General features: G+C 41.7%; 5 protein-coding genes and 3 long non-coding RNA genes across 10 annotated transcripts; 4 read left to right on the plus strand and 4 right to left on the minus strand.

Annotated features, from left to right (window-relative positions):
• Positions 1-1,718: 1,718 nt before the first annotated feature.
• LOC124139108 (gamma-aminobutyric acid receptor-associated protein) lies at positions 1,719-7,676 on the plus strand. The gene is made up of 3 exons (XM_046506128.2): positions 1,719-2,090; positions 5,758-5,955; positions 6,730-7,676. The coding sequence occupies exons 1-3, from the start codon at positions 2,001-2,003 to the stop codon at positions 6,793-6,795; spliced, it is 354 nt and encodes a 117-aa protein (XP_046362084.1). The 5' UTR covers positions 1,719-2,000; the 3' UTR covers positions 6,796-7,676.
• Positions 7,677-16,552: 8,876 nt separating this feature from the next.
• On the plus strand, positions 16,553-62,762 carry LOC124139109 (nonsense-mediated mRNA decay factor SMG8-like). 2 transcript variants are annotated; one of them, XM_046506129.2, is made up of 23 exons: positions 16,553-16,615; positions 18,984-19,104; positions 20,665-20,700; positions 24,241-24,360; positions 25,368-25,451; positions 25,810-25,877; positions 29,017-29,182; positions 29,811-29,899; positions 31,873-32,006; positions 38,369-38,565; positions 39,606-39,745; positions 40,423-40,510; positions 43,098-43,253; positions 50,097-50,237; positions 51,540-51,762; positions 53,539-53,670; positions 54,136-54,177; positions 55,667-55,831; positions 57,856-57,996; positions 59,353-59,474; positions 59,697-59,755; positions 60,583-60,762; positions 62,113-62,762. In XM_046506129.2, exons 1-23 carry the CDS (start codon positions 16,566-16,568, stop codon positions 62,228-62,230), a joined length of 2,772 nt encoding a protein of 923 aa, XP_046362085.2. In that variant the 5' UTR covers positions 16,553-16,565; the 3' UTR covers positions 62,231-62,762. The 2 variants fall into 2 exon arrangements, with proteins under 2 accessions (XP_046362085.2, XP_046362086.2); XM_046506130.2 differs by lacking the exon at positions 54,136-54,177.
• Positions 62,763-64,050: 1,288 nt separating this feature from the next.
• LOC124139164 lies at positions 64,051-66,550 on the plus strand. Its single transcript, XR_006861749.2, has 3 exons — positions 64,051-64,575; positions 66,016-66,111; positions 66,393-66,550. It is a non-coding gene; the product is annotated as an uncharacterized LOC124139164 (long non-coding RNA).
• A 999-nt stretch (positions 66,551-67,549) lies between these two features.
• On the minus strand, positions 67,550-71,864 carry LOC124139165. The gene is made up of 4 exons (XR_007220501.1): positions 71,735-71,864; positions 71,393-71,450; positions 69,286-69,505; positions 67,550-67,777 (listed from the first exon to the last, which is right to left on the minus strand). It is a non-coding gene; the product is annotated as an uncharacterized LOC124139165 (long non-coding RNA).
• Positions 71,865-81,535: 9,671 nt separating this feature from the next.
• On the plus strand, positions 81,536-84,209 carry LOC124139166. 2 transcript variants are annotated; one of them, XR_006861752.2, is made up of 3 exons: positions 81,536-81,689; positions 82,668-82,901; positions 84,019-84,209. It is a non-coding gene; the product is annotated as an uncharacterized LOC124139166 (long non-coding RNA). The 2 variants fall into 2 exon arrangements; XR_006861751.2 differs by having other exon boundaries at positions 84,022-84,209.
• Positions 84,210-87,145: 2,936 nt separating this feature from the next.
• Positions 87,146-89,498, minus strand: LOC124139167 (calcineurin-binding protein cabin-1-like). Its single transcript, XM_046506194.2, has 2 exons — positions 89,454-89,498; positions 87,146-88,687 (listed from the first exon to the last, which is right to left on the minus strand). Exons 1-2 carry the CDS (start codon positions 89,488-89,490, stop codon positions 87,426-87,428), a joined length of 1,299 nt encoding a protein of 432 aa, XP_046362150.2. The 5' UTR covers positions 89,491-89,498; the 3' UTR covers positions 87,146-87,425.
• A 16,972-nt stretch (positions 89,499-106,470) lies between these two features.
• Positions 106,471-108,762, minus strand: LOC124139168 (acanthoscurrin-1-like). Its single transcript, XM_046506195.2, has 2 exons — positions 108,682-108,762; positions 106,471-107,898 (listed from the first exon to the last, which is right to left on the minus strand). Exons 1-2 carry the CDS (start codon positions 108,719-108,721, stop codon positions 107,384-107,386), a joined length of 555 nt encoding a protein of 184 aa, XP_046362151.2. The 5' UTR covers positions 108,722-108,762; the 3' UTR covers positions 106,471-107,383.
• Positions 108,763-114,831: 6,069 nt separating this feature from the next.
• LOC124139169 (34 kDa spicule matrix protein-like) lies at positions 114,832-118,685 on the minus strand. The gene is made up of 2 exons (XM_046506196.2): positions 118,606-118,685; positions 114,832-116,743 (listed from the first exon to the last, which is right to left on the minus strand). The coding sequence occupies exons 1-2, from the start codon at positions 118,643-118,645 to the stop codon at positions 116,355-116,357; spliced, it is 429 nt and encodes a 142-aa protein (XP_046362152.1). The 5' UTR covers positions 118,646-118,685; the 3' UTR covers positions 114,832-116,354.
• Between the last annotated feature and the right edge of the window lie 12,312 nt (positions 118,686-130,997).

The following is a 130,997-nucleotide window of genomic DNA, read 5'->3' on the forward strand; positions in this document are numbered from 1 at the left end:
AGCACTCAGCAATATTCCATCTATATGACGGCGGTCTGTAAATAATCGAGTCTGGACCAGACAAACCAGTCATTGACATCATGAGCATCGATCCACGCAATTGGGATACGATGACATGCATCAACCAAGTCAGCGAACCTGACCTCCCGATCCCGTTAGTCGCCTCTTACGACAAGCATAGTTATATTGAATTCTTAAAGCATCATAAAGTTTGATACAACCGGGCCCAGAAAATAGCTGGAAGGGTTATATAAATCTTGAAATACAAAAAGACTTCGGCTCTTAAATACGCACAATTTTCAGATTTCAGAAATGTGACTGTTTAGTCGGGATACAGGATGACGACGTGAGAAGCAATCACCATACAACGTCAGGCGATGTTTGAGAACTTCCATGACCTTCTCGCCTATCCCTAAATTATTGAAGGCGTGTATGTTTATTCGGTTAGGTATGTGTGGCTGTCATCATCACGGGACTAAATACGTTTAATATTACGATATTTCAAAACAACTTATCATCATCTCATCATGAAATTATCAGTGCTTGTCTGGCGAGCACCTTAAAACTCCCAGCAAATAAACGAGTAACTTAAATGGGGAATTAACGTGCGCTTTCCGACATATAAGTATTTCGCGCACGAGCCCGCCAGGCCATTTTGTGTTTGGTGGAAAAGGGTATGTCCCAGAAGGTTAGGCACCCTAGGGGGACTTTTATGGTTGCTTACTTAATCTGGAGAAGAAATTTGGAATTTTGAATAAAATGGAGTTTTTGTGAGTTTGTGTGTTTTATAGGTTTTTAGGGTTTATGGACAGCTTGTTTGTTGTACTTTTTTTTAGATGCGGCCGAGTAGGTCTGTTTTGATTAGATAGATGTCTTGTTTGTAAGGGTTTGTAACTCATTTTGAGGGTTTAGTAGCCTTGCTAGTGTCATTTGATCGTTGCAGTATAGTATGGATTGGAGTGTTGTTCCGTGTTGTTGTGTGAAATACAGTATTACGTGTTCAGGAATTTCTTTTAGGTTGCAGTGGGGTCATTTACCGGTTTGGTATTTTATTTTTAATTTGGTGTAGGTGGGAGTTTAACTTTGTGTGGCATGTTTGAGGTTTAGTTATTACTCTGTCATATCTTTTGGTTTTATGGTGGATTTTTGTTTTTCTTTGAGTGGCTTTTGTAGCAGGCGTTTTAGTTTGCAGTCAGATTTCTGAACGTTATTTTGCCACTTTTGGAAGATTTTCCCCTTTATGATACTTTTAATTTCGTTTTTTGATATTGGTAGGTTCATGCTTACATCTTCTAATTTTAGTGCTGATTTGTCTGCTTTGTCTGCGTGTTCGTAGCCAAACACTCCAACGTGTGTAGGGATCCAAACTATTTTTATGTTTTTGCCTAGTTTACGTGGATTGTTGGCGCTTTAAATTATCAGTTGTATTAGTTTTGGGCGTTTGTGTGTTTTTGTGTTTTATGGCCTGGGGCCCAGTAATTGAGTGTGAAAGGATTAGGTTGTTTTTTTGTCTATGTATTTGAGCGCTGTGCAGGGCTGTTACTATCCCCTTTAATTCGGCTGTGAAAATAAACTACACGTAGGCTTACGTGTATATACGATCTTCTATGAAATAATTGCATGCGATTGGTGAAATATCCACGTGGTTATATGTTTTGATACTATAAATAACACCAAACGTCATTGGTTTTTCCTTTACGCCAGGTCACGTGATTGTGTAACAATCCTCGTGATAGTGCATAAATACAACATTGAAAACTCACAGGAAAGCTGGGATATATTCGTATCGGATCTGGGCGACTTTATAAATACGAAGTATAGACAAGCACGTAAATGTGAGAGGAATATATCATCGAATTATACAGAAAAACGTAATTTATATCTGACCTATTTGCCGCTGCGCAGTAGTCTTTGTGTTTACATCAGCAAAGTCGCCATCTTGTCAGGTCGGAAACAAGCATAATCGCAGCAGTCATATTTCAACATTTACGACGATCACGATGAAGTGGCAATACAAAGAAGAGCATCCATTTGAGAAGAGGAGGGCCGAGGGGGAGAAAATCAGGAAGAAGTATCCTGACCGTGTCCCAGTAAGTAGCAGAGACGAAAATATGGGGGTTAGATCCACTTCCCTTTTGAAATAATGAAAACAAACAGCTGACCAGGAATAATGGAGTCACTGTTGTGTGGTAACCAATCTGTCATTGTTATTTTTCGTTTAAACCGTTTCATCTTTTGTGGTGTGGATTCTCTGATGAATATATTTCACTTTGATGGGTGTGTGCTAAATCAGTATAATATCGAAAGTCGATTCGGCCATTTTTGTTTTCTTTTTCTTCTCTGAATGAAAGCGAAAATTAGCCATGTCAACCGTCTTTGATTGCCCTTTTCCTCAACAAAGAATAAAGCTATGCCCAGATTTCCATTCGACTGCTTAAGTCGATGTGAAGTTAACAAATTCTTGTGTTCAAACACTGATTACGTCATAAATGTCAGTACACTGTCTTATGAATTCTGTGACCCATTGACATTGCATTTCATTGACACTCATGAATGGTACGAAAAGTAACCGTAGCATTCTTTGTTCCCATATTTCTTTGCTTTGTGTTTGTCATTTCTTAGGTGACCAGCATGCTTGCATTTTTGGTCCCAATGATGATAAATTAGTCAAAGCAATATGACTGCAATTACAATGGGATGATTGCAATACTGTAGTGTTATATTCACATTGTTACTGTGTGGTGTGTGGATTCAAATCTTATTCCTGTACAATGATAAAAGGAATGTTTCAAGCTGGGCATTGTTTGTGACACGTTGGAAAATTACCCTTTACCCCCTACCTCTTTAAAGGGCTCTTTTGTTTTTACAGTGAGATTATTACATGCCAATACTTTCTGAAGTGTGACATTTGCGACCTGTTTAGTTCTGAACTTCTTGAACTCCTAAACAATGCAAAGTCTGCAACGTGTACAACTCCCTTAAAAGAAAACGAGATGTGAACATGGAGACAGGAACTAATCAGTAAATCAGAAAGTAAGGATATGTAATAAGTGAGAAAAGTGAAGTCTGTCAACATCACAAGATAATATGTTATCTACCATCTAATTTTGTTGAGGACTGTGTTTGTAACACTTAAGGTTATATGATGCGACCAGTGAAAATAATTCTTTAAGCTATTTAACTATTAATTTAACTGTTAGTTAATACACTTTATTGAAACAATCATGATCGTGTATGTGAAACAATAATCTTAACATGCTTTTTGTCTATGAATAGTTTGCTTGGTGAAAAAGTAAAATGTACACATGAGGCAATCACAACCACAACTAATGATTGATATCAAATCAAACAGTCAAATATGATATAAATTTTCTATTTATACTTGCTAAAAGTTGATTTGCATGACATTCCACAATCAAATTGTTACAACCATACACCAAGCAAACGCATATCAATCAATCAATCAATCAATCATCAGAAATACTCTTATCAATGACTCATTACTGATGAGATAAATATGATGAATTAAATGACGACAAGGTTTTATTACCTGTTCCTGATTCTAGCACCAGCAAAGTCCTGTGCTTCTCTGGATGAATTGTCGATGAATGCAGAGCTCCAGATAGCTTTTGGTGTTGTGGGTATTTTACCCATGCATTTTAAAATCGTTGGGTATCAGTTATTCTATCTGGGTATTCAAATTTCTGTTACCCACTAGTTTTTACACATGTGGGAATTTTAGTTAAATATTTAATAACACTATTCATCTAGTCCCAGCAAACTGGTGTCGTGTGGGTTCGAGAGCTTTTTAGGACTAAAAAAATACCACGATAATCCCACAAGAAAGTGTGATGGCAAATGATCATGATGTAACTGTCATCGTGGAGTTTACCAAGGTTGACGGAATGTCCGTTTATAATTTCAAAATAAGTTGCTGATTTGCTAATCAAATACGCAGGGTTACTTCACAATAATTTGATGATACGCACACGTTTTATTTTTGTAGCGTATCCGTTATGTTCGTTGCGTATTTGATACGCTTGGATTTTATTTTACTGCATATTTCTGCATTTCTGATGCATATTTTACGCAGATAAGCAGCTTATCTGGAGCTCTATGAATGGTTTGTTGATGTAATCATTGTAATTTATTGTATGATTGACACTAAGACCAATCTTAACTTGAGACGATATTGAAGTAAAACTGTCCAGTGGCATATTGTATTTTTTCAGCAGGTCTACCAGAATGAAATAAATTAGAAGAGTGATGTTGATTAACATGAAATTTAGTTAACAGGTTCAGTACACTATATTTCCAGGTTTGTGTCATGGGAAGATTAAAAGTGATTTGTCATTTTATGTAAGTGATAACATGAACATGTCAGCATCATTTTCTATAGTAGATAGTTGTCTCAAAGGATGATGGTACTCTGGGCATGGATAGGATTGCATGTAATTGCCTGAACATGCAGAACAACACAATGGATGTCATATGTAACATGATTTTGGTGTTACTTTTGTTGTCATGACTACGGAAAAACAGTTTGGCGTATTACTATGCCATGCATATCATCATGTGTGTTGTCTGAATCAGTGAATCATCATGTCATCATCAAGTAATGTGTTGATACAAATAAAATAAGACTTGGACATTGCAAACTCGAAAGGAGGACAAGGATCAGTTCATCTGTGGTTTGATTCTTTCAAAACTAAAGAATTTGTCTGCCATCTAAGATTCAAATGAGAATTGAAAAAATGTTTTCACTCTGTTTCATTCATGTTTTTCACATTTCATTCAACAGTGATGACATTAATTTAATTTTGTCTAAATCTTGTGTGAGCTGGTTTGTTGATCGCATCAATTCACCATTGTTTACAACAATCACAGTTTGGATTAGTGTTATTTTGAGGTTTGAAACAAATAAACCTTAGTTGTCATAGAAAATATATATAAGTCATGGATGTTTTCATGTCATGACAGTATCAGTAAGATCAGATCTTGGTTCTCGCTGCTGCTAAACAAAGATCTGAGCACATCCCAGTACGGGTCATGTAAGAATTACCTTTCATCCGACCAATGAGAACATCGCATACCAGATGAGGAAAGCGACAGCCGGAATGTGTTTCCTAACCTTGCAACCTCAAAAAGGTCAGAGCTACAGATAAGCTGGGTATTTGCGTAAAATACCCCCCAAAACTAATGAAAACCCAATTACTTTCAATTAACTTGCGTGAAGAAATACTTGCATTAAATTAAAAACTAAATTGTTTGAAATCAGCACATGTAAATACCCAATAAAGCTTTTAAACATGCATACAACGGAGCTAATTTCCGAAACACAATTACAAGCTAATTTACTTTCTGAGTCAAGCCAATATTTAAGATCATTATATACATCTAAAACATCATTTCATTATTATTTTTTAAATCTCAAAATTTTAACTAATTTGCGGAAAACCCAATAGAGTGATGAATAGATGAGTGAAAAAATATTGGTTACCCAATGAAAAATGTAAAAACCCAGTTTAAATATAAACCTTCGAGTAAAAACTCAATTGCTCAAAAAGTTATCTGGAGCCCTGACAGGTTAATATATACATTACATATCAAATGTTATGACTGTAATTATGATGTTGTCAGACAACAGGTTTACTACTACAGGGTTTCTTTTGTTTACGTATTTATGTCATGAGATACAAGTTTGCTGCCAATGTAGTTGGTAACCAAATATCCAAACAGATTTGTTTTCTTGCGCAGGTCATTGTTGAGAAAGCCCCTAAAGCCAGAGTAGGTGACTTGGACAAGAAGAAGTATCTGGTGCCATCTGATTTAACAGTCGGACAGTTCTACTTTCTCATCCGCAAACGTATCCATCTCCGCCCTGAAGATGCACTCTTCTTCTTTGTCAACAATGTGATTCCCCCAACCAGTGCAACCATGGGAGCTCTTTACCAGGTAATGTCAGGATAACTACCATGTTGCAGGAGAAGACTAGGAGAAAACAAATATATGCAAACATTTTCAGCTCAGATGGTCAGGAAGTCCCCGACTTATTTTGTGAAGAGTTAATAGTTGTTGACACTTTCCACATTTGTCCACTTCTTATGAGAAACAGTTGCAGGTAAACGCGGTAAACTGCTGAAATTGTAAAGATTTTAAGACCATCAGACTTTTCTGATTGGAGTTTTTTGCAATTGGCCACAAACAAAAGCCATATTGGATTCATATTAAAGTCTTTTTAACCTAAACCGCTTGACCAATTATTATTATTATTAGGCTTAAATCTCTCCTGATTTTTATTTTGGTGATTGTCTCGCCCAACATCAAACATGGCTACCAGAATCCTAAAGAAATTTTAACTTATAGATATTCATTTGTTCAATGTTCTTGTTCAAGATGTTTTAGTTACATATGCTGTATAGATTCGTTTCATAGGAGCTTAGTGGTAACAGCAGTCTTTGACTTTAGCAACAAGTCTAAAGCGAGAGTCTAGTATAATTCATTCCAGTAAACTTAACTAATAATAGATCTTATGAAAACACTAAAGTATAAAAAAAACTTTTGCTGGGGGCCAAAGTTGGGCGAGTAGACTGAAAAGCATTTGGTACGGATTGTGAAAGTATGGCGATACCAAGACAAATCAGAAAACATTTGTCCTTTTTTTTCACATGGTCATGATTACCCCGGTACTTGTTTATTTCTGTTTATGGTGTTATTTTCTGTTTGCAGGAACACCATGAGGAGGACTTTTTCTTGTACATTGCCTACAGTGATGAAAGCGTCTATGGAGCATAGGGATACTGATTCTCTACTTTTGTAAATATTTCTCAGCTCTCTAATATCACAGCAAATGTCAGTGTGCAAGTTGTAACATTGGAACATTTCAAGCCGCTAGTGTTCTGTTTCCACTCACAGCACTCTGCCATTCGTCTTTAATTTGTTCACTTTCAAGAAAAGTGTGACCGGTATGATACTGGTGAATGGGATTTTTGTTTATTTTGGACATATTTAAACCTTGTATTAATGGGTCATATATATGATACATTAGTTTTTGGATATTCCAAATTATACGTTTATTTCAAATAAATCCCCCAAAACATGTTGCAGGCAGTAGTGTTGTCTTTTCTTTGAGTATTTGTAACAGCAATCCATGTTGATAGCTTGTCTGAAATGGATGAAAGTAGGACTTTCCCAATAATGATGGATACCATTGTTCCAGTAAAAAAATTCTCAAGCTCATCAATCATGAAGATAAACGTTTGTCAGAACACTTCAAGCAGTGGTATTGCGTGAGACCTATACCGATATTAGCTGTTTGTACAAAAAATGAAAACAGAACAGTTAAAATGAAGAATCCCCCCCCCCCCCCCCCTTCCTTTGTGTTGATGTTATACATTTTATCATCACTGTGTAGCTTTTATTGTATTTTATTGTTCATGTGAGATTTTATTGTCTTAATTGTGTACATAGTTCTATGTATGTTCTAGGGTTTTGGGCTAAGTTATTTGGACAGTTTAGTTAAGTTTATTAAAGGTGTCTGTTGTAGAAAAAAAACCACTTTTAGTTTGAGTGATGTTTGTGTTATGAATCAAGACATTTGTATAATGGGGTTATGAAAACTTGCTTGTAAACTATTCTAATCGTTTTAGCTTGAAATAAACTATGTTCAAATGCAATTATTTGTTGCTGTGTCTAGAGCATTTTGTGATGATGAATTGATATGACATGACAAATTATGCCCACAGCCATACTGACTTACATGAATGCTATGATCAGATGATGAAACTGCTGTCTGTCTACATCACTTCTCGGGTTTTGTGTCAGTGTACGTTTGGCCATGTTGTCAGGATGCCCTTGTGTGGATATTGATGCAGACAGAATAGAGTAGATACATTGAGTATTCAAAATATATTGCTGATGACAGCTTTATATGGTATATACTACAATGAGATTGAATATTTTAGGTTGTAGTGTTCATGTTTTATCATACTTATAGGGAATTTGCATGACCCACACTTGATTGTTTCCAGGTTGGTGGGATATGGCTGATCAGCCTTAATCACCTTTCATGTACAGTGGGCTAAAATTTATTTTCGCAATGGGAAACCAGTGGTTGATAGAATGAGCAACTATCCACACTGTTGGGCAACAATGACACACTATAAGCCAGGGCCTTCCATGAAATGATCTCAGCACTAAGACTACTCCCACACTTCAACATAAACTTATAATGGTCTTAGTGCTGAGATCAAGGGCCCAGGTCACACATTGTAACCATCCAATCCAATGACATGATAGGACGACATGAGTTGACAGGACCAGTTCCTTCTGAAACCCCTTATAACATCCCATTATCCAGTGTATTATTCTTCTATTGTATCATGATAAATACCCTGGACCCATTTGCTGCCATAGCTTCAATTAGAGCCTGATTCGATTGGCAGTGGCCTGTAATTGATTTTTGCCAGGGAAACCAGGGGTTGATAGAATGAGCACCTAATCACACTGCCTACAATGACACACTATCAACCAGGGCTTTCTTGCACAAAACAATTTTAGTCCTAAAACATCTCCCACTCTTCAACTCATGGCCCAGGTCACACCCAATCCTCCCAACAATATGTCATTATTAACACAAAACAAACTGCCAACAAACTATTCATTTGGGGCATATTCCTGAACAAACTAATCCTTTTATAAAATAACCAACCCACCCACATTTCTTTAAATCTAGTGCCCTTTTTTCATAACACAATGTAGTTTTAAACATTTATTGACATGGATCATTAACCATAGGTACATTGAGGGAAGTAAAATAGCTCCTCCATAAAAATCTGAAATCTGCCACGAAGTGCTGGCTCAATTTACTTCAGACTAATGGGTGTGTTTTACACACAGAAAGGTCCATTGTTCTAATACCATCGGTTATTGTTCGTATTGCGTCACCCATATATACAGAAGGAAGTGTTAATAAAGCGGAACTGTGCATTAACATATGCACCATCATGTTTGAGACTGCACTGTCACGACTCACCTAAATACCAAGCGCCGTTACTGCACGTATTGTTCATAGTATTGGCCGGATTTTACTATCCCTAATTTCACGCTAAATTATTTTTCAAATTTTTCACAAAACAAACTTTCTCTTTAACCCAGTTAAAATTAACTCTAAAGCGATACAAATTAACCGGTCATCTTCGGGTGCGAAAATAGTTGAATGAAACAGACGCAGTTTCCTTGATTGACAACAGCAACATAGTTTATACATCATGTGCTTGCTTGGTGACTTATCTTTCGCAAACACGAGTGGGAGTTATTTAGTACAACTGCAGAGAGGTGTGCTGATTGTGGGCGTTATCAGAGACGGCAGATAAGTAAAACAGGTTCGGCTATGCGAAGATAGTGTACATTCATGTACTTTCAAGCATACACGTACACCGACGGAGTGATTTGAAATGAGTGAATATTGCCGGATGCCGCAGTCCGCAATATTTCAGCAACATCGCGGCGGCCAGGTAATCGATCAAATAGCCAAGTCCGGACCATGCTGACACGCAGTCATCCTAGGGACTGGCCATTCATTATATGTTGGGTGGTGGCATGTAACAACTTTTCTTACCCCTATATACATGTAACAACATTTCGTGCACACATTGAGAATAGCAAGTAGGGAGTACAAGTGGTATACATTGCTTAATAAGTCTATCTGTATTCGCTGGTTTATCAAGATAAGGGGGCAGTAGTATGGCTAGGTGGTTAACGCATTCACTCGGCACTCCGACAACCCGGGGTCGATTGCCATTTTCTTGTGTCCCCGCCTGACACTGCAGTGATCTAGACTTGCCCAGCATTATACACTTGCATGGGCTGTATTGGATATATTTGTTTCAGGGTCTACATCGGCAAGAACCAGGGCTTTTAGAGGAACATCTGTTCTCTGCTCCACAGTTGCCAATTAGCACATGGCGATAAGTGCGGACTTGGTTGGCGAGTGCGTGTGTGTACATACAGATCTGCAACACATCATTAGGATTTCGTTTGGAACACAGGCCGAAATAATTCTGGTGTTAGCAATTGTTATGGCAACTGGAATGAATGGAAAGGCAACTTGTCAGAGTATAGACCGGTCAGTTGGCTTGATTAACTGACATTAAGTGAGATACCGCATTACCTTGGTTACAGCTGAGGAACTCATTACCGTTATGTTTATATATAGATCCCTCACACCACATGACCATGTAAGTAATTATAATAACACACAATGCTTGTTGAATTGGGTGATCGGACTTGTGACTTACAATATCCATCACCGGTGTGTTTGGTCCAGACTCGACTGACAACAAACCGCTAGGAAACGGCTGAAATATTGCTGAGTGCGGCGTTAAACAAGAGCAGGCTCTTATGAGACGCAATGATCGTATTCCTTTGTTAACGGTGGTATCTGACAAGATAGTTCTAGTGGTATAGCAAAGTTTATGGGACTTAAGTGTGTGTGTGTGTGTGTGTGTGTGTGTGTGTGTGTGTGTGTGTGTGTTTTCACAGAACGATCTTGGTAAACATGTCAGTGGTACATGTAATAGGACAGACAACAAGAAGGAGAAACGTGAGGCGAGGTATGTCATTTGCGCCGCGTGCCACACATGAGGAACGACCTGCCGTGTATTTCGGGCTCATACGCATGGAAATAGTGCATGGTCATTTGTGCTGATTTGGCAAAACTCGGTGAACATTTGTATCAGATCACGGAGCAGCTTAAACGTAACAGAGCATCCTCGCTACACACACGGCAAAGAATGGGTTATTATTAACTCTGTACTGATTCAACCTTCATCCATCTCTTTAAAATCCGTAAAACTAGAAATAAGACATAACCCCATTTCTTGTTTGTTGTTTACCGCCGCACTCAGCAATAAACTCAGTCTGTAAATAATCGAGTCTGGACCAGACAATCTAGTGATTAATATCATGAGCATCGATCCACGCAATTGGGATACGATGACATGCATCAACCAAGTCAGCGAGCCTAAAAGCGGCTGTCAGTGTCGTTTCCCAGACGATTGTCGCAGCGTAAAGATCGCATTGTGTAATTTACCCCATATTTTTACGGTTACACTCGAATGAATTCACCGCCTTACCTTCGATTGTTGTAATTTCACGGCGGCCGTGATAAATGCATCAATCCTGGGACATGGGGCTGTAATGGTAATTGTATAGGGAATTCAGGCATTATAATTTTGTCAATCCTATATGTTTTACTGTTATGTTGGTAGTTGCTCAGTTTCATTTTAACAAAACCTCAAAACTTTTAAATGTTGTAGAAAATTTGTCACAATGTCTTAATGCAGCATCGTACCCGGAACAGGTCATGGCTGTCTTAGTGCAGCATCGTACCCGGAGCAGGTCATGGCTGTCTTAGTGCAGCATCGTACCCGGAGCATGTCATGGTTGTCTTAGTGCAGCATCGTACCCGGAGCAGGTCATGGCTGTCTTAGTGCAGCATCGTACCCGGAGCAGGTCATGGTTGTCTTAGTGCAGCATCGTACCCGGAGCATGTCATGGCTGTCTTAGTGCAGCATCGTACCCGGAGCATGTCATGGCTGTCTTAGTGCAGCATCGTACCCGGAACAGGTCATGGCCGTCTTAGTGCAGCATCGTACCCGGAGCATGTCATGGTTGTCTTAGTGCAGCATCGTACCCGGAGCATGTCATGGTTGTCTTAGTGCAGCATCGTACCCGGAACAGGTCATGGCTGTCTTAGTGCAGCATCGTACCCGGAGCATGTCATGGTTGTCTTAGTGCAGCATCGTACCCGGAGCATGTCATGGTTGTCTTAGTGCAGCATCGTACCCGGAACAGGTCATGGCTGTCTTAGTGCAGCATCGTACCCGGAGCAGGTCATGGTTGTCTTAGTGCAGCATCGTACCCGGAGCATGTCATGGCTGTCTTAGTGCAGCATCGTACCCGGAGCATGTCATGGCTTTCTTAGTGCAGCATCGTACCCGGAACAGGTCATGGCTGTCTTAGTGCAGCATCGTACCCGGAGCATGTCATGGCTGTCTTAGTGCAGCATCGTACCCGGAGCAGGTCATGGCTGTCTTAGTGCAGCATCGTACCCGGAGCATGTCATGGCTGTCTTAGTGCAGCATCGTACCCGGAGCAGGTCATGGCTGTCTTAGTGCAGCATCGTACCCGGAGCAGGTCATGGCTGTCTTAGTGCAGCATCGTACCCGGAGCATGTCATGGCTGTCTCAGTGCAGCATCGTACCCAGACTATGACATTCAGTTGACCAGGTCACTGGCGGTAAAGACCCGTCAGTACACGAGAACTGCAGGTATTGCCTGTAAACAGTGAGTGATTATTACTCAGCGATAAATCACCCGTTGTCAATGACGTCGATAGCGTGTCAACGAACAATGGCGGCGTGAATCTTTCCTGATAATATTAAGAACTCGATTATTTACACATACACACACAGACACGCACACAGACACACGCGCGCGCGCGCACACACACACACACACACACACACACACACACACACACACACACACACACACACACACACACACACACACACACACACAGAGTTAACATGTATGGTGTCTGAAAAGGGGTCCGCCAGCTAGGGCTAGGACGAGTCCAAAGGTACTTCCCGGGTACCCACCCCCTATTACTCGACCCTACCCGGGTACCCGCTGTTTGTCTCAAGAGGTAGGTACAGACTGTCCGGAGGGAAAAGTTTGCCCTCGCAAAATGTATCATGCAGTATAAAGCGATCAGGTCATGCATGCACTGAAGTTTATTGCATTAAGTTTTATCTGTATTGAAACATATACAAGTCAGGGGTAATGGTTGCATGGTCAGAAAGAAATGGGAACATTGGTGGCTTGTAGTGTAACCATGGAGTTTTAGATAATTTTTGTCATTAAACAATAATCACGTGACTAACCACGGATCCGGGTAGTCCTGTGGGTACCCGGGTCCTACTCAGTACCCACCCGACCCGAGTACCCGAGTTATCCGTCCCAGCCCTACCGCCAGCGCACGCACGCACACTCACACACACACACACCGAACACACACACACACACGCACACACACTAAACACGCACTCACACACACACACACGCACACATTCTCACACACATTCACACACACAAACACACACACACCGCCGCAACAGGTGTTGAGATTATCGCAAAGGGTCGTGTGTTTTTTTCATGTTCTTCAGATATAATTTCTATATGGGTTGCAATCAGCACAAACCCGTTGCCATAGTCGAACATTTAAATATATCTTACAGCATGCCTGACAGAATTAAATCTTTAAATACATAACGCAACCCTAATTCGTATTGCCAAAACAGTTTTTGTGAACTTACGAACATAGAAAGTAGTCCAGTATAGTTAAAAAAAAGGTCGGTGTTCACAGCAAGTGATTTTCCAAGTGTGGCACATAAGTTAATAATTATGGAAATCCACATATACATTTGAAAAACGCAACCGCAAACGATTGCCAGGTTTTAAACGCGCAGAACCGGCACATAGAACCTTCACACGCAGATGGAACATATCACTGGTCCCTCAAAGTGGACAGGCACCAGCTAGCAAACATGTTGAATACTGCCATGATGTTGGTTGGTTTGTTGTTTAACGCCGAACTCAGCAATAGTACAGCTATATGACGGCGGTCTGTAAATAATCGAGTCTGGACCAGACAATCCAGTGATTGATATCATGATTTGGGATCGATGACATGCATCAACCAAGTCAGCGAGCCTGACCACCCGATCCTGTTAGGCGCCTTTTACGACAAGCATAGTCACCTATGTCATAACTTATTAAGTATTAACGTTCAACCCTCGATCAAACTGCGGCCACCGTGTCCCCTCATATCCGTTTAGGGTTTAACACAAGCTTTGTAATCCCCGCATCAGTTCATCGCTTCCTATCAGTTTATTAATATGTCACTAATGGGAGGCTATGGATCGACCCATCAGCCTGTGTTTACATATCGTCCCGCTCCGTGACAAGCCGAATGTTGGTTGGTTTGGTTGGTTGGTTTGTTGTTTTACGCCGCACTCAGCAATATTCCAGCTATATGACGGCGGTCTGTAAATAATCGAGTCTGGACCAGACAATCCAGTGATTAGTATCATGCGCATCGATCCACGCAATTGGGATCGATGACATGCATCAACCAAGTCAGCGAGCCTGGCCACCCGATCCCGTTAGTCTCCTTTTACGACAAGCATGGGTTGCTGAAGACCTATTCTGACAAGCCGAATATAGACACGCGAGTGGTGACGAAAAGGCTACACAGCTACCTTCGACTTAGTCTTAAGTTCAGCGATTTCCGTCATCCTCTTTTGAAGATTTCCCTCCAGTGAGCATAACGTAATCACGGGAGACGTTTGACGTTACGTCAACATCGAAACATATAGGTTTCAGACTGCTTTCACCAGCCGTCTTAAAAAAATTAGCTTTGTATGTCAATGCTTCGACGTCACTGGGCATTCATCAGGGCGGAAGGAAGACACGGGTTTTTTGGGTGAAGTTAACCTTGACTGCGTCAGTGACACACAGTTCCTTAAAGGGCAAGTTCACACGGAAATGAACCTATTTTTCTTGTACTTTTTCCACATTAAAAGTGTTAACCTAGAAGTGTCATAGACAAAAATATAAAAATATCATAATTAATCAACATATTTTTCGCATTAAAGCTATTTATATTTTTCACATTTACCAAGTGTTCTATTTCCATAACAAAAACACCATGGCTTATGCCCCTTGCAATATGACGTCATTGGTGCCAATTGATAAACATTATGACGTCAGCATGCTTTGTTAGAGCCGCTTCACGTGGTGTAGGTACATGTGTGTGATTCTTGCGTCTCAGATGCCAGCCAGCATAGTGTTATGCTGAGTCACCATTGCGCCGGAGTGTGTCGTAGGCCATGTTGTTTTACCGCAAACTGGTACTTGATTTCTTTTGCGTTGAGAATAGACAGGGACCCAGTTGAATTGGCACCAATTACGTCATAATCTAAGGGGGATAACTCAGGCCTGTTTAGCTCGAAAAACGAAGGCCTCATAACGGCATATCATTTTCACACTATTGTGAGCTTCCTACTTTCATTGTGAAACAATGAGTGCATATTTTCAAACACAGATACTAACTAATTCTAAAATTGCGTTTTGTTTAGAAAAAGAAAGAAACTAACTTTTGCGTGTACACTTCCCCTTTAACCGCAGCACATATGTTCCAAATGTATTTTCTGGACCGAACGTTATGTACAGTCATGTAATGTCAAGTATACATCAATACAAGGTAGTCTGTATGTTAGAGCTGGGACGAGTCCAAATTGACTACACGGGTACCCACATCGCTATTACCCGACCCTACCCGGGTACCCGTTACAGGGCTCAAGAGTTTGGTACAAAATGTCCGTTTGGAAATAGTTTGAGTGTAGCCCTGGTAAAATGTATTTAAATATATGTATAAAACGATCTGGTCATGCATACACTGAAGTTGACTGAAGTGTTATTTTTATTTAAACCTATAAAGGTCAGAAGCAATGGTGCTTAGGCTGAAAGAAAGGCGAACATTAGTGACTTGTAGTGTAACCATAGAGTTCTAGATATTTGTTTTTATGATTAAACAAGATATCACGTAACTAACCACGAGTCCGGGTAGTCCTGTGGGTACCCGGGTCCTACTCAGTACCCATCCGACCCGAGTACCCGAGTTACCCGTCCCAGCCCTACTGTATGTCAATACTTAACCATGAGTGAGTGAGTTTGGTTTTACGCCGCTGTTAGCAATATTCCAGCAATATCACGGCGGGGGACACCAGAAATGGGCTTCACACATTGTGCCCATGTCGGGATTCGAATCCGGTTCTTCGGCGTACGAGCGAATGCTTTAACCACTAGGCTACCCGACCACCCCAGTGAGGATAAAACTGGGGGCAGTGGAGGCAGCCAATAATGTGGTGGAGGCAGACAGAAGTGTGGCCCCAAAGCTGGAGATAGAGGTACTGCTCAAGACGTAGGATGTGGTCAACCGCCACACCAGAAATGGGCGTAACTCGACTGGAAGACAGATGGGACTCGGCCGCCCACTAACCATTAACACTGCAGCATGGCGTGGATAGTAAGACAAGGTTTTTCCTTCTCCGCGCGATCTGAAGGCACTTATTGATATACAAATTAGGGAATAAATAATAAATCGGCGCCTCCTACCATGCACCCAATTTATTCACGCATGGACTTTTAATAAAGTTAAGATACCAGCAAGAGAGAAACAGCTATAGATAGAAGATTAGTAAACGAAATCGTATAGGAAGATTAATAAATGAATAAAATATCAACAATTTCCTGGTACACGTATACAATGTATTAATGTTTCAAAGAAACTGGTTGCCATTAATTCCCTTACAACAGAAAACCAACAAGCTTCTTGTGTAATTAATCTTATGTTATTTTGTCGTCTTCTCTATTGTTAGTGGGTGGGTATAAGGCAAACTGCATTAGAGTTATTTCCCTTTGATAGTAAACTGAAAATGGCTGCTTTCTTGGATATCTTTTCTTTTCCACCAAATTTTGACATTCAGTAAGTTGTAATTATTTTCAATTAAGTTCACTTGCTTGATGTGTAGACGTGTAGGCTTGTTGCAAGTTACGTCTCTGAACCATTATTCCAAGACTTCCAGTGTGACATGTGAACGACCAGCATTACACGAGATATGTTTGGTTGTCAAAGTACTAGACCTACGTCAAAAACGAAACGGAAAGCTTTGAAAGAAAAGGATTCAGTAGTTACTAGCTAGTGGGTAGTTTTATAGGGTGTCAACATATTTCCACTGACAATGACAAAACAAGTTGCCAGTAGTTTCTCATATGTGCTTTTATTATTTTTCGATTATTACTCACAACTTTGAAATTATAAAAATATGGATGGCTTTTTACATTGATTCAAAATGTGCCCATTATGGACTATAATCGCTACTGGTCCGATGACTAGGTGTCATATCGTTGACTCTAATTAGCATCTGGTGACAATACGCCGTAATTAAATAAGCGCTGAGGAGACGACTGAGAGTTGGAGTAAATCTTGCCATAAACTTCTCGTTTTCTTGTATTCTATTGATTGCACAATGACTGCAGAAGGCAATGAAAGTGCAACTTGTAATGTAAAAAGTACTGGATATGATGTTGTTTGTTTTCTTTATTGCATTTTGCAAAATGAATCTTTTAAAGTTTGACAGCTGTTACCATCGATAAACAGAGGTTGTTATTTGATATCCATGGTACAATTCATGCCTTTTTAAATGAGCCTGTAGGGATTCTGTTTAGAATAACAATGTATACTTGTCATAAGAGGTGACTAAATGAAACAAGTTTAAGTGACTTGGTTGATTGCTAATTCTCACACAGTAACAGCTGGATGTTGCCTGAGATATCAATCACTGGTTGATGTGGTCCAAATTTGATCATTTTCAGAACGCTGTAACATACCTGAAATATTGCTCATTGCAGTGTCACAAAAAACAAACAATAACACTCTTTATGCCGGATGGGGTCAGAGAAATTGAAACGGAAATTGTTGAATTATAGTTCACAAGTCTGTAACTCTGGCTGTTATTTCATATTTGGGATACCTGGCTGGCTCAGTCATCAATGGGTGCTGTTATGTGCAATGAATCCTCTGATCGTGGGTTTGAACCACAAATTCACCCTAATTTTTATTCTTGATAACGTAACATTGTGATGTGTTTTCTTACAAGTGGTTAACTTGACCTGTTTCAATTTGATTAGGTCTTCCTCCAACATCAAGTGAACATGTCGTGATATAACTGAAATACTGTTAAAGAGTTGAACCCCAAGTCATCTTAATGTTTTCTCAGGGGACACTTTTAAATATTTTACAGAATATTGACTGACTGGAGCCAAAAGCCACAATCAGCAAATGAAATGAATCAATTGTTTAACCTTAACTTTATTTTCATTTGCTTGACTGCATTTTTTTTGATGGATTAGAAAAATAAAATGATAAAAGCAGCAACTTGTAGCTATTAACATTTTTATGATTTTCAGTCAAATAATTTTGTATGTATACAACATGATATAGTCTCTGGACACTACAAACACGTTATTTAGAAACATAAAATGTTTTCTGACTGAATGAAATAGCTGAACGTGTCACTTTAAAAGAGAGTAGGGCAACACAGGGATCCGGAAATATTTTTTTGCCAATTGGACATTTGCATTTTGGTCACGCCCACCTCATATCTGAGGTGCTAGATGTATGTGAACAAAAAGAATAAACTCAAGTGTCACTTTCATAACATATATAGTGTTCCCTCACTATTGCACGTTCAAACCTCGGTTATAGCACATGGCAGCATTAGAAATTGGCACTAGTCCTGTAGTCCTTACCAAACTGCCCAATAGTAAAGGTATTCTAAGGACTAGTCGAAATTGGCCCATTTTAAGGGGTTTTGCTATATGTTATCATTATAAGGACTAGTGGACAAAAAATGTTAGTTTCTAACCCTGACATGGTAACAATTGGCTCCCAAAATTTACCTACACTTTTAATAATGTCAAGGTTTACACTGACAATATGTTTTCCCCCCTCTCAAAAAACATTATCAGCTGATACACCGTGAGCACGTAACACCGGAAATACAGACAACAAATCCAAACTGAAATACACAATCCCATTATTATACTATCACTGGGGCGACATATTATTTTGGTATCATGAACTTCAAACAAATTTAACATTTCATTTTTCCATACCATCCAACCAACCCAAACATTTTAATGCCGGATTAAAGAATCTAATTGAGCTAGACACATTTATTTTTCTTACCACCTATACTTTTCAAACTGTTTGTAAACATTACACAAAAAAAAGTGTTGTTTAAGTTTCTCCTAGAAACCTGTGTGAAACATATTTGTTTTTGCCATTTCAGCACTCTTCCAAACAGAGACAGAAAAGTATGTGTTGTCTCCATCATTGGAAAAAGTCGTCTGAACGGATTTGCAACCAAAGCCTCAATATTAAACCCAATCCTAGAGAGAGATGTATTCATGGTTTGTGTTTTGAAATAATATTCTTACATTGATGAACGCTTTGTGTGGAATTTGGGGTAGAATTAGGGCCCAGCATATTAATGTTATGAGAGTGAATTTGGTGGTCAGGCCCTTGGATCCGGTGGTTAAATGAATGTCGTCACACACATATTGCAGGAATTGTTGCTCATAATATCAGTCACAGATTCGCCAGGTCCAAACTAGATTATCTGCAGGACATGGTGAGTGAGTGAGTGAGTATGGGTTTACGCCGCTTTTAGCAATATTCCAGCAATATCACGGTGGGGGACACCAGAAATGGGCTTCACACATTGTACCCATGTGGGGAATCGAACCCGGGTCTTCGGCGTGACGAGCGAACGCTTTAACCACTAGGCTACCCGACCGCCCCTCAGCCCGCAGGACACTGTGATCTGGCTGAAATATTGCTAACTGCATTGATGGACAACATTGACCCTCACACTGATTTTCGAAAAAAATATCACATTTGTACACATTTCTGTGCTGATATTACCTGTTTGAATTCTGAAGCAGAATAGGTACTCCTGTCACCATTATTGACAAGAGAACTGACCAATGAGAATTGAGTGGTTATAATGTGTGACCTGGTTGACGTGGTATGGATCCCCATGGTGATTCGAGATAAGAAAAGGTCAGTAATACATAAGTCACTCCTTATGCCGCAATAGTTGTACAAAAGGTGAGAAATTAATAATAATAATACCGTATTCCACGTAATAAGCGCCCAGGGCGCTCTCAAAATTAGAAATAAGGGGCTCTGATTAGAATATTGTTTTGGTGGAAAAAACAGAGTTGAAAGATAAATGTCGTGGTTTGTGCTGACGGCCTGACTGTTTATATACGACAGATATATTTTTCGAGACTTTAATTGCCAATAATTAAGGGTGCATATAACACACGAGTGCGTATTATACACGAATAAATAAGTCGTGCGTACATTGATCAATCGGAAGGGGTGCTAATTGGGATTGTTCACTTGCCAATTTATTAGCAAATATCGCTGTGGGCGCTTATTAGAGCGTTGTGCTTATTACGTCGAATACGGTAAGTGCATTTACAATGTGCCAGATTACATTCACCAAGTGGATGCTCAAAGCACTACACTATTATTGCCCCGATCAATGGATCAGTGAGCACTCAATTTTCATTCTCAGCTCCCTGGGGAGTATACAACCCAAGCTGCCTGTGAGGCGCTAGAAGGTTAACAACCACATTACCATCTCATCCTACCGGGTACCCACTCACTGCTGGGTGAACAGAGGCACATTTCGAACAAAGTCACTTGCCAAAGGAGACACCACATGTGCTACATGTGCTTCAGTGTGGGGCAGGACCGAAGCCCTAGAAACTCTCAGGAGTCAAGCTGCTGAACGTGGTCACCCATCCAACTACTCTCCGAGACCAACGTTGCTTAACTTCCCCTGATTTGTGATCTGTGCGCTGTGCACAGGACCACGTGCCACAAATTGAGGAACATTCAGCATTTATTTGGATTTAATTAAGATATATATGTACTTAATTTTGTTGTTTGTTTCACAGGGAGGAGACAGCTACATAGGTGGCCAAATTGACAAGGTAAATATTAACATCATATACTACATTGATATAGACCAGACATTACGATTTGTTACTGATTCCTTTGTCAGTGTGCAGAAAATATGCCAAAATATGCCAAAAATTAAAGATAAACATAGGTATCGATCATTTATTACAGGGGTGGGTAGGTCAGATATTTGACCCTTCCCATATCCTTGTACATTTTCTGATGGCCTTCCTTGAAAAGACAAAATGAAAAAGTACTTAATATTTTATTATAATCCATTTTTCATGACCCTCCACTAGAGACTGTCATTTTGTTTGGTGACCCTCCCCTGTTTCCTTCTGACCCAACCCTTTAATATATGACCTGTCCCTTAGATTTTAATGATGGTTAAAGAGAGGAAAAAGCCTGTTGCTGGCTGTTATTGTTATTACCGTATTCGACATTATAAGCGCCCAGGGCGCTCTCAAAATAAGAAATATGGGGCTCTTATTAAATATTATTTTGGTGAAAAGCAACAGAGTTGAAAGATCGTAAATTTCGTGGTTTTTGTTGACAGCCTGAAATGTTAATATACGAAAGATATATTTTTTTCCAGAATTTAATGACCCATAATTAAGGGTGCACATAACACACGTATTACATTGATCAATGTGATACATTGATCAATCGAAAGGGGTGATAATTGGGATTGTTCACTAGCCAATTGTTTAGCAAATATTGCCGTGGGCGCTTATTAGAGCGGGGCGCTTATTACGTCGAATACGGTATATCGACTCTTGTCAGGTGAGTTTAGTAGACCTTATCAAATGTTACTAGACTCAGGCTTTGACCTGTGGCTAAAGTCACAGACTGCTGTTGATGTGGATGTTTCTTGTTGATTTTTTTAAAAACTAAAAAAAGAGAGTGTCGGCAAGTAGATATTTGAAATCAAGTAGGAATTTTATGATAAGATTGTTAAAGTGCAAGTATCATGAAAAATAGTTACAGATTTTTCTTACATCATTACAAAGCCATTATCATGTACAATACAATCGTCAACAATGAATGTGTGAAAACTTGAAGTTAGCGCTGTTGCGCTTAATTAAAAGAACATATTTGGAGGTCTGTATTTGTCTGCAAGCTGATTGAATATCACCACCCGCCAGGTACATAGTATACACAATCGTTTCATTAGTTGTTGGGAGACCTGTGTTGTATACAGTGATCCCTCACTACAATGCGACCTTCGGGGTCCAAATAATCATCGATCCCAATTGCATGATGTCATTCACTGGATGTCTGGTCCAGACTCGATTATTTGCAGACCGCTGTCATATAGCTGGAATATTGCTGAGTGCGGCGTAAAACAACAAACCAACCAAGCAACCAAATCATTAATGAGCATTATAGACGATGAGCAGTTTAACCGAGGTGGAGTTGTAGGGGGTAGATGACCAACAAACCAAAACATAAGTTCAGATAAACAATGAACACCTTTTTATAACCAAATATCATAATAGGATTAAATTGCGTACTTCAGTTCGGATTTGTTGACTGGTATTTCTGGTGTTCGTGATCGCAGTGATCAGTTTTTTGAGAAGGGGAAGACATTGTGTCATTGGAAAACTTGAGTTTATTAAAAATGTAAGTAAATTTTGGGAGCTATGCCTTACCCTGCTATAACTGAGTTAGCGCTATATTGAAGAGCGCAATAACGAGGGAACACTGTATATGATACTGGTACACTCTGCTTATCTCGGGGGGCACGGGGGGCCCAGTCGTCTAAGGTGCCGCGATTTGCTGTGCAGAGTTGCGTCCCTTGGTCACGCCGGAAACCTATGATTGTGGGTTCGAATCCCGGTTCGCCATGATTATGTTTCTAGGTTTGTCAGCACCATACCCGTGCTGGTGGGTTTCACCGAAGTGGTTAACGTCTGAGACCTGCATCACTTCGGGTTTTCCTCCCACATTAAGCTGACACGCCGCGATATAACTGGAATACTGTTAAAAGCGGCGTTAAAACCAACTCACTCACTCACTCACTCATCTTTGAAGTGCTTTTTCAAGACTACAACGGGATATTGTGATTTGGAGAAAATATGCTAAATAAACGAACCAATTTGTGTTTTGCAATCACTTGTAATCCATGCGTCCAAAATGGGGATCATCCTGATTATATCCGTCACTGTTGTCGGTCACAGGCGGGCTTCACTTGCACTTCTTCCGAAATCACCAATTCATTTTCCATGAAACCTTCACATTCCATGATAACTTGACAAATATTGTCACTGTCAGTGTCGGACATATTGGCAAATTGTGATCAGGATAGAGCGAAAAGGAACCAAATAGGTTCGTTCGATGCTTCATCATTTTATACACAAATGCTGAATACTTTAAACACAGATAAGTCTTTCAACAAAATAAATGAACGTACCAAAACGTAATCAATAAACCAGAGACCATATACCGTATTCGACGTAATAAGCGCCCAGGGCGCTCTCAAAATTAGAAATAGGGGCCTCTTATTAGAATATAATTTTGGTGAGATTAAAAACGAGGTTGAAAGATTGTAAATTTTGTGGTTTACGCTGACAGCCTGAAATGATATAAAAGAAGAATCTGTGTGTATTATACACAATAGATATATTTTCGAGAATTAAATTGCCCATAATTAAGGGACCGGTGCATATAACAAACGATTGCGTATTATACACGAATGAATAAGTCTTGTGTACATTGATCAATCGGAAAGGGTGCTAACTGGGATTGTTCACTAGCCATTACATTAGCAAATAAAGCCGTGGGCGCTTATTAGAGCGGGGCGCTTGTTACTTCGAATACAGTAATAGATATTATTTGGTCTCTGAATAAACGCAGCTGAAGAAATGGTATGTTTCGCACATTGTATTTTTTTGTGAACTCAATTTGTTTTGTATATGCCTTTGTCACATTTCCTTTGTTGAAAGAAAGATGGGTATATTTCAATCCTTTATTCCACTGAAGGAAAGTACAGTGTACAAATGATCCCTGTTTAATTGTGGATAGGAGAATGTTAAAAATGGTGAAGAAAAAGTTCGCTTTGCTGAGAACATGTGCAGCTGACCATGACCGTGAATGATGATTGCCTGCTTGAGTGTGAACGGAGGGGCGGGCTTGTTGTGCGGTCAAGCATGTAATTTTGAAGGTAGCTTGTGCAATAAAGCGTGCAATTTTGGAGATAAATTCCTCCAACAAAACCACATATGGAGCCTCTGTTATATTAAGGCTCCAGCTTTGCTGTATTTTTGTTTCAGCCTTTGAAATTGATAGACAGGACTAAAGTGCAAATAACCGTTATCTGCACCACTTTTGATGTTTTGAATACAATATTTGAATATTTGAATTTTCGATGTTATGATCTATCCAAATCTGCAATGTTGTATTTATGTATACCCATGAGACTTGCACTTTAGACAGAATCCTTGTACATTAAGTGCTTATTTGTATTCTAGTCTAAGGCTTGTGTCTAGGAATCACACTGAATGCTATTTTCTGTTGTGTACCCTCTGTGTCTGTCTATCTGTGTTCAAGACCTGACAACTGTTGGATTTCAGGGTGACATTGAGTGTTTCTACGACAGCGACACCCAAGTAGTGTACCTCCACCACAAGTCCCTCGGGGACACACACACCCTCGTGGAGAGATGTCAGAAGATCCTCAACAACAAAACAGGGGTAACATAAATTAAAGGAAAATATTCTGTAATGGATCATCCCTATGGAAATTCTGAGGCAGATGCTGAATTTCCATGCTCGTCATGAGATTGTTGTTTTGTGTGATTGTTTGTTGTTTAACGCTGCACTCAGCAATATTCCAGCTATATGACTGTGGTCTGTAAATAATCGAGTCTGGACTAGACAGTCCAATGATTGACAACATGAGCATCGATCCACGCAATTGGGATACGATGACATGCATCAACCAAGTCAGCGAGCCTGACCACCTGATCCTGTTTGTCGCCTCTTACAACAAGCATCGTTCCCTGTTACGGCAAGCATGGGTTGCTGAAGACCTATTATACCCTGGATCTTTACGGGGTGCGCATCATTCGAGCTGACTAACATGAGTATTGGGTGTGGGACCAGGCTGTGTCACTATACAAGGACTGTGTGGGCAGATGCTCATGATTTTGACCACTGGTTTGCTTGGCCCCAAATCTATGTCATTTACAGGATGCTGTCAGCAACAGCGACATTAGGGGCGGTTGGGTAGCCTAGTGGTTAAAGCGTTTGCTCCTCACGCCCAAGAACCGGGTTTGATTCCCGACATGGGTACAATGTGTGAAGCCCATTTCTGGTGTCTCCTGCCGTGATATTGCTGGAATATTGCTAAAAGCGGCGTAAAACCATACTCACTCAACAGCGACATTCACCGATGTTCGCTTGTCACGCCATAGAACCGAGTTCGTGTACCCACACGTGTTCAGTGTGTGAAGTCCATTTTTCATGTCCCCCTCCATGATATTGCATAAAACCAGACTCACTCACTCACGGATCATAAGGTCACCTGCTCCCACATGACCTCAGAAACGGTCCCATCACTTGACTATTGTTGAATAACAATATGCTCTATGGTGTCCTTACATGGCGAGTTTTCTGGAATTTGTTATGGAACCATTTGTATTCTGAGTTAAGGTAAAGTTGGTATTTTTGTTGTTATCGTTATTTCTTTTGGTTTTCAGGATATTGTGGCCTTGTGGGAAGATGAGGACTTTAAATATGCTAAGACCATTCTACTCCTCTTAAATATTTCCCACATTGTGTTGGTGAGTATTCCAGAAGTATGAAGGTCACAGTTCCCACAAATGTGTCTTCAGCACCTCATCGTTTGTTTATTAAGGCGAAAGCTTGAGATTAACACCATTCATTCACTTGATACAGATAATCTGTAATTCCTCGGAGAGCTTGTTAGTTATTGTCTAATTCTGTACCTAGAAGGAAGATTGTTACCATGGTAACAAACAGTGGAGAATACTTAAGAACTATCATTTTTATAATGTCAAAACTAGTTACTGACAACATTTTATGGTTTAAAAGGTGTAGTTATTTTGTCCATCACGTCTCCTTTTTCCTTCAATTGAAGCTTGAAGGGTGCAGTGCAAGAGATTGGAATGTCTTTTTCAGCTGTGTCACCCAGGCAACACGTTTGACATCAGCTATGTGAAGCTGTTCAGGAGTCTGGATGCTGTCAGGTGCGTGTTGCTGTGTTGCTGTGTGTTGCTGCATGTTGCTGTGTGTTTGCTGCGTGTTGCTGCGTGTTGCTGTGTGTTGCTGTGTGTTGCTGTGTGTTTGCTGAGTGTTGCTGTGTGTTGCTGTGTGTTGCTGTGTGTTTGCTGTGTGTTGCTGTGTGTTTGATGAGTGTTTGATGAGTGTTGCTGTGTGTTTGCTGCGTGTTGCTGTGTTTGCTGAGTGTTGCTGTGTGTTTGATGAGTGTTGCTGTGTGTTTGCTGTGTGTTTGCTGTGTGTTTGATGAGTGTTGCTGTGTGTTGCTGTGTGTTTGTTGCATGTTGCTGTGTGTTGCTGTGTTTGATGAGTGTTGCTGTGTGTTGCTGTGTTTGCTGAGTGTTTGCTGAGTGTTGCTGTGTGTTGCTGCGTGTTGCTGCGTGTTGCTGTGTGTTGCTGCGTGTTTGCTGCGTGTTGCTGTGTTTGATGAGTGTTGCTGTGTGTTGCTGTGTGTGTGCTGTGTGTTTGCTGAGTGTTTGCTGTGTGTTTGCTGTGTGTTGCTGTGTGTTGCTGCGTGTTGCTGTGTGTTGCTGCGTGTTGCTGTGTGTTGCTGTGTGTTGCTGTGTGTTGCTGCGTGTTGCTGCGTGTTGCTGCGTGTTGCTGTGTTTGCTGCGTGTTGCTGTGTTTGATGAGTGTTGCTGTGTGTTGCTGTGTGTGTGCTGTGTGTTTGCTGAGTGTTTGCTGAGTGTTGCTGTGTGTTGCTGCGTGTTGCTGTGTGTTTGCTGAGTGTTTGCTGAGTGTTTGCTGAGTGTTGCTGTGTGTTGCTGCGTGTTGCTGTGTGTTGCTGTGTGTTGCTGTGTGTTGCTGCGTGTTGCTGTGTGTTGCTGCGTGTTGCTGTGTTTGCTGCGTGTTGCTGTGTTTGATGAGTGTTGCTGTGTGTTGCTGTGTGTGTGCTGTGTGTTTGCTGAGTGTTTGCTGAGTGTTGCTGTGTGTTGCTGCGTGTTGCTGTGTGTTTGCTGAGTGTTTGCTGAGTGTTGCTGAGTGTTGCTGTGTGTTGCTGCGTGTTGCTGTGTGTTGCTGTGTGTTTGCTGAGTGTTGCTGTGTGTTTGCTGAGTGTTGCTGTGTGTTGCTGCGTGTTACTGTGTGTTGCTGTGTGTTGCTGTGTTTGATGAGTGTTGCTGTGTGTTGCTGTGTGTTTGCTGTGTGTTTGCTGAGTGTTTGCTGAGTGTTGCTGTGTGTTGCTGCGTGTTGCTGTGTGTTGCTGTGTGTTTGCTGCGTGTTGCTGTGTTTGCTGCGTGTTGCTGTGTTTGCTGAGTGTTGCTGTGTGTTGCTGCGTGTTTCTGAGTGTTGCTGTGTGTTTGCTGTGGGTTGCTGTGTGTTTGCTGTGTGTTTGCTGTGTTTTGCTGCATGTTGCTGTGTGTTTGCTGCGTGTTGCTGTGTTTGCTGAGTGTTGCTGTGTGTTGCTGCGTGTTGCTGAGTGTTGCTGTGTGTTGCTGTGTTTTGCTGTGTGTTTGCTGAGTGTTGCTGCGTCTTGTTGTTTGTCGCTGTGTGTCAAAGGATTGTATAGGACCCGTGGAGGTGCGGGTAGAGAATAGGTCTTCAAACCTATGCGTGCTGTAAGAGCCAACTAACGGGTTCAGTTGGTCAGACTTTCTGATTTGATTGATGCATGTCATCATATACCAGTTGCGTAGATCGATGCTCATGATGTTGGTCACTGGATTGTCTGGTCCAGATTTACACATAGCTGTCATATAGCTGGAATTTTGCTGAGTGCGTCGTTAAACAAGAAAGAAAAAAAAAAAAAAAGATTGTATAGAGAAATGGGGGAATACACGGCTCTAGTGAGTTTTACCAGACAAAAATAATTGCATCCTAAATACAATACAAATTTAGAATGGGGGACTCAGTTAAATCCCAGCAGTCTGTATTCAGTGTGTGTCTCATCTCCAGCAGGTTCAAAGTCAATCTCATTAAAATCAGATCTTAGTTCTCGCTACCACTAAACAAAGACCTGAGGACATAATTGGTCATGTCAGAACGACATTTCATCCAACCAATCAGATCGTCACTTACCAGATTAGGAAAGTGACAGTTGGAATGTGTTTTCCAATCATGAAACCTCAAATTTTTGGGGTAATCCAAACGACAGTTGCTGTTTGTACGACTGACATCATCGTCTATCTCTCAGTGGGATGAACATTTGAACGGAAGTGACTTTACAGAGCCAGTGGGAAGTACTGCCATGCAATCTAGGCCATCTACTGACATTCCTGAATGTTCTTTTCTTCTGTTTTCAGTTTTAGTTAGTTGATATTTATCAAAGCGTAGTCTGGAATGGAAGTCGCCAGATTGAAAGTAGTGCTGTAAAGCTCGAGAAAGCAGCTTTCTGATTGGCAAATGTCAGTCATTTCATTGGTCGGTCAAAGTTCGCGAAAGGTCGTTCTGATTTGGCCTGTAATGGGATCTTTGTTTAGCGATAGCGAGAACTAAGATCTGAGTTTAATGAGATTTGCAGAAAGTTACCTTCCTACTAAATATTATAATAATATTATTGCATCAATTTCGACCAATTTTCCCGCCTGAATGAATTTCTTGTTTTAAGAAATCTTTCCTGAATATTATCATAAGAAAATTCAATGATTTGAATTAACTCCATGTCTTTTCTTTTCTTTGTAAGTGTTTCACATCCTTAAAGCACTTAACATCGATCCAGAAACTATTGAGCTACGACCATAACAGCTGTGAGTTTCGGAGCCAAATGCACTCATAATCAGGATTATGGCTTGTGTCTTTGACAAATAATTCATATAATTCGTGATCATGGGGGTCGTTGGCCACACTGACTGACTGACTCAGTCACAAGCGAGTATGTATTGAGTTTTCTATCAGTAAGGCGCCACGATTCGCTGTGCAGAGTTGCGTCCCTTGGGCATGCAGGAAACCTATGATTGTGGGTTCTAATCCCGGTTCGCCCCATTTATGTTTCTTGGTTTGTCAGCACCATACTGTGCTCGTAAGTTTCACCGAAGTGGTAAACGTCTGAGACCTGCATCACTTCGAGCTTTTCTCCTACATTAAGCTGACATGCTGTGATATAACTGGAATACTGTTAAAAGCGGCTTAAAACCCAACTCACTCACTCTATCAGTTATGTTTTGTGTTCAGAATGAAGCTGCAGACCTTCATGACAGAAACACTTCAAGGACTGTCCATATCTAAGGACTGGTTGCTAGGAGCTCGACCTTGTTCGCCCCGCCTGCTGTTTTATTTTGACACACCGACTTTTGAGATGGCCCCTGATGACATCGACACAGGAAAACCCAGGGCTTTGGTACAGTGACATTATTAACATTTATTCCTTTTAGGTAGTTGACAAAAAGCAAATGAATATACATTTATTAATATCAGTGGTGAGGTGAGGTGAAATGGGGTTTAATGCAGCGTCTAAGATTATTGCACTTATATAGCGACGTGCATGCACGTGTGTGTGTGACTGCTTGTACTAGTCCGGACTGATGCCGATTTATAGTGCTAGCCCACTGAGATACCATGCTGCAGTGTAACATGAATACCCCACTCAGACACAGTATACCGACTCCGAGCCGACCAGTCCTTGTTTTAGCCCCTTAATGCCGAGCACCAGACAGGGTAACAGGGTAACAACAAGTATCTTTTAACGTCGATTGGTATGACGCGGCCGGGGATCGAACCCCCGACCTTCCGCTCTCCGGGTGGACGCTCTACCACTAGACCACGGAGGCGGTCAAATATCGGTGGTCTCAGGTCACTCAGTGATAGAAGTTTGTTATTGGACAAAATTAGTCTTTACTTGCTGTACGTCTTCATCTTTGTCATGCAGGACAACCTCATTACATGAACCCATGACACTACATAGCATGATTAAGGCAGATGTATTGTTTAAATGATAATGGAATATTTGTTTGTTTTTCATTTCACAGAAAAATCCACCACTTAAGAGACTTGTGCACAATATTGAAGACCAGATCTACAGAATATTGAGAAAGTCGAGAATCATCACAAATATCAGGTAAATACTTGGGGATGCTTCAGTTTTGAAAGGTTACGAGTTTGAATAGTGGCTTGTATTGTCTTAAGAACTGAGTGCTGTATATTCTTATTTTGTCTGATATTCCTATGCCCCATCCAAATTCTTTTTATCAATATTTTGGAAGACTTTGGAACAGTGAATATTATGTCCTTTGAAATACAACAAATTGATTAATCTGAGAATATGTTACCGCAGGCAAAGGCACCAAATATTTCTGCGTTTGAATTTCTTGTGCTCTTATGTGTGGTGCTTTATTATGTCTGCCTACATCGTGTCTGCTGGTGCCATGTCTGCAGGTGCCACATCTGCTGGTACCATGTCTGCCGATGCCACATCTGTTAGCATCATGTCTGCTGGTGCCATGTCTGCCGGTGCCACATCTGCAGGTGCCATGTCTGCCGATGCCACATCTGTTGGCATCATGTCTGCTGGTGCCATGTCTGCTGGTACCATGTCTGCCAGTGCCATGTCTGCTGGTGCCATGTCTGCTGGTGCCATGTCTGCTGGTGCCATGTCTGCTGGTACCATGTCTGCCAGTGCCATATCTTCAGGCATGTCTGCTGGTGCCATGTCTGCTGGTACCATATCTGCTGGTACCATGTCTGCTGGTGTCATGTCTGCTGGTGCTATGTCTGCTGGTGCCATGTCTGCTGGTACCATGTCTGCCAGTGCCATATCTTCAGGCATGTCTGCTGGTACTATGTCTGCCTGTACTATGTCTGCTGGTATCATGTCTACCAGTACCAAATCTTCAGGCATGTCTGCTGGTGCCATGTCTGCTGGTGTCATGTCTGCTGGTGCCACATCTGCAGGTGCCATGTCTGCCAGTTCCATATCTTCAGGCATGTCTGCTGGTGCCATGTCTGCTGGTACCATATCTGCTGGTACCATGTCTGCTGGTGTCATGTCTGCTGGTGCTATGTCTGCTGGTACCATGTCTGCCAGTGCCATATCTTCAGGCATGTCTGCTGGTACTATGTCTGCCTTTACTATGTCTGCTGGTACCATGTCTACCAGTACCAAATCTTCAGGCATGTCTGCTGGTGCCATGTCTGCTGGTGTCATGTCTGCTGGTACCATATCTGCTGGTACCATGTCTGCTGGTGCCATGTCTGCTGGTGCCATGTCTGCTGGTACCATGTCTGCTGGTACCATGTCTGCTGGTACCATGTCTGCCAGTGCCATATCTTCAGGCATGTCTGCTGGTACTATGTCTGCCTTTACTATGTCTGCTGGTACCATGTCTACCAGTACCAAATCTTCAGGCATGTCTGCTGGTGCCATGTCTGCTGGTGTCATGTCTGCTGGTACCATATCTGCTGGTACCATGTCTGCTGGTGCCATGTCTGCTGGTGCCATGTCTGCTGGTACCATGTCTGCTGGTACCATGTCTGCTGGTGCCATGTCTGCTGGTGCTATGTCTGCTGGTGCCATGTCTGCTGGTGCCATGTCTGCTGGTGCCAAGTCTGCTGGTGCCATGTCTGCTGGTACCATATCTGCTGGTACCATGTCTGCTGGTGCCATGTCTGCTGGTACCATGTCTGCTGGTGCCATGTCTGCTGGTGCCATGTCTGCTGGTGCCATGTCTGCCGGTGCTATGTCTGCTGGTACCATGTCTTCCAGTACTATGTCTGCCAGTACTATGTCTGCTGGTACCATGTCTGCTGGTGCCATTTCTGCTGGTGTCATGTCTGCCGGGGCCAAATATGCCCGTGCGATGTCTGCCGGTGCCATGTCTGCTGGTGTCATGTCTGCCGGGGCCAAATATGCCCGTGCGATGTCTGCCGGTGCCAAGTCTGCCAGTGTCATGTTTGCTTGTGCCACTTCTGCCGGTGCCAATTCTGATGGTGCCATGTCTGTCGTTGCTGTGTCTTATGAACTTAAATTGGTACACAATCACATAATGTATCACCTGATATTGCTGTTGTATTGCTGTTGTATTGTCTGTGCAGCAACAACTCACTGTTTGCTGTGCCCGCCAACCAGGAGTTTGTGTACGTCAACAGTCGACCAAATGAAGCCACCGACCCCATCACCGTGTTCCTACAGAACCTTCGCATCAACTCAGCTGTTGCCAAAGATTCAGGTAAAGATGGAGATCAGGAATGTTAATTTTATTCTCAGGTTTACCAGTTTCATAGCGTAAACATGTCTCAGATATTGTGATCTCCATTTGACTCCCACTACTTGTATTACCAATAGACTGAGACATGATGATAAGTTGTAGTAGCTTGTACACACGTGTTTGGACGTTACATGACGGGGTTTTATCTAGATCTGCTCAGAGGCTGATTATCAGACTAAAGCCTGCATGAAATGACAATGCTTGCCCAATTTCTCAGAATTTACTAAAAAATAACATTTAAATTTTGTTACCTTACCTGATGCTTCACAGTGCTTTAGCTTCCCTACCTTTACAAGCAGTAAGTACTGGAACAGAGAAACAGTTAAAACAGAGTACAGCCCATGCCCCCATACCCCGGAGATACCCACCTCTCCTGTACTACCTCATATTCTTCTCTGTCATGGGCCCAGTCGTCTAAGGCGCCGTGATTCACTGTGCAGAGTTGTGTCCCTTGGGCACGCCAGAAACCTATGATTGTGGGTTCTAATCCCGGTTCGCCCCGATTATGTTTCTAGGTTTGTCAGCACCATACCCGTGCTCGTGAGTTTCACCGAAGTGGTAAACGTCAGAGACCTGCATCACTTCGGGCTTTCCTCCCACATTAAGCTTACACGCCGTGATATGACTGGAATAATGTTAAAAGCAGCGTTTAAACCCAACTCACTCACTGTCTGTCTGCCTACACGACGGCAGTGCTAGTGAACAGAATCTTACCTTTTATATTTTTTTAGTTATCTTGACGCTTTATGCAGGTAAACTTTTACATTGTTTACATTTTTTTAAGAATGTATTCTATGTGATGTGTATTGTGTATACGACCCAAGTCAGGGAAAGCCCCCATCAACTTTGTCCTAACTGAAGCCCACGATGTACTTTTGACAATCAATGTCCTGTATGCTCTGCTTTATCTATAGAAGATTTTACATATTACAGAAAGGCTTTTCTTAAGCGCACAAAACAACTCAAAAGGAAGAAGATGTCAGCCCTCTTCACCTCCTCCATTCCCGACCTCTCCTCCTCCTCCGTCAATCATTTCCTCACCTCCCCCTGCTACCTCAATGAACTCCTCCACGTTGATGCCAGCACCAGTGCCTCTGAGGCTTGGTCCTCAGACAACACCCTCCGGCTGACTTCTTTGACCCTTTGTCCATCTGGGCACTACTCCTCAAACACCGTCTCTGCCACATTTCAGCGAGAGTCTCGCCAGTGCCAAACAATTGCCTTATTGCCACTCCCGCCACTCATCTGAGATTCTTTCTCGCTGGTCTGCTCATTCCCATTGCTGCAAGAGATCGCCTGCCGATCACCCTGATTCATCATTACTTCACCTCACCTCCAGTGCCAAGGTCCTCCACCTCCAGTGCCGAGGTCCTCCATCTCCCGTGCCAAGGTCCTCCACCTCCAGAGCCAAGGTCCTCCACCTCCCGTGCCAAGGTCCTCCACCTCCAGTGCGAGGGTCCTCCACCTCCAGAGCCAAGGTCCTCCACCTCCCGTGCCAAGGTCCTCCACCTCCAGTGCCGAGGTCCTCCACCTCCCGTGCCAAGGTCCTCCACCTCCAGAGCCAAGGTCCTCCACCTCCCGTGCCAAGGTCCTCCACCTCCAGTGCCAAGGTCCTCCACCTCCAGTGCCAAGGTCCTCCACCTCCTCCACCTCCAGTGCCAAGGTCCTCCACCTCCCGTGCCAAGGTCCTCCACCTCCCGTGCCAAGGTCCTCCACCTCCAGAGCCAAGGTCCTCCACCTCCAGAGCCAAGGTCCTCCACCTCCCGTGCCAAGGTCCTCCACCTCCAGAGCCAAGGTCCTCCACCTCCCGTGCCAAGGTCCTCCACCTCCAGAGCCAAGGTCCTCCACCTCCAGAGCCAAGGTCCTCCACCTCCCGTGCCAAGGTCCTCCACCTCCAGAGCCAAGGTCCTCCACCTCCCGTGCCAAGGTCCTCCACCTCCAGTGCGAGGGTCCTCCACCTCCAGAGCCAAGGTCCTCCACCTCCAGAGCCAAGGTCCTCCACCTCCCGTGCCAAGGTCCTCCACCTCCCGTGCCAAGGTCCTCCATTGCCAAGGTCCTCTTCCTCCAGAGCCAAGGTCCTCCACCTCCCATGCCAAGGTCCTCTTCCTCCAGTGCGAGGGTCCTCCACCTCCAGAGCCAAGGTCCTCCACCTCCAGAGCCAAGGTCCTCCACCTCCCGTGCCAAGGTCCTCCACCTCCAGAGCCAAGGTCCTCCACCTCCCGTGCCAAGGTCCTCCACCTCCAGTGCGAGGGTCCTCCACCTCCAGAGCCAAGGTCCTCCACCTCCAGAGCCAAGGTCCTCCACCTCCCGTGCCAAGGTCCTCCACCTCCAGTGCCGAGGTCCTCCACCTCCCGTGCCAAGGTCCTCCACCTCCAGAGCCAAGGTCCTCCACCTCCCGTGCCAAGGTCCTCCACCTCCAGAGCCAAGGTCCTCCACCTCCCGTGCCAAGGTCCTCCACCTCCAGTGCGAGGGTCCTCCACCTCCAGAGCCAAGGTCCTCCACCTCCAGAGCCAAGGTCCTCCACCTCCCGTGCCAAGGTCCTCCACCTCCCGTGCCAAGGTCCTCCATTGCCAAGGTCCTCTTCCTCCAGAGCCAAGGTCCTCCACCTCCCATGCCAAGGTCCTCAAACCTCTAGTGCCAAGGTCCTCCACCTCCCATGCCAAGGTCCTCCACCTCCAGTGCCAAGGTCCTCCACCTCTAGTGCCAAGGTCCTCCACCCAGAGTGCCAAGGTCCTCCACCTCGAGGGCCAAGGTCCACACCTCCACTGCCGAGGTCCTCCACCTCCAGTGCCGAGGTCCTCCACCTCCAGAGCCAAGGTCCTCCACCTCCAGAGCCAAGGTCCTCCACCTCCAGTGCCAAGGTCCTCCTGCTCCAGTGCCAAGGTCCTCCACCTCCAGTGCCAAGGTCCTCCACCTCCAGAGCCAAGGTCCTCCACCTCCAGTGCGAAGGTCCTCCACCTCCAGTGCCAAGGTCCTCCACCTCCCGTACCAAGGTCCTCCAACTCCAGTGCCAAGGTCCTCCAACTCCAGTGTCCTTGCGTTGGGACGTCCATATCACCTATACTTATAGACAAGGCTGCCGAGGTAGCTCTGGAGGCACACAAACGAGGAGCATCAGCCTCGACCTACAGGCTCGACACATCCTCTGGTTCATCTTTTGGGGTCAGCAGTTTCAGTGGAGAATGCTCCCATTTTTTCATTTCCTCAGTCCTGTGGTTATTCACTGCACTGGAGGAGGATTTGTTTCAAAGCCTACACAGACGACTGCATCCCAGCCCACTGTGTCCCGCACCTCCTGTCTCGTCAGAGGGACGTCAGCTTCATCAACAAACTGATCCAGGTCCTGCCTGCCAGATTTGAAGCCATTCAATACAAGGTCCAGTGAGCCATGTGTCAACCCTCGACCCCTGCCAGTGGCAGACCCTTCTCGGTATTCTGACCTCTGCACAGGAGCTCTCCTCCAGGTGTTGCCGACAACTGTGTCCCCTTCAGAGCTTCCTACTTCCATATCTTCGCCTCAACCTGACATCAAGTCCCATCTGTCTTCCAGTCGAGTTACGCCCATTTCTAGAGTGGCGGTTGACCACATCCTACGTCTTGAGCAGTACCTCTATCTCCAGCTTTGGGGCCACACTCCTGTCTGCCTCCACCACATTATTGGCTGCCTCCACTGCCCCACAGTATTATCACCACTGTCCTAGGGCTTCCACGAGTCCAAATTTTTGGACTCGAGTACCCGAGGGGTGGAACCTCGACTCGTACTCGAGTACCCGAAAATAGGACGTCCTTTAAGAATATTGGTTCATTAGATCAAAATTGCCATCTAAAAGTATTAAAACATGTTATAAGTATAATTGAACTGCACTGATATGTAAATAGGAAGCGTCCACGGAACTTGTTTATCTGTCAAAGTGTATGGAAGTGTTCAGTGTTAATGTTTGCTTGTAACTGCACTAATCTTAATCACGGCCTTCAAAAATATTACGTCACGTCTACAAATACTACAATACATCTTGAACACAAACCAAGTTTTTTTCTGACGATCAGCATTTCATTCGACACCAAGCACGAACAATAATTCGCAGGAAGAAAATCAATAATGTGCATCACGTAACATACACGTTTTAACAGCTTCTGGGCTGCAAGACTAAGGCCGCTAAATATGGAAATGTAGTACTATAAGTTCATTCATTCATGAGTTTTCAAACTGCACCAAACTGTCGACCTGTCGCTTGATTTGTAAGCACTGAAATAGCACATATACATGTATACCAGCTAATCAGTTGTTAATCTGTGTAAGGGAATACACTTGGCATTTGAGTCGGAGCAAAGAAGCAATAATCGCCTTAATACATTCAATATCTTAAAGTCGGGAAGGAAAAACAAGAATTACGTCTATTTTATGTGACATTCTCAATTGTTCTAATGTACATCTACTTTCTACAAAGAATACATTATTCAAACAATATTAAAACAGAGTGATCTCCCCTTATCGAGTACTCAAGTCTTTGATAACGGCCTCGAGTCCCACTAAAACCGACCCAGCCCCGAGTACTCGAGTACTCATTGAAGCCCTACACTCTCCGCGCTGTGCCTGTTTCCATACAGAGAAAAATATGAGGGGGTAGGGGCCAAGGTGGATAACTCCAGCGTATGTGGCCGCGGGGCTTTCAACTGTCTCCCTGTTCCAGTACTGTCCGTTTGTAAAAGGTAGGGAAGTTAAAGCACTGTGTAGCCTCAGGTAACATTGCATTTTTCCTTAAATGCTAATTTTTGGGCATTATCATGACTTAGTTTTGAATCCTAGATAGTCTGTATCCTGTCAGTAGAGATAATCTGATGATCATCAAAAAACATCTTCACGTGAAAGCATTTCATTTCTGTCTTAAAACCAGAAATGAAAATTATGTTATGATAGACTTCTTGAAAGTCTGCTATAGCAACGCACAGTCTCATTAAGATCAGAATATTTTACTTTGATACGATACTTCTCTGCAGAAAGCTAACATCCGATTGGCTGGAGAATCCACCCTACTTTCATTTTAGCGATCAAAGTTTGCTATTGGTTCACCTTATGTGACCCCCTCTGGTGGTCTTCTCAGAGTGGTATCATATGGGAGTTTATCACATGATTTAAATGAGAATTGTACCTAGCCTGATTATGATATCTGTAGCATACAAGGCAAACTTGCTTGACTTGTTTATTGTTCCTGGAGTTGAAGATGAAGATACCGTATATCGCTGTGTATAAGGCGAGTTTTTCGTACCTAAAATGAGGGGGCTAAGAAGGGGGGTCGTCTTATACACGGAGTCGAAGATCTCACATTTTTTTCCACTGGCGATGTCAACTGGCGTCCGATAGCCAGCCCAGCATTTGACAATAAAACTTCGCATTTCGTCCTAAATAACTGTTCCAAGAACTATTTCCATACATAAACATGATTTTGTATCTCTTTTCCTTGAATAAAGTTTAATAATTTCTGCAAATAAAGTTGAAATGACTCTCTCCTCGATGCAGATTGTCAAACCACCTGACACGGTAAAACAATCAACATCCATGAGTAGAGAGCCGGAAGTACCGGTAATCATTTGCATATTGCACATGTGACCTAACATGTGATAACCGGTGAAGCTGAAATCAATTCCCGCTGTTTTTACAGTTGTATTAACAAGTGTTGGAGACGGTGTGTACAAGTGATTGTGGAATAAACACGCTGAATGTGAAGCAAACATAAGCCTAGTTAGTTACAACATAGTTAATTGGCGATTAAATTACTCACCATTGTCTCTTATATGTTATTACTTCATAAATGAATTTTATTTTACGGGCACCAATTTGGTGTCGTACCGTGTAAACACAAAATGGCGACGTGTGCCGGAGTTACACACGCGACCTATCATTGTAGAAAAAAACAACGCAAGATAAACATATTTTTATTGCATATATAAGGTTTGTGTGCGCACTTGTGATGTGTGCGAAATACGCATCAGTCGGAAAGCGCACATTAAATCTCCAAAGTAACTAACTAATTTGTGATGTCCGTGTGCGAAATACGCTACAGTCGGCAAGAGCACGTTAAATCTTCTACCGGTATATCAGTCAGACTTGTGATGTGTTTCATTCCAGGTCGCCTTATACACGGAGTATAGGATTTTGGGTTGATTTTTAAGGCGTGTACAGGGGGGTCGTCTTATACGTGGGGTCGCCTTATACACAGCGATATACGGTAATTAAAAAATGTTAGATTGTATCTACTTCTGTTTACATGATCAAATGATCAGATTATATATTACTATGATAACACATCTGGTTCATATCACAGAGTCCCCACGTAGTCGCAGCTATGCGACCAATCGCCGCACGAACCAGGCATCTGGGGACACACTGAGGACGACAGTGACAATGTTCAGTCGACCAGAGAACAGCTTCAAGGAGTTTCTGTGGCAGCACATAGACCAGGCTTTCACCAAGGGCTTTGATGACAATGTCGGTAGAAACCCAGTCCCTGCCGTGTTTGAGGTGAATGAATGTGTCTTTTTTTGTATACTACCCATGCTTGTCTCTCATGAGGATTCCAGGGTAGGGTAGGTCCCCAGTACCCATGCTTGTCTCTCATGAGGATTCCAGGGTAGGGTAGGTCCCCAGTACCCATGCTTGTCTCTCATGAGGATTCCAGGGTGGAGTAGGTCCCCAGTACCCATGCTTGTCTCTCATGAGGATTCCAGGGTAGAGTAGGTCCCCAGTACCCATACTTGTCACTGATGGTGATTCCAGGGTGGAGTAGGTCCCCAGTACCCATGCTTGTCACTCATGGTGATTCCAGGGTGGAGTAGGTCCCCAGTACCCATGCTTGTCTCTCATGGTGATTCCAGGGTAGGGTAGGTCCCCAGTACCCATGCTTGTTGCTGATGGTGATTCCAGGGTAGAGTAGGTCCCCAGTACCCATGCTTGTTGCTCATGGTGATTCCAGGGTAGAGTCGGTCCCCAGTACCCATGCTTGTCACTCATGGTGATTCCAGGGTGGAGTAGGTCCCCAGTACCCATACTTGTCACTCATGGTTATTCCAGGGTAGAGTAGGTCCCCAGTACCCATTCTTGTCACTCACACAGATTCCAGGGTAGAGTAGGTCCCTAGTACCCATGCTTGTCACTCATGGTGATTCCAGGGTGGAGTAGGTCCCCAGTACCCATGCTTGTCACTGATGGTGATTCCAGGGTAGAGTAGGTCCCCAGTACCCATGCTTGTCACTCATGGTGATTCCAGGGTAGAGTAGGTCCCCAGTACCCATGCTTGTCACTCATGGTGATTCCAGGATGGAGTCGGTCCCCAATACCCATGCTTGTCGCTGATGGTGATTCCAGGCTAGAGGAGGTCCCCAGTATCCATGCTTGTCTCTCATGAGGATTCCAGACCTCATCTGTTGCTATCAACCACTGGCAGGCTTGTCCCAACTACATTATTAGCAGGCTATTGTTATACGGGTGGAACATTGCTGACTGAAAAGTGATATAGCATGAGGTTGACGAGCACGAGATGCACACTGTGTTTCTTCATGCAGATGGCCAGCAGTGAGACATGGTTTGCTGTGGCTATCCGGCTGTACAAGTTCTTCTTCTCCGACTCCCCTGAAGGGAAGGTGTCAACCCACCTCACCACACTCAGATCCCTGCTGGAGACAGACGTCAGGTTCTCAGAAAAGTAAGACATCTTTAATAGAGTTTTAATACCAAATCACGCACACTGGGACAACATCATGTGCTCATCCTAAGACATATACAGTGTTAATGGTGAGGTGACATCGGGTTTAACATGGCATTCAAGATTATTGCACTTATATATGACGTAGCAACGAGAGAGCGAGAGACATCAAGGACTATCTTTTAACCTCTTTTCGTATGATGAGGCCAGAGGACAAAACCACAGACTGTCCGCCCTCGGGGCAGACACTTTATCCTCTAAACTACGGAGACGGTTATAGTGTTAATGGGATCTTTCAGATAAATATACTACTCAAAACAAGTTAAGGAACACCCACAATTGGAAGGCTGTGTGTTGCAAGACCAACCAGCCATGACAGATTAACTATAGTCATATACAAATGGGTGTTCTTTAACTTCTTTTGAGTAGTATATATGAATCACAAAATGGCATGAATGCTCAACTTTTTTGTTACAGTGCTAGCAGTGTTTTAGTGTTGATTCTAACACTGTTATAAACAATACTTTGTTTGAGATCTTTTAATGCCACTCAAAGATCAAGATTATTATCAAAGATATATTTTTTTCAAATGAAGTATTACCATACTGTTTCTATGAAAAAATGATAAGGGGAGCTTACTTTGACAGTGTGAACCATTTTTGTTCTGTCTCCTGTAGCCGATGCTCCAAGATCTTGCCACTAGCTGAGAGTGCCTACCAACAAGACTTGCCTCAACACTACATCACCACCTACCATCTGTCGAAGGTGAGTGGCCAATATAATGTTATTAGAATGTTATCAGAAACCATCAGAATATCTGCAAAACCATCATGAGAATATCATAACATTTTCATGACATAATCATGTGAGTATTATGACAGTATCAGAATGTGACCATCAGAATATCTTCAAAATACCTTCACAGTGTTATCAGAATATCTTCAAAATACCTTCACAGTGTTATCAGAATATCTTCAAAATACCTTCACAGTGTTATCAGAATATCTTCAAAATACCTTCACAGTGTTATCAGAATATCTTCAAAATACCTTCACAGTGTTATTAGAATATCTTCAAAATACCTTCACAGTGTTATCAGAATATCTTCAAAATACCTTCACAGTGTTATCAGAATATCTTCAAAATACCTTCACAGTGTTATCAGAATATCTTCAAAATACCTTCACAGTGTTATCAGAATATCTTCAAAATACTTTCACAGTGTTATCAGAATATCTTCAAAATACCTTCACAGTGTTATCAGAATATCTTCAAAATATTTCGGGTAGCCTAGTGGTTAAAGTGTTCACTGGTCACGCCGAAGACCCGGGTTCGATTCCCGACATGGGTACAATGTGTGAAGCCCATTTCTGGTGTCCCCCGCCGTGATATTGCTGGAATATTGCTAAAGGCGGCGTAAAATCAAACTCACTCACTCACTATTCTTCAAAATATCACAATGTCATAACAATATCATCAGAATACCATCACAGTGTTATCAGAATAACATCAAAATATCACAATGTCATTACAATATCATCAGAATACCATCACAGTGTTATCAGAATATCATCAAAATATCACAATGTCATTACAATATCATCAGAATACCATCACAGTGTTATCAGAATATCATCGAAATATTACAATGTCATTACAATATCATCAGAATACCATCACAGTGTTATCAGAATATCATCAAAATATCACAATGTCATTACAATATCATCAGAATACCATCACAGTGTTATCAGAATATCATCAAAATATCACAATGTCATTACAATATCATCAGAATACCATCACAGTGTTATCAGAATATCATCGAAATATTACAATGTCATTACAATATCATCAGAATACCATCACAGTGTTATCAGAATATCATCAAAATATCACAATGTCATTACAATATCATCAGAATACCATCACAGTGTTATCAGAATATCATCGAAATATTACAATGTCATTACAATATCATCAGAATACCATCACAGTGTTATCAGAATATCATCGAAATATTACAATGTCATTTCAATATCATCAGAATACCATCACAGTGTTATCAGAATATCATCAAAATATCACAATGTCATTTCAATATCATCAGAATACCATCACAGTGTTATCAGAATATCATCAAAATATCACAATGTCATTTCAATATCATCAGAATACCATCACAGTGTTATCAGAATATCATCGAAATATTACAATGTCATTTCAATATCATCAGAATACCATCACAGTGTTATCAGAATATCATCAAAATATTACAATGTCATTACAATATCATCAGAATACCATCACAGTGTTATCAGAATATCATCGAAATATTACAATGTCATTTCAATATCATCAGAATACCATCACAGTGTTATCAGAATATCATCGAAATATCACAATGTCATTAGAATATCATCAGAATACCATCACAGTCTTATAAGAATATCATCAAAATATCACAATGTCATTTCAATATCATCAGAATACCATCACAGTGTTATCAGAATATCATCAAAATATCACAATGTCATTTCAATATCATCAGAATACCATCACAGTGTTATCAGAATATTATCGAAATATCACAATGTCATTACAATATCATCAGAATACCATCACAGTGTTATCAGAATATCATCGAAATATCACAATGTCATTACAATATCATCAGAATACCATCACAGTGTTATCAGAATATCATCAAAATATCACAATGTCATTACAATATCATCAGAATACCATCACAGTGTTATCAGAATATCATCGAAATATCACAATGTCATTACAATATCATCAGAATACCATCACAGTCTTATCAGAATATCATCAAAATATCACAATGTCATTACAATATCATCAGAATACCATCACAGTGTTATCAGAATACCATCGAAATATCACAATGTCATTACAATATCATCAGAATACCATCACAGTGTTATCACAATATCATCGAAATATCACAATGTCATTACAGTATCATCAGAATACCATCACAGTGTTATCAGAATATCATCAAAATATCACAATGTCATTACAATATAGTCAGAATACCATCACAGTGTTATCAGAATATCATCGAAATATCACAATGTCATTACAATATCATCAGAATACTATCACCAAGACCTATTCTCCCCCAGGTCTTCACTGGTCTTCTTTCATGTGGATTCTGTGGTTAGGGCTAGAAGTGTCTGTAAGGACAAACCTGTGTGTTTGTATTAATCCATTTGAAGTTTTTGTTGTCAAAACAGGACATAATGAATGCAAGCACCATTGAACAGCCAAAAGTTAGATATAAGTCGCTATATGAATAAATTTGTCTTGTTATTACTTGTTGTTCCAGCTAGCTCAAGCGAAGCGCGTGTTTGCCCAGTTTGCGCGAGGTCCTGCGTTTGACAAGTACATGGTGCAGCTGGAGGAGGCATGCGAGACCTGGTGGAAGTCAGGACACCAGCAGTGTGAGGCTGTCAGTCTCACCGGCAACCTGTGTATGAACCCTGTAAGTCTCTCCGGCAACCTGTGTATAAACCCTGTAAGTGTCTCCGGCAACCTGTGTATGAACCCTCTAAGTCAGTCTCACCAGCAACCTGTATATGAACCCTGTAAGTCAATCTCACCCGCAACCTGTGTATGAACCCTGTAAGTCAGTCTCACCAGCAACCTGTATATGAACCCTGTAAGTCAATCTCACCCGCAACCTGTGTATGAACCCTATAAGTCTCACCGGCAACCTGTGTATAAACCCTGTAAGTGTCTCCGGCAACCTGTGTATGAACCCTATAAGTCTCACCAGCAACCTGTATATGAACCCTGTAAGTCAATCTCACCCGCAACCTGTGTATGAACCCTATAAGTCTCACCGGCAACCTGTGTATAAACCCTGTAAGTGTCTCCGGCAACCTGTGTATGAACCCTATAAGTCTCTCCGGCAACCTGTGTATGAACCCTGTAAGTCTCTCCGGCAACCTGTGTATAAACCCTATAAGTCTCTCCGGCAACCTGTGTATAAACCCTATAAGTCTCTCCGGCAACCTGTGTATGAACCCTGTAAGTCAATCTCACCCGCAACCTGTGTATGAACCCTGTAAGTCTCACCGGCAACCTGTGTATGAACCCAGTAAGTCAATCTCACCTGCAACCTGTGTATGAACCCTGTAAGTCAATCTCACCCGCAACCTGTGTATGAACCCTATAAGTCTCACCGGCAACCTGTGTATAAACCCTGTAAGTGTCTCCGGCAACCTGTGTATAAACCCTGTAAGTGTCTCCGGCAACCTGTGTATGAACCCTCTAAGTCAGTCTCACCAGCAACCTGTATATGAACCCTGTAAGTCAATCTCACCCGCAACCTGTGTATGAACCCTGTAAGTCAGTCTCACCAGCAACCTGTATATGAACCCTGTAAGTCAATCTCACCCGCAACCTGTGTATGAACCCTATAAGTCTCACCGGCAACCTGTGTATAAACCCTGTAAGTGTCTCCGGCAACCTGTGTATGAACCCTATAAGTCTCACCAGCAACCTGTATATGAACCCTGTAAGTCAATCTCACCCGCAACCTGTGTATGAACCCTATAAGTCTCACCGGCAACCTGTGTATAAACCCTGTAAGTGTCTCCGGCAACCTGTGTATGAACCCTATAAGTCTCTCCGGCAACCTGTGTATGAACCCTGTAAGTCTCTCCGGCAACCTGTGTATAAACCCTATAAGTCTCTCCGGCAACCTGTGTATAAACCCTATAAGTCTCTCCGGCAACCTGTGTATGAACCCTGTAAGTCAATCTCACCCGCAACCTGTGTATGAACCCTGTAAGTCTCACCGGCAACCTGTGTATGAACCCAGTAAGTCAATCTCACCTGCAACCTGTGTATGAACCCTGTAAGTCAATCTCACCCGCAACCTGTGTATGAACCCTATAAGTCTCACCGGCAACCTGTGTATAAACCCTGTAAGTGTCTCCGGCAACCTGTGTATAAACCCTATAAGTCTCTCCGGCAACCTGTGTATAAACCCTGTAAGTGTCTCCGGCAACCTGTGTATAAACCCTGTAAGTCTCACCAGCAACCTGTGTATAAACCCTATAAGTCAATCTCTCCAGCAACCTGTGTATGAACCCTGTAAGTCTCACCGGCAACCTGTGTATGAACCCTGTAAGTCAATCTCACCCGCAACCTGTGTATGAACCCTGTAAGTCAATCTCACCAGCAACCTGTGTATGAACCCTGTAAGTCTCACCGGCAACCTGTGTATGAACCCTGTAAGTCAATCTCACCAGCAACCTGTGTATGAACCCTGTAAGTCACTCACCCGCAACCTGTGTATGAACCCTGTAAGTCAGTCTCACCCGCAACCTGTGTATGAACCCTATAAGCCTCATCGGCAACCTGTGTATAAACCCTATAAGTCAGTCTCACCCGCAACCTGTGTATGAACCCTATAAGCCTCATCGGCAACCTGTGTATGAACCCTATAAGTCAGTCTCACCGGCAACCTGTGTATGAACCCTGTAAGCCTCATCGGCAACCTGTGTATGAACCCTCGTGTTGTAGCTATGAGTCCTCCATGTTGTAGCTGAGTCCTCCATGTTGTAGCTATGAAATCCTCCATGTTGTAGCTGAGTCCTCCATGTTGTAGCTATGAGTCCTCCATGTTGTAGCTATGAGTCCTCCATGTTGTAGCTATGAGTCCGCCATGTTGTAGCTGAGTCCTCCATGTTGTAGCTATGAAATCCTCCATGTTGTAGCTATGAGTCCATGTTGTAGCTATGAAATCCTCCATGTTGTAGCTGAGTCCTCCATGTTGTAGCTATGAGATCCTCCATGTTGTAGCTGAGTCCTCCATGTTGTAGCTATGAGATCCTCCATGTTGTAGCTATGAGTCCTCCATGTTGTAGCTATGAGTCCGCCATGTTGTAGCTGAGTCCTCCATGTTGTAGCTATGAAATCCTCCATGTTGTAGCTGTGTCCTCCATGTTGTAGCTATGAGATCCTCCATGTTGTAGCTGAGTCCTCCATGTTGTAGCTATGAGTCCTCCATGTTGAAGCTATGAGTCCTCCATGTTGTAGCTATGAGTCCGCCATGTTGTAGCTGAGTCCTCCATGTTGTAGCTATGAAATCCTCCATGTTGTAGCTATGAGTCCATGTTGTAGCTATGAAATCCTCCATGTTGTAGCTGAGTCCTCCATGTTGTAGCTATGAGATCCTCCATGTTGTAGCTGAGTCCTCCATGTTGTAGCTATGAGATCCTCCATGTTGTAGCTATGAGTCCTCCATGTTGTAGCTATGAGTCCGCCATGTTGTAGCTGAGTCCTCCATGTTGTAGCTATGAGTCCTCCATGTTGTAGCTATGAAATCCTCCATGTTGTAGCTGTGTCCTCCATGTTGTAGCTGTGAGATCCTCCATGTTGTAGCTGAGTCCTCCATGTTTTAGCTATGAGTCCATGTTGTAGCTATGAAATCCTCCATGTTGTAGCTGAGTCCTCCATGTTGTAGCTATGAGATCCTTCATGTTGTAGCTGAGTCCTCCATGTTGTAGCTATGAGATCCTCCATGTTTTAGCTATGAGTCCTCCATGTTGTAGCTGAGTCCTCCATGTTGTAGCTGAGTTCTCCATGTTGTAGCTATGAGTCTTCCATGTTGTAGCTATGAGTCCTCCATGTTGTAGCTATGAGTCCTCCATGTTGTAGCTATGAGTCCGCCATGTTGTAGCTGAGTCCTCCATGTTGTAGCTATGAAATCCTCCATGTTGTAGCTGTGTCCTCCATGTTGTAGCTATGAAATCCTCCATGTTGTAGCTGAGTCCTCCATGTTGTAGCTGTGTCCTCCATGTTGTAGCTGAGTCCTCCATGTTGTAGCTATGAGATCCTCCATGTTGTAGCTATGAGTCCTCCATGTTGTAGCTATGAGATCCTCCATGTTGTAGCTGAGTCCTCCATGTTGTAGCTATGAGATCCTCCATGTTTTAGCTATGAGTCCATGTTGTAGCTATGAAATCCTCCATGTTGTAGCTGAGTCCTCCATGTTGTAGCTATGAGTCCTCCATGTTGAAGCTATGAGTCCTCCATGTTGTAGCTATGAGTCCGCCATGTTGTAGCTATGAGTCCATGTTGTAGCTATGAAATCCTCCATGTTGTAGCTGAGTCCTCCATGTTGTAGCTATGAGATCCTCCATGTTGTAGCTGAGTCCTCCATGTTGTAGCTATGAGTCCTCCATGTTGTAGCTGAGTCCTCCATGTTGTAGCTATGAGTCCTCCATGTTGTAGCTGAGTCCTCCATGTTGTAGCTATGAGTCCTCCATGTTGTAGCTGAGTCCTCCATGTTGTAGCTATGAGTCCTCCATGTTGTAGCTATGAGTCCGCCATGTTGTAGCTGAGTCCTCCATGTTGTAGCTATGAAATCCTCCATGTTGTAGCTATGAGTCCATGTTGTAGCTATGAAATCCTCCATGTTGTAGCTGAGTCCTCCATGTTGTAGCTATGAGATCCTCCATGTTGTAGCTGAGTCCTCCATGTTGTAGCTATGAGATCCTCCATGTTGTAGCTATGAGTCCTCCATGTTGTAGCTATGAGTCCGCCATGTTGTAGCTGAGTCCTCCATGTTGTAGCTATGAGTCCTCCATGTTGTAGCTATGAAATCCTCCATGTTGTAGCTGTGTCCTCCATGTTGTAGCTGTGAGATCCTCCATGTTGTAGCTGAGTCCTCCATGTTTTAGCTATGAGTCCATGTTGTAGCTATGAAATCCTCCATGTTGTAGCTGAGTCCTCCATGTTGTAGCTATGAGATCCTTCATGTTGTAGCTGAGTCCTCCATGTTGTAGCTATGAGATCCTCCATGTTTTAGCTATGAGTCCTCCATGTTGTAGCTGAGTCCTCCATGTTGTAGCTGAGTTCTCCATGTTGTAGCTATGAGTCCTCCATGTTGTAGCTATGAGTCCTCCATGTTGTAGCTATGAGTCCTCCATGTTGTAGCTATGAGTCCGCCATGTTGTAGCTGAGTCCTCCATGTTGTAGCTATGAAATCCTCCATGTTGTAGCTGTGTCCTCCATGTTGTAGCTATGAGATCCTCCATGTTGTAGCTGAGTCCTCCATGTTGTAGCTGTGTCCTCCATGTTGTAGCTGTGTCCTCCATGTTGTAGCTATGAGATCCTCCATGTTGTAGCTGAGTCCTCCATGTTGTAGCTATGAGATCCTCCATGTTGTAGCTGAGTCCTCCATGTTGTAGCTATGAGATCCTCCATGTTTTAGCTATGAGTCCATGTTGTAGCTATGAAATCCTCCATGTTGTAGCTGAGTCCTCCATGTTGTAGCTATGAGTCCTCCATGTTGTAGCTGAGTCCTCCATGTTGTAGCTATGAAATCCTCCATGTTGTAGCTATGAGTCCATGTTGTAGCTATGAAATCCTCCATGTTGTAGCTGAGTCCTCCATGTTGTAGCTATGAGTCCTCCATGTTGTAGCTGAGTCCTCCATGTTGTAGCTATGAGTCCTCCATGTTGTAGCTGAGTCCTCCATGTTGTAGCTATGAGTCCTCCATGTTGTAGCTGAGTCCTCCATGTTGTAGCTATGAGTCCTCCATGTTGTAGCTATGAGTCCTCCATGTTGTAGCTGAGTCCTCCATGTTGTAGCTATGAGTCCTCCATGTTGTAGCTGAGTCCTCCATGTTGTAGCTGAGTCCTCCATGTTGTAGCTATGAGTCCTCCATGTTGTAGCTATGAGTCCTCCATGTTGTAGCTATGAGTCCTCCATGTTGTAGCTATGGGTTCTCCATGTTGTAGCTATGAGTCCTCCATGTTGTAGCTGAGTCCTCCATGTTGTAGCTATGAGTCCTCCATGTTGTAGCTATGAGTCCTCCATGTTGTAGCTATGAGTTCTCCATGTAGCTATGAGTCCTCCACGTTGTAGCTGAGTCCTCCATGTTGTAGCTATGAGTCCTCCATGTTGTAGCTATGAGTCCTCCATGTTGTAGCTACAAGTCCTCCATGTTGTAGCTATGAGTTCTCCATGTTGTAGCTGAGTCCTCCATGTTGTAGCTACAAGTCCTCCATGTTGTAGCTATGAGTCCTCCATGTTGTAGCTATGAGTCCTCCATGTTGTAGCTGAGTCCTCCATGTTGAAGCTGAGTCCTCCATGTTGTAGCTGAGTCCTCCATGTTGTAGCTACAAGTCCTCCATGTTGTAGCTATGAGTCCGCCATGTTGTAGCTATGAGTCCTCCATGTTGTAGCTATGAGTTCTCCATGTTGTAGCTGAGTCCTCCATGTTGTAGCTACAAGTCCTCCATGTTGTAGCTACAAGTCCTCCATGTTGTAGCTATGAGTCCTCCATGTTGTAGCTGAGTCCTCCATGTTGTAGCTACAAGTCCTCCATGTTGTAGCTATGAGTCCTCCATGTTGTAGCTATGAGTCCTCCATGTTGTAGCTGAGTCCTCCATGTTGTAGCTATGAAATCCTCCATGTTGTAGCTATGAGTCCATGTTGTAGCTATGAAATCCTCCATGTTGTAGCTGAGTCCTCCATGTTGTAGCTATGAGATCCTCCATGTTGTAGCTGAGTCCTCCATGTTGTAGCTGAGTCCTCCATGTTGTAGCTACAAGTCCTCCATGTTGTAGCTATGAGTTCTCCATGTTGTAGCTGAGTCCTCCATGTTGTAGCTACAAGTCCTCCATGTTGTAGCTATGAGTCCTCCATGTTGTAGCTATGAGTCCTCCATGTTGTAGCTGAGTCCTCCATGTTGAAGCTGAGTCCTCCATGTTGTAGCTGAGTCCTCCATGTTGTAGCTACAAGTCCTCCATGTTGTAGCTATGAGTCCGCCATGTTGTAGCTATGAGTCCTCCATGTTGTAGCTATGAGTTCTCCATGTTGTAGCTGAGTCCTCCATGTTGTAGCTACAAGTCCTCCATGTTGTAGCTATAAGTCCTCCATGTTGTAGCTATGAGTCCTCCATGTTGTAGCTGAGTCCTCCATGTTGAAGCTGAGTCCTCCATGTTGTAGCTGAGTCCTCCATGTTGTAGCTACAAGTCCTCCATGTTGTAGCTATGAGTCCTCCATGTTGTAGCTGAGTCCTCCATGTTGTAGCTATGATATCCTCCATGTTGTAGCGGAGTTCTCCATGTTGTAGCTGAGTCCTCCATGTTGTAGCTGTGTCCTCCATGTTGTAGCTATGAGTTCTCCATGTTGTAGCTGAGTCCTCCATGTTGTAGCTATGAGTTCTCCATGTTGTAGCTACAAGTCCTCCATGTTGTAGCTGTGTCCTCCATGTTGTAGCTATGAGTTCTCCATGTTGTAGCTGAGTCCTCCATGTTGTAGCTGAGTCCTCCATGTTGTAGCTGAGTCCTCCATGTTGTAGCTGCACCGGCTGCTGACAGAGGAGGAGACTGATGCCAACAATGTCCTCCCTGTGTCCAGTCACTCCAGCCAGCTCAAGTCCAAGGCAGCCTGTAACTGTGGCCAGACTCAGGCAGACAAGGATGACCCGTTTGATCACATGGTAACATTGTCCTTTACAACTTAATATTGACGTTTCTACAGGAGAGGCTTCATTTTCACTGATGGTTCATTTTATCACACTGAACATTTATACATGGTATTAATCAATCTTTGTTCATGAATTGTCCCAAGCAACCTTTGCCAGTCGTAAGAAGCGACCAAATGGATTGAATGGATTAAAACTTAGCCAGAATAGCAATCCGCAGTGGACACCCTCACTTTATTTCCTGAACCACATTATAACTTTATATCTTGCCTCACCTTGTTACATTTTGTCCCGTATGAGACATCTGACTACACTTAGTAACGTTAGGAAAGGCCATACAACAGACTCTTCAGGAAAGATGACATCTCAAACAAGAGTTACTTCCCTCTGATAAAGAAAATTCCACAATCTGGCTGACTGATGGATTGTGACGAAAGGCAATCACTGTTCGAGAAAGTAGAATTTATTTGTGTCAACAATTGTCGTTTTGCCTATATGTACTTACGCGACTGTCTAAGAGCAGGTTTCAGTTGGAACTATATTGACTGACGTCACTGTCCAACAAGCTCATCACTGACCATGTAAAGTAATGTGGAGATGTGCAGATTCAAGGAAAACTTGCCATGTCACTATTTTGTGAGAATAGTTTTTTGATGAAAGTTTAAGAATATAGAAAGGCTATCACGCTTTTGTGTTTAGGCATGGAAGATATCCTGTGTTTGGAATAAACACTGTATTCAGCTTGCTAAAGCTTGCAAAATACAATGTTTGTTCCTGATGCATTCTCCAAAATCACTTGAAAAACACATGAAAACCTCTACATATCACTCACTCACCCTGCGACCCATGAAGATTCCGCGGTAGAATACGTCTTCAGCAACTAATACTTGCCAAAAAATGCGACTATGCTTGTCTTAAAGGCGACTAACGGGATCGGGTGGTCAGGCTCGCTGACTTGGTTGATACATGTCATCGATCCCAATTGCGTGGATCGATGTTCATGATATTAATCACTGGATTGTCTGGTCCAGACTCGATTATTTATGGACCGCTGTCATATAGCTGGAGGGGCGGTCGGGTAGCCTAGTGGTTAAAGTGTTCGCTCGTCACGCCGAAGACCCGGGTTCGATTCCCGACATGGGTAAAATGTGTGAAGCCCATTTCTGGTGTCCCCCGCCGTGATATTGCTGGAATATTGCTAAAAGCGGCGTAAAACCATACTCACTCACTCATATAGCTGGAATATTGCTGAGTGCGGGGTTAAACAACAAACCAACCGACCAACCACTCACCCTGCATTGATTCCCGTGTTTCCAGTACGCCAACTATGAGTTTTACAAAGCCTTGGAGGAAACATGTTGCAGCAAACTGGAGCACATGGACTTTCCAGTGTTCAAACCCAGCACGAGTGAGGTCCGAGCAGGTCAGGTGACCCCTGTGGTGGCCAAGGCACCTCACCTGAAGACAGGGCTGAGGGACAGTCTCAAGTCGGAGGGGACAGGATCCGGTCTCACTAACCTCAGTCTGGCTCTCAGTTTAGGTAGGTGATTTCAAATATGGGAGCCCTGATATGACCAGGGTGCCGTTGTGCAAAATAACCTTAGCACTATGACTGTCAGTGAGTTGGGTTAAATGCCGCTTTTAACAGTATTCCAGTTATATCGTGGCGTGTCAGCTTAATGTGGGAGAAAAGCCCGAAGTGATGCAGGTCTCAGGCATTTACCACTTCGGTGAAACCCACAAGCACGGGTATGGTGCTGACATACCTAGACACATAATCAGGGTCAACCGGGATTCGAACCCTCAATCATAGGTTTTTGGCATGCCTAAGGGACGCAACTCTGCACAGCGAATCGTAGCGCCTTAGACGACTGGGCCACCCATGCCCCCTACGACTGTCATAAGTCTATGTTTAAGGTATGGGAGTTATGATCACCTTAGCGCTAAGATTGCTTTGTACCACGTTACCCTGGTGTTTTCACTCCATATTTGCCCTGATAATAATCCTTGATCCATCATCATAATGCCTGTGCTTGTAGGTTTCACCAAGATTGTAAAAAAACTAAGACCTATGTCATATTTGGCTTACCTCCAAACATTAATTGAGGCTTTTGATTCAGAATTCACCCCACAGGCGAGGAGGTAACATTAGTGCCAAGCCAAAACGTCAAAGCAAGTTATTTTATCAAGTAAAAGACGCATTTGGAAGACAAATCCAATATGATCCAAACTAGGGAAGTATTAGTAACGAAAAGTAATCATCATCATCAAGGGGTTTTAGTAGCCATTTAGAAGATGGAAGAACATGGAACTTGAATCTTTTATCTGGATATCAACCTCTTTATTGTTTCTTGCAGTGTTAAAGGGTTACTTGTTGCTCCTTCATCAGGTGATAAAGTGGCAAGAAGTTGCCCTGAAATGTCGTTACAAACAAGAGAGAAGTTGTTATTTTAGTTTTAATGTCTTCATCATCAAGAGGTTTTGAAAAGTGACACCCGTTTTCTTGAGAACACTTTCCTCGTCTGTGAATTATTGTTAGCCTGCTTCAATCTGGTATTAACTTGTCATGTTTGGTACCACAGTATTTGTGGTTCTGTTGACCATTGAGCCTCTAGTGCACCAACCTTTACCGAGATGGCGTCTACATTTCCCCACAGCACTGTGATTAGGCAGTCCACACTGGACAACAAAGGGAGTGGAGAGAATAAGAATATAAGGCTTAAAAAAAATAATAGTCTTGGTTCTCAGGCACCGCCCGCATCATCATAAAGTTCGCCCGTTTTGTTTATATTTCAATTATTTTTTTTAAATATATAAAAAAGTCCACCTTGTATTCCAGTATTTTACTGATCAAGGGATTCTTTTATGTAGGGAGGCCCTCTCCCAGGTTGATTTTACACAACTGTTTTATTGATTACACAACTGTTTATTAGTTACTACCCCCAACCCCCCCAAAAGACACCGCCCGCTCGCCCGCACTATATTTTTAAAAACCATTGCCTGAGAACCAATTCTTGTGATTTTTTAAGCCTAATTTAAGAAATAAATAATTCTAAAGTCTTATACAAGTATTGTTTATTGGCTGCAAGAAACAATGATAAAGGAGCCAGAAAGAAAAAAATTGTTTTTAAACAGATCATAGGATTACTCCCCATCTATTGACCTACTTTGATGTTTGTTAAATTACTTTTATTAGTTAACTGACATGACTGAAAGATAATGTATTTTTGTCCACAATTTATAAGTTTTTCGTTGGCAGATCTGTAAACAAATTAATTAAAAGAAACACGTAAACAATGAGTTGTGTCCTGTGCAGGTCAGTCTGGGGGAAGTGACCTCACATACGGTCATCGGAGTGAGTCGAGTCTGAACCCAGAAAACAGTCAGCAGGCTGACCCTGGCCACCAAACGGAGACGTCCGAGCCAGAGCAGGTGCAGCAGCATCCAGGTGAGCTATACTGCAGCGAGATATACTTGATGCCTAGATCTGTAGTGAGATATATTTACACCTAGGTTTGTAGCAAGATATATTTTACACCTAGGCCATCACACACAGACTACCAGAGCAGGTGCAGGATCCAGGTCTAATATACTTCTGTAGCAAGATAAACTTTACACCTAGGTCTGTGACAATATATACTTTACACTTACACTTGATGCGATATATATTATACACATAGGTCTGTAGCGGTATATAATTTACACTTACATCTGAAGCGATATATATTTGACACCTAGGTCTGTAGCGATATATAATTTACTCTTACATCTGAAGCAATATATATTTTACACCTAGGTCCATAGGAATATATACTTTACACCAAGGTCTGTAGCAAGATATAAATTTACACCTAGGTCTGTAGCGATATGTACTTTACACCTAGGTCTGTAGCAAGATATATTTTACACCTAGGCCATGACACTGAAACTGCGGAACCAGAACAGGTGCATCCAGGTGAGCTATAGTTTTGTAGCGAGATAACTTTATACCAGGTCTTTAGTGCTGTTTTCTTTACTCAAGATCTCTAGTGCTGTATACTTTACACCAGGTCTGTAGTGCTGTATACTTAACACCTTGGTCTGCAGTTCTGTATTCTTTAAACAAGGTCTTTAGTGCTGTTTTTTCTTTACACTTAGGTCTGTAGTGCTATACACTTTACAGCTTGGTCTGTAGTGCTGTATATTTTACACCAGGTCTGTAGTGCTGTATACTTTACACCTTGGTCTGCAGTTCTGTATACTTTACACAAGGTCTTTAGTGCTGTTTTTTCTTTACACTTAGGTCTGTAGTGCTGTATACTTTACACCTAGGTCTGTAGTGCTGTATACTTTACACCTAGGTCTGTAGTGCTGTATACTTTACACCTAGGTCTGTAGTGCTGTATACTTTACACCTAGGTCTGTAGTGCTGTATACTTTACACCTAGGTCTGTAGTGCTGTTTACTTTACACCAGGTCTGTAGTGCTGTATACTTTACACCAGGTCTGTAGTGCTGTATACTTTACACCAGGTCTGTAGTGCTGTATACTCTACACCAGGTCTGTAGTGCTGTGTACTTTACACCAGGTCTGTAGTGCTATATACTTTACACCAGGTCTGTAGTGCTGTATACTTAACACCAGGTCTGTAGTGCTGTATACTTTACTCCAGGTCTGTAGTGCTGTTTACTTTACACCAGGTCTGTAGTGCTGTATACTTTACACAAGGTCTGTAGTGCTGTATACTTTACACCAGGTCTGTAGTGCTGTATACTCTACACCAGGTCTGTAGTGCTGTATACTCTACACCAGGTCTGTAGTGCTGTATACTTTACACCAGGTCTGTAGTGCTGTATACTTTACACCAGGTCTGTAGTGCTGTATACTCTACACCAGGTCTGTAGTGCTGTATACTTTACACCAGGTCTGTAGTGCTGTATACTTTACACCAGGTCTGTAATGCTGTATACTTTACACCAGGTCTGTTGTGCTGTATACTTAACACCAGGTCTGTAGTGCTGTATACTTTACACCAGGTCTGTAGTGCTGTTTACTTTCACTAGGTCTGTAATGCTGTATACTTAACACCAGGTCTGTAGTGCTGTATACTTTACACCAGGTCTGTAGTGCTGTATACTTTACACCAGGTCTGTAGTGCTGTATACTTTCACTAGGTCTGTAATGCTGTATACTTAACACCAGGTCTGTAGTGCTGTTTACTTTACACCTAAGTCTGTAGTTCTGTATACTCTGCACCAGGTCTGTAGTGCAGTATACTTTACACCAGGTCTGTAGTGCTGTATACTTTCACTAGGTCTGTAATGCTGTATACTTTACACCTTGGTCTGTAGAGCTTTATACTTTACACCAGGTCTGTAGTGCTGTATACTTTACACCAGGTCTGTAGTGCTGTATACTTTTCCCAAGTGATGACTTTGTACTGAAACATTTTTGACACCTTGCAGCTACCACAGAGCTGAAAATCAGTAACAGTGCCACGAGACAGCACTCTACGACCGAGTATCTGCCGGGGATGATTCACTCCGACTCCCCATCCGGACTCCTGCCCAAGTTCTGTTCGTGGTCCCTGTGTAGTCTCGGACCATCCAGCATGTACATGCACACACAAGGTAACTTGCACATATTCCTTTCACAGGTCAGCTGGTCTCAGCATCATGGTCAAGTGTGGCCGCCCTTGTATCTCTTCTGGGGTGCGGGTGGCCCAGTCGTCTAAGGCGCCGCTATTCGCTGTGCAGAGTTGCGTCCCTTGGGCACTCCAGAAACCTATGATTGTGGGTTTGAATCCCGGTTCGCCCCGATTATGTTTCTAGGTCTGTCAGCACCATACCCGTGCTCTTGGGTTTCACCGAAGTGGTAAACGTCTGAGACCTGCATCACTTCGGGCTTTCCTCCCACATTAAGCTGACACGCCGCAATAAAACTGGAATATTGTTAAAAGCGGCGTTAAACCCAACTCACTCACTCACTAACCTTTCACAGGTCAGCTGGTCTCAGTTAGCAACCAGCTTGTCGGGATACCAGGATCCCCTTTCCCCCAAGCTTGTAGTGAGAGGGTGTGATCTGGATGACTGTCTGGTTTGCCCGGTCCAGATTCAGTTAATTACAGGTCATGATGACCTAGCAGGAATATTGTGGTCTGAGTCAAGAAACAACATCCTCTCATGCAAGTTGGAAACTCACTTCAGCAGCTGGCAAACTGATCAAGGAGGCCCCATTCAAGCGTCGGTCGCGACAGATATATAGAGGTTATCACGCGAGTGTGTTTGGGGATGGTAAATATCCTGTATTAGGAATAAACATTGTATTTAGCAAGCCTTGGTGAGCTAAATACATAGTCCTGTCAAAACGTTAAGAAGTGCAATCAGATGTACACACAGCGACAAAACGAAACAAGGTATCAATTCAAACATATTTCGGCCAAATCCAACTATTTTAATTTGTGGAAAAGGTTTCAAGGAGCAGAGGTCTACAAGCACAGATATGGCTACTGATACCGCTTGGCTAGGCCTAGTGCCCTCGCAAAATTGTTTCGAAATTTATATCTCCAAAGTTTCTAAAACTTATAAAATGCCTTAGCGACGTCACAGTTAGAAACTGATTTTAAGTATATTAGACTGTTCTTTTCATAATGATAGCAATCATCTCTGTAGTTTATCCAGATTCCCGATGGTTAATTCTGACTCGATTGCCGAATGACAAGGGCGTAGCCATGTTTGTTTATAAACACTGAAAGTAGTCCCTACTTGACCTTTGATATTTGCATCTCTATCCGAATATGACCCCAACGGATATTGTTTTTATCCGTTGGCTTTATCCTGCCGAGAAACCTACCCATTATATTATAAATACAAGTATCATATGTCCTTGTTTATGGTATAGGTGTCACAACAGATGTATACAAGTTTGTATGTATGTCTGTTTTTGTTATTTAACGTTGCACTCAGCAATATTCAAGCTATGTGACGGTGGTCTGTAAATAATCGAGTCTGGACCAGATTGATATCATTAGCATCGATCCGTGTAATTGGGATACAATGACATACATCATTTAAATCAGGATCTGGTGGTCAGGGTCGCTGATAGTCGCCTGATACGACAAGCATGGGTTGCTGAAGACCTATTCTAACTCCAGTGATTGACATCATTAGCATCAATCCATGCAATTGGGATACGAGGACATACTGCGACATAAAAAAGACAAACCATGAAGCAACCAAACTAGATCCTTGTGAATTGTGTGAGAGGGGGGGACAATATTGGTTCAGGTCAAGTGTAGAACTTAAGGGTCTCCTTGCATTGGAATTAGTCTGTGCTGCCAATGCTTCATGTACAAGGCGACGTGGAGGATCAGGTGGTCAGGTTCGGTGACTTTGTCATCCTACCCCAACGGCCTGGATTGGTGATATTATAATATATATCACTAGTTTGTCTGGTCCGAACTCAGTTACACACATAATGCTGGTATATGCCTGAGTACAGTGATAAATAACAACCAAAATAACAGATAAGTCTGTTGTATCAAGTGTTGAGGACATGACAAGGCACTATCTGTCAGATTTACTTTGGCAACTGAATATAGTGTAAACTGCCAAGCTGTTGAACATGTGAAGAAGTCTGCTGCGCTTTCCCTTAGGTCTGGACCTACCGGGCTTCCTGCAAGGGAGCAACTTCCTGCTGCCCTGGGACATCACGGTTCGCACTGAGAAGGAAAAATGGCCGACAGTCGGCGAGACAGCAGGGAAGAAAGCTCGACAGAGGCGGCTTCCTATCAAGGGTAGGGAGATGAACATTTCTCTACAGAATTTTTTCTTTTTTTTCTTTTATTGTTTTTAGAAAGACGCACCTGTTACATAAATGGGCTTCCGCCCAGGGTAGCAGAAAGCCCATGACATAAAGCACAACTTATCAGTACATCTTACTTTGTTGTTTTTTTACAGAAAATAACATACTTCTCACTCACACATTCACTCTTGTTTATATATCATATTGCAGTTTAGGAAAGTACATGGTCTCAAACATTAAAATCATAAGTACAAAACTAAAATTAAATTGAAAGCTGCTCCTCATTTTCGAAAAGTTGATGATACAGCATCCAAGCACCATAGAATTTCTGTTGATTACCTGTCTTGAAAGCAATATCTTTTTCAATGTTGAATCGTGAAAAAGCTTCCTTTTTATAAACATGAAAATAAGGTTTTGTATTTTGGAATTTGCATCTATAAATATAGTATTTTGCAATTAGTAAAAGTAAATCAAACACTTTATCTGTTTTTATGTTCTCTTTAACTCCAAAAAGTATCAATTCTGCACAAAATGTCATATTATAAACATGAAAGCACTGGTCGATCCACAATGACACTTCATCCCAAAATTGTTTTATTACATCACATTCCCAAAACAAGTGAGTAATTGTTTCCTTTTCATTGTGACAGAATGAGCACATCTCTACAGAATTTTTATTTCTTATCCTATCGCACGTTTCCAGCTTAAGATAACAAAGCACCTCAACACATCCAAGCCATCTCATTGGCTACCATCACCCCAATAGCCTGTGCCTACAATCACCAGAGTTATGATGAAATACGATTTCGACCACATATATTGAAAATATGACGCCTGTGTTATTTGTACACTTTTAACTATATCATTATTGGTTTCCTTGGCCATGAAAACATAGTATTAGACACCAAAATTGTGTTTGTAAGTGCATTAGAAGTGAAGATAATCGAAAATCGGTGGTGGCCATCTTGTTTTTCGCATCTAAAAAAAATTCCTCAATGGTGCCAGTCTGGCACCCGGCTGATTTGGGTTCAGGATAGCTCAGAGATGATGAATCAACCAAAAATTTCATAATGACGCCAAAACATGCTTTTTCATTATGATGCCCTTCATATGTTTTAGGTTTAGTCTAATGTCTTTTTATGGTCAAAACTATCAAGAAATCACGTATACATCAACTGGATGTAAACATTAACATCATGCGAAATGAAAGTATATAAATATATGTAAATTTCAAGTTATATTTATCAGATTGTTTGTGGAATATTTTACAGCCCTTCACGGTTATTAAACTTAACCTGCAAAAACATGTGGCAGTGGAATTGGTTGATGTTATTCTGTTTTCTTACAGAGGTAGGGGAGGTCACTCTGCGGGTGTTCCTGGGTAATGAGTATGAGTGTCCTCGAGGTCACCGTTTCTTCTGCAGCGGTCCTGAGAAGATAATAAAAGTTTCAAGCACCAGCACTGTGAAGGTGAATATGGACATCAAAGTTTACGACGGAAATGTTTTTGTGCCATGTTTGTACAGTTGTAAATTGAAAACGTATCAGTGTTATGAAATATCTGATTCCTTGTAAGCCAGTGTATGTATTCTTGTATCTTGAACAGGATATAATTATCAGGGGTGAGAATTTTAGTGAAAATTGATGGCGAAAATATCGATCCTCATCCTTGAATAATGTTGACCATTCCAGGACAATGCCAACAAGCTACTGACCATGGACATGCCTCTGTACTGCCCCTGTCACTGCAGGTGAGTCAACCTTTGTCTTGCTGTAGGCAGTCATACATGCCACAAAGCTTGGTATTTTACAGAACACATTTGTAATTTAATGGCCGTCTGTAAATAATCAAGTCTGGACCAGAAAATTCAGTGTTTGACATCATGAGCATTGGAATACGATGACATTCATCGACCACGAGATCCCGTTAGTCACCCCTATGGCAAGCATGGGTTGCTGAAGACATACTCTGATCCAGATATTCATGGGCTGGTTTTTAAATCAACATTTATTGTGGGTAATATATAGAATAACCTCCACAGCATGATCTAACCACTGGGGCTGCAACGAATACACTATGAGGCAATACGATTCATATCACGAATATAGGGTAATGAATACGAATATTAATTCACAATTACAATAACAAGTCAGCAGTTTATGTAGTATTTATTATTTTCAGTGAAACAATAACATCATAATTTATTTGACATGGTTTGTTAGTTATTAATAAATTATACATTTATATACTGCACTTATCCAGGTACTAGTATCTGCTCAAATGCGACAATGACCAGTGAAAACAATACTATCAAATTAAATATTATCAGAGTGTTGTCATTGAAAGAAATCTATGCATATAATACGTTGTTATGGATATTTTTAGGTACAGGGTATGTAAATATACATGATAGCATATTCATAAATATTCGATTCTAGTGGCCATGAATAACGAATTCAATTCGTGAATGGTTACGGTTCGATTCACCGAATACGTGAGTGAATCGTAACAGCCCTACTAACCACTGACCATACAAGAATTTACTGGCAGACCAACATCTTGTACCTTGATCCCCAGGAGTGCCAAGGGATACATGGCCCAACTGATGCGGATATTTGTGGTGACGCCAGACGGACCAATCAGGGTGCAACTGAAGCCTCAAATCCAGCCAGCGCCAGGGTCAAGTCCCCTGTTCTACCCCGGCAATGACGAGTCCACGACTTTACCACCTGGACAGATCTGGGTGCTACGCTTGCCGTATCCTTTGTATAGGTTTTAGATACCATCCGTAAATGCGTCTCATGTTGTTATTTTCTAAATATAAACAAGATCAATTGTATTTCTTGGGTAGCGTCAGTATGCCAAACATGAGAGGACAAATGAGATCATAATTATCTGGAAGTTAATTAGCTATATTCCGAAATTTTCTAAATATAAACAAGATCAATTGTATTTCTTGGGTAGTGTCAGTATGCCAAACATGAGAGGACAAATGCGATCATAATTATCTGGACGTTAATTAGCTATATTCCGAAAATTATTATGAAAATGTCTTATTTTGTTTTCTTTATGAAAGAAGACGTTTTGATAAACAAGACCAACTTAAGTTGGACAGTACCTTTGCCAGTGGCACAGGTCGATGAGTCATAGAAGTGGGCTTCATTTTGATTTTACAGACGTTTTCAGTAATTGTTTAGAACACAGGTTTTTATTGTATTGTATTGTATTGTATTGTATTGTATTGTATTGTATTGTATTGTATTGTATTGTATTACAGGCTCACAGGACAATATTTAGGGTAGACTCAACTGTATAATTGGGAAAACAAACTGGTCAATTAAGAGGACACATGTTGGCAATTTGCTCTATCTCAGACTTTCCCTTATTGGGGTCCTGCTTCTTAAAGACTTGCTGCTATTCATAGCTATGGGCTGTTCCATAGTGTTTTCCTAATAATGATGATAAAGTAAACTACAGTTATAACGAAATCAAAGGGAACACTAACTTTAGTTCTAATAACCGTAGTTTGTTATAAGAGTATATACAGCATATATACAACAAATGGCTAAAAAATAACTAAAAAATAAGTTTGTTTCTATATCGGTAAATTCGTTATAAGCGTGTTCGTTATAAACATAGTTTACTGTATGTTCCTTATCGGAAATCTAATAATAGCCTTGCCATAATGATGTGTGATGCAGATTCTGGATCTATTACGATTTGGTTTGGTTTGGTTTGTTGTTTAACGCCGCACTCAGCAATCTTCCAGCTATATGACGGCGGTCTGTAAATAATCGAGTCTGGACCAGACAATCCAGTGATTGACAACATGAGCATCGATCAACGCAATTGGGATCACATGCATCAACCAAGTCACCGAGTCTGACCACCCGATCTGTTAGTCGCCTTTTACGACAAGCATAGTCGCCTTTTACGGCAAGCATGGGTTGCTGAAGACCTATTCTACCCCAGAATCTTCACGGGCCTGGATCTATTAGGAAAACACTGTGGGACAGTCAGGGTCGAAATCGTTTATGGGGAGCAACGCATCAGGGTTCTAATTGTCCAAGATTTATTATTCACAAATATGTCCTTGACTTTTCTCAGTCACGTGTACCTTGGTGACCATGGCGTGTACAGCATGCCCTCTGACCCCCAGCAGATTTCACTGTGTCACATGAAGAAAGGTCTGTTCCAGTACAAGGAGGTGTCAGCAGATGGTTGAATGTAGAGTTATCTCCCCCGCTGTAACTCTTCAGTCAGTCAACATCCAGCTGCCCCTGGATGTGGTTTGGAGTCTGATCTCAACCATTCGTTGCCATGGAAACAGTCGAGATAAAAGACAAGTCTTCAGAGTTGATGGCTATTGTTTTTGAATAGGCAAGGATGTGAAGTTTTTTTTATAACAATATTTTGCTGTTTATGAATTTGTAAGCGATCTGCCAGACTGAAATATTGTTTTAAGCCTAGAATGGCCCATCTGGTATTGTCTTCTGTTGTATGTGAAACTCAGAAACATTGATGTCAGACGAAACTATGAGCTGAATGACTGACAGCCTTCATGTCTGACATTTTCTTGTTGAACCTTACAACTCTCAAGACAGAATAAGACGTTGGACATGACGATCAAGCCTTCATGTCTGACATTTTCTTGTTAAAACCTTACAACTCTCAAGACAGAATAGGAGGTTGGACATGACAATCAAGTCTTCATGTCAGAATGCTGGTTATTGAAATAAACGTTATTTGTGAGGGTTCACTGTTCTTTTGTGGATTCATTATGGGCAGATGGGCGCCTCAGCTGTACCCAAAGACTGCTTGTTAAATGATAGAACAAGTGTGAGGAAACATTTCTACCAAAACGTATGCATACAACTGAAAAGGAGCTGAAGAACACCTGTTTTTTTTCTTCACATGACGGGGGCACAGGTGACCCAGTCGTCTAAGGCGCCGCGATTCGCTGTGCAGAGATGCGTCCCTTGGGCACGCCAGAAACCTATGATTGTGGGTTCGAATCGATTATGTTTCTAGGTTTGTCAGCACCATACCTGTGCTAGTAGGTTTCACCGAAGTGGTTAACGTCTGAGACCTGCATCACTTTGGGCTTTCCTCCCACATTAAGCTGACACGCCGTGATATAACTGTAATACTGTTAAAAGCGGCGTAAAACCCAACTCACTCACTCACTCACTCTCATTGGTATTCCAGGGAAGAACAGGTCCCGAGGTTCAGTTATGAGACAAGATGTAAGCCTGCTGGGCAAAATAAAGTAAATATTTTGTAATTCTAAAAGGTTATCAAATACATCACCATCAAATCACCATTTTCTGTTTTATTTTTAGCCATATTCAAACCTGGTTGTATCTTTCGGGATAATGTGCAGAGAGAGATTGAGGTTGTGTTTGTTTGTTGTTTTACTGCGCCTGCTGCAATATTCCAGCTATATAACGGCGGTCTGTAAATAATCAAGTCTGGACCAGACAGTCCAGTGATTGACATCATGAGCATCGATCCACACCACTGGAATACAATGACATGTATTAACCAAGTCAGCGAGTCTGATCACTGGAAAGCTTTAGTTGCCGGTGGTGAGGATTCAAAATTGTTCAAATGGAGGGGCTGACCCCCCAAGGGGCTGAGAGGCGGTGTGAAATCTGGGTAATTAGGCGTTATTGCCTTAAGTGACTTCATCTCTGGAACTTAGAGATAGATATCAACCATATATGGTTGGAAGCATTCTCCTGTGGTGAGGATTCAAAATGGTACAAATGGAAGGGCTGATCACCCCCCAAGGTGCTGAGGGGCAGGGCCAAATAGGGGTAATTTGGCGTTGTTGCTTTAAACGATTTCTTCTCTGGAACTAAGAGATAGATATCAACCATATTTGGTTGGAAGCATTCCCCTGTGGTGCAGCCTCATCCCAAATTCTTTGGTCATCTTTGGTAACACACGTCAATTCAGTGAAATAGACATTTGGCATATTCAAAATAATTGTTCTGGAATTGATAACATGGCAAATTGTGTTTTGGTGAAAAAATGCGAGGAAAGTAGTCCCATAAAGGTCAGGGTTCACAATCTTCCAATCAAATACCAAGAATAACTGACGTCATGTGCACCCGATGTGTTTTCCCCAAGGGATAATTTAATTTGATATCCACTCAGCATACAGAAATATTTCCATGTCATTGAATATGGCGCTGACTTTGATCTGTTTACTGTGAACTGTACAGCTCATTGATTACGACATCACTCCGGGCTTTCACCACACGTCATGATATAACTCGTATAACGACGTGACAGAGGGCTGCACAAACCATTATTTCACCTTGTATTTATGTATCAATCTGTTGTGTGATGTGAACATTATGACAGAATAACTTTGAACATGGCGATATCATGTGACCACGGCACGTGACACGACAAGCCAATCAGGACCGACTGTGGTGCATGGGTCGTCCGTGCAGCGTGTGCATTCCGTCCTGTGTTTTCGAGCAGCCTTCCTTGTTGAGACTTACATTTGGTGGCAGCGGAGAATAATATTTGAAGATACACCAAATGAAAATCCACTGTGTGAGTGAAAATTGACATTGTATTGAATTTCTGTTTTTGTTGAGTGTGTCACAGAGTCAGGCCAGCATGAGAGAATTCGGGTGGCTCAGGGAACCCCTAACAGCTTGCACTTTCGGGGGGAGGTTTTAAAATGCCAGTTAATAACGCAAAGCAAATATAATTTTCTGCATAAATTACGAATTAAAGCCTGGGGATTTGGTTTGAGTTGCACCTGTTTTTCCGCCAGATCATTACGTTGGGTGTTTTGGTCTGTCCCCGTGAACCAAAGTCTGACTTTGAAAATTTCAAGAACTGTTTGATAGAAGAAACTGACAGAACTACTGTACGTCAACAAAACGCAGGATCTGATTTCCATACTTTGGCTCAGAAAGCTTCTCAAACCATTGATGAATCTGCACATCGTTAAAGATCATATATAAGTTATTGATTTGTCAAAAAACAAAACTGCCCACATATGACAGTGTCTTGCAGGCGACGAGTCATGCCTACGAGAATGAATCCCAGGACATGCTGATAATTCTGCGGTATTGCGTATTAAATGTTTATTTGAAAAAGAAATTTGGTCATAATGTGGGGTACTTTAGCTTGTCAAATGGATGCGGCTAGTTACAGTAGATGGGAGAAATACCAGTGTGGTAGTCGGTTGACAGGGTTGCCACTGTTCCAGCAAGATGTCAGAAAATGTCTGGCGGAACCTCTGTGATGAACGGAGTGAATATTTTCAACCCAGTACAGGTTTTGGTGCCAGGTGTGTTAGTTCAAGGAATCTGTGTGTTGGTGATGATCGAGTGATAGGAATGTGTATGTTCAACCAAACCAGTTTGATAGGGCATGTGAATAGGGCATGAATACAAAGCATGAATACAAAGGCAGTAGTGTCATTTCGTATATATTATCAAGTGTATTTAGATTCAGCTTCTGTTTCAATTCCTGAGTCTTAGTTCAGTTCAAGCACTCACGGGCGGCCCAGTCGTCTAAGACGCCGCGATTTAGGTCTTATCGTGCAAGTAAATATGATTTGTACTGGCATTATATTTGTACGGACTTTCAATAGACCCGTGAAGATCCGGGGTAGAATAGGTCTTCAGCAATCCATGCTTGCCGTAAAACGCGACTGTGCTTGTCGTAAGGGGCGACTAACCGGATCAGAGGGTGAGGCTCGCTGACTTGGTTGAAGCATGTCAGCGATCCGAATGGCGAGGATTCGATGTTCATGATGTCAGTCACTGGGTTGTCCGGTCCAGGTTCGATTATTTACAGACCGCCGTCATAGAGCTGGAATATTGCTTAGTGCGGCGTAAAACAACCAACCAGCCATGGCGTATCTGAGGTCATTGGGCTCAGTGCCACACTGAGTTATTATATTTTATTCTTTATATTCATGTAATGCACTCAAATGCTATGGCAAAATGTAATTTTCAGATTATATATTTTTTTCAGTATACTGCGCTTGGAGGCACAGGTGACCCAGTCCTCAAAGACGCCCAATTCCCTGTACATTGTTGCGTCCCTTGAACACGCCAGAAACCTTTGAACGTGAGTTCGAATCCCGGTTCGTCCCGATTATGGTTTTGGTCAGTCGGCATCATACTCGTGTACGGGAGTTTCACATCACTTTGTGATTTCCTACCACATTAAGATTACGTTTGCATGGGTACAATTGCTGAAATCGGCGTTAAACCATACTCACTCACGTGATATACATGGATATATAAAGGTAACTAGTAACCGTGATCATATGAGATATTTGTTTTGTGCTTCTGCTTCGAGGAAACGATTTAAGGACAGCTTAGAACATCTTGGTTTCTCAATTTCAGCTGATGGCGGCAAGGGGGCGTCCTTTGAGCAAGCCAGAACTGGAATACTGTTCAAAGCAGCGTTAAACGCACCTCGCTCACATCCTGACTTGGTCAACACAGACATTGAGCAGAATATCCCAATTGTGTATTTGAGCAGAAATAAATGTGTATCAACCGCCAGTCTTATCCATTACACTACCATACTCTGGTGCCCTGGTAAGAGGTGACTGTGCTTGTCGTAAGAGGTCTTCAGCAGCCCATGCTGGAAAGAGGCTCGGTTGATGCATGTCATCGTATCCCAATGCTCATGTCTGATCCAGATCGCCGTTATAGCTGGAATATTGCCGAGGCTAAGCACCACAAATTCATTTCATGTGCAGACCCGAGTTAGAATAGGTCGGGTCATCGTATACCAATTGTGTATTTGAGGAGAAATAAATGTGCCAAACGCCAGTCTTTTTGTTATCCATAACACCACCATACTCTGGGACCCTGGTAAGAATCGGTCTTCAGCAGCCCATGCTTGTCGTAAGAGGCGACAAAAGGGATCGGGTGATGCACGCCATCGTATCCCAATGCTCATGTCAATCACAGGATTATTCCCGAATTTGGCATTCTAGATGTGTGATGAAAGCCCGCAAAAGCAATTTCCAGCTAGCAATCAGTGACTTTTGGGGGTTATTTTTGGAAGGACACAAAAAGAACAAATTTGCTGTTGCTAAATCATTTGACAGACTTGTTTCCCCCATCTTCGTTGGAAAGAAAATGCATCCAAATACCAAATCCGAATTACAAAACTGAAACTGCGGAATGGTGATTGCTAGCTTGAAATTGCTTTTGCGGTCATGTGAACCCAATTGTATCCGATATTTTTCGTCAAACGCAATATTCCAGCTATATGACTGCGGTCTGTAAATAATCGAATCTGGACCAGACAATCCTTTTTGACATCATGAGCATCGAATTGACGTTGATGCATGTCATCGTATCCCAAGTCGACAATCCTGACCCCCCGATCCCGTTAGTCGCCTTTTACAAGTATCGCATTACCGTACATATTGATGCCCTCAACGCAAAGGTTGTGCATGCGAACAGTTACATTTTGCCGTGCTAGGTACACTCCCATTTGTCACACATGGCCGAAGTATATGCACACAGACATAACATGATATAAATATTAAAAAAATTCTTTATTAGCACTGAATGTCTGTTTACTCCAACCCTCTAAAGAAGCTTGCAGCATCCCTGGCGAAGCTGATCTTTCAGTCTCTCCTAACGGTTTTCAGACTCTTGCGCTTGGGTGTAGCTGCTCCAAAATTAATCTGGGATAACTTCAATGAAGCGGATGGTCTTGGTTGTAAAATCCCTCGAGATCATTGTTGGTGAACAATAGTTGCCGTAACCTTAAAAAAAAGAACATATTGTGTGCCTCGCTGCGATGAACATACTCCACTAACCCACAATGGTTATAACTGAAACATGATTGAATAATTAGATTAAAACTGGAGTACAAATCTGACTTGTAAAACAAAATAACGGCATGATGTCCAAGTTTGGCTAATCGGGATATGTCAACCACGTACACTATTGAAGTGCAATAATGTTGAACGCGACGTTAAACACCAAAATGTCATATAGTGAGGAAGTATGATTTTACGCCACTTTTAGCAATATTCTACCAATATCACGGCGGGGGACACCAGAAATGGGCTTCACACATTGTACCCATGTGGGGAATCGAACCTGGATCTTTCGCGTGACGAGCGAACGCTTTAACCACATGCGTTTGTAGTTCAGCAAGTGAATGAAAACAAAATGCATGTATCCTAATTACAACTAATTACGAATACGTACAATATCAGGACGTTACCTTGTTCGAGGAATGTATCCGCAGATATCCACGTAAAGGAACAATATCCCATGCATCTGTCTTTGTAACAATCTAATATACAGCGTTTCGGGATGTTATGACCCAGATTCGTTTCTAAACTGTTTTGTTTTGTTTGTTGTTTAACGCCGAAAGCAGAGTTGCTGAAGACCTATTCTTCACGGGTCCGTTTCTTAACTGATCACAGGGGCAGATTCACGCCGAATACCCGGGTTCGATTCCCGACATGGGTACAATGTGCGAAGCCCATTTCTGGTAGAATATTGCTAAAAGCGGCGTAAAACCAGACTCACTCACTCACTCACTTGTTTCAAGTGACACGTCTCATTGGTCAGCTGAGATTGTACAAGCGACAACTATGTTCATGATGACCACGGTTCTTTAAAATAGATAACAATATACAATGTATTACATAACATGTTGTATATTCACCACATCAGAGTGAGTGAGTTGGGTTTAACGCCGCTTTTAACAGTATTCCAGTTATATCACGGCGTGTCAGCTTCATGTGGGAGGAAAGCCCGAAGTGATGCAGGTCTCAGACGTTTACCACCTCGACAATATGGGCAATCTGTAAATTTAGAATATCTTGGCACAATTAGAATAAGTCTAAAAGAGGATTTGTTGTACACGAGTCTGATTGTGTATGTGCAAACTGTACCATATTTAAATGTAAAAAAAATTATATGTATTGTTACGAAATATGCATTATTGATACTACTCGTCCTCATAATGTGTCCCGTGAAGATTCCGGGGTAGAATAGGTCTTCAACAACCCATGCTTGCCGTTAAAGATGACTGTGCTTGTCGTAAAAGGCGACTAACGGGATCGGGTGGTCAGGCTCGCTGACTTGGTTGATGCATGTCATCGATCCCAAATGCGTGGATTGATGCTCATGATATCAATCACTGGATTGTCTGATCCAGACTCGATTATTTACAGACCGCCGTCATATATCTGGAATATTGCTGAGTGCGCCGTTAAACAACAAACCAACAACAAACCTCATAATGTAAACAAACCTTGTGGATACATTACAGCACAAGCAGCAAAGTAAAATCGCAGATGTTGCCATTTACTTAAAGCGTTTTCAACACGCAACATTGCAGATATGTCCCTTCTAAGAACTTTTATGTACGCTTTATACATTGGCTTGGATACTGCTCACAACTGGAAGCTGAATATCCCCGTGATCTTTCACGTGCTACTGGGTGAAGAATGCAGTCATCTCACGATCTGGTGCTGAAATAAATGTACGTCTTATTCTGGAGTAAAGTAATAGAGTGCTCTCAACAGGCCGCAAAACGGTTTATGATAAGGGTACACTCATGTTGGTATATAAATATAATCTTGTCTTTACACCATATGGAATCTTTTTTTGGCATTGACATTTTGAATCTCAGACGCAAAATAAGAACAATATGAGATAGATTTGTGTACACCAAACACAAAACCATCTTAGTGCTCAGTCAGTGAATGAGTGAGTTGGGTTTAACACCGCTTTTAACAGTATTCCAGTTATATCGAGGCGTGTCAGCTTAATGTGGGAGGAAAGCCCGAAGTCATGCAGGTGTCAGACGTTTACCACTTCGGTGAAACCCTCGAGCACGGGTATGGTGCTGACAAACCTAGAAACATAATCGGGGCGAACCCGGATTCGAACCCACAATCATAGATTTCTAGCGTGCCCAAGGGACGCAACTCTGCACAGTGAATCGCGGCGCCTTAATGCTAAGACAGTCGGCGAGGTGAAACGATGTTCAAGGTCGCGTTCAAGGTTATTTGAGTCTATATAAATATAGCCACGTCCAAGTGTACCATGATGTTTTTTCCACCTAGTCAAATATTCCTGGAGAAATTCATCCTTGTGGATATTTTTTCACATTCTATTTTTTCCCTGGCTATTTTTTCTATACTAAGGTTTCCCCGCTCACTCGATTCAGTTCTCTCTGCTAACCTCACACTTTTGCTTGAAGCTACAAGGCAAATTACCTAAAAGCTATTACAAACCAATGTCAATACACCTAAAGCTTGATGTTTGGAAAAGATGGAACGAGGAGAAACATGGTACAATTAACTTAAAACCTTGGAAACACTTTCCCGGTTTCTCGACGTCATGTTTCCCTCAATCTCATTAAAATCAGACCTTAGATCTCGCTACCGCTAAACAAAGATCTGAGGACATCCCATTACCGGTCAAGTCAGAACGACCTTTCATCCGACCAATCAGTGCGTCGCTTACCAGATTATGAAAGTGACTGTCGGAATGTGATTTCTAATCATGCAGTCTCTAAAACTTTAACACGGGGTATTCCGAGCAATAGTAACGGGTTTAACGACTGAATCCATACAATCTAGACCATATATTAGCCAATCCAGAATGTTTTTTTGTTCAGGTTTCAAATTTGTGATCGAGAATTTGTCAAAATATGTTTCGAAGCGTAGTCGCCAATTTGAAATTTATCCTGTAAGCTGCCTTCTGATTGGTCATTCCTTTTGTCGGTCAAAGTTCGCGCAAGGTCGGTCTGACGTGACCCGTAATGGGATGTCCTCAGATCTTTGTTTAGCGGTAGCGAGAACTAAGATCTGATTTTAATGAGATTGTGTTTCCCTTTACCGAACAATTTGGTGCAGAGGAACCATAAGATGTGAATACGTGCAGCGTCTTGTATTCAAAGACATCTATTCTATGCCAAATGTGTGTAGTTGACTACGGGAGATCAGTCCCATTTTTGTGTTTGTTTGTTTGTTTGTTTGTTGTTTAATGCCTCACTCGGCAATATTCCGGCTATATGACGGCGGTCTGTAAATAATGGAGTCTGGACCAGACAATCCAGTGATAGTTATCATGTGCGCAGTGAGGCCTTCGAATCACTTAGGAGACTTTAATGCGATTTTCAAATTTCTAAGACCACTTGCATTTTTCGCGTTATTTTTAAGTAAGTGAGTGAATATGGTTTTTACGCCGCTTTAAGCAATATTCCAGCAATATCACGGCGGGGGACACCAGAAATGGGCTTCACACATTGTACCCATGTCGGGAATCGAACCCAGGTCTTCGGCGTGACGAGCGAACGCTTTAACCACAAGGCGACCCGACCGCCCCGTTAATTTTAAGATTTACAGTACCCATATTGAAGGTTGTTTAACGCCAGTCAGCAAAATATGTCGGATCTGTCACGGAGGCCTGTAAATAATGAAACAATTAATAAAAACAATACAATAACAACCAAAGTTTACATGCATAGCGAGGCCTCCAGATTCTCTTTGAAAAGGCCATCATAGCAAGAGGCTCCAATTCTCCACACTTACGCCCGTATTTACCAAGAAGTATTTTTCTATTTTGGTATTTTGTTTACCACACCCACATATCATCACCTTGTCGTTAGACAGCTTAACGCGCCTGGAAACATAATCTTCGAAAAGAAAACATTTTCAAACGTTTCTTAACTTAGTGTCAATCAGTCTCACCTTTGCCGAGAAACAAGTCTTCTTTGTGAAAAGCAGCTGATGAATCCCTTTCAAAGTTCATACTTGAAAAACTGGTGTGTATTGTGGGAGTGCGACATATCGAAGGTTAAGGTACTATTTTGTTGACCTTCTCACAGCAGATCAGAGACATGTGGTCCAAGGTTCGATTGACATGTAAAGCAGCTCCGGCATTTCGTGCATTCCGTTCATCTGCACGTGCTGCGGCAGCCTTTGTTCTGCGAGGACGAAGTCACCTGATGCACTTACGTTCTGGGCGTGGTGTGTATTTCATGAAGTCTCTTTGTCACCTTTGTTGAGGACAGTTTGTTCCTTGGTGGTCCAGTTCTGTGCTGATAAACCAGGTCATGTGGGGCGGATCCAGGATTTTTTTTTTTTAAAAGGGGGTTGGGTCCACTGTTTGAGTATGTTGAGATTTATTAATATGCTTTTAGTATTGTCTTTGTTCTTGTCTGTCGTGGCATGTGAAGCTATATTATTATGCTGTCATCGCCTTTTATCATCTTCCCGAGGCAAGGAAGTTAACTGACAATAAAAGTCCAGTTTCCACCCACACCGAACTAGGCTGGTATTATGGAGTTATATTTTGGCTGGACTAACGAGTCTATGCATAGTCCAATCAAAATCGCGCAACGAAATCGAAATCCGGTTAGTAAACCGCTGCACATATTTCGGTCGATTGCATGATTGGCAAAGCAAGTGTACTGCCAACTCGTTGTCAAAAGATATTTTCCAAGTCTTTTCATGTTTTGAATCAAGGTGCTTATGTGATTTAATGCACTTCGCGATGTAGGACCCTTTTATCACAAAAGAGATCTCAATCTCATTAAAATTAGATCTTAGTTCTCGCTATCACTAAACAAAGATCTGAAGACATCCCATTACGGGTCACGTCAGAACGACCTCTCATCGAACCAATCAGAGCGTCGCTTACCAGATCATGAAAGTGACAATCGGAATGTGTTTTCTAATCATACAACCACGAAATATTTAACACGGGGTATTCCGAACGACAGTTACGGGCTTCATGATTATATCCATACAATCCAGGCCACCTATAAAACATTCCAGAATGTTCTTATCAGTTTTAAAATTCTTAATCGAGAACACGTCAAAAAATGTTTCGAAGCGTAGTTGCCAGTTACAACTAGTGTCGTAAAGCTCGAGAAAGCTGCCTTCTGATTGGCTCATGTCGATTTCTTGTCAGTCATTTTATTGGTCGGTCAAAATTCGCGAAAGGTCGTTCTGACGTGACCCGTAATGGGATGTCCTCAGATCTTTGTTTAGCGGTAGCTAAAACTAAGATCTGATTTTAATGAGATTGAAGAGATTTTGATTATTGATCAGATCGTCTTGACTGTGCGCCGCCATTTTGTTTGAAACAAGTGATACGAGAGGTGGAATCTGATTGGTCAGAAGGAGAGACTTACAATGGACATAACTCGAAATCACCACTGGAGATGCTACTGTCGAGCCCAGGAATTCCAACCTAGTTCGGCAAGGGTGGAAACTGGACTTAAATAGTCAGATAACTCCCTTGCCTTGGGAAGATGGCCTCTGAAGGACATGGGACGTCATCAGTATGGAGGGGCGGTCGGGTAGCCTAGTGGTTAAATCGTTCGCTCGTCATGCCGAGGACCCGACATGGGTACAATGTGTGAAGCCCATTGTTGGTGTTCCCGCCAAAATATTGCTCGAATATTGCTTAAAGCGGCGTAAAATCAAACTCACTCACTCATCAGTATGGACACGCTCTTCTTTCTCAGACAAGTAAATACTGTGGCGGTAGCTTACTTTTTAATTACTTATTTGCACTTCCTATTTTTTGTATTTGTCTGGTATGGAAATAAAGGCTGCCCATCATTTTTCCTATAGAAATAACTCAAGTTTCAGCAAAACTTATAGTGAGTGAGTGAGTATGGTTTTACGCCGCTTTTAGCAATATTCCAGCAATATCACGGCGGGGGACACCAGAAATGGGCTTCACACATTGTACCCATGTCGGGAATCGAACCCGGGTCTTTGGCGTGACGAGCGAACGCTTTAACCACTAGGCTAACCGACCGCCCCAGCAAAGCTTATACTTCTTGCTATCACTATAAGAATACCGCTTCCTGTTTCGGAAACATATGAACCTTAAGCAATCAGCAATATAGAAAATTCCGTGTCTGCAGGTGCAAAAGGGACACAGTTAATGGTAATTTATTTATAGTAATGGACTTTCAAAAAGAAGAAAACGACTTCACAGGTTACAGCTATATTTTACACCAGATCCTCCGTCAATGTTAAGGCAGTGAATGGTGGTTTTGAACGCCCTTAATTGACACTTCATAAAAGAATCGGATATAAAATGCGTTACTAAGCACCGTTCACCGGGACACAAGAAAAAGCAGCGTTTTCACTTTTATACTGTTATTTCTTTCAGTATCTTCAAGCGGTATCTGCAAGAGGTGAGGTGAGGTGAGGTGAAATTGGGTTTAACGTCGCGTCCAAGATTATTGCACTTATATAGCGACGTGCATGTACGTGTGTGTGTTTGTGTGGCTGCTTGTACTAGTCCGGACTGATGCCGATTTATAGTGCTAGCTCACTGAGATACCATGCCGCAGTTTAACATGAATACCCCACTCAGACACAGTATACTGACTCCGAGCTGACCAGTCCTTGTTTTAGCCCCTTAATGCCGAGCGCCAGACAGGGTAACAACAAGTACCATCTTTTAACGTCTTTTGGTATGACGCGGCCGGGGATCGAACCCCGGACCTTCCGCTCTCCAGGCGGACGCTCTACCACAAGACCACGGAGGCGGTCTTTCTGCAAGAGAATTGTAGTCAGAATAATATATGCAGAACCATGTTACCTATGGCTGAAGTCAAAGAACAAAGCGTTACTGGCATCCGATGATACACTGAACTGCTAAGCTTGATAGTTATTGGACGAGCCGGTGAGGAACGACAGGTTAACAAATGTTGTTTTCAATAAATTTTTTATTTGTTTCCCCCTGGAGTTCAGAACACCTAGTAGTCATAATCACTTGTTTCTGAGTTACAGATGGTTGAAAAACGATGTTTTTGAAACCTAGCAAATGTTTTTCACACTAGATCGGCCGGCATAGTGAGTGAGTAAGTATGGTTTTACGCTGCTTTCAGCAATATTCCAGCTTTATGACTGCGGTCTGAAAAATAATCGAGTCTGGACCAGACAATCCAGTGATTGATAACATGAGCATCGATCCACGCAATAGGGATACGATGACATGCATCAACCAAGTCAGCGGGCCCGACCACCCGATCCCGTTAGTTGCCTCTCACGGCAAGCATGGTCGCCTTTTGTGGCAATCTTGGGTTGCTGAAGATTATTCTACCCCGGATCTTCATTGGTCCGGTGCACATGTAATGTGTGTTGTAGACGTGTTGGTGCACATGTAATGTTGGTTAAAGGCTTATGGGTGCACATGTAATGTGTGTTAGTGCACATGTAATGTGTGTTGTAGACGTGTTGGTGCACGTGCAATATGTATTTAAGACGTGTTGGTGCACATGTAATGTGGTTGAAGTGTCGTTTCTCATGTGGTGTGGGTTGAAGACATGTGGTGTGGGTTGAAGACGTGTGGTGTTGGTTGAAGACGTGTTGGTGCACATGTAATGTGGTTGAAGTGTCGTTTCACATGTGGTGTGGGTTGAAGACATGTGGTGTGGGTTGAAGACATGTGGTGTGGGTTGAAGACGTGTGGTGTGGGTTGAAGACGTGTTGGTGCACATGTAATGTGGTTGAAGTGTCGTTTCTCATGTGGTGTGGGTTGAAGACATGTGGTGTGGGTTGAAGACGTGTGGTGTGGGTTGAAGACGTGTTGGTGCACATGTAATGTGGTTGAAGTGTCGTTTCACATGTGGTGTGGGTTGAAGACGTGTGGTGTGGGTTAAAGACGTGTTGGTGCATATGTAATGTGTGTTGAAGACGTGTGGTGTGGGTTAAAGACGTGTTGGTGCATATGTAATGTGTGTTGAAGACATGTGGTGTGGGTTAAAGACGTGTTGGCGCATATGTAATATGGTTGAAGTGTCGTGTCACGTGTGATGTTTGTTGAAGACGTGTGGTGTGTCTTCAACATGTTGGTGCATATGTAATGTGGGTTGAAGACGTGTCGTTTCACATGTAATGTGGAAGAAAAGCCATAAGCGACTCGTCTTCTAGACTTTGGAACATTTATTTGTTAATTTAGAAAAAAATAATGATTTAAACTGTTCAAATAAGGTTGCTCGTTTACACAAGAGCAGAGGAAATCATTGGGACTCAGGATTAGATTTGGTCCCCAGCACCCATGCTTGTCGTACAAGGTAACTAAATAGACAGGTGGTCAGGGTCGGTGAAATGCGTGTCATCGCAACCAGACGGCATCGGACGTTGTTCATGATATCAACCACTGGTTTGTCTGGCCCAGGCTCGATTATTTACAGGTTGCCGTGGTTTAGCTGACATTTTGCTGGGCGTGTCGGACTGTGACGCCAGGTACACCAGTGTCGCAATTGATAGTAACAAGCTATTCTGCCGGGGCACGGTGACGCACGATCAGCCCAATCATACATTGTAAACAGCCATTGTAACCATTGGAATTTATCGAAAACTATATTGTCCCTGACAATTCTTGAAAAAAAGTTCTGTTTCAGACTTTTGAAAAATGCAACATTTCCATGTTCTTTCCAACTTCTTTAAAAATAATTCAGGATTATAGTTTTAAATGAAAAAAACCCCAACATTTCATTGTTAAAAGTTGTTTTTCATTAAAAAGAATTCAGGATTATCGTTTTAAATGAAAAAATATATGTGGTTTTGCAGCTGAAGCTAAATATATCTTATCTCGATACAAAATCCCAGCCCCCTCCCTCCCCCGAATATCAAATGATGGGTCCCTCAGGTCTCACACCAAGCTGGGGACACGGGAGATCTCTGGAACCTCCCTGGGGTCAACACATGTGAATCGTAGACAAGGAATCGTGAAAGAACTATACGTATGCGATACAGAGATGCAGCTGCACATGCAGATAAACGTTTTAGAACACACATTATAAATACCATGATTCTTACACAGGGTAGCTTTGATATGGAAACACTTTACATACAGTAGTGTAAACGAATAATGTTTCACCTAGAAATAGTGGGGTTTTTGGTGTTCAACGCCCCACTAAGCAACATTCCAGCTGTATGAAGGCGGTCTGAAAATAATCGAGTTTTGTTCAGACAATTCAGTGATTGACATCATGAGCATCGATCCACGCAATTGGGAAACGATGACATGTCTCAACCATGTCAGCGAGCCAGACCGACCGATCCCGTTAGTCGCCTTTTACGACAAGCATTGGTCCCGCGGGTGAGTATTATCATTTGTTTACATACTTATAAGAAGTATTTAAATAGCTAACATTTTCGAAAGGCAGTTAAATCAGTTAACAGTTTCAGTTTCAGTTTCTGAGCTATTTGTTATTTACTCCGAGTACAACCGTGGCATGTGATTAAGTCAGACATTCTTGCACCCTCGAACTTTCTTGCATAAATTCAAAGACGAATTCCGTTACAGAAAAGATTTTACAAATTGTTGCATTTAGCATTGTTGTGTGTGTTTCATTGTAAGTTTGGAACATGTTTGGAACATAAACTGCCAGGCAAAAGAATGTATATCCTAACATTTGATGGCGGTGAAACATGAAACAAACAATAAATGGTTATACCATGGTGATGTGTTTGATACGGACATCATAGGCGATAGACCCGTGAAGATCCGGGGTAGAATAGGTCTTCAGCAACCCATGCTTGCCGTAAAAGGCGACTATGCTTGTCGTAAAAGGCGACTAACGGGGTCGGGTGGTCAGGCTCGCTGACTTGGTTGATGAATGTCATCGATCCCAATTGCGCGGATCGATGCTCATGATGTCAATCACTGGACTGTCTGGTCCAGACTCGATTATTTACAGACCGCCGTCATATAGCTGGAATATTACTGAGTGTGGCGTTAAACAACAAACCAACCAAATCATAGGCGATATTACATGCTTCATATCAATGAGTATCTCACAATAGGTCGGTCCAGTAAAGTGTGTTGTTGTTTGGTCAAATACAGTCTTAAACTGTACACTTTCTTTTGCCAGCCAGGTTTTTTATAGAAATTACTTGAGCCAGCACTGGGCCCTGAAGGTAGAATTCTCTCTGTAATGTAAAACACACTTTGTGTTACCATGTTAAGACCTAACAACCTTTTTCGTTTACAAAACAAAAAATCCCCTTTGCTTGTCCAACTCATTTAAGTTCATTCAAAACCGACGAAAGGCTAATTTCAAAAGCATGTGGGTTTCAAATACCCGGTAATTCTATGTTAAACACGGCATCAGTTGCGGCAAACCCTTAATGCATAAAATAGCTTGTAAAGAGCTTGGTGTTGCTGATACTCGAGTGATCTTTGAACTTTGACACATGAAGTCACGCGATATCACGCACATTACGTTACTCCACGAGGCCTTCAGACATGTGGTCGCCTTTTGCTTGCAGAAGGATTATTTAAATGTCAGAATGTGAAACTCGGGTTGAACTGTCTCTTTTTTCTTCAAGAAGTCAAATTAGTTGACTGAATGCTATAAAAGCAATGTAGACCTCCACGGGGTTCCTCACTTTGTCTCCGAGTCAGAATGATTTCCCGGGATCTCTTGCTATTTCTGGGACTATGTAAGTATAATGTTTCTTTTAACGCTTAGATTGACGGAACGATAAGAAATGTATACGTATCCACCACGAGATATTAATATAATTTAATAAACCCGTTTCTATCTCGACATGAATGAATAAGATAAAAGTCTCCAGTTCGTGTATCAAATTCGAGTTTCGCACAACAGGGAAGGACCATGATACAACTGAAGAGAGAAATCCAAAACATCGGACAGATCTTTTCGGGGAAAGATACAGCGGATCTAACAAATCATTTGCACAATTCACAGGAAGTCGCGTTATAACCATGTTTTACTGTTCGCGATATCAACATACAGTAAGCAGACAGGAGTTTAAGTATTTGATAAGTGACAATACTCCCTTCGTTGCCTTTTACCACTAAACCATGATTCTTATTTAAGATAAACACATTTCAAAAAGAAGGAAATCAAGTTTTAATGGTTCGTCAAATATCTTCAAGATCCTTTTCAGCGTTACTTAGCCATTTTGATAGTTAAATGAACAGTTATATGTAATAATAGCGTATTTGAACATTTGGCATTAGATTGGATTCCAAGCCTCTCCTCGAGTGATTAGGTCAAACAAAGAGGACTCATGAGTTCTCGATGAATTTCCGAACCTGTTCACATACCCATTGATTAAACGTGTGAGATAAATGGGCAACGTTGACTACAGACATTTGCAAAACCAATACGATGACATGTATCAACCATGTCAGCGAGCCTGGCTACCCGATCCCGTTATCGCCTTTTACGACAAGCATAGTCGTCTTTCATGACAAGCATAGTCGCCTTTCATGACAAGCATAGTCGCCTTTCATGACAAGCATAGTCGCCTTTCATGTCAAGCATAGTCGCCTTTCATGACAAGCATTGGTCCCGGGTGAGTATTGTCATTAGTTAACATACTTACGTATTTAAATAGCTAACATTTACGAAAGGCAGTTGTTTCTGTGTCTGTTTCGGAACTATTTGTTTTTTTCTCTAGGATAACAAACGGTGTCCCACGATCTCTTATCCAAGACTAGACACATATGGTGCATATCTGCATCGGTTTGGAAAATTATGTTTACCTGAACTTTACTATACAATGAAATCAACACATAAACCTACGTCACCATTTGCAGCTTTCCGTGACCTACAAACACATACGCATTCGTCCCAATCTGCATCTTTTGGTTACCTATAAGGGGCGGTGAGGTATCCTAGTGGTTAAAGCGTTCGCTCGTCACGCCGAAAACACGGGTTCGATTCCTGACATGGGTATAATGTGTGAAGCCAATTTCTGGTGTCCCTCGCCGTGATGTTGCTGGAATATTGCTAAAAGCGGCGTAAAAACATACTCACTCACTGGTTACCTATAAACACAGAGGTATTAGTCCCCATTTGCATCTTTTCGTAACCTATAAACAAATACAAGAGGCAACTAACGGTTGTTGTTTAACGCCGCACTCAGCAATATTTCAGCTACATGATTGCGGTCTGTAAATAATGGAGTCTGGACCAGACAATCCAGTGATTAACATCATGAGCATCGATCCACGCAATTGGGATACGATGACATGCATCAACCAAGTCAGCGAGCCTGACCACCCGAGCATGCTCCTTCCCGATATTTCCAAGAGCATTGTGCGTCTATTGCTGAAAAGTTGTTTGATGAGTGTTACATCATGCAAAGCCTTAGAAAAGGATAAAATTTTACAAAGTTTCATGGTACACATGTGGAGGAAAAGTCCAATTTGACACATCAGTGATCAAAATGATATCCGATGGTATTCCCTTGTTTGACTTGAACAATATGTTCCCGTGCTTGTAACGTGTGGGGCAAGACACGCTCATCGTTCGCAAATACCTGGTATTATCACAATATGATACTTATTCATAAACGCATGTTTATGATATAGTCGGAATCGTATGTGGAGATTATATAAGATTAAAGAAAGGTCAGGTGAAATGGAGTTTAACGTCGCGTTCAAGTTTTGTGCACTTATATAGCGATGTGCATGCATGTGTGTAGCTGCTTGTAGTCTACTAACTGGTTTTGTAGTGCAAGCCCACTTAGACACTATGCCGCATGTAACTTGACACAATGTACACAACTCCGAGCTGACCAGTCCTTGATTTTTCTCTTTAAAGTCGACCGCCAGGTAGGGTAACAACAAGAACGATCGTTTAACGTCTTTTGGTATGACGCGAGCGGGGGATCGAATCACCGACCTTCCGTTTTTCGGGCGGATGCTCTACCACCAGACAATGGAGACGGTTCAGTTTGGAAAGGGTTTTATCGCTTTTATTTATTCTCTTATAAACTGTCAGAAATGAAATCGATCCAATGCGTGTGTCACCCTCAGTTTGATCGTTTAACGTCTTTTGGTATGACGCGGCCGGGGGATCGAATCAACGACCTTCCGTTTTCGGGCGGATACTCTACCACCAGACAATGGAGACGGTTCAGTTTGGAAAGGGTTTTATCGCTTTTATTTATTCTCTTATAAACTGTCAGATATGAAATCGAACCAATGGGTGTGTCACCCTCAGTTTGAAATAATCAACATTTTATTATTATTATTATTATTATTATTATTCTCGACGTCATTATTATAACATACATGATTATGAATATAAAAAATAAAAAACAAAACTGATATTCCTTTTTTCTTCTTCTACAGGTTTGGTGGTTCTTTTACCGGCTCACTGCCAACGGCCGACCCGCCGGTCCCCAACCCGGGCCACTCAATGCCGGGCCACGGGCAACCTTGAAATCCCAGGGTACTGCCGTGTTTACCTGGCGTGTGGCACAGCAAACGGAGAAGGCTCTGTGATGAGGTGTCCTGATGGAACGACGTTTAATGGCGATATCGGAAACTGTGACAATATAGAGCTTTCAGATCATCGTTGTTTCCGGGGTACAAACAACAACAACAACCGTCGCCCCATCAATAATAACAACAACTTCAATACCCGTCGCCCTAACAACAATAACAACAACTTCAATACTCGTCGCCCTAACAACAATAACAACTTCAATACTCGTCGCCCTAACAACAATAACAACTTCAATACTCGTCGCCCTAACAACAATAACAACTTCAATACTCGTCGCCCTAACAACAATAACAACTTCAATACTCGTCGCCCTAACAACAATAACAACTTCAATACTCGTCGTCCTAACAACAATAACAACAACAATCAACGTAATGGCCGACGTAATGTGTTCCAAGGTAAGATTTGAAAGATATTTCTCCAACCCAATAACACAAAAAATGACAGTGATTAATTTCAGACGTTGATTGACCAGGGTGCCGTTGTACGATTCAACCTTAGCACTACGACTGTCGTTAGTCTAAGTTAAGGTATGGGAGCTACGATCACCTTATCGCTGAGACCGCTTTGTGCAACGGCACCCAGACATGGGATACGTCTGTTGGATAGGCACGTTTTTCTTCTTCGAGAAAGGGCAACCTAATGACTTTGGGCGACTCATTTCACCGTGCAGTTGCCTTCCCTTCAGAATCGAGCCAATACCGCATGGGCCCCGACTATCGAAAGCCTTGGTATAGGAGTTACGATCACCTTAAGCTAAGATCGCTTTGTGAAACGGGGTTAATATCTAAGTTCTCATCCAAAATTCGCCCTCATGTTAAGACACACTTTTGTAAGTAAGATGATATGACAAATGTGTGTAAGATGACACCTGTACCTCAAATTGGCTACCAAACCTATCTCAGACCGCCTCCGTGGTCTAGTGGTAGAGCTTCCGCCTGGAGAGCGGAAGGTCCGGGGTTCGATCCCCGGCCGCGTCATACCAAAAGACGTTAAAAGATGGTACTTGTTGTTACCCTGTCTGGCGCTCGGCATTAAGGGGCTAAAACAAGGACTGGTCGGCTCGGAGTCAGTATACTGTGTCTGAGTGGGGTATTCATGTTAAACTGTGGCATGGTATCTCAGTGAGCTAGCACTATAAATCGGCATCAGTCCAGACTAGTACAAGCAGCCACACACACACACACACACACACACACACACACACACGTGCATGCACGTCGCTATTTAAGTGCAATAATCTTGGACGCGACGTTAAACCCCATTTCACCTCACCTCAAGTGATTTTGATACGAAACTATCACCTTGAAAAAGCACTCCATCTATGCGTATACGAAACTGTCATCCTGCTCATAAACTGAACTTTCGATTTCCAGGGTCACCCCAGATTAGCGTCCCGCTCACGCTACCTCGGGGACAAGCCGGCGACTGCCAGCGATTGGAGAATGTAATTAACAATGACTTCCGGTCACGTGTCCGGGGAGCAGCTGGAAGAGACGTTCCCAACATTCCAACACTGAGACTGGAATGTACATTCCAGAACCGGAATCAGAACCAGAATCAGAACTGGAATCAGAACTGGTCTCAAGTCCGAGGCTAAGGCTGATCAAGTATGTAAATATGTACGACATTGCAATAACTAATGAATGTTGCTAGACTGATGATTTGTTTAAAAAGTGTAAATATATATATGCAGGGGAATGTTTTTAACTTGAAGTTCTTTGGATCATCGACAATACATTGAGTTATCCGTAGTTCGAGTGAGTGAGTGAGTGAGTGAGTTTGGTTTAACGATGCTTATAAAAGTATTCCAGTTATATCGCGGCGTGTCAGCTTAATGTGGGAGGAAAGCCTGAAGGGATGCAGGTCTCAGACGTTTACCACTTCGGTGAAACCCACGAGCACGGGTTTGGTGCTGACAAACCTAGAAACATAATCGGGGCGAACCGGGATTCGAACCCACAATCATAGGTTTCTGGTGTGCCCAAGGGACGCAACTCTGCACAGCGAATCGCGGCGCCTTAGACGACTGCCCCCCCCCCCCCCCCCCCCCCCCCCCGTGCCCCCCTGAGATAAGCAAAGTGTCGATCCTAGATAAAGATTCAAATTGGGATTTCTGACAGGACCACTTCGTCTTCAATACCAGCGAACGAGTTAAAACTTAAAAAAGCATCCGTGAAGATCCGTGTTAGAATAGGTCTTCCGCAACCCATGCTTGCCGTAAGAAGCGACAATGCTTGTCGTAAGTAGACATCTCACGGGATCGGGTGGTCAGGCTCGCTGACTTGGTTGATGCATGTCATCGTATCCCAATTGCGTGGATCGATGCTCATGTTGTCAATAACTGGATTGTCTGGTCCAGACTCGATTACTTACAGACCGCCGTCATATAGCTGGAATATTGCTGATTGCGGCGTTAAACAACAAACAAAACAAAACATACATGCATAGATTCACTTGTCGTTAACGAGGTGTCACTGTATACTACTTTGTGCAGCTTTTACTTTAAGTACAAATACCTTTAAAACAGCAGAGAATTTCAAAACTTATTGTTTGACAAATGAGTGACAATGAAACCTCATTGATCCGGACAGTTTTATTTCACTCACTTTCGCGCTGAAAATCAGATGTCTGGGTTAATGAGGCTGTTAAGTTTTAACAATGTTTGGGAAAAGGCGAAGCTTCACTGTATTTTTAAACGTGCTTTGTTCTATTTCTTCTTTTAAGCAGACGAACCCCATCAAACTAAGCCTGCTTTGATAAGATGACCCCCACGTGAAGTCACAAGGACACATACTCCCACATCTGCATTTTCGTCCCGCGCTACATCTCAAGGTTGAATTTATTTTTTGTTTCAGAATGTCGAATGTTTACATTTCGTTTGAGTATTCATAATAAATATATCTTTCATATCAAAATAAGATTGTTATGTTTTTAATATTCGTTATTTGACTGCTGCAAAGGAAGTGTCGAGGTTGTTGTTGTTGGTTTGTTGTTTAACGCCGCACTCAGCAATATTACAGCTATATGACGGTGGTCTGTAAATAATCGAGTCTGGACCAGACAATCCAGTGATTAATATCATGAGCATCGATCCACGCAATTGGGATACGATGACATGCATCAACCAAGTCAGCGAGCCTGACCACCCGATCCCGTTAGTCGCCTTTTACGACAAGCATAGTCACCTTTTACGGCAAGCATGGGTTGCTGAAGACCTATTCTACCCCGGATCTACCCGGGGCAAGTGTCGAGGTGCTGGGATGAGTGGCTAGCCGATATCTGAGGAGTAGGACAGTCCAGACTACTCGGGTCCACTCAGCTTGTTTTTGCGTAAGATTGAGTGAGTGACTATATTTTTACGCCGCTTTTAGCAATATTTCGCAATATCACGCCAGGGGGCACCAGAAATGGGCTTCACATATTGTACCCATTTGGGGAATCGAACCCGGGTTTTCGGCGTGACGAGCGAACGCTTGACCACCAGGCTACCGCACCGCCCTTTATTGCATAATACCTCGGGCAGCAAATAGAATGCGTTTCGTCCCTTAGGCGCGACAGGATCCAGTGTTTTGGGGTTCGACTCATGGTTTCGTAAGTGAGTATGGTTTTACGCCGCTTTTAGCAATATTCCAGCAATATCACGGCGGGGAACACCAGAAATGGGCTTCACACATTGTACCCATGTCGGGAATCGAACCCGGGTCTTCGGCGTGACAAGCGAACGCTTTAACCACTAGGCTACCCGACCGCCCCACTCATGGTTTCGCCCTAATTATGATCCTTGGTTTGTCAATGCCATGCTCGTGGGTTTCACCATACTGGTAAATGTTTCAGACCTGTATCCTTTCTCTGACATACCTGTACTGCTCAAAGTGACGTTTAACCCAACTCAGTTACTTATTTCAGCTGTTTGAGGTTAAAAGATACAATCTCCCAAGGAATCTGGTAATATACTCACCGACAAAAGAAACGCGAATACCATACATGTTGGTTTATGTATGGATATTTACTCATATTCAAGAGATATTAGAATGGTTCGACGCGCAAACGAAAATACTGTTATGTTGTGTGAACCGACGCTCATGATTTGGTTGGTTGCTTTGTTGTTTTACGCCGCACTCAGCAATATGGCAGCTATATGACGGTGGTCTGTAAATAATCGAGTCTGGACCAGACAATCCAGTGATTAATATCATGAGCATCGATCCACGCAATTGGGATCGATGACATGCATCAACCAAGTCAGCGAGCCTGACCACCCGATCCCGTTAGTCGCCTTTTGCGACAAGCATAGTCGCCTTTTACGGCAAGCATGGGTTGCTGAAGACCTATTCCAACCCGGATCTTCGCGCGTCCCGACGCTCATGAACGCATCACATGTGACGTAATGAATCGAGATACACCATTTGTCTCGTGAAGGATTAACGTGTAATTATTGGCAATAACGTGCAGCATATCGTGATAAGAATAAAGACACTTTGTCGTAACACTTAACTGATTGTAAGATGTGTCATGAAGTGGTACACATTGGAAACATCTCTAACTAACATACATACTTCTCCATATGTTTCTGTGGTTCGCCCGCCGTCATATAGCTGTAATATTGCTGAGTGCGGCGTTAAACGACAAACCGACCGAATTCTATGGTTCGCGTTTCTTTGAACGGTGAGTATATATAGGGCATCATCAGTTGTTTTGTAGTGTTCAGTTGCATTACTTACATCAAGCACGTGAGGGGTATCTGGGTTAAAATACAGGTTCCCAGTCCCCTGTGCTGGTCGTAAGATGCGTCTGAACGGATCAGGTGGCCCGGCTCGGGGATTGCAAGTCATCCTATCCTAATTGCGGGGGTTGATGCCCACGACACAGCTGGAGTAAGGATTAGTGCGGCATTAGGTGAGGTGAAATTGGGTTTAACGTCGCGTCTAAGATTATTGCACTTATATAGCGACGTGCTGATGCTAGTCCGGACTGATGCCGATTTATAGTGCCAGCTCACTGAGATACCATGCCGCAGTTTAACATGAATACCCCACTCAGACACAGTATACTGACTCCGAGCCGACCAGTCCTTGTTTTAGCCCCTTAATGCCGAGCGCCAGACAGGGTAACACCAAGTACCATCTTTTAACGTCTTTTGGTATAACGCGGCCGGGGATCGAACCCCGGACCTTCCGCTCTCCGGGCGGACGCTCTACCACTAGACCACGGAGGCGGTTAGTGCGGCATTAAACAACAAAGAAACCAAAACAGAAACCAATATTAAGGGTATATGACACACTAATATTACAGCTCCTCAGATAGCAACCAGGACATGTTAGATCTTCAAAATTAAACAATAAAACTGAAAAATTAATTGTTATAAAATTTATTCATTTACAAACAAACACACACACACACATACACTTCTTGATATACGATGTACCATTGGCCTTGGTGTTCCCCTTCAATATATCTGTTGACAAGATAATTGTTCAACGAAACAAGCACATTAGCATCGTGTCAACTTGTGCAAATGAAAACGAGAATCACGTTGAGTCAATAAGGTTAGGCAGGGTCCGGCCAAAAGAGGAGGTGAGGTGAAATGGGGTTAAACGTCGCATCCAAGATTATTGCATTTATATAGCGACGTGCATGCACGTGTGTGTGTGGCTGCTTGTACTAGTCCGGACTGATGCCGATTTATAGTGCTAGCCCACTGAGATACCATGCCGCAGTTTAACATGAATACCCCACTCAGACACAGTATACTGACTCCAAGCCGACCAGTCCTTGTTTTAGCCCCTTAATGCCGAGCGCCAGACAGGGTAACAACAAGTACCATCTTGTAACGTCTTTTGGTATGACGCGGCCGGGGATCGAACCCCGGACCTTCCGCTCTCCGGGCGGACGCTCTACCACTAGACCACGGAGGCGGTCGGCCAAAAGAGGAATATCCCTCGGAGGATCCTGTGATTCGCCAGGAGGATGTTCTCAAGCCCGAGATTACAGCTTCGACAGATCTTAAATAAGTGTCTTTAAAAAATGACAATCAGTTCCACTTATACAGAATGATCACAGTCCTACTGAATCGACTTCAAAGTGCAAAATGTGCCACAATGTCGATGTATAACTATATCCTGTTAATGCCCCTATTGGCCTGGGAGTTTCACAACATGCTGGTTTGCAAATGGGTTGATTGCCCCGGGGATGAGGGACGGGACCGGCATGGTGGTGGGGGTGGAGGCAGAGACAGAGGTGCCCATGGGAACCTGAGTCGTGGGTACTGGCCGCACAGGTACCGGCCTGGGAGCAGGGATTTGACCGTTAGGTGGTGTGAGTTGTGTGAAGTTGGGACGCTGCCCTGAAGGAACCGAAGGTGGCCGAGATCTATCTGGTTCTTCTTCTTCCTCTTCTTCCGCCTCCCCTTCCTCATCTTCTTCCTTCTTCGAGGAGGCTTGTGGTTTTGTGACTGGTTCAGTGTTGGTTGGCTGTGTAGCTTGTGACGGAGGGGGGATCTGTCTCCTAATGGGCACAACTGACATATGGGTTGGTTTTAGCAGTGCTGAGTTAACGTGTCTTGGCTGGGTAGTTTTCTTCTTCTCGCCTGTTAAGAAAAATGGCAGATTGCTGGGTTTGTGCGGTACGTCCAGGACACCGCTCTGTAAAATATTAGGAATTTGCAGATTGTTTTCTGCAACTGTGGAATGAAGGTTTCGTCGGGTTGGATTTGAACTGAGAACATTAGGAACAGCAGCGGGCCGATATGGATGGTTTGTGCCAGTTAATCCAGGCGAAGAACGAAGAACATCAGTTGTCGGCTGACTGTTGATGAACGTGGGATTTGGTGCCAATGGATCACGCCCATTGTGACTTAGCTGTGCCACGTGTACATGAGGCTGCTGATTCTGCCCATGGCTGTGGACGATAACATGACTGTGTGGCTCTGCATTCCCTGGCCGTGAATGAGTTCTACTTGAAGCAACAGGAGCATCTGTTGTATGAGTCTTCTGGCTTGCTTTATGATTCGTGGAAATCACATGGACCAACATGTCAACCAGCTTCTTCTGATCCTGAGAAAGTTGTGATGGGGGAGTTGGTGCTGCTGCTGCTGCTGCTGCTGCTGGCGATTGACGTCCAACACCTCTACCAACGACCTGTGCACCCTGTTGCAGGGTGAAAGAATTTACAGCCCCCCTTCCTGCAAAAGGATTGGCACCACCGAATGCCATAGCAACAGGATTTCCTCGAAAAGCTTTACCAAGAGGATTGGCTTGAAATCCTTGACCTGGCATAAATCTTGGTGTCTGTGGTGCGACCTGCTGGCGGACGAAATAGGGCTGCACTCTTCTGTTCGCCAATCCCATGTTGGTGAAACCATAGTTTTGACCCACAGCGGGTGCAAGGATACTGCCTGGAAAATGAATCAATACAAACTCTATTTAGTGTTTACACTTCGGGGATCCCATTAACATGATGAAATACATAGTGAGTGAGTGAGTTGGGTTTAACGCCGCTTTTAACATTATTCCAGTCATATCACGGCGTGTCAGCTTCATGTTGGATGAAAGCCCGAAGTGATACAGGTCTCAAACGTTTACCACTTTGGTGAAATCCACGAGCACGGGTATGGTGCTGACAAAACTAGAAACATAATGGGGGCGAACCGGGATTCGAACCCACAATCATAGGTTTCTGGCGTGCCCAAGGGACGCAACTCTGCACAGCGAATCGCGGCGCCTTAGACGACAGGGCCGACAGTTCCCCCTGATGAAATACATAAGAAGATGTTCAAAACGTTTTAGATATATAACTCAATATACGTTTAATGGTTTCCATAACGCGTTTTCATGGTTTTGTTTGTTGGTTTTTGTTTAACGCCGCACTAAGCAATATTCCAGCTATATCACGGCGGTCTGTAAATATTCGAGTCTGGGCCAGACAAAAGAGTGATTATAATAGAATAATAACATATACTTGCTCGATCTATACAATTGGGATACGATGACATGCATCAACCAAGTCAGCGAGCCTGACCACCCGATCCCGTTAATCGCCTCTTACGACAAGCATAGTCGCCTTTTACGGCAAGCATGGGTTGCTGAAGACCTATTCTACCCCGGATCTTCACGGGTAGGTTTCATGGTATTACATTAGTCCATCATCTATCAATCACTCACCCAGTACTGTCAGTTTAAACACAACCGTTGTATCCATCACGACAAGCAGAGACAACGGCAATCAAACGACACGCACTTGTATTTATATAGCTTATGCATGACGTTCAAATAGTACACATTTTTAGGTGTCTCCACCCAAATATTAAAATTTGAAGAAAAGAAATTGCGTCACGGAATTGCAAAGTACGCCCTACACCAGCTGTTGTTCCTGGATTAAGAAATCTCAAACCGTCACAAATATTTAACCAGTGTACTTTAGGCTGAAGCGATTTACTTCCTGATAGATATATACTTTAACAATATCACAGTCTAGGTTGCCCAGTCTTGACGAGATATGTCCATATTGGATGTTAGTGTCAGTAACTTAATGTTGTTTTGGCGAAGGATCCTCAGTACTAAACTTTACCATTAAGTTGGGTAATATTTAACAGTTAACCATAACAGTTTAGTTTTTAATAAAACACTGCAGGGAGAATAAACCATGAGTACGCCGCCTTGAGTGGTTTATTCTCCCTGCAGTGTTTTATTGTGTACGATAAACAATCCCATTCGTCGTTTATTCCGTCTTTAAAACGTCACTATTTTGTACAGCCTATTTAAGCATGTTAATAAAATTTAAAAACTTTTATAATATGTACCATATTTAAATAATAATGACTCCCAGAATACAATCCGACGTCGGCAAATGTCGGACAAGTCCATTTTATGAACAGGGGTCTACGTTTGATATTTCTCGGAAATTTTCTGTATCTTTTCTCCCAATTCCGATTTCATATTCCTCCAACCTTTGAAGGCGATCGTCCGGCCATTGCGATCATCTGCGTTGCCCAGCTACACCCATGGGGAACAACTCACTAGACACTTCTCTATAATATCCAAATTAACGCGAACAATGTGCAGTTTTTAATGGAAACAGTTTCCGTGCTTTAGCAATCGCTTCTTTTATGTTTTTAAAGGGAAATTTAAAACCTAAATACGAACATATATCCGGCTTTGCGGCCTGTGGTTGTTTGGTTTGGAGTGAGTGAGTGAGTTGGGTTTAATGCCACTTTTAACAGTATTCCAGTTATATCCCGACGTGACAGCTTGATGTGGGAGGAATGCCCGAAGTGATGCAGGTCTCAGACGTTTACCATTTCGGTGAAACCCACGAGCACGGGTATGGTGCTGACAAACCTAGAAACATAATCGGGGCGACCCGGGATTCGAACCCACAATCATAGTTTTCTGGCGTGCTCAAGGAACGCAACTTTGCACAGCGAATCGCAACGCCGAAGACGTCTGGGCCGACCGTGCCCCCGTGTTTGGCTTGGAACACGCCACAGCGCCTGATTTCTTTTAAGCGGTGATGACCATTTTGTTTGCCTTGTCTCACAGGCCTGACGTTAGCAAAGAATGTTTTGACAAGACATAGTCTTAATCGTTGAGCAAAAACTACATACAGTGTTGTATTGTCCAAATCAAAAAAGCTACATGTAGTGTATTTGAACATAGGATACCATCTGTTACAAAATTGACATACCAAACACTAAAAATGGATTCAACAGAAAGATCGGGAAAGAAATCCCTCCTATATACCCTTGAACTGCCGCACCACACAAGTTTAGTGTGATCATAAACTCGATAAATAACGCTTTGATTGTTTGTTGTTCGACGCCGAACTCAGTAATATTCCAGCTCGACCAGTATGGCTTCTTTTGTTTGTTGTTTAATGCCGCACCCAGCAATATTCCAACTCGATCAATATCGCTTCGTTTTTATTTGTTGTTTAACACTGCAATATTCTCGCTGTTTGGCTGTGGAATGTAAATAATCAAGTCTTGACCGTACAATCCAGTGATTCTCATCATGAGCATCGACCCCCGCAATCAGTACATGACACTGCAAACACGAAAACGTCGTTTTTTTCCGTATATGGTCATTGGACGGAAAAACGACGTTATTTGGACGTTTTCAAACCATCGTTTTTCCGTCCAAATAACGTCGTTATTTGACATCGGAATTTACTGGGAGAGAACGATAGCGTTAAGCTCCTCCCTTTCTTGATTGACATTGTCAATCAAGCAACAGCGTCTACCGGTATTTCTACTTCTCAGATTTCATTGGTCAGTCCCCGCATGTTAGATTACAGGCCCGCGTTTGACGCTGCACTCGAAGCGCTCAGCGGAAGTACTGAAATCAATCGTTCTGCGCATGCCGATTACTTAATGCCTTGACCAAATTTTCCGTTCTGTGCATGCGCGATTTCGCGTATTGGTCCTAGATTTAATGTCACCACTATTTGACAATGGTTCATAAACACAGTCACGTGAAGGTTCGGAATCGTAACGAGTAACTCCATTTAAATTGAAGAGGATTCCCAGTGATATGGGAGATTCCAAGATGAAACTATTCTATGGCTATCTAGGCTGCCACCCAAACCGATCTAAACGGGACCCGATAGCTTATTGTATGCTATATAGTCATATGGAAGTGGACAAGAACTATACATTGTATTCCGGCCGATTGTTCTTGCATTTACTTATAAGTCAGGAAAATGGACTTAAAAGGGGACTTGTTGAATGTAATTATTTTAATTATTAAATGTTGCCTATAGACTAATCTGGACGAACTTCTCATTGTTCTGTTTATGTTATCCTATATACTATTAGTATGTTACCGTTCTAAAGTCAACCTCTCACATAACATTATATTGTTCATAGTATCAAAGTTTAATCAACAATATCAAGAGCAGCGATTTAAACCACTGAAACACCCAAACACAAGGCTGTTATCAAGCGCTAGTGCAGACGTGATGCATCGTAAAAACTGTATCGTGATGTCTTCATGATCAGAAATTCAATTATACTACGAGATAGTACGGCTAACGCTGACTCACCGGTGGAACAAAGACAATTTCGCTAATACAGATATAACGTATTTGAATGTTAATACTAAAGACAAACAATCATTATTTTTGCAGTGACGATATAACACGTATACACGTTTATTGTTAACTTTCATCAGTTTTGCTCTTCATTTAAATAACTTTGTTTTCACATATATATGTAGCAATACCCGACAAGCATGTCATACATAATTATGGGGCAGTTTTCAATCTTGTACTGACTTACTCTGGTGTTAATGAGCGAAGTTTATTGGCTTGTGTGTAAAACCCCGTTTTTCTGGTAATCCTATTATTACTTAGTTTACTTCTATCTAATGACACCCTGTTCTCTGGATCATGGCTCCGTGACTATCCATAACAATTAAGATGAACATTCAGTTCAAGTAAATGAATGAGTTTGTTTTGACGCTACAGTCAGTCAAAAAACCAATGCTGTGAGGTTTGATAACACACTTCTACCAGGTCGAACATCGTGGATCCTCATTTTCTGCCTAAAGAGAATCATAGTTCATATGCTAATCCATCTGCGAATACTCTCCCACTCAAGATGACCTTACTTGTTGCTAAATCTATCATCTATCCCCCTAATCTCACCCGCCCCCACCCCCCACACGCACGCACGCACGCACGCACGCACGCACGCAAACACGCACACACACACACACACGCAAGCACACACGCACACACGCACACACACACACACACACACACACACACACACACACACACACACGCACGCACGCACGCACGCACGCACGCACACACACACGCACGCACGCACGCGCGCACACACACACACACACACACACACACACACACACACACACACACACACAAACAACTGACCTAAATAACCTGGACAGGAAATACTGCTGATAGCCTCTGGTCAACTCAGCCGCGCCACCGCAGAATGTTCGTCCAACTCTGCAGGGGGCATTCTCAGTGGCTTCAAACGCGCTGAAATGTTTTCGCCTTGCATCCAAGATGGTGGACAAGTGAAATCGTATGAAATTTGGCTATTTTAGGTCCTATCTCTTTTTTGATTACCCAATAAAGTCAATTCATAGTTACACGGTTGTGAAGAAGCTTACAACTTTATAAGACTTATTCATCTCATTCCAAAAAAGCTACTCGCTCTCACATAAAGTTGTAGTTATTATGTCACTGTTTTATTTCTTTAAAAATATATTACATGTTCAACAATAACAATTAAGATGAACATTCAATTTCCGATATAAGTAAATGAATAAGTGTGTTTTACGCCACAATCAGTCAAAGACCAACGTTGTCCGGTCTGATGACACACAATCTACCAGGTAGCACATTGTGTACACCCTATCCCCATTGAAGTCTCCACTGTGGGTATTCCTGGGGACGAAAAGGCCCCATGTACCTAGGAATTTCATCAATACATTCTCTGCCTAAAGAAGATCATATAGTTAACATGCTAATCCAATTCGAACTACCATCCCGCTCAAGATGAATGTTTTTTGTAACATCCAACAGGCCCACATTTACGCACGCACGCACGCACGCACGCACGCACGCACGCGCACACACATATTTGGATTTACCAATCCCTGAATTGAGAAGACGTGCGTTACGAAGCTCCTCCAAGTCATCATCAATATCCGTATATGTCTGTGATATCATTACCCATCCAAAGCCGAATATACATTTATTGTGTTTTCTTGACAACAAATGTTATAATTGGGATAACACTTTCTGAGTAAAGTACAGATTCTCGTACTTTCTTGGGTTGAGCCCCCTCCGGGATTTGAACCCACACTGTGAGTGAGGCACCCAATCGCCAGAACACAAAGTTGGCGATCTAACCCAGCCACCGAACCATAAAAGGTTAGTCCAGATGACGTATACTTTCTGTACTCCTCTGACAAGAGAAAAATGGCACGGCTTCTATGACCGAAAGCTTTGAACCAACAATGCCTTAAAGAAAGTGGTCAACAGTAACACACATTATATTTGGATACCACTTTCTCAGTAAACTACATATTTTTAGGGTGGAGATAATAGACGTTGATGGTTGATTATCAATGGACAAATTAAAGCCAAAACTTAACTTATGAATGATTGGTAATGGGAAATGGACAATGGGCAAACGGGAGGCGGGGTAATCAGCGCCATGCCAGTTATCTGTTGGCTTCCCTTGTTGCGTTCCCATCTTTGCTATCTTTTTACTTTTGTTGTTCTTACAGGTACAAATATATGTTCTCTGCCTCATAGCATTTAATAATATGCACCTGATGAAGGAGAAAGTATATATTCCGAAACGCAGTGTTCCTCCGTTGACATCCATAAATATTTTTCCTTGTGTGTATCAGTTCTTAATGCCCTTCAAAGACTCAATCTAGCTTTGTTTTTAAATGTGGTGATATTTGCGTAGAATATAATATGGTCATGCCTATATACATTTGGGTCTTTGTCTACATAAGCATTTAGACATACAATTTAGAGCTAAGGACATTGCTAATTCTGCAGGCATGAAGTACACGTCATAGCAAGCTGTGATCTTTATTCATACTTTAGATATTCGTAATGGAGATCTGTAACTGAAGTTTACCGTAATCTTCCGCAACTCTCACCTCCTGACCAGTTGAACGTCTTAGTGCATTCAGATGCCATTGTAAAATTCCAGGCTGACCCTCTTTCTGTGATTTTTTGACGGATGAAATCTATTGCGTTATAATAATCTCTGTTTGCTGATATATAATATGTACATGTTGTAAAATATTTACGATATTTTAAACGTGTAATTCGATGCATATGCAATGCAATGTGAACATAAGTGCGGATGCACGAAGGCGGTTATAGTCATAGTTATACTGCGATGGATGTAAGGGAATGGTAGGGGGGTGTATGTATGTTTGAAAGCACGAATACCGATACATGAGGGCGGATATAGTTATAGTTCGATGGATGTTCGGGAATGGTGGGAGGATAGATTATGTATGAAAGCATGCGCATGGATCCATGATGGCTGACGTAGACATAATGGTGGGGAAAGAAGAATGTGATGTGTGAGTGTGTGTGTGTGTGTGTTCGTGCGTGCATGCGTGCATGCGTGCATGCGTTGTGATACGAGGGTTGGCGAACATGTTGTCAGATGATTGTGTGAGTAAGTTAAGTGGTTGAGGATGTGGCAGGTATGAGTATTGATACATGCAGACTTGGGGTTGGGGGACTGGGTGTGCCTGTACTGAGGTCTTTTGTTTCACTCACTTATAGTGTTTTCTTTCACTCAAATACTGTTTTACGCATTTTAATGACTGCAACTGTAGTGACTCAAAGGTCATACTGGCCGGGCATTCAACATATCTACCCCAATTACATACGTAGCCATTTTTATGGTGTACAATTCTTCTTCTACCTCACACACACACACACACACACACACACACACACACACACACACACACACACACACACACACGCATTAATTGTTTTATTAAATGTATCTTCGAGAGTCAGTAAGAAACTAGAAATAACTGCCTTTGTTCTGTAAACCTCACCAAGTTTCAGCTTTCGCCTCTTCCTTTGTGGACTGAGGTTTCACATTTGTAAAATGATCTCTCTTATCTGTCTGTACCATCAACTTAACTGCCCTCACCCCCTGCAGTTTTCCCGTCCCATATTGCCAAGCAGGTGACCCACAAGGAGGAATACCGCCCTCCCTCAGTCCAGTGATACTGTGCCAAGCACAATATGTTGGGGATACGTAGCATTGCTGTGGGCAAACATTTTGTAACAATTTGGCAAACTTTGATATGTAAACAGCAAATATTATTCAGTTTTATTTCAACAAAAACGGAAAAAATCGGATCCTACTTATTTTGTGGATACCATAACAATAAATCAAGCCAATAGATCGTTTGAGCTGGCATGAATATAAAAAATAATTAGCAAGTCGATAGTCATAATTCCCTCTGTTGGTCCCACGTGAAATGTTCTTCATTAATAGAATAGATGGCTGATAGACGTTCGACCGAATAATATCATTTGCTAACTTCAACTGTTCATCTAATTTCCATGAATGTATGTTACATAGTTCATATGTTCATGGGCTTCTTCACTGAATGTATAGTGTGGAGGACTACTTCACTTGAGGATAAGTAACATAAATAATGATGATAATTATGATAGTATTGCCTTTATTATTCCTTCAGATTATAAAAAAAAAGTTATTATGTTTTCATAGAGAGAAAGAGGTATGGAGATTGTGAGATTATTTTTAGCATCGGAATTGTTAACATAATTCTTAAAGATATTATGTTTTGTTTGTTTGTTGTTAAATGCTGCACTCAGCAACGTAAGGATATTAAAACATTACATTTAGGTTCAGTTGTATTTTTATATTTGTATCAGTTTGCAAATGTTACAGAGACCTGATAAGGAATATATAATAATGTATAGTCGCTATTCTTAAAGTTTGTTTTAAACATATTTTATTGACATATATGGTCAACGGGATTGGGCAAAAGTTATCCAACTTAGGTGGCCCTTTCCCTACTCTATATGTACAGACATTGATTATACATATATATACACATATACAGAAACACATACATATACATACGTATACAGAAATACAAACATATACACATAATCATATATACACACAATCATACATACTCATACATACATACATACATACATACATACATACATACACATAGTCAGATACATATACACTTATTACAAAGAGAAGTAACAAAGAGAAATATATTTACACAAGAACATAAACATAATGTTTACAAGAGTAACATAGACAGTCATGCATAAGAATTGTCTATAGACACAGTTTACTTGTATGTACACATTAATCCAAAATACATGCAAAACTACATATATAATTACACAATCATACAAACACTTATGTACATGTACACATATGCATACCTACACACACTACATGTACATACATACACATATACCCTTGAATACGCATGCATACATATATATACATACACATATTTACACACATACACCAGGATATATACCCGTAAACATTATGTTTACAGAAGGAGGCAGAGATACACATGTATTCATATACATGCATGCAGTTTATTCACCGATGGCGTAATTAATAATAAATGGTCGCAGAGCGATATTCTGTATTAATGATAAAGGGTTACTCGAATCTATTAGTCGACAGTATATATTTTTGAACGCTGTTGAAGATGAGGTTATTGTGACTTTCAGATAGGGATACATCACCGTAGAGAATATTTTGTATTGTACCTGTAGTTCCAGCTTTTATAATGTTAGCGAACATGATATTTCTGGGAATAGTGTAATTGGGACATTCAAGAAAAAAGTGTATGTTGTTTCTTAAAGTAAGAATATGTTAGATTTATCAACCAGAAATATTGCACACAAGAGGATAATCATATTTCATGACACTATTCAACGTCGAAGTCAACGATATTTGTGTATGTTATTGCTACATGACACGGATACGTCATGATAAAGCAATTAGAAATTGGCATTTGATGATATAAGATAGCTACGCGATAAATCACAAAGAACAAAGAAGGAAGCGATATTTATTTCACGATAAAATATTGTTCTATCATGACGTCATTTATTGAGATTCGAACATGCACTCGCAACTTGAAAAGTAAAATTTGTAAATTTGACCTTATTTTTGAGAGGTATGTGTCTAGTGAGTTGTTCCCAATAAATGTTGCTGGAGAATCCGAAAATGAGAGTGATATGACAATCGGTATTGGGAGAAAAGGTACAGATGATTGACGCGAAAATTGTGAGAATATGCGAGACAAAACTCAAATCCTAAAATGGATTTATCTAGCATGGCCGCTGTCGGATTCTATTCAAGGAATCATCATTATTTAAGTACGGGTAAATATTGTAAAGCGTGTATTTTTTCCTAATTTAACACCCTAAAAGAGGCTGTACGTAATGTTGATATCTCATATAGAAATAAACGAGTCTCGGTCGTTGTTTATCGTACAATAAACAACTCCCACTCGTCGTTTGTTTCTTAATAATATGACCATATACACTAACATTATATCTTTTCATGTTTATAGGTCAACAAAAGCGACATAAGCATTTCCATTATCATGAGAAACCCTTGCCAAAAGTAGCGCCAACTGCACCATTGCGACAACATCAGGAGCATGTTTCATTATTCATCATAATAAATGATGACATTGGATGCTCGCAAAAACGCGAACTCATTCCGATCCACTAGTTGCACCTGCCACAAACACATCCAAAGGCAAGCCAATTGTTCACCCGAAAAAGCAGAGAATTGCATCTGACATCATTTTTGTCATTGATACGTCAAACCTGGAAATGCCGTCTACACGTCCAACACAAAGCCAAAGCCAGAACCCAAATCCTTCAAACCCGGCCAAAGTTCTGTTAATTACATACATTTCCCCCTAACCTTAAATAATCTATACTAGTTCTGAAGTAAATCGTATTTACCCGTATGAATCGTCTTATGTTATTTATTGCCGATAAACAGAATATGCACACTTTCTGAAAGTACTGTGTGATAAGTCACGCACCAAACCTATACTCTCGATATACATGCTGCTCTTACTTAAAAAAGAATATTGGGTTAACAAGATACGTATATTAAAGTACCATGCTTTCCTGATGTGCTCTCATTCTAATTTGAAATAATGGCATAAATAGTTACCACTCATCTTTCAATATTTTTCAAGTTTGGGTTAATCACGAACATATTTGAATATGTACAACATCTATACTTACTTATCTTTATACTTAAAGGTATCAGGTTTGTCTGTCATAAGACCCCGAAACAAATATGTCCAACACAGCCCAATATTTGGCTCTTGGCTCCTTGTTCTTATATTTTATAAGTATTGTTTAAACAACTGGTTTTTTTCTGTAAAATATGTTCATTTCAGAAATTAGATGTTATTCTAGCATTAGGTCTGTGGTACGTTTACTGCATCAGCATTACATAAAAACGATATTACATTATATAAATCCATACAGAGGAAATGCTTAACATTTATCTTTTAAGGAAGAGTGCAGGACGACTTGCTTTATACATATAAATGTGGAAATATATGTATGGACATTTGGATGATACAGATATACCTCCTTAAAGATAGTGTTCGTAGATGACTGTAGAAAATGGAATAATTATGTGAGTAATCGGGTTAATACCACGTTCAGCAATATTTAGCCATATTGCGATATTGGTTTCCAACATACAAGACGGACCATGAAATTATGACTTGAATTTGGACCTGGCTTTCTGGTCTGATGTAACACCCCAGAATCTCCGGTAGAAAAAGGGCTCAAAGCACGAATTAAGATCACGAGATGATACTGATGTATGCATCTGGACAGATATTTGCGTAGTATTACTACCTTAATTCATCAGTATATATGTATTTTGCAAAAAAGGATATTATAGGATCGACGCTGACATGCGCATATAACCTATTCACCAGTGCTGTAATATTTCATTTCTTCTGACACATATCGACACGAGAAATTATATTTAAATTTAAAAGGAGCCCAAGTGGGATTGAAATTTGAGTCTGAACCTGTTGAACAAGGCTTGTTTCATTTTGGGCTATATCATTGCCGCAAGGCCTGGGCGGAAGGGAACACCTGTTTGCACCCATCAGATACCAATCACAACTTCTCTCTCCAAACGAAAACAAAATACGAAAAATGTCGGAAGTGTATCCTTCTAATTTTCTATTTAGATACATGTTTTAATTTTAAAGTAATTATATGTATCTCATGTATTATTGGTATCTGTGATGCTGGTACCGTTTTGTTGCCATTGTGTAGCTTTTGTTGAGTTATTATGAATATCAAATACATGCCTTGAAATATGGACTTGTGAAAGAACTCATCATTGAATCATTTGCATTTAAATTAATGCATATACCATTTACTTGGCATGTATGGACATATTATCCATCTACTTATACACACTTATTATGGACATATACAGAATTTCATGTACCTTATTATTTAAAAAAGTACCCGTGAAGATGCGGGTTGGAATAGGCATTCAACAACCCATGCTTCTACGAAGGCGATTTGGCTCGCTGACTTGGTTGATGCATGTCATCGTATCCCAAATGCGTAGATCGGTGCTCTTGATGATAATGAGTAAATGATTGGTCCAGACTGGATTATTTACGAACCACCGTCATATAGCTGGTATATTGCTGAGTGCGGCGTTAAACAACAAACAATCAAACAAAATCTATATAATTATTAAACACCTTCCAACAATGAGAAATTAAACTTATATTTTCTAAATATTCTGTTATATTTATAACATAATTTGATTCATAATTAAATTATTGCGTTGCTTTCTTCCCTGTCATTCAATGTGCATGTTTAAACCCCTAAACTTTTAATATTTCATTTTTCATAAATGGCTACGTTAGTGCGTTGCCTAGATCTCACGTTACCTACTCACAAGAATAGCTTAAAATAATTTGTTTTACTATCATATTTCTGTTTATCTAATTCATAATATGAAATTGATCATTCATTTATAATAGTATAGATCATATTCGTGTATATCACTATCTGATGCTAAGGTTTTATTTCAGAACATATAATTAATTCAAAATGTAGAAAGATACCCAATTTGCCATTATTTGACTTTTAAACTGTACAAAGTATGATATAATGATCAGAATACCTGTAACGGGTAGTATTTAAGAAAGAAATATTTGTCGAGAAGTCCCATTTTTCAGATATGCCCTTCAGTAGTATTATTGCATAACTTCAGAGAGAGGTTTACATTGTAGTTCTCATTATTTGTGGATAATTCAAAAAGCAACATAGAAAATATATATGCTACCATGACGAAAGAATACAGAGTATACATAACTCGCAATTCTATATATTCAGCAAACAGCCCAAAACCGAAACTCCACAACATATCCGATTACACTGATTAAGGCTGCCCCAGTTCTCCATGCGATACTGACGCCCGTTCGTCTCCCAGACCATACAGAATAAATTTCAATGGAAATCGCTGTCCCTGTTGAAGCTATCCATAAGAATTTCGAATTGCCGTCCATTGTTCGATGTCAATACATCGATGACAAGTGAGGATATCATAAAGTAATCGTTGATACCGCGCTACACTTTGATAAAAATTATAATCAAGTTGACTGGTGTGTACATTACTACAGTAAACATGTACATGATCATGCCCTAATAATCAAATGCTGTAATGTCAAATACTAATTTATTATTGTGTGATGAATTTAACTGGATCAGTGGTAACATGTGATATTAATATTCCATCAATTTCTTTCCTGGTTGGTCCACCCATGTCTACAAAATGAAAATAATACAATTAAAATGGAGCAGAGAACAATTCTTAATTTCAGGCTAGAGCTGTGGAAATCTAGACTTTCCCAATCATTATAGACTTGAGTTGGTCTCATGTTTTACATTATTATCTTGGGTCAACGTCACAGCTCATACCATACACTTACAAGACCAGCTTGCCCCCCGCCGGAACGCCTGGATTTTGGTTATATCATCTAACATGGCCAACTCTGCTCTTAAGTAAACAAGAACCTAATCAGCGAGGGGTCCTTTATCATCCCTATGTGTCTGCTTATAAAAATCTGATATCTTTTCCCAAAGACCTGGTTAATAATATATTTTCTGCTGAATATTCGAAACAAATAGAGTGAGTTGGTACTACATGTACATATGTGTACGGTTCTATTTTAAATGACTGCAGCGCTCCATTATGAAAACAATTTGTTTTAACGCCGCTCTCAGCAGTATTCCAGTGATATATGACGGCGGTCTGTTGTATATGAAATATATGCAAATTGAATCTTGAATCTTGAAAGTTGTAACATGTCCGCAAATAAGTATCACATGCAGTATACAGTATATCAACTGCAAAATACTGTATACATCAGTATACAGTGTGTCGCGAGCTCTGCGCTGGGCTGGAGCACACATTTCCTACACCTCTCCCTTCGGCAAACACATCACGAGTGTTGCAACGAGGTCACAGGTCAGGCGTGCACTCGTCAGTTGTCTAATACGGTCAAGAGTAAGATCTTCCGGAAGACCACTGCACTGGAGGTATGTGGATTATTGAGGAGGTACTACGTGTTTGGAACTGGGAGTTGAACACAAAGCACTTTTAGAGAAGAGCTCACAATAAAACGTTATGGACTCGCGGACGGACTTGTGTTTTCATTTAAAGACGTACATTTATCAGGTTGAACTTCCTAACTATAACAATAACTGAACTTTACGCCATTTATACACATTTGTGATGGGGCGACAATGCGACAACGAGACATATTTTGACCTTGAAAATGTCGCGTTACGGCATCGTCGCCCTTTTGTAAAATAAAGAAAAGGATTATCAAAGAGCGACAATGCGAACACGCGACAATGCGACACATGGCCAATTGTCGCGCTTTTGTTAATTTTGACACGTTTTGCTTGTTTTTGTAAAGGCGTCAATGCGACAATGCGACAACGAGACAATGTCCCTCCCATAGTAATCCGTGCAAATAAAACTGAGTAATGAAATAGAAGTCTGACATGCCAGTTAAAAGATAGAGTGTTGCAGCTTCTGATTTCATAGATCTTCAAGAAGGGTTATCAATATGGGATGGGTGATGAGTTCAACTGCATACTCTGTGATTAACAATGATGCTCCGAGTCAATACATTTTGTCAAATGTGTGACATGTATTACGTGAATGAACATATTGTTTATACTCGTCCATGTTTTTGACGGACAAAATAATTTACATGCTCGGTAAAACTGAGGACGGGCATCATTGTGTGTTTCCGTGCTTTGTTCAGGTGAACAATTGACTTGTCCTTGCATGTGTTTGTGACGGGTGCCACTTGTGTGGCAGGATACGCTCACCTTTTCCCGAACACCCATTGGATGACCTGAACCACTTCGGATTTTTATCCCACATCAGTCTGATACACCATGATATAACTGAAATACTGAAATACTGTACAGTTGAAAATGATGTTTAATGCGATTACCGTATTGTGTTACTGCAACTGTTCATATTTTGTGGAGTGATGTTATGTAATATGTAAAAGAAAGCATATTCAATTGTCCAATTGATTTGAATAGAATATACTTGCGTCAGTGTATTTTATTAACGCCCCAAATCGTAATTTAAACACATAAAATAACAGATCACGCATGGTGCCTTGACTTACTACTAGATTTAATGGGCCACCCCGGAATAAAATAGTTCCCCCAAAGCGAGGAACATATGTTTTAGTATGTTTACAAGAAATATATTCCAAACAATATCCTCATTAGATGAGAAGATCTTTTACAGAATTACCTCAGTAAGTCAATTACAATGACAGAGCGTCGTAATACATTTACATCAAGTACAATACGTCAAAATGGCCGACACGATAAACGTGACGGGAGATATTTCCGAAGTTGTTAATTAACCTGTGGCTATTTCAAGCCTTTGACATCACTGATCAATTGGCCGATCATTGAAAGGTGATTGTGAAGATGTGTCAAATAGACACTTAGGTAAATTCATAGATTTCTGTAAATTGTCACTGCGACAGTTTGGATTTTTTTCGTGTTTTATCTCTCTGGGATGGGTTGTAGCGAGGGTATCCTTAAATGGGCTTGCAACCACGCTTCTGTATGAATTCGTACCAGGGAATTCCAAGGGTTTCCCCAGGAATGTGGAAGTAGTCAGTGTTTACGCCTTTTCAAGAATACAGTCACGTGAAGAACGTCATGTGACCGACCTCGCGTCCAAGTCGTATATCTTGTAAACTTCACTTTAATAAATTAGTTATTGTTATAACCAAATGAAACACAACCAATTATCCGATAGGGGTAACTGTACATAGCCGTTACCACAATAAACTTGGTAACATTGTTTGGTTTGACTTCTTGGCGCGTGTCTGAATTCCATTAACATGTAACATATCCTAAAACTAGCTTATCAGCAAATCTCGCTGCACTGCGCGCGACAGATACTAGAGCAAGGCATGCCAGAAATACGAAACCTAAAGCGTCCGAAAGGAAGCCTTGGACATCACGTGCGTCGGGGGACCAGCGCCATCTGATTGGCCGTTAACAGTTGTACAAGGCGGAGCAAAAAGCATCGTTTTTCCGTCCATTTTACGCTTGAAAAACTCGACCCTTTTCTGGACACTTTCTAGACGCTGACCAATTAATCAATTTTAATGCATTTTTAGTCGTTTTTCCGTCCAATGACCATATACGGAAAAAAACGACGTTTTCGTGTTTGCAGTGTGATGACATACGATTAACCGAGTCTGGACGCCTGATCCATTTAGACGACCTTTTAAGGAAGTGTATATCAACCCAAAATGTAACCATTGTATGGAATACCAGTCACCCAAAACCCAATAGTGACAGCCGAGCAGGATAGGTCCCAAAATCACCACGCCTGTCAAGAATCAGGAATTTGACCCAACAATCCCAGCTCCATTCGCCGTGCAGAGTTCTGTCCCTTAGCCGTGTCAAGATCCTATGAACGCGAGTCAGCACATATCCACCACCATGCTGAGTCTGACGCACCCTGATCTAACCGAAATACGGGATAAAACGACATCTAGCACTCTAAAATTCCGTGCCGCGTTCTACAAGGCGACATGACGTGACGACAAGTATGGGTGTTACCATTCTGTTTCCCCTAGTCCGACCCAACTACAATTCGATCTCAAAATTTCCCCTCTATCCATGCTATCCCCAATCTAATTTCAACTTCATCATCAGTTCACTGATTCATCGGGGGCACGGGTGGCCCAGTCGCCTTAGGCGCCGCAATTCGCTTTGCAGAGTTGCGTCCCTTTGGTACGCCAGAAACCTATGATAGTGGGTTCGAATCCCGGTTCGCCCCGATTATGTTTCTAGGTTTGTCAGCACCATACCCGTGCTCGTGGGTTTCACCGAAGTGGTAAACGTCTAAGACCTGCATCGCTTCGGGCTTTCCTCCCACATTAAGCTGACACGCCGCGATATAACTGTAATACTGTTAAAAGCGGCGTTAAATATAACACACCCACTCACTGATTCATCATACACAGTGTACGTGCCGGCGTAACATGAGGTCTGCTGAACACATGTAAACGTATTATATAGTTATGGAGACGTGGCCTTAATACTTTCTTGTGTCAGGCTAAAAGGGTGAATAGAAATGGTGCGGTCACAATGTGTGCGGACATATACATGCATGCACCGACTCTCAGCTGTGCTTTGGCTAGGGTTGTGGTACCCCAAATGGACATGTATATATACTTACTCTATTGACCCCCAGGTTGCTGCCCCAGCCTCAGTTAATCTCGATAGGCGGTCTTTGCCCTGATACATATTCCCAGTCGGGGTTGAAAAGGGCTCATTCTTGTCGTAAGGGCCGATGGTAAGGTGGACACAAGTGTGACCCTAATTGATGTGTCGTCGATCCCTCACCAGCATGATAATTGATCATGCTATAAACCACTGGTTCGCCTGGCCAAAACACGATCTACAGGCCGAAATGATATAATTGGAATTGTGGCCATTGCGGCGTTTTACGAGGCACGCACTCTCTCTTCATACATATTCATACATCTTTTGACTTCAACTAAACCCAATAAAATTAACAATCGACTAATAGACAAACACAGGCTTGGTTTAACGCCTCCTTTAAAATGGTATCCGGTCTGACAGCTGAATGTTCAGACGTAGGCGTTGACCGATTTATGATTTGTTTGTTTGTTGTTTAACGCCGCACTCAGAAGAATATTCCAGCTAAATGACGGCGGCCTTTAGATAATCGAGTCTGGACAGAAAATCCAGTGATTGACATCATGAGCATCGACCCACGCAATTGGGATCGATGACGTGCATCAGCCAAGTCAGCGAGCCTGACCACCCGATCCCATTAGTCGCCTCTTACGACAAACATAGTCACCTATTACGGTAAGCATGGACCAATTTATGAAAACCGCCAGCAAGGGCATGGTACAGACCTATTGAGCATGATGATCGGGGCGAACATTATAAGGAGCTTTCACTCTTGATCCCGTAGTATGGGATGTTTCACGTGTATTAAAGAATGACAAAGAAAGGAAATACAATACATGATTTATTCACAGCAGACACGCACGGTGTCGTTGTTATGATACATGACGATGAGGATATGTTACAAGGTGAAACAATGAACATAGACCGAAGAGGTAAAAGAAATGTCAAGTAACATACAGTATCATGATATAGAACGGTATAATGAAGAAATATATGTCATGTATGGCGATTCATGTTGATCAGTATGAGTATTTAAATAAAGTATATTCTAGATAGCATACCATACAAATGGAACATTAATTGACAGGCTTGAATATGTATTGATAAGAATCCCACAAGATGCATTTGACGAAAATTGTGAAAAATAGTTCATCATGTTGTCGATTCTATTGTATTGCACATGTGTCCCGTGACGTCACAATGGGTGTGACGGGTTTCAAATATTCCTTTTGGTCTATGGTATATAGTGATGAATCTGATGATCACGTGATATACAAAATATATAAATATGCATATGTGTATAAGTAATAAATGCAAAGCTACCTTTATGTTCAATATACGCGCTAGACATTGAATACTATTTGTGCTCCAATAGGTATTTATTTCCGTCAGCATGTTTCTTCCTTTCCTTCACTTTCCTGAAGGTTTAATAAAAATGAAAACTTTTTTCAATATAAAAGAAAATTAGACGATTGACAAGGAAAAGTATGTAGTGTCAAAATTAGGAAGAATTAGTGTTTTTGATATATATATTTTTTTATGTAGGGACAAATACTTCAAGATAAAAAATCAGCTTTAAGTAGCTGGTTATTGTTTTAGGAAAACATGAAGAAATTTAAGATGGTGAGAATAATAGCCTTAGCGCAAGAACAGCATTTACATTGAAGGTGAACCATGCAGCGGGATGAACCAAATCCCCTGGCAAATACCGGGAGGTTCAGGACTCATGTCTTGCTTCCATTTAATGGATAGCGTTAAACTGTGCCGCTGCATCCACGATAGCTTGAACCTTGGCAGGCTTCTCAGCCTCTTTAGATCCATCTGCGGATCCTTCATCATCGGCACCCGTCTTGTCCTGCTTCATGTGCATCGCGTGGTTCTTGCTGATGACCTTCACCAGCATGTCCACCAGCTTCTTCTGATCCTGGGGCGTGGTTGTCGGTGGAGGCGTGGTTGTTTGGGGTTGAGGCTGGAAGCCTCCGGCTAAGGCGGAAAAGCCTCCGAGCCCTTGCTGTCCTCCAAAGCCTTGGCCTCCCAATGCTGCACCGAAACCTCCTCCTCCAAATCTAGGCTGGCCTCCTACCCCAAGTCCTCCAAAGCCTCCAAGTCCTGCTAGACCGGGTCTTCCCAGCCCGGGTCTTCCCAGCCCGGGTCCTCCCCGCGCGACAAAGAAAGGATTTCCTCCCAAGTTGGGTCTCCCTCCCTGACCGAAGCCAGCCAGGTTAAACTGTCCCATCGACACGGTCAGTACTGCCCCTGCAGAATATTCAGATTGTCGACAAATTAAAATGTTGTCTTTTAACTGAGATCATAAAATACAATGAAAATACGATCCAAAACTGAAATAGCTTTGAAAAAATGTGTAAATTCGCAGTCAACCTGGGACACAGCGAACCGAAAGGGTCCTCAGGTTGATATCTAAACTCCGTATCCGACTTCGGTTTTGGGAGTATTATTTGCCCTATTGTTTAAATAAAATATATAAAAAAATAACGCAATCTTTATTTTAGCTCATTCGTAAAACACGCCATTGTACGATATCAGTAGACACTTAGTCCCATTGACTTCAGAAAACATAACGAAAATCATATTCTAACAACAACTTACTGACTGACTGAGGTTTTACACCGCTTTTAGCCATATTCCAGCAATATCAGGGCGGGGGACACCAGAAATGGGCTTCATACATTGTACCCATGTCGGGAATCGAACCCGGGTCTTTGGCGTGACGAGCGAACGCTTTAACCACTAGGCTACCCGACCGCCCCTTCTAACTACAAGTCTACAGACAATACATACACGCTGAAGAATACAACTGTCAAACAAATTGGACCAAAGTAAATATTTTAATTCATACGAGCAAATATTTCAGACAACCTGTAGGACTACTGGAGGAACACGTGACATGATTATGGCTGTTGTTTAAACTTTTGTATTGATAAAACAATCGAGAAATATAAACATCAAAAACCATAAAAACTTATATATATGCATATAAACGTACGTTCAACGAATTCTTAGAAAGAATTGTATACTCACCAAGGACGAAGAGACGAATGAAGTTTGAGATGTGAGCCATGGTGTCAGACAATGTTTGCTAAGATTCTTCTGATGAAGTGTGATCTCACCACTGCGGTGAGAGGAATATATACTGTTTTGTTATCACCTGCCGAGACAGGTATTTCCACAATGCACGTACAACTACCGCTTCGTTAACGACCTTTTCCTTTAGATACCATGAAATATACTAACAGTCAAACACGCCCACGTTATCCTACTCATGGTAGGGGCTCTTGAAGTGAAAGTATTTCCCTGCGCTTGTATAAGGTATTTTCAACCAGGATGGATTCCGAGTAGGAAGTATCGGTTTGTTACTGGTTACACGTGGGGTAATCCGATACAATGCAGCCAGTTTTGTGTTAAGACGATTAACAAGACATCATGTAGTTTTAATTAGGAATTACGTCTTTTGCTGAAATTACAATAGTTTAAAAAAAGATAAATAAATTCTTTTGGGGCAAATTTTGCAGTCAGTTATGAAAAGAAACAGACAGCGTTACTTTTCGCAGAGATTTCTTTTGAATATGGAAAGGGTTTTGTCGCTTTTGTTTAAGTTTGTATTTAATTATGAAAAGAAACAGACAGCGTTACTTTTCGCAGAGATTTCTTTTGAATATGGAAAGGGTTTTCTCGCTTTTGTTTAAGTTTGTATTTAATCTGCGCAAAGAAACAAATTGCTTGTTGGGTGATGTTCTAATATGCATATGAATTATTTCTGCAAATTTAAATGGTTCGTGGGTGAAAACCCGACACTCCAAGTTTTCAAATACTTTTAAAAACATTTTGGGCACGTACTATTTATTCTATTGGAATAGGCCATTTCAAATCTCCATACAAACATCTATAACTTAATTCTAATCGGCATTTAAGCAGATTTCTCATTTGTATGTTTCCATTATTGAAAGCAACATGCATGTATAAGATCATACTGTCTAACGCCGTTGGGATTCCGGGGTAGATTAAGGGGATCAGGTTACCTCACTTTTACAATTGTACAATCGACTGATTTTGTCAGAGACTATGAATATGGAAAGGGGTTTGTTGCTTTTATTTGTGTGTTATTGTACCCTAACGGTGTAGGTCGTTATTCATGTTGTCTGAACTGGCTTTGTGTGTAATATTGTACCCTAACGGTGTAGGTCGTTATTCATGTTGTCTGAACTGGCTTTGTGTGTAATATTGTACCCTAACGGTGTAGGTCGTTATTCATGTTGTCTGAACTGGCTTTGTGTGTAATATTGTACCCTAACGGTGTAGGTCGTTATTCATGTTGTCTGAACTGGCTTTGTGTGTAATATTGTACCCTAACGGTGTAGGTCGTTATTCATGTTGTCTGAACTGGCTTTGTGTGTGATATTGTACCCTAACGTTGTAGGTCGTTATTCATGTTGTCTGAACTGGCTTTGTGTGTGATATTGTATCCTAACGGTGTAGGTCGTTATTCATGTTGTCTGAACTGGCTTTGTGTGTGATATTACATCCTAACGATCTAGATCGTTGTTCAAGTTGTCTGAACTGGCTTCGTTTGTAGTATTGTAGCCTAACGATGTTGATTGTTGTTCATGTTGTCTGAACTGGCTTTGTGTGTGATATTACATCCTAACGGTCTAGATCGTTGTTCAAGTTTTCTGAACTGGCTTCGTTTGTAGTATTGTAGCCTAACGATGTTGATTGTTGTTCATGTTGTCTGAACTGGCTTTGTGTGTGATATTACATCCTAACGGTCTAGATCGTTGTTCAAGTTTTCTGAACTGGCTTTGTGTGTAGTATTGTAGTCTTACGATGTTTGACGTTGTTTATGGTGTCTGAACTGGCTTTGTTTGTAGTATTGTAGCCTAACGATGTTGGTCGTTGTTCATGCTCTCTGAACTGGCTTTATGTGTGATATTGTACACTCACGGTGTTGGCCCTTGTTCATGCTATCTGAACTGGCTTTGTGTGTAATATTGTAGCCTAACGATGTTGGTCGTTGTTCATGCTCTCTGAACTGGCTTTGTTCGTAATATTGTACACTCACGGTGTTGGCCTTTGTTCATGCTATCTGAACTGGCTTTGTGTGTAATATTGTAGCCTAACGATGTTGGACGTTGTTCATGCTGTCTGAACTGGCTTTGTGTGTGATATTACATTCTCACGGTGTATGTCGTTGTTCATGTTGTCTGAACTGGCTTTGTGTGTAGTATTGTACCCCAACGATGTTGGTCGTTGTTCATGCTGTCTGAACTGGCTTTGTGTGTAACATTGTATCCAAACGGTGTTGGTCGTTGTTCACATGCTATCTGAACTGGCTTTGTGTGTACTATTGTAGCCTAACGATGTTGGTCGTTGTTCAAGCTATCTATACTGGCTTTGTGTGTATTATTGTATCCAAACGGTGTTGGTCTTTGTTCATTCTGTTTAAACTGGCTTTGTGTAATATTGTTGCCTTACGATGATAGACGTTGTTCATGGTGTCTGAACCCTCTTTGTGAGTAATATTGTACACTGACGATGCTGGTCGTTGTTCATGTTGTCTGAACTGGCTTTGTGTGTAATATTGTACCAAAACGGTGTTGGTCGTTGTTCATGCTGTCTGAACTGGCTTTGTGCGTAATATTGTACTCTAACGATGTTGGTCGTTGTTCATGTTGTCTGAACTGGCTTTGTGCTTAATATTGTAATCAAATGGAGTAGGTCGTTGTTCATGCTGTCTGAACTGGCTTTGTGCGTAATATTGTACTCTAACGATGTTGGTCGTTGTTCATGCTGTCTGAAATGGCTTTCTGTGTAATATTGTTGCCTTACGATGTTAGACGTTGTTTATGGTGTCTTAACCCTCTTTATGTGTATTATTGTACTCTTACGATGTTGGTCGTTGTTCATACTGTCTGAACTGGCTTTGTGTCTGTTATTGTACCCTCACAATGTTTGTCGTTGTTCATACTGTCTGAACTGGCTTTGTGTGTGTTATTGTACCCTAACGATGTTGGTCGTTATTCATGCTGTCTGAACTGGCTTTGAGTGTAATATTGTTGACTAACGATGTTGGTGGTTATTCATGTTGTCTGGGCTGGCTTTGTGTGTAATATTGTAGCCTAACGGTGTTGGTCGTTGTTCATTCTGTTTGAACTGGCTTTGTGTAATATTGTTGCCTTACGATGTTAGACGTTGTTTATGGTGTCTTAACCCTCTTTATGTGTATTATTGTACTCTAACGATGTTGGTCGTTGTTCATACTGTCTGAACTGGCTTTGTGTCTGTTATTGTACCCTCACAATGTTTGTCGTTGTTCATACTGTCTGAACTGGCTTTGTGTGTGTTATTGTAGCCTAACGATGTTGGTCGTTGTTCATGCTGTCTGAACTGGCTTTGTGTGTGATATTACATTCTAACGATGTTGGTCGTTGTTCATGCTGTCTGAACTGGCTTTGTGTGTGATATTACATTCTAACGATGTTGGTCGTTGTTCGTGCTATCTGAACTGGCTTTGTGTGTAATATTGTACCCCAACGATGTTGGTCGTTGTTCATGCTGTCTGAACTGGCTTTGTGTGTAACATTGTATCCAAACGGTGTTGGTCGTTGTTCACATGCTATCTGAACTGGCTTTGTGTGCAATATTGTAGCCTAACGATGTTGGTCGTTGTTCATGCTGTCTGAACTGGCTTTGTGTGTGTTATTGTACCCTAACGATGTTGGTCGTTATTCATGCTGTCTGAACTGGCTATGTGCGTAATATTGTACCCAAACGATGTTGGCCATTGTTCATGCTGTCTGAACTGGCTTTGTGTGTAATATTGTACCCTAACGATGTTGGCCATTGTTCATGCTATCTGAACAGGCTTTGTGTGTAATATTGTACCCTAACGATGTTGGCCATTGTTCATGCTGTCTGAACTGGCTTTGTGTGTAATATTGTACCCTAACGATGTTGGCCATTGTTCATGCTATCTGAACAGGCTTTGTGTGTAATACTGTACCCTAACGATGTTGGCCATTGTTCATGCTATCTGAACAGGCTTTGTGTGTAATATTGTACCCTAACGATGTTGGTCGTTGTTCATACTGTCTGAACTGGCTTTGTGTGTAATATTGTACCCTAACGATGTTGGTCGTTGTTCATACTGTCTGAACTGGCTTTGTGTGTAATATTGTACCAAAACGTGGTTGGACGTTGTTCATGCTGTCTGAACTGGCTTTGTGTGTAATATTGTACCCTAACGATGTTGGCCATTGTTCATGCTGTCTGAACTGGCTTTGTGTGTAATATTGTACCCTAACGATGTTGGCCATTGTTCATGCTATCTGAACAGGCTTTGTGTGTAATACTGTACCCTAACGATGTTGGCCATTGTTCATGCTATCTGAACAGGCTTTGTGTGTAATATTGTACCCTTACGATGTTGGTCGTTGTTCATACTGTCTGAACTGGCTTTGTGTGTAATATTGTACCCTAACGATGTTGGTCGTTGTTCATACTGTCTGAACTGGCTTTGTGTGTAATATTGTACCCAAACGTTGTTGGACGTTGTTCATGCTGTCTGAACTGGCTTTGTGTGTAATATTGTACCCTAACGATGTTGGCCATTGTTCATGCTGTCTGAACTGGCTTTGTGTGTAATATTGTACCCTAACGATGTTGGCCATTGTCCATGCTATCTGAACAGGCTTTGTGTGTAATACTGTACCCTAACGATGTTGGCCATTGTTCATGTTATCTGAACTGGCTTTGTATGTAATATTGTACCCTAACGAATGTAGTCAAACGATGTTGGTCGTTATTCATTCTGTCTGAACAGTTTTTGTGTAGCCTTACGATGTTAGATGTTGTTTATGGTGTCTGAACCCTCTTTGTGTGTAATCTTGTACCCTAACGATGTTGATCGTTGTTCATGCTGCCTGAACTGGCTTTGTTTGAGTTATTATACCCTTACAGTGCCATGATACCATTCACCATAATCCCGAAATTTGTTTATCCGGATTTCAATTGGAACGTTTTCGCCTGGATTAATGGGTTTCACGAGATATCCGTTTGTGTCAGTGAATGAGTGCTATATTACGCCGCTTTTAGCAATATTGCAGCAATTTTACAACGGGGAACACTCAGAATGGGCTCACAAATTGCACTGCATGTGAAGAACCGATGGCGTCTCAAAGCATGCGACTTGTGAAATCAGAATCATCAATGCATGGGAAAAAAGCCAATAAAAGTACCCAATGATTGATTGATTGACTAATTATCCGATTAAGGGTAGCCTCATAGTTGATGCATTCATTCGGTAGCAGCTTCGATTCCATAGATGTTTACAAGCAGTAGTACCTCTCCCGTGTTCACCATAGTATTGTAAACACTCGTTTAATAGCCTTGGATTGGGCGTCTGCCCGGAGAGCGGAAGGTAGGTGGTTCGATCCCCTGTCCCTGACACCTGTCTTCGTGGGAAATGGGGTTAGAGGATTCAATTGGTTCTTACCGGACTGGCGCTCGCTATTAAAGGGATAAAACAAGGACTGGTCGGCTCGGAGTCAGTTTCGAGTCAATACGGGGTATCCATGTTAAATTGGGACATGGTATCACAGTGGGCTAGCACTAGTCAAGACTATTATAAGCAGCCACGGTTTTCACTACCAAAGGCAAAAGACATGTTCATAGGTTGTTTAAAAAAAACAAAACTTGACTGATACAAAGTCAACACCAAAGAATAATCACTCTTGATTATCTGCCGAAACAGATTCCATTGGGCAAAAAAGCAAAATAGTAGGGACATTTATATGAATGGATCACTGAAATCAGTGATGACACCAGGTGTTCGCGAATAGTGTAAGCATGTTACTTTTCTTGTTAAAACATTCTTAATAAAAGCGTCCCATTATTCAGGCGTATCTAAAATATTTCCTATCAAATTACAATAACGTTCAACTTTTACGGAAGAAATTCCCAATAGCAAAATAGGACACAACCCTCTCTCACTTGGATGTTACATGTGTGATGGTTGAAGAAGCAGGATTCCCTGTGGCTGGGTTCGACAAGTATCTAGTCTCTGTAATGAACATATTTTACAGATAGGTCTTTCAACAGAATCATATGTAATTGTGGTTTGAAGGAATAAATAAAGAACGAAGAAAGCATGATGAAATATAAGGACAATGGGACTCACGGTGTATATTTTAATGAGCATGAACTTCTACCTCTTGCTAATGACACATTCAACTGTATAACTATAGCTAGAAAATGTGTAACTGGTGAAATAATATAATACCATGGCTGATGTAAGATTCGTGGAAAATATAACATCGTTCAAAGATGAGTGAGTGAGTATGGTTTTACGCCGCTTTTAGCAATATTCCAGCAATATCACGGCGGGGGACACCAGACATGGGCTTCACACATTGTACCCATGTCGAGAATCGAACCCGGGTGTACGGCGTGACGAGCGAACGCTTTAACCGCTAGGCTACCCGACTGCCCCTGTTCAAAGATGAAACCCTATAGATCAACATCACTCAAGGTAACTGCCCTGTAGGCAGCCGAACCCCTAGAATGTGAAGGGTTTCCGTTTAGGATGATTCAGTCACATCACACAGTGTTAGCTTTGAGAAAATCCAGATTGACACAGGTAGTGGGCAGTGGTAGTGAACACTTGATGAAATCAATGATAACGGAATTGGCGGCTACAAACCAAGAGTCATATATAGACGAATCTAGGGTTCGAACTCACAACAAGGTGACCATGGTCATATCAGATGACTGCATGTACGTTTTAATCATATCTATTCTATAGAGAAGCTAGATTGATATGATCGTGGTATATTTAGGACCAATGTTACCTGGAATCTGCATCGATGTGCATGTTGCTTTTACACATCAGTGAATGGTTAGTTTTTCTCTATTAAATCTTACACCCTGCCTCGCACTAATCCGCACACTTCCACCTAAAATTAACTTAAGTTATTGGGTTGATGGTTAAACTATTTACGCTTCTTGTTTGATAACCTAAAACAAGGATTAATACTATTAATATCGTATGATCTTTTCAAATACTCTTGTGGGTTCATAGCTGACTCTAATCCAATGACTTTACCACAAGCATCTAACTTCAGGATAAAACAATCACACACCTAGGCTATAATAGAAACAATAAATGTTTGGTCGAGATAAGATTTCCTTCTAAACCTCGCAAAGCCAACTTAGATATCTCTCTTTTAGAGTTAAGATATAGATATTGAAAATGACAAGGGGTAAGTTGCCTATTGAGGCGGTGGGACAATAACTGATGCCAATTCTTGGTGTCACCGCTGTGATATTGCTGAACTACAGTAAACTACGGTTATAACGAACACGCTTATAACGAACTGACGGATATAACGAACTAACTTTTTAATCCCGACTATTTGCTGTAGTTATGCTGTATATATGCTTATAACGAACCACGGTTATAACGAACTAAAAGTAGTCCTTTTGAGTTCGTTATAACCGTAGTTTACTGTATTTCTAAATGTGTCGTACAACCATGCTCACTTGTACAACTGTGGGTTTTCTAAGAGTATTATAGGCTATACTCGTTCAAACATCACATCATTACAGTATCAGCCACAATGTAGTATTAGATCACAACGAACCTATTAAACAAAAATGAGGTGATTTGAAAATATTATGATACAACAAAAACATTAAAATCAATATCTCTGATTATGAAGTTTGAGGGCATCTTTGATTGCTTGCATTCTGTTGGGCTTCCCCGCGACGGTGGAGTTGTGGTGATCCAGATGGTGTTTGTGGTCGTGGTTCTTCGAGATGACGTTCACCAGGAGGTCCACCAGCTTCTTCTGGTCCTGACTGGGAGGTTGAGCCTGGGGTTGGGGGTTGTTGGGTGGAGGAGTCTGAGGCTGAGGCTGGAACCCCCCACCAATTCCTGGGAGTCCAAGTCCACCAAATACACCAAGTCCGCCTAAGCCGCCTCCACGAGCACCAAGGAGTGGATTACCTCCCCCTTGGCCACCAAACGCTGGTCTTCCCCCAAGTCCTGGGAAACCGAACTGACCCAGTGTCACGGCCAGAACCATGCCTGCAGGTGGAGACCATGTAACGTTCAGGTGACCGATTATATTGGATATTGTTTGTATTTATTAATCTCAAAATACCCGAAATTATTAATTTAAAAAAAATAATTTTGATGATCATCGACCCAAGATTTATCTCATTAAGGGGCAACATCGAACTGACATCGAATTGTGTAGCTATGGTGAATACGGGAAATTCCGTTACGACGAAGACCTTCCACAAGGTTGCTATTGGGAATGTCCATGTTAACTGACGAGCAAAAGAAAGTATAAACACATGTTTGATGATGGCTAAAAGTGAAGCGAACAAGAAATCGTTATTCGATGGTTGGTTGGTTGGTTTGTTGTTAAACGCCGCATTCAGCAATATTCCAGCTATATGCCGGCGGTCTGTAAATAATCGAGTCTGGACCAGATAATCCAGTGGTTAATATCATGAGCATCGATCCACGCATGCAATTGGGATCGATGACATGCATCAACCAAGTCAGCGAGCCTGACCACCCGATCCCGTTAGTCGCCTTTTACGACAAGCATAGTCACCTTTTACGGCAAGCATGGGTTGCTGAAGACCTATTTTATCCCGGAAACTTCACGGGTGGTTATTCGATTGTGATATATTTTATATTGGTATCATAGTTGTGTTTTGAATCTTAAGTTTGCAGTTTTTCGGCGAATGGTTTCAGCCAAGTAACGATTGGATAACTTTTGTAATAATTATCATTTGGTTTAATCCAGTCTTCCAGTGGAAACCTTTTTGACCGGCAGTTCATAATGAAATAGCCATAGCTGCGTACCCATGCTTTGTTAATCTGGACGGATAAAGGTATTTAACATTAACATCAACTCATTAAATCGTCGACCCGTGAAGATTCCGGGGTAGAATAGGTCTTCAGCAACCCATGCTTGCCGTAAAAGGCGACTATGCTTGTCGTAAAAGGCGACTAACGGGATCGGGTGGTCAGGCTCGCTGACTTGGTTGATGCATGTCATCGATCCCAATTACGTGGATCGATGCTCATGATGTCAATCCCTGGATTGTCTGGTCCAGACTCGATTATTTACAGACCACCGTCATATAGCTGTAATATTGCTGAGTGCGGCGTTAAACAATAAACCAACCAACCAACCATTAAATCGTCAAATATCGTATACAAATTCAGGATTTCCGATAATAAATGAATATTAATTACGCTTCGATGAAAGAAATGTCTCAGCAAATTTGATCCAGGGACATCCTACACCACAGCTAGTGTCTGTGGTTCACATATTATAATGCACACCAATTTAGCAGATCATGATTACAGGAAATACACTGTGACATATAAATAATATTTCTGTTTCGCCCAGACCGCCTCCGTGGTCTAGTGGTAGAGCGTCCGCCCGGAGAGCGGAAGGTCCGGGGTTCGATCCCCAGCCGCGTCATACCAAAAGACGTTAAAAGATGGTACTTGTTGTTACCCTTTCTGGTGCTCAGCATTAAGGGGCTTAAACAAGGACTGGTCGGCTCGAAATCAGAATACTGTGTCTGAGTGGGGTATTCATGTTAAACTGCGGCATGGTATCTCAGTGGGCTAGCGCTATAAATCGGCATCAGTCCGGACTAGTACAAGCAGCCACACACACATACACGTGCATGCACGTCGCTATATAAGTGCAATAATCTTGAACGCGACGTTAAACCCATTTCATCTCACCTTACCTCTGTTTCGCCCACATGTTAAAAATTATTACAACAAAAAGACAGAAAATGGACTGCGCTTAGTCCCCCTCTAATGAGAGAAGTGCCGCCAAGGTGGTGCGTGTTTAAATGAAAAAACAAAAACGTTATAAACAATATCAATACAAAATATCATCGCATATTTACCAATGACAGCAGCACGAATCACGAACGATAGGTCAGCCATTGTGTTGTCTGTCTCAACAATAAATGCCACCCAGTCAATGGTGTGGACTTATATACTCAATGTTCATGAATGTCATTGTACACAATCTACGCTCATAACCAACTGAACATACCGCAACCTCGCCTTCTTCTCAGCAAGGAGCTACTGTACTTCATCTGCTGGATGGACAATTATACAGTTTCAGGGCCGGTAAATGGAACTGGTTTGGCCCTCATCATCTGGTTGAATTTTCCAGCAGGTGGTGTGAAAAGACGTATTGCGTATTAGAGCTCCACCCTTAGAGTATCTAACTGTTTTAATCCGACCACTACTGTCAAAGTATGTTGCTCATTTGGTGTCGTGCAGACAATAATGCTCTGAGCGAGTATAGGTATTATGTGTATTTTATATGTACCATACAAGGAACAGCGGTCTGCAATGGTACTTTTTGTCAGATATTAGTACGTGACTGTCCCACTGGTCTCAGGCACCGCGAATTGTTGTGCAGAGTTGCATCCATTAGCACTGCCAGGATCTGCTGGTCGTTGGTCGAATCCATGATTCGGTAAGATTATTACTCTTGGTCTTTCAGCCATGCTATCCTTGCTCATGCCATCAATCATTGGTTTGACTGGCCCTGATTCAAACATTTACTGGGCACCACAACGTAGCCCTACTACTTCACACTGAGATATAAAACAAACAACGTGCATTCTCTTCTCTCATAATGATAATGTACATGCACACAGACTCGAGACCGTTATTTTAAAAAAATGTTTTATATTTATTTTGAAATGTCTTCATTGTAAGTCCCCACTCCTGTGTTTGTCTGGAATGAGAAAGACGCGCGAATCAAACTGTAAAAAGTACATGCTTACTGTGTTAAAAATAATATCCTCACCACGGATAACTTTAACATGATAAACGTTTATTCCAGAAAGATGTTCTTAACATTCTTAACAATCAAATGTGTAATTTTGTTCGAAATAGCTATTATTATTATTATTATTATTATTAATATTATTATTATTATTATTATTATTTATTTTTTATTATTGGTATTATTATTATGATTATTATTATGATTATTATTATTATATCTATTTCGATATTTCTATTTCAGTCTTTATCTACCAGAAATGATTGTGTTATTAAAAACCTGTCCATATATTTAAAAAGACAATTACCTATGTGAATACAAATGCCAAAAAAGATGAACGTTTGTTGTAAGAAAATTTGTGGATGTGCATAGTATATATTATTCCTGTAAATAAACTCTGGGCCATGTGGCCTTCATTCATGAATAAACTTCTTCTTCTTCTTTTCAACATCATTTTTTGTCGTGTGTTTAATTACAATTTGATGATGTTTAGAGATTAACCTTATCTTTTTAATCTTAAATTCGTGATAAATATTATCTTAACTATGATAAGGAATTGTTGTTTACAAGTAGTCTTAGTCCTTATGAAATTTCTGTGTTTTCATCAAAATCAACCATAAGCTGCCTCTCACCAACGACAAAAACCATAAGGACTGTCATGGTCTTCATCGTGTGTTCTGTATTCAACTGTAGTTTTCTGATCTGTTTTGAACACACATAGGGTTTATATTAAAATATTTTTATTTTTATCATAATGACTAAAATAATCTGTAATAAAAAGAATCGCAAATCGTGAAGGATATTAGACAGATTAAGGTATATATCGCAGCATTCACCAGCGTTATTATCACAGCATGATCACAGAGGGAGTATTCACCAATCGCCTTATCACAGCATGATCACAGAGGGAGTATTCACCAATCGCCTTATCACAGCGTGCACACGGCCACAATGTCAACTGTTGGGCACGCTTTGGTTTTCCGTACTTCGCAAGTTGTTTTATGCGATACAAACAAAGTATGTGTGTAGATAGCAAACCATAAGAAGGAATGTGAAATTAATGAATGTAAGGCAGAATAAAGACAGTTAATCAACTGATCGATGTCTTTACGAAACTATACAGTGAGTGAGTGAGTGAGTATGGTTTTACGCCGCTTTTAGCAATATTCCAGCAATATCACGGCGGGGGACACCAGAAATGGGCTTCACACATTGTACCCATGCCGGGAATCGAACCCGGGTCTTCGGCGTGACGAGCGAACGCTTTAACCACTAGGCTACCCGACCGCCCCCGAAACTATACAGCAGTCCTTCATAACTATGTTTCATAAGTATTATTACACTTACAAATTACATCTGTGTTTTGAGTGGTTGAGAAAGGGTCACACGACCTTCTTTAAAATACGGCATTGCCCTCAGACCCACCCTGCCGTGCAGCGACCACAAGTGGTACTGCCCGGTGAGATTTAGCCAATGGACTCAAAGGAGAGACACATTTTCAGTCAATTAGCGAGAGTGTTGCGCAAAACTTGTTGCGAGGTGAAGTGAGGTGAGGCGAAATGGGGTTTAACGTCGCGTCCAAGATAATTTTGGTGAATATGTTCTTGTGAGGGTTTACATTTTTTTTAAAATCAATTGTTAATAAGATATATTTAAAAAAAAGGTTTGGTCACCAAATAAATGCATTTTCAAAACAAAATGCACCTAGCGTTACATCATGGTACATGGTAGTGTTATTGGTCAGTAGTATCACAATAACATTGATAGGTGTCACCCCCGACCTGCTGGACGGCGCGAGAGGGATGTGTATTGCATGCTGGGTAAAATGACTGTGTCAGCGTTGTTTACATGGATTAACGGAAGGAGAAGTTTTTGTCTTATCGTATATCCAATGATCTTTTCCAGCTTTCTGTTAATTATTACTTTCGAATTTTACAAATTCAAAGTGATATTAAAGGGCAACACCCTTTCCTTAATCACAAGAAATCTCTGCTAAAAGCCATGTTTTGGAATAGTTCAAATAGTCAAATTTCACTCTTTTCCCCACCAAATGTTCACTGATCAAACGTCACAACAAATATATTATTTAAACATTTGTTTTGGTGTGTGCGTCCTGCATACAAAGATAAGAAATATAGTTAGATTATCTTCAGGAGAATTAAATATGTTGCAGAGTGAGTGAGTGAGTTGGGTTTAACGCCACTTTTAACAGTATTCCAGTCATATCACGGCGTGTCAGCTTAATGTGGGAGGAAAGCCCGAAGTGATGCAGGTCTTAGACGTTTACCACTTCGGTGAAACCCACGAGCACGGGTATGGTGCTGGCAAACCTAGAAACATAATCGGGGCGAACCGGGATTCGAACCCACAATCATAGGTTTCTGGCGTGCCCAAGGGACGCAACTCTGCACAGCGAATTGCGGCGCCTTAGACGACTGGGCCACCCGTGCCCCCTAAATAGGTTGCAGATATATTTGCGGAAAGAATGGTAGGATTTTCTGCGACGAAATTAGTCACAACACGGATATACCGGAATAATTACGTTCGCACAAACATATTATGTAGGACACCTTATAGAATAAACAGTCTCCTTAAATATTGCTCGAATTATCCGATATTTGCCTTTAAAATGAATAATAATGAGTGAACGTGTTTGTGAGGTGAGGTGAAATTGGGTTTAACGTCGCGTCCAAGATTATTGCACTTATATAGCTACGTGCATGCACGTGTGTCTGTGCATGTGCGTGTGCGTGTGCGCGTGTGTGTGTGTGGCTGCTTGTACTAGTCCGGACTGATGCCGATTTATAGCGCTAGCCCACTGAGATACCATGCCGCAGTTTAACATGAATACCCCACTCAGACACAGTTTACTGACTCCGAGCCGACCAGTCCTTGTTTTAGCCCCTTAATGCCGAGCGCCAGACAGGGTAACAACAAGTGCCATCTTTTAACGTCTTTTGGTATGACGCGGTCGGGGATCGAACCCCGGACCTTCCGCTCTCCGGGCGGACGCTCTACCACTAGACCACGGAAACGTGTTTGTGAGTGAGTTGGGTGTACTTCGCTGTGAACAATATTCCAGTTATATCCCAGTGTGTGAGCTTGGTGTGGAAGGAAAGCACAAAGTTATGCATGTCGTTGACGTTTTGTACTTTGGCAAAACCCACAAGCACGCGTATGGTGCTGACCTGCATTGAAGCATAATTTCGTGTTCGAACCCGCGATGATAGGTTTTGTGGATACAACGCCTGCGTCAAAAACGACTGGGCCACCCGTGCTCACCATAATCTGGCAGGATATCCCTCGGTGATGCAGCTGTCTGGGGTTTGCCCCTTTTCCGAAAGTAACAAGTTTGGTTCTGACAAACCAAGAATATTATGACGGTGAATCTTGGATTCAAACTCAATATCACAGGATTATCTTCAGCCAAGTGATGCAACTCTGTACAGTAAACACATGATCAGAGTCAGTGAGTGAGTTGGGTTTTACGCCGCTTTTAACAGTTTTCCAGTTATATCACGGCGTGTCATCTTAATGTGGGAGGAAAGCCCGAAGTGATGCAGATCTCAGACGTTTACTACTTCGGTGAAACCCACGAGCACGGGTATGGTGCTGACAAACCTAGAAACATAATCGGGGCGAACCGGGATTCGAACCCACAATCATAGGTTTCTGGCGTGCCCAAGGGACGCAACTCTGCACAGCGAATTGCGGCGCCTTAGACGACTGGGCCACCCGTGCCCCCTCATGATCAGGTATACAAACCCAGAACAATATGTCATTAAGCTGTAGTGCATTATACTGGTATAAAGACGCAGATATGCATCAAAATTTTATAAGTTCTCAATTGACTATTGTCATTCTTGGGTTTACAAATATTTACAGTCCTATAGACATACATGTTAGTTTTATGTGGTGTTAATTGTGATACTTGAATACAAGTACGTATTGTTTCAATTTCTTTCTCATCAATAACATCTTAAAAAATGGCAGCGCCTAGTCAAGACGATCTGATCGATAATCAAGATCTATATTGTGATAAAAACGGATCTTACATCGCGAATTGCTTCAAATCACGTGAACACCTTGATTAAAAACATGAACATTTTTGCAAAATATCTGTTGACAACGCGTTGGCGGTGCACATGCTTTGCAAATCCTGCAATCGACCAAAATCTGCATGACAGTTTACGAACCGGATTTCGATTTCGGTGCGCGATTTTGATTGGACTATGCATAGACTCATTAGTCCAGCCAAAAACTAACACCAGCCTAGTTCGGCAAGTGTGGAAACTGGACTTATATAGTCAGTTTACTCTCTTGCTTCGGGAAGATGTCGTCCTGTGGGAACCGTCAGCTGAGGGGTTGTGCAATACATACGTATACGAGTTTGTTTGTTACTTTTATTAGTTACATGGTCCCGTCAGTCACTGTCTTGAGTCAAGGAACAATAAACTGGGTCAAGGTCACGGCTGTGTGAACTGGGTGAGTGAGTGAGTGAGTATAGCTTTTCGCCGCATTTAGCAATATTCCAGCACCAGAAATGGGCTTCACACATTGTACCCATGTCGGGAATCGAACTCGGCGTGACGAGCGAACGCTTTAACCACTCGGCTACCCGACCGCCCCTCACGGCTTGTTTGAATGATGAGGATTTTCACAGCCCGGCGTTATAACGTTCTGAGAAGAGTTCATGATCACTTTGCTTGTAGGACGTCAAATGAAGATAGTAATCACTCAAATTTGTTCCCTACCTACATGTCGTGTCTGTACAAACGCCTGGTACTTGATGGGCTCGATACACTACTGACCGCCTCCGTTGTCTAGTGGTAGAGCGTCCGCCCGGAGAGCGGAAGGTCCGGGGTTCGATCCCCGGACGCGTCATACCAAAAGACGTTAAAATGTTGTTACCCTGTCTGGCGCTCGGCATTAAGGGGCTAAAACAAGGACTGGTCGGCTCGGAGTCAGTATACTGTGTCTGAGTGGGGTATTCATGTTAAACTGAGGCATGGTATCTCAGTGAGCTAGCACTATAAATCGGCATCAGTCCGGACTAGTACAAGCAGCCACACAAACACACACACGTACATGCACGTCGCTATATAAGTGCAATAATCTTCGACGCGACGTTAAACCCAATTTCACCTCACCTCGATACACTAATAAAGACTTTCTGAAGATGGTTAACTTGAGATATTGCATGTCGAAAAACGAAGAGTACTTTCAGTGCGTAAGATCGCAATCTTTGCCCGTATGTGAACCACAAAGCTAAAATACAACACACACAAAAATGACGGTGCGATTCAACGATCGTCATGACTGGTATTAAAAGAATCATCAATATTAATTAATAATGAATAAAATTTACTATAGCCCACGAGGATATTGGAAACGTATAGGAGCAATAAAATTTTTTAGCCACTGCGGCTAAGGTATCTAAAGATGTGGCCAAGGATTGGTTAAAGAAACAAGCGATGTGGCAAATATACTTACCGGCACCGCGTTATATCCCGAGGAAGAAGTTTGATATTTTTACAACGATTGAAGTTCGTCAGGCTGACCTCTTGTTTCTTCCCCATGATAAGGTAAGACGCAAAACGTATCTGGCTCCAGTGGAAGTGAGCCAGAATCACCATTACTTATACTACTCCACATCATCATGGAGAGACCATTGCGGTTTAACATTTTCCTCAAGCTGTTTATTTATGGTATTAACGGTCAGCGCATTTGTTCAATGTTATTTTTATCTTGGCTTAACAGTGATTAAGTGAGTGAGTGGGTTGGGTTTTAAACTCGCTTTCAGTTTCATCACAGCGTATCATCTTAATGTGGGAGGTGAACCCGACTGATGCAGGTCGTACTCCACTTTGATGAAATATAAAAAGTCGGGTATGGTGCTGACAAACTAAGAATCATAATCAGTGCGAATCTGTTATTCACTTACAGTATAGAAATAAACAAACCGTTATTAATACCCTTCACTCCAACATGTAAATAAAACATGTTGCGGTTAGTTGCTTACTGCATATGCTGGACATGTAACACTAGATTTCTATAGAAACGTTTCCTTCCTTTATTTCGCAAGCACTTTAATATTTTCCAAGATCTGTATTTACCTGGAAGGAGAAATATTATCTTTTTTCAGAGCTCTGTATTTTCTAAAGCACCGTGCAAGCAATTAGTAAACTACTCGATTAGTGCATCCTCATCAAGTGTGACTGACCACTCACGATACACACAGAATACAAACAGTCAAACACCGTTGTGTCGAAGTTGAAGGGACCTACGTAAATACTTCGAATTATCCGAGGTTCGATACAACCGAAAATATAAATAAATAAGGAATACGCAGGGACCATGCTTTTATTTCGAGACAACCATAAGTTCGACACAACGGCGTTTGACTGTAGTTCTTATTTATCTTTCAAATAGTTTCGCAAACAAGAATGTTTGGGCTGTGGTTTCGCTGGACAGAAGATGGGGTCAGTGGGAATCGCGTTAAGCCATTCATACACGTCACCAATAAGATGGCATTCAGCTACCTTTAAGTAGAGCGAGTATGCTTTTACGCCGATATTAGCAATATTCCAGCAATAACGAGGCAGGGCCCACTAAAAATTGGCTTCACACATAGTACCAATGTGGGGAATCGTACCCGGGCCTTCTGTGTGACAAGAAAATGCTTACACTACGAGGCTGACCTTGAGAGAGTCATAGTTATTTTAAGTTTGAGAAAATAGTTATGTGTTTCAAGGTAGAGAACATACTCGAAACTGTCAGTAACTCACAAATCGAGAGTCACAAAGGTAAATATCCATAAGCTAATGGCACAGCTTTCTGACAATACCATACAAAGTCGCGCAAGGAGATGTGACATGCTTTATAAAAATTAAAACAAAATGTGAAAATAGCAAGTGAATAATGATATTTATTTGCTGACATGCTTCCGGAACCAGTTCTCAATTGAGAAAGAAAGCACATCTTAAGCTGGATGTCAGTTCAAATAAGCGAATGAAATATTTTACACTGGCCTCGTTCTGCAGTAAAATTAACTGAAACCTGAAGGAATTGACGGTTTAAGCAGAGTTAGGAGTAGTCCGACTTTACATACAGATGATAGTTCATGGTGATATGTAGTGGTCGAAATTACATAGGTAGGCTTCGACAAAATGTCATATTGAAAAGATGTAACACCGGTCCACTGTACTTCCTTGCATGTTTCAGTAAGACTTCTGACTGTCTCTACCTTCTCATTCTTTAATATATTACCTTCAGTATTAATGTCGTGATGATTTGACCCCACTTAGAAAGTTATATATGATATGCTAGCCATTTGACAAACATCGTAACCTCTCACCAAGCCCACAGCGGGAGAACATGGGGACAAGCTCCTTCAAGGATAAAGTGGAGTTTTCACGTGAAGATGGTCAAGACTAGTTAATTTTCCATGACATTATACAACGTCAGTAGAACCTTTATCAGCAATTGTATTCCTGTACTTTTATGGTCTATGCGCCTGTGGTCTCTAACTTGAAATAAAGGTGTTATTTACTTAGAACTTTCATACAATCGTAGTATATGTTCTTCCATGCCGTTTGATGCAAACATAAAAAGAGAACAGTGTTATTGGTGTGATTTGTGATTTAAACATATTTATTCACAAGGAGTGAACGGGATTGGGGGACAAGTTCTTCCAACTCTGAATGCCCTCTCTCTGGGATTTACAAAAATTCACAATTTCAAATTCAATATATATGCATACAGCACTATAGAGGAGACATAAGATAAGAGAGAGAGAGGGGGGGAGAGAGAGAGAGAGAGAGAGAGAGAGAGAGAGAGAGAGAGAGAGAGAGAGAGAGAGAGAGAGAGAGAGATACATTGTTGAATGAACAGTTCTTTACAAAAATCTTTTAGTTGTACATAAATAATGGTGTTTTCTTTCAAATATCATGTTAGATGTTAAGCTTGCAGCATCGTCTCACAGGAGGAACATCCTGTTTCACCGCCGCGACAATAGGATTACAGAAGCCCTGCTGTCTCTCAGTGTAATATGTGTAACCCTAACTACATTGTACCAGTGAGTTACACATTGAATGAACTAACCATATAAATATAAGTGTAAGTTGATCATCATAGGTACAAGGGATGCACAATTCATTGAATACATTATACTATATGAAGTAGCGAAAGGAATAGATGAGCTTTGAATGACCTGATGTCGCCTGATGATCTCAATGAACTTTGATTTGTAGAGCAACCTAGTCATCAACAGGCAATCAAGGCATCACAGTGGAGAAGTGGCCACGAGCGGCCATGCATCTGACCACTGAGACCACATCGACCACTGGTGTAACCATAGGACCTCACACAGCATATGGCCACCCGTGGTTAATGGAAGCCTCATTTATCTACTTTCTGCGTATTATTTCCAGAAGGAGTGATAGTGATAAGTCATGATGACTTCTGTGTGTGGATTTACTTGTATAAATACGGCCATAAACATTTCTACATCATTCGAATAGTGTCATTCAGAGGGCATTCTCCACTTTGTTTTTTCAACCATGAAATATTTCAGCCTGACCCTTCTTGTGGCACTTGGTAGGTTCTACGTACAGTTTATTTTTACTTAAACGGTTTATCTTTAAATATAAATATGGTTCCTCTTCATCACAAAGGTATAATCTTGAAATACGTCTTTCTGTTTATTGTTTTCAGCTGCAATGGTGTATTTGTCTATAGTTGAATGTCACGGACACGGCCATGGACACGGACACGGTCACGGTCACGGCCATGGACACGGTCACGGTCACGGTCACCACGGTCATGGTCACGGTCACGGACACGGACACGGTCACGGTCACGGCCATGGACACGGTCACGGTCACGGTCACGGTCACCATGGACACGGACACGGTCACGGTCACGGCCACCACGGACATGGACACGGCCATGGCCACGGCCACGGTCACGGACACGGACACGGACACGGTCACGGTCACGGTCACGGACACGGAAACGGACACGGTCACGGACATGGTCACCACGGACACGGACACGGACATGGTCACCATGGTCATGGCCACGGCCACGGACACGGCCATGGACACGGTCACGGCCATGGACACGGACACGGTCACGGTCACGGCCATCATGGTTGAGGCAAAACTCTCAGGCGTCCCTGTTGGTATTGCTCATTTTGTACTGATAATAAACAAACTTTTCATCGTTTATTGTTTTCTTTGGTGCTTTTTTTAATTTGATGTGTTAAGTTCTCAAAGAGAATAGTGAGAAGATAGGCCCGGCGTGAATGGTAGTACATCATACGTTTGTGCCTATAAAGGGCGCAGCTTGAAGATAACCAGAATCGACCGACCATTTAACATTGTGGATGTGTTTTTTGTTTGTTAGAGACATAATACGTTTTCGGTCAGTGCCTCAAGGCATCCATTATACTTCTCTCAAAGGAGTGGCCAAACATTTTTTTCACACCTTTCAAGACATGTCCTACAAACAATTTTGGGTGTTTAAAACCTGATGCAAATGTATTTCTTTCCAGTACTTTCCGGAACTATATATTTCAATAACTCATTTCCCATCATTCATGGAGACCATGCTAGGCGTTGTCGGGTGAATCAACTTTCTTTATATTCATCGTTCTTTTAGGTCAGAAACAGATTTGTTTGTTCGTTTATCTGTATGACGGCGGTCTGTTAATAATCGAGTCGGGACCAGACAATCCAGGGATTGACATCATGAGCATCAATCTACTCAATTGGAATACGGTGACATGCAATCGAACAAGTCACCAAGTCGGACCACCCGATTACTTTAAGACAAGCACAGGTTGCCGGGCATCACTTTTATAACCCGGAACCCCCACGAGTTCATAACCACTCAGGAGTTGTAGACAAAGTAGGATCCATAGGAAGGGCATGTCAATTCATTTCGGAGTATATAACTTACTCCTTCATCGGGTTAACGCCATCATTTCATCTGATCAAGGAATAAATAGATACTCCGAAATGCATGTTCCTCACAATAAAGAAGTTGACATCCATAAATGCTCTTCCTAATGTGTGTCACTCTTAAATGCTTAAAGACCAAAGAAGAATATAGTTTTAAATATGACGCCACAGTTGAAAATATGTAGGGCGGGCTTCCCTGTTGGTATTGGTCTGCTTTTACATTTAATAAACTAAACATATATCGATAACTGTCTTCTTAATTGCTTTGTTTTTATGTGTTCATTTCACAGACAGAATAGTTATAGTTACATGATAAAGAATTCCGCGAAGACACTCACTGCATTAAGTACAGAATAAACTCCGAGAACCCTCCATTTACTGAGCACGAGAGTTTATTCTACTTAAACCTAACTTTGGTTCCAGTTTCTGGACAAGTGACGTTGTGATCCAGATATTAGCCTGTTAATAGTAGTTAGTAGGTATGCATGATGTTGGTGTTTCTGTACAACATACCAGATACCATGTGACGTCAATCTGTTATTAAACAATGCATTGTTATTCACGAATTGCCAGTTGGTTGTCGATTATAGTCATGCCTGCATTATCTTGAACCCTGATTTCAGTTTATATCACACTTACTTTGAATGCATGTAATAAATTATAAATATCTCGGGATATTGTTTTCTTCACGGTTAAATTGGTCGGAGGCATTTAAGAATATATTAAGACAAAAAAATAAAAAAATTCAATACAGCATGTACATTAAATGATGGTTAAACCGCGCCTATCCTTTTTATATGGGCTTGGAGTGTGGGTTGTAAATTATTTTGATGTTATTGAAAAGATTCAGACATTGTATTTTAAAAGGTTTCTCGGTGTAGGAAAGTATGTGGCAAATATAATTGTAATTGGGAAGACTTGTAGATTGAATATGTCCATTGTGTGTAAATGTAGGGTAGTTATGTATTACATTAGACTATTCAGAATGTGTCCCCATCGTTACCCACAGCAGCATTAGTTAATGTTTAGATGATATGAGTAAACACGATTCGGGTTCGGAATAGGTCTTCAGCAACCCAATGGCATGCTTGCCGTAAAAGGTGACTATGCTTGTCGTAAAAGGCGACTAACGGGATCGGGTGGTCAGGCTCGCTGACTTGGTTGATGCATGTCATCGATCCCAATTGCGTGGATCGATGCTCATGATGTCAATCACTGGATTGTCTGGTCCAGACTCGATTATTTAAAGACCGCCTGTTTCTCGATTTCTTTGTAAATTCAGAATTCTCTATAAATTCATTTGATATATATCAGAGATTAATTGCACTTGTTCGAATTGTAAAAGTGACGCTAACGAAGAAGAGTATCATGCACCCTTTGTGAAATATACTCATCAATTCGAAGTAAATATCTTACAAATTAAAATTTACAGTATAAAAGTAAACATACCTTAATCTATGTTCTTCAGTAAAAAATGTAACTACAATAAAACATGTTGCTCTTTTCTTTATGCATATGTTTAAAATGT

The sequence above is a fragment of the Haliotis rufescens genome, unplaced genomic scaffold, assembly GCF_023055435.1.
Source record: "Haliotis rufescens isolate VD_foot unplaced genomic scaffold, xgHalRufe1.0.p SCAF_13, whole genome shotgun sequence".
Classification (NCBI taxonomy): domain Eukaryota; kingdom Metazoa; phylum Mollusca; class Gastropoda; order Lepetellida; family Haliotidae; genus Haliotis; species Haliotis rufescens.

Bases quoted from the DNA above. Each gene is read 5' to 3' on its own strand.
- LOC124139108 (XM_046506128.2), top strand. From the start codon at position 2,001: ATGAAGTGGCAATACAAAGAAGAGCATCCATTTGAGAAGAGGAGGGCC. The intron at 2,091-5,757 runs GTAAGTAGCAGA...TTTCTTGCGCAG, and splicing joins AGTATCCTGACCGTGTCCCA to GTCATTGTTGAGAAAGCCCC. The intron at 5,956-6,729 runs GTAATGTCAGGA...TTCTGTTTGCAG, and splicing joins CCATGGGAGCTCTTTACCAG to GAACACCATGAGGAGGACTT.
- LOC124139109 (XM_046506129.2), top strand. From the start codon at position 16,566: ATGGCTGCTTTCTTGGATATCTTTTCTTTTCCACCAAATTTTGACATT. The intron at 19,105-20,664 runs GTTTGTGTTTTG...TTTGTTTCACAG, and splicing joins TAGAGAGAGATGTATTCATG to GGAGGAGACAGCTACATAGG. The intron at 51,763-53,538 runs GTAGGTGATTTC...TGTCCTGTGCAG, and splicing joins CAGTCTGGCTCTCAGTTTAG to GTCAGTCTGGGGGAAGTGAC.
- LOC124139168 (XM_046506195.2), bottom strand. From the start codon at position 108,721: ATGGCTCACATCTCAAACTTCATTCGTCTCTTCGTCCTTG. The intron at 107,899-108,681 runs GTGAGTATACAA...AATATTCTGCAG, and splicing joins CATTCGTCTCTTCGTCCTTG to GGGCAGTACTGACCGTGTCG.
- LOC124139167 (XM_046506194.2), bottom strand. From the start codon at position 89,490: ATGGATACAACGGTTGTGTTTAAACTGACAGTACTGG. The intron at 88,688-89,453 runs GTGAGTGATTGA...TTCATTTTCCAG, and splicing joins GTTTAAACTGACAGTACTGG to GCAGTATCCTTGCACCCGCT.
- LOC124139169 (XM_046506196.2), bottom strand. From the start codon at position 118,645: ATGGCTGACCTATCGTTCGTGATTCGTGCTGCTGTCATTG. The intron at 116,744-118,605 runs GTAAATATGCGA...CTCCACCTGCAG, and splicing joins GATTCGTGCTGCTGTCATTG to GCATGGTTCTGGCCGTGACA.